General features: G+C 51.7%; 3 protein-coding genes across 10 annotated transcripts; 1 reads left to right on the top strand and 2 right to left on the bottom strand.

The window, feature by feature from the left end:
• Positions 1-11,529: 11,529 nt before the first annotated feature.
• On the bottom strand, positions 11,530-17,621 carry MED8 (mediator complex subunit 8). Its single transcript, XM_062191114.1, has 7 exons — positions 17,542-17,621; positions 16,142-16,260; positions 14,988-15,132; positions 13,202-13,342; positions 12,920-13,001; positions 12,306-12,554; positions 11,530-11,894 (listed from the first exon to the last, which is right to left on the bottom strand). The coding sequence occupies exons 1-7, from the start codon at positions 17,545-17,547 to the stop codon at positions 11,830-11,832; spliced, it is 807 nt and encodes a 268-aa protein (XP_062047098.1). The 5' UTR covers positions 17,548-17,621; the 3' UTR covers positions 11,530-11,829.
• Positions 17,622-17,662: 41 nt separating this feature from the next.
• SZT2 (SZT2 subunit of KICSTOR complex) lies at positions 17,663-68,514 on the top strand. Of its 7 annotated transcripts, none has more exons than XM_062191104.1 (72): positions 17,663-17,768; positions 28,785-28,910; positions 29,170-29,343; positions 29,613-29,783; positions 33,285-33,416; positions 34,151-34,292; positions 34,681-34,787; positions 38,667-38,877; positions 39,043-39,213; positions 39,608-39,842; positions 40,029-40,158; positions 40,850-40,992; positions 41,242-41,394; positions 41,531-41,645; positions 41,829-42,046; positions 42,138-42,353; positions 42,710-42,788; positions 42,995-43,089; positions 43,350-43,518; positions 43,723-43,837; positions 43,933-44,064; positions 44,257-44,427; positions 44,597-44,691; positions 44,933-45,056; positions 45,148-45,315; positions 45,388-45,616; positions 45,902-46,017; positions 46,124-46,370; positions 47,163-47,304; positions 47,449-47,541; positions 47,738-47,819; positions 47,896-48,189; positions 48,327-48,468; positions 48,644-48,751; positions 48,835-48,898; positions 49,079-49,264; positions 49,587-49,754; positions 49,828-49,915; positions 50,044-50,115; positions 50,306-50,507; positions 51,295-51,394; positions 52,084-52,213; positions 53,899-54,051; positions 54,132-54,234; positions 54,323-54,428; positions 54,517-54,628; positions 55,274-55,392; positions 55,482-55,646; positions 55,894-55,978; positions 56,138-56,302; positions 56,413-56,580; positions 56,890-57,023; positions 57,435-57,601; positions 57,717-57,814; positions 57,901-58,033; positions 58,199-58,329; positions 58,447-58,547; positions 58,621-58,797; positions 58,986-59,253; positions 59,356-59,435; positions 59,536-59,661; positions 59,761-59,960; positions 61,945-62,035; positions 62,228-62,308; positions 62,389-62,463; positions 64,687-64,900; positions 65,200-65,353; positions 65,459-65,581; positions 65,674-66,079; positions 66,204-66,320; positions 67,582-67,650; positions 67,799-68,514. In XM_062191104.1, exons 1-72 carry the CDS (start codon positions 17,742-17,744, stop codon positions 67,940-67,942), a joined length of 10,347 nt encoding a protein of 3,448 aa, XP_062047088.1. In that variant the 5' UTR covers positions 17,663-17,741; the 3' UTR covers positions 67,943-68,514. The 7 variants fall into 7 exon arrangements, with proteins under 7 accessions (XP_062047088.1, XP_062047090.1, XP_062047089.1 ...); XM_062191106.1 differs by having other exon boundaries at positions 45,415-45,616; XM_062191105.1 differs by having other exon boundaries at positions 43,951-44,064.
• A 38-nt stretch (positions 68,515-68,552) lies between these two features.
• HYI (hydroxypyruvate isomerase (putative)) lies at positions 68,553-71,030 on the bottom strand. Of its 2 annotated transcripts, XM_062191113.1 has the most exons (8): positions 70,778-71,028; positions 70,590-70,701; positions 69,562-69,676; positions 69,339-69,417; positions 69,209-69,258; positions 69,058-69,127; positions 68,801-68,935; positions 68,553-68,706 (listed from the first exon to the last, which is right to left on the bottom strand). In XM_062191113.1, exons 1-8 carry the CDS (start codon positions 70,974-70,976, stop codon positions 68,633-68,635), a joined length of 834 nt encoding a protein of 277 aa, XP_062047097.1. In that variant the 5' UTR covers positions 70,977-71,028; the 3' UTR covers positions 68,553-68,632. The 2 variants fall into 2 exon arrangements, with proteins under 2 accessions (XP_062047097.1, XP_062047096.1); XM_062191112.1 differs by having other exon boundaries at positions 68,553-68,935; positions 70,778-71,030.
• Positions 71,031-102,779: the final 31,749 nt, after the last annotated feature.

Consider the following 102,779-nt stretch of genomic DNA (forward strand, 5'->3'; position numbering starts at 1 on the left):
TGGAGAAACTGAACTCACGGGCCTGCTAAGGATGGAAGCCAGGTGTATGGGAAAGGAGTACCCAGTCCAACAGCTGAGAGTCTGGCGCCTTCACGGAGCCGTCGTGACTAACAGGAAGTGAGGTGAGGACTTCCCCTGGGTCCCACCCTGTCCGACTCACTCCTCACTCACAGTTCTGTTGGCAGCGCTTGGCTGTTCTCTTTCCCCAGAGGTAAACCATTATGTAGTTTCTCCAAGGGTTCAGTCTGAAAACCACCATCTGGATAGACTCCAGCAACTCTATTCTCATGATTGCTTGAGGTTTTATATCTGAATCAGTGTTTGCCTGGACCCCAGACAGGTCAGGAACAAGGTCTGACCCATCTGTAGGCAACCAGTGCTACATATCACAGGTGTCATTTAGTGTCTGTTGAACTGAAGAGGGCGGATAGGGGTGTGCCAGGGTCTGCAGAAAGAGCTCTGGAGACTGAAAGAGGGAAGCTAATTGGATAGAGGAAAGAGTTAGCAAGATCCAAAAGATATGTGAGAAGGCCAGTGGGGAACAGAGCAAAAAAATTAAATGCCAGTGAGAAAAAGAAGCAGGAAAGGCAGTGAGAAAAAATGGAAGAAGGCAGGCCTGCAAGTTTGAGTGCGTAAATGGAACAGTGGAGAAACAGAGTGTGGCAGACCTGGTGGACCAGCTGCAAACAACAGGAACTGAGGGTCTGGGCAGAGGGGCCACAGGAGTGGCAGGTGGACACAAAAGCAGTCACCTGGGGGCTGTGTTAAGCTTCTCCCTTCCCCGTCCTGGAAAGGACAAAGGGCACTTCCTACACAGTAAACCCACACAGAGGAGCTGAGGGAGGGCTGAGCCCATGAGCACAGGGGAGCAAAGATGAGGGAGAAGGATTTGCCAGTTAATCATTCTGCATGGCCTTGGGCCTCCGCCAGCTAGCTCACCAGCATCCTTTTCCTAGGGAGGCTGGGACCTGGGCTAAGGCAATCGGGGCTAGAAAGACATCTGGCTGGCTAAAGGGACAAGCAGCATAACATCTGAAATTCAAGTGTCCGTCTGAAGCTTGACATGTCAGGGACAAGGTCTGATCCACCAGTGGGGAGCCCGTGCCACACACCACAGACATCATTTAGTGTCTGTTGAACTGAAGAAAGAGGAAAAGGGTCTGAAATAACCTGCTCTGGAGAGAGAGAGAGGGAGGCCATCAGTTTCACTGAAGGATGTGGTGAATGAAGTCTCCGTAGTCTAGAAGGTTAAAAAGTAGCTTGGCTCGAAAGTATAGTGTTTAGGATTTAAAGAAAGAAAGAAAGAAAAGTTTAGTTAGTCCTGGGAGTCCTCAGTGGTGTTTTGAGTAGGGGGTTGATAGGATCCCCATTAAGGTTTTTAAAGACCAACCTGGTGACAGTAAGGCAAAAGAAAAGCAGAGGAAGGGAGTGAGACCAGCTGGGCACCAGTGAGGAGACACAGGTGTGACACAGCTGTGACAACCCGGCCTAGTGCAATGGTGTTGACAGAAAGCAGTGGGGCTAAGGCAGAGAAGAATCAGACTCCACAGCAAGGCTGGCAAGCTGGCTGCGTCAGGTGGAGCAGGCTGGAGAGGATGCGCGTGGCTCGGGACACCCCGAGTGTGAGGCACGATGGCACATTCCGCAGGCAACCTGAAGCACAGGACTGCAAGCTCAGGAGAAAGGACAGAGCTTGAGAAAAAGCCCGAGGCTTCTCCGTGTAGAGGTGGGACCACAGATGTCGCCCGTGGAGCTTGTGTTAGCTGTTTTCAGATCATTTCCAGTCCTCCTGCTTTTACCTGTTTAAGGAATTCCCCCCGGTCTCCACTGGCTCATCAACTCCCAGCTCCTAATGACACACCCTCCAAGCAAAACCAGAGTCTTTCCATGAGGTGAGCTTTACAGATGTAGAAAAAGCAGAAATAGAGCCCAGACAACATTTGAGCCCGAGTCCATCTAAAATAACTCACATAAACCAAACGCAATTGAACCTTAATTTTTTTTTTTTGGCTAAGCTAGTTAATGGTAATGTGCTATAATCAGAACAATCTGAAATGCTAGTAGATAAAAATGCAATTGTTTAGGCGCAAACAAGAGAATAATGGTTATCATTTGAGTGCTGACTCTTCATATGAAGGGCCTTGTGTGCCTTTCTAAGAAGCTTGAACTTTACCCTGTAGAAAACTAAAAACTATTTATAAGTTTTAATTTAATTTTTTAAAATATTTATCTGAAAGGCAGAGTTACAGAGGCAGAAGCAGAGATAGAGAGGTCTTCCATCCACTGGTTCACTCCCCAAATGACTGCAATGGCTGGAGCTGGGCCAATCCAAAACCAGGAGCCAGGAGCTTCTTCCAGGTCTTCCACATGGGTGCAGGGGCCCAAGGACTTGGGCCATCCTCCATTGCTTTCCCAGGCCATAGCAGAGAGCTGGATCGGAAGTGGGGCAGCCAGGACTCAAATTGGCACCTACATAGGATGCCTGGTACTGCAGTCAGTGGCTTTACCTGCTATGTCTCGGTGCAGCTCCTTAGTTTTTTTAAAATGCTTTTTTTTTTTTTCCTTCTACTTGAAAGGCAGAGCAACAAAGAGATAGAGACAGGAAGAGAGAGAGAGACATATCTTACATCAGCTAGTTCACTCCCCAGATGCCTGCAATAGCTAAGGCTGGGAAGCCAAGAGCTTCATTAGGGTCTCCCACATGTTGGGGTGGGCAGGGGCCCAAACACTTGAGCCATCATCTGCCCCCCAGGATGCATTAGCAGGAAGCTGGATTGGAAAACAGGAGCTGGGACTTGAACTGGCACTACAATATGGGATGTATGTGTGGCTTAACCCACTATGTCACCACATCAGCCCTTAATGTTCAATATGCTCATTTGAAGGAACTCTTTGAGTTGGTATTATAACCCCACTTTACAGAGGTGGGAATTAAGATTCTTGGAAGAATAAAGATTGAACTAGCCTAATGTCACAAAGCAGATAAAGTATCCAGGCCAAGATTTGAACTTGTAAATAAATACATTGCTCTGGAATTATGTGTGTTCTAATGGAGGAGTGAGGAGGGAACAGGAGAGGTGTAATTTAAGGATGGTCAAGTGTACCACGGAGGAGGTGCTGTAGGTTTTATAAGAGCAGGTGACACGTGACCTGGAAGGATGAACTGTTCATCAGCTGAGCAAAGGGGCTGGAGCAGGAAACAACAGAGGACATTCTGAGTAGGGCAGAACATGTGCAAGCCTGGGAGATGTGACCTTCAGGTATTTCCTTATGGTCAGAGCTGACAGCACTAACAGCATAGTGGCAAGAATGATGGGGTAGGCCATGACAAACCAAAGTCTGAAGGACGGGCTGATGCTGTGGTGCAGGAGGTTAACCCTCCACCTGCAGCGCCGGCATCCCACCTGGGCCCCAGTTCCAGTCCCAGCTGCTCCTCTTCCAATCCAGCTCTCTGCTGTGGCCTGGAAAAGCAGTGGAAGATGGCCCACACGCTTGGGTCTGCACCTGCATGGGAGACCTGGAAGAAGCTCCTGGCTCCTGGCTCCTGGCTCTGGCCGTTGTGGCCATTTGAGGAGTGAACCAGGGGATGGAAGAACTTTCTGTCTCTACCTCTCATTGTCTAACTCTACTTCACAAGTAAATAAATAAAATCTTTAAAAAGCCAAAAAACAAGGTCTGAAGGGCTGCTGTGAGCATGAAGGGAAGGGAGGTAAGTGTGGGACCAAGGAGCTCTGGTTTTGATGCCCAGTGAGTTATAAACACACTGATACCCATGAAGACCCGAGCCCAGACCCAGCGAGCACTGACAACTAAGGCAAGAACTCATCACAACTGCAGAGAGAGCAAAATGTGAGTGCTGAAGGGCTCCGTTTCAGGACACAATGCAGGAAGACCATGGAAACGTGTCTTCAGCTGGTTTGGACAGGGAAAAATCATTTAAATGGATGAAAAAGAGCATTTCAAGTGAAAAAGCTTATGGTTTGGTCTAAAATCAAAATGATACAATTTAGGACCAAACTGGGGATTAATGGGAGAATATAGGTAACAACTAAGTGAGAGAAATAAGATTCTTAAAACTAGATTCAAAACTGACTTATGTTGCCAGGTAACACAATGTTAAAATTTCCCAATATCTGCTTGGTACTACTCCCATGGGGGATGACATTTGCACACAGGTTGTCTCCTGAGGAAAAACTCCTGAGACATCACTTGGGGGAGCTGCACTGGGAGGGAGAGGGCATGACCTTTTAGAGGGACTGGTCAATCATTTATGCAAGCAACAATTACTGAGAACCAAGTTCTACAGTCTTCCCTGGGGACAGCTACTATGTACTGAGCTCCTTCTTGTCAGGAACTATTCTAAGCATTTTATGTGCGTTAACCCATAACTTCACAAGAAACCCAGGAATAAGGAAGTGGAGGCACAGAGAGGTAAACTCACAGAGCTAGTAAGGGGCACAGCTGGGATTTGAACTCAGGCCATATGGCACTAGAACCAGGTCTTTCAACCAAAATCTTATTCTACACCACCTCTGCAAAGTCAAATGAGTCACAGAGGTGACAACAGTATTAGCACCACATTTCTTGTGTCCCTGATGGCCCAGACGCCTGCCCCTCCCCCATACTATAGTATGCCACACACATCATCTTCCCAAAGATCACACAGTTCTCAGGTAGAAAAACTGTGATTCAGACTCTGACAGCTCAGGGTGCTTGAACTTCGAGGATAATAAAGGGCAGCACGAGCTAGAATGAAGCTCGTACAAGGTTCAAGTGTGGAGCATAAAAGAGGAGGTAATCGACCTGACCTGGTGGGAGGGTACTGAGCTGCAGACAGGTTGTGTTGCTGTAATGCGCCACACAGGGCTGACTCATGAGCTGAATTCTGAAGAACGACTGGGTATACACCACACAGAAGGATAGAGCAAAGTGAGCCGTGCAGAGGGGACAGCGGAAAAAAAGAAATAGAGGTTTAGAAGAGCCTGTCGCATTCGAGACTGCAAGCAGTTTGGACTGCTTGGACTTGAGTAGCAAAGCAATAGAGAAGACAGATCAAGAGGAGAAAGCAGAGGGATAGATCACAGAATCCGATTGGCCTTTCCTGGAAATTTGAGCTGTTTTTCCAAATTTTTCCAATGAAGTAAATGTAATGGATGAAAAAACTAAATAAATATCCCCAAGGGAACCTGATGGCTTAGCCCAAAGCTCTTCAGACTAGTAGGAACTCTTTGTAGTCTATTTTCTATTCATGCATGCAAAACTTGCATTTTCTAAGTTATTTACCCTTGAGTGAAACGAACATTCTAGGATGATCTTATCCAGTAACTTTCAATGTGTCCAGCACACTGCCCTACCAAACTGCCAGGTACTGGACCCCACTCAGTTTGAGAACCATGAGGAATAAACTATCAAAAGGATTTAGTAAGGGAAATAATGTGACCAGATCTGCAGCTTAGATCTGTTTGGCAGCCTTTAAGAAAATGAGTTAGTGGACAGGACAGGGAGAGGAGTCTGAACTGTATTCTAAGAGGCCCAGAGCCTAAACTGCAGGGCAGGCTGGACAGTGAGGAGACAGAATTGACAGAATTTAGTATCTGGTTATGGGAGGGAGGAAGCAGAGAGGGAATAGTTTAGGATGGCTTCTAAATTCCTGGCTTAGATAATGCCCAGGAAAACTAGAAGAGAAACAAATGTGGAGGAAAGCATGACTGGATTTAGACATTGGGAACCTGAGGTATCTGTGGTTCATAGAAGTGGATGTACAACTCTGTAGCAATGTGCAGCTTAGCACAGCTCTGAGCTGCAAATAAATCTTGAGTTATACATGCACAAGTGGTGGCCACAGAGCAGGTAGCTCAAGAAGCAAGGAGAGTTAAGGACGAGTCCTACAGAATATTCAAGAAGCAGAGAGAAGCATTGAAGTCCCAGAACAAATGGCTAGGGAGGGAGGAGAGCAACGTGTATGCCACAGAAGCCACAGACAGAGGAGAGGCTGGAAGAGGGTCAGTGCTGTTAAAATACTGTGGCGAGATCAGGATGAGAACTGGAAAACCAGGTTTTAGCCACGAGGCCAACAATGATCCTTGCTGTGGCTTCAGAGAAATGGAAGAAGTAAAAGCCGAACTCCAGGGGAGGAAAGGGAATGGAATGAGTGGCAGAAGAGACAGTGATTGCAGGCTCTTCAAGAATACAGCTGTGGGGGCTGTTGCTGTGGTGCAGTGGGCTAAGCTTCTGCCTATGGCTACAGCATCCCATATGGGCACCGGTTCTAGTCCCAGCTGCTCGTCTTCTGATCCAGCTCTCTGTTATGGCCTGGGAAAGCAGTGGAGAATGGCCCAAGTGCTTGGGCCCCTGCACTAGCTTCATAGCAGCTCAGTCTGGCCATTGCAGCCATTTGGGGAATGAACCAGGGGATGAAAGACCTTTGTCTCTTCCTCTGTCTGTAACTTTCTCAACTAAATAAATAAAATCTTAAAAAAAAAAAATACAGCTGCTAAAGGATTTTGGTAGAGGGGCAGGCATTTGATGCAGCGGTTAAGAAGCCACTTGAGGCACCCACATCCCATACTGGGGTGCCTGTGTTCCAGTCTTGGCTCTGCCGCACCCTGGGAGGCAGCAGGTGATGGCTCAAGTACTAGGGTCCCTGCTACCTATGTGGGACACCTGGACTGAATTCCTAGCTCCTGGCTTCAGCCTGGTCCAGCCAGGGATGTTTCAGACATGTGGTGAATAAACCAGCAGATGGAAGATTTCTATCTTCTTCTCTCTGACTCTGCCTTCCAAATAAAAAGACAATTCAATGTTAAAAGTTTTTGAAGGATTTTTTTATAGCTGATTTTAAGAAGATGTTTATTCATTTTTAAAATTTATTTGAAAGGCAGAGCGAGAGAGAGTTCCTTCATCTATTGGTTCAGCCCCCAAATGCTCACAACAGGGTTGGGCCAAGCTGAAGCCAGGAGCCATCTGGGTCTCTCACAAGGGTGGCAGGGACTCTGCTTGAGCCATCATTTGTTGCCTCCAGGTGCATCAGCAGGAAGCAAGATCCAAAGCAGAGACAGGGCAGGATTCAACCCCGGGCACTCTGGTATGAGATGAAGGCATCCCAAGCAGTAGCTTACCCCACTGCACCACTATTCTGCACTGACCAACCCTGAACGATCTTTAACTTGTAAAGAACTCTAAAGCAACATTAACCACAGCCATGAAAATGGGTGTAATCCCGAGTAATCATCAAAAAGAACAAAGGATGGTCTATATGTCAGGTGTGGACAAGAAATGGTCAAAAATCAAAATGACCACAAACTAGAGAAATTAAGATGATGGCAAAAAGCAATGGGATAGCAAAGCAAGTAGCAAGGGCAGTGGCCTAGGACACTGTATTTGATTCATCAGGTTGTTGTCATGTGGAAAATGCCTGTACTGGAGGAGTTTCTCTGGAACATATACTTTGCCCATGGCAAGGAGATGTCTGAGTGGGCAGGTCACTTCTGACATACATGTATCTCTGTGATAACTTAGCACCTCTTTGATGAGTCTTTGCTAGAGAATGATGTGAAAGGAAAGCTTTAGGGTTATAGTCTACAGGGATGTCAGTGTGTTAAATTGTAGGTGACAGGAAAAATATGAAACAACTTATAGGGGATAGAGAGATTCAGGGGCTGATTTAGGAACAACTTGGCTTATCTATTTTATAATCACACAAGTGAGGAAACCAACAAAAAAATGCCCAGGGACAAGTGGACTTAAGAAACCTGGTCAGTGACTTGAGAGCTGGAAAGAATCACTGAGATTAGCCAGGTGAGAAACTGAGGCCGAGAAGTGTCTCGTCCATGATGTGCTTGGGGAAGCCGCCATGTCCACATGGTGTCTGACATGCTGACAGCATGTAACTCACTGAGAAACCACAGTGAGAACCCTGGATCTGCCCCAGTGACATGTGGGAGCTCATGAACAAAATAGACAAAAGCTAAGGGAAGATGAGAGCGAGTTTGTCCTGTGGGACAACTCATGTTGGGATAGAGGACCATGATCTGTCAGATGGATTATTTTGCCTTGTTCCAGTCAGAAAGCCCCATCTCCAGGGCAAACCCTTTCCAATCGTTAACCACTGTGTATTTGAGATCTTCAGGCAAGAATCACATTAACCATCTATAGGCTGGTGCTGTGAACCTTCAAGACTGAACAGAAAAGGGACCACAGCCTCTGGTCCTCCTCCTGGCTCAAGTACTTCAACGGGATATCCCCCAAATTCGGAGCACGTCCTTTGTAGTTCTTCTGGACAGTAGCAGGAGCTGACCAAGGGTGGGCATTTGGAAGGACTCAGCCTCCGTCCTGCCTGGTGCTGGGATCAGCTCACACGGCTCCTGTGTCCACAGGACACAGAGAATACATTGTCCATAAGGCGGATTATTCTGTACAAGAAGCTCAGACAAAGGGAGAGGTTGTTTCCAGCTGCTGGGGGAGGTTAGAGGGGGTGGGAAAAGGGGCCAGCCTTGCACTGGGGCATTCCTGCAGAGTTTAGTTTCTTTTCTTCAGCGGCAGGGCAGGGGGTCGGACAATCACACCCCTTCTAGCTCAATCTCAGTCCTGGGACTCATGAGGCTGGAAGGAGCATTTGACTACAAGCCATCTTAGATGCTTCCCAAAAATGCAGTCAGGTGAGGTGAGCCCATTACAGGCAGTGATGAACACCAGAAGTGGGAAGAGAATGGGGTGATCTGGGGAATGCACAAAGGGGAGGCTCAGCAATGACCGGATGCCAGCCTCAGGGCAGAGCCACGGAGGGAGAGGTCCTAGGCCCTGGGTATTATGCTGACGTTGGATCAGTAAGCTTCCACCTTCAGCACCGTGAACTCTGTGCTGTAGTAAGCGCTTGAGGTTTCAAAGCTGCTGCTTCTTTCTCCATCCTAGACACAAATCTGGGAGACAATGACCTAATCTCTTTCTACAGTGCCCCAAGAGTATGAGAAAGCACAATCCCTGAGCAAAGTCAGAAACAGAGGAATACTACCTGTGTAGGGCAAGGAGGTACTTTTGCAAATCCTAAATCTCAATGAGTAAGCTTGTCATGCCCTCTTCTTCGAAGGAAATTACGCACGTCTCCTCTTAAGACAGAGTATGTTAGGAGTGGGGGATACATACTCTGCACGGAGGTGTTTGCTGGGTTGATGGGCCCCAACATGGGAGATGCTACAGAGGTCTATGTACTCCAAAAGACTGGGGAGGGGATGTTGCGGGGGTAAGATTTGAAAATGGGAGTATATTGGGGCTGGCGCCATGGCGCAGTAGGTTAACCCTCTGCCTGTGGCGCCAGCATCCCATATGGGTGCCGGTTCTAGTCCTGAGTGCCCCTCTTCCAATCCAGCTCTCTGATATGATCTGGGAAAGCAGATATGATCTGGGAAAGCAGCAGAAGATGGCCTAAGTGTTTGGGCCCCTGCACCCATGTAGAAGACCTAGAGAAAGCTCCTGGTTCCTGGCTTCAGATCAGTGCAGCTCCAGCCGTTGCGGCCACTTGGGGAGTGAACCAATGGAAGTAAGACCTTTCTCTCTGTCTCTCCCTCTCACTGTCTAACTCTACCTCTCAAATAAATAAATAAAATCTTAAAAAAGGCCGGCGCCGTGGCTTAACAGGCTAATCCTCCACCTTGGGGCGCCGGCACACCGGGTTCTAGTGCTGGTTGGGTTGCCAGAGTCTATCCCGGTTGCCCCTCTTCCAGGCCAGCTCTCTGCTATGGCCCAGGAAGGCAGTGGAGGATGGCCCAAGTCCTTGGGCCCTGCACCCGCATGGGAGACCAGGAGAAGCACCTGGCTCCTGGCTTCGGATCAGCGAGATGCGCCGGCCACAGTGGCCATTGGAGGTTGAACCAACGGCAAAAAGGAAGACCTTTCTCTCTGTCTCTCTCTCTCTCACTTCCACTCTGCCTGTCAAAAAAAATGAAAATAAAAATAAAACTTAAAAAAAAAAAAAGAAAGAAACAAAATTGGAGTATATGTTCCCAGAGGGACAAATCAGAGGTGAGTGCCTCCCAACAAAGGAGTGTTTGCTTAAGGACACAGGACACGGGAAGGTTGAGGGCGAGGTCTTGCCCAGGTTCCTGTTGGGGCAGGAGGACATTTCCACCTGAAAACAAGGAATCCACTTGAATAGTATTGTGGGAACGAAGTCAGTGTTGGGCTGGGATAACAAAGAAGCTCAGGGTTGGTGCCATTCAACAGGAGGGGCTCTTGGTGGAGTGAAGGACAGTGGTCACCAAAGATGCTTGGGGCTTTCAGAGAAGCCCTGCTTGAGCTCGGTGCCATGTCAGTGAGCTCTGCCCTCCCAGTGGGAAGGGAAGAGGTGAGAAGATAAACACACAAGTGGGTCAGAACTGCTCAAGTCGGGAAAAGGTCTGGCATTGCCTCAGAGCTGGTGACAGGACTCTCGTTGCTGGGCTTTGTGGAGGCCATTCCTTGTCTTGATGAACAGGACCGGATGTGACATCTGGGACCACTTTTCTAGTCCTTTGCTGCCACAGCCTGGCAGAACTTTGTCTGGCACTGAACAAATGCCACAGTACCAGTGTGTAGCAGAAGAGAAAAGAAAACAGGTAGCTGGAAGAGGGAAAGCAGGAGGGAAGTCTCGGGATTTTTAGATCAAAGCTGACTGGAAGAAAATTTGTCACGAAGAACAAATTAGAATTGTTTTGCAGCACTCTGGAAATTGCTGCTGATCCCTACAGAGCTCGCTCTCAAGTTGCGTCAGACAACTGTGAGCCAGTGAACGTCAATTTAAATCACTTTATTCAGAGAAATCCTTTGGTCCACTTCTGCTGACTCAACCCCTGCCCTTGCCCACAAAGGAGTGCTAGAAAGGCAGCTGACGTTGGATGGCCAAACTCACTGTTCTTTTAACTTTACAAAAGCAGACAAAGTGCCTGGAGCTGCCCACTCCCACATCAATCTGGCTCTTACTTGAACCACAGGCCTAGTGGGAAGGGGGAAAGCCATCCTGGCCAGAGTCCAGAAACTACCACTATTGTGAGGAAAACCAAACCCTAACGAAAGGCAGCACGAAGTACAGTTCCCCTCTTCCTCCAAAATAAGAAAAATGATACCAAAGGAAGAAGTTCCTTTGCCAAGTGCTAAGGAAAACTCTCCCACGTGGTCCTGCCTGGTAAAGCCATGTTCTGAGAAATCCCCACACCTTCCTTCAGGTGTAGAGGGTGGGGTAAAGGGGAGGAGACTTTTACCCATTTCCCAGGCTTTGTAGAGGACGGAGAGTGGAGCAGGCCTAAGCTTCACCAGAGCTGCAGGTGGGTGGCCTGTCACAGGCCAGGGACCTCTTCACCTGCAGCTTAGATGGAACCTGCGCGGGAGGCGCTGCAGGGACAGCACGCCTCCAAGGACACGAGGCGGCCACAGTTTCTGGCAGCACAAAATAAGCACAGGCTTATTTAATCTTGTGTCCATTAGTTCACCCTTGACTTGAAGCAGTATGAGATCAGAGTAATTTCTGGATCAAGGCTCACAGAGGGCAGTGCAGAAAAGTGACTGTAGAAACTTATTTATTGAATACCTATTATTTCGTGGTTTTACATTCATCCTCTCATTTTGATCCTCACAACAACCCTATGAGGTAGGTATGATTACCATTTACAAATGATAACACAGGTTCAGAAAAATTAGGTCACTTGCCCAAAGTCCAAGCAGTCAGCGGTGGCGCTGCAATCTGTCTATTGCTGAAAGCCCATGTTTTTATTGTATCCATTTAGGTAAGCCTTGAGCAAAAGGTAATTTCACTGCCCAACTCCGCAAAGAGCACCTGGGAGTGGAGGCTGCAGGCCACACTCACCGCTGGTAGGGATGCATTGAAGCTGACTTGATGTTGGTTTTTATTCCACTTGGCATTTTCCCTAAAAGGAACACGAAGAAAGACCTCTGAAGCAAGGGAAGACTTTCACAACAAATCAGAAATGTGGTCTCTCAGGTTCCCTTCTGCCACCTCCTTTATCATCTCAGAACCTCTGTGGCACCTGACTCTGGTTGGCACAGACCAGAGGTGTGGTTTTTCACCCAGCTCCCTCCCTAAAGGTGTCTAGTAGGAAAGAGGTGATAGGGGACACTAGTGGGAGGGGTCAGAACACATCTCAGCAGTCTCCTGCTCATCTACTCCAGATGACATTTTTTACTTCTAAAAACTGTTTTCTGAGTCACGGTGCCAAGGAGGAAATCTCCAAGCCTGGGGATGCGGGGAACCCATACAACCCTGTTTATCTCCACTCTCCTGCTTAAAGTCAGCTAAATTCCAAGCCCCGTCACCTTACCTGGTTGACCTGCTTGAGCCATTTGCACCCCACTGAGCATTGGCTGCTGCTGGCCTGGAGCTCCTGCCATCTGCACCTGCTGTAGTCCCGAGGCTCCTGCAAGGATGGCCCCAGCTCCTGGCTGACCTGGCTGGCCAGGACCACTGCTGCCTGAAGGTCTCCAATTAGACAGCCCCTTCCCAAAGGCAACAGCTGCCACTAGGGCATTGGTGTCTGCAGGGTTAAACGTCTGCTTGTTTGGCCGGAGACCTGAAGAAAAAGTAAGTGCGGACCCTGAAGTAGGCCTCTGGCCCTGGACTGCACCTAGGAGCTGCAAGACCAGTGATGAGCGTCAGAGTTGGAGTTCTCGCTTTAGCAGCATCTTGACTCTTTCCCAGCCCAGAGGAAGAGCCAGAGGATCCCCAGGCCTGTATCAGAATTCTCCCTTCTCCCTTTGTCCATTTCTTCCCATTGCACCAGGGCTGGCCTTAAATGTAAAAGGCCAACAGAATGGACACAAACTCTTTCCTAAGCAGTTCATCCCCGAGTCCTCACTCCACCACTGCCCAAACCACCACTCCTATCCCAGTGTTCTGACACCACTCTCCCTCTGTGTTGCCACCAATTCTTCTTACCTCCACTCTCTGATTCTCGCTCCTCTTTGCTAATTTTCTCCAGAAGGTTTGAGCACATTTTATTCAAGCTCTGGATCTGCTTCTGTAACACACACACACATACACATATTGGTGCAGATTAGGGTAAACAAGAAATCATTATGGAAAAATTTATTTCTTGGTCTCTTCCACAGGCAACTTAGGTACAACCAACTGTGTTTTCCTATCAGGCAGGAATGGTAATGCCTAGCTTCTCCTGATGGGACAGGGATCAGGGGCTGTGGGGCAGTGACTTGGTCCAACCTGTGCTGCATCAGCACCAATGCGGGCAGCATCTGTCGTAAGTTGTTTCTCCTGCTCTTCGACCTCAGGGTCAGGCTTGGTTCTTAGATGGTCAGGGACCACCTCATGGCTGAAGACAGGCACCCGTCCTTCAGTCTGCCTCTGTAACACAGATTTTACTGATCCTACTACATACTCCAGGAAGATTCACCCTACCCCGATTTCCCTTCCACAGACTAACACTGAATATTCAAGAAAATACAACCTGAGACACAATATCTAGCTCCCTAGGACACTGTCCCCTTTACTCCACGTTTCATTTCCGTTTTCTCACATCCCTATCTCTACCAGCCTAGTGACAAATATAACTCTCTCTGTCATATTTTAATTAAACCCAGAACAAACAAAGTCACAAAAGGAAAGATTTTTTTGATTGAGAAAGATGTTAGAGAGAAAAGACATTTTTCTTTTTTTAAGATTTATTTATTCATTTGAAATTCAGAGTTATAGGGGCTGGTAATGTGGCACAGTGGGTTAAAGCCCTGGCCTGCAGTGCCAGCATCCCATATGAGCACCAGTTTGATTCCCGGCTGCTCTACTTCTGATCCAACTCTCTACTGATGCACTTGGGAAGACAATGGAGGATGGTCCAAGACCTTGGACCCCTGTACCCGTGTGGGAGACCCGGAAGAAGCTCCTGGCTCCTGGCTTCAGATTGGCCCAGCTCTGGCCATTGTGGCCATTTGGGGAGTGAACTGGTGAATGGAAGACCTGTCTGTCTCTCTCTGTCTCTACCTCTCTCTGTAACTCTTTCAAATAAATAAAATAAACCTTAAAAAGGAAGGAAGGAATGAAGGAAGAAAGAGTAAGTTTCAGATAGAGATCTTCCATCTGCTGGTGAAAGGAAGGAAGAGAGGGAGGGAGGAAGGAAAGAAAGAGTGATTTATAGATCGAGAGAGACATCTTCCAACTGCTGTTTCACTCCCCAAATGGCCACCAATGGCCAGGGCTGGGCCAGGCTGAAGCCAAGAGCCAGGAGCTTCTTCTGAGTCTCCCACATGGGTGCAAGGGCCCAAGCACTTGATAGGGACCATCTTCTACTGCTATCCCAGGCACATTAGCAGGGAGCTGGATCAGAAGTGGAGCATGGGGCCAGCGCTGTGGTATAGGGGTGAAGCTGCCGCCTGCAATGCCAGCACCCCATATGGGTGCTGGTACAAGCCCTGGCTGCTCCACTTCCAATCCAGCTCTCTGTTATGGCCTGGGAAAGCAGTGGGAGATGGTCCAAAATTCTTGGGCCCCTGCACCCCCATGGGAGACCTGGAAGAAGTTCCTAGCTCCTGGATTTGGACTGGCAGAGCTCCAGTGGTTGCAGCCATTTGGGGAGTGAACCTGCAGATGGAAAACCTCTCTCTCTCTCTCTCTCTCTCTGCCTCTCAAATAATTAAAATCTTAAAAAAATAAAATAAAAAAGAAAAAAGAAGAAGTTGAGCAGCCGGGAATCGAAATGGAGCCCATAAGGGACACCAGCATTGCAGGCAGTGGCTTAACCTGCCAGGCCACAGTGCCAGCCCCAGAAAAGATCTTTGCCTTGGTAACACAGATCTTAGGTTATTACAGAACCATTTGGAAGCTGCCTCCCTACCCTGAGAAAAGACAAAAAGCAAGGCCTCCAAAATACAGCCCTGCTTCTTACTGCCATGAACTACCCCACATTCAGAACTTCCAGAGTAACCAAGCGACAACCGTGCCCTAGGCTTTCACCTACGCATTTAATTTCCCAAGTTTCCCCTTCTACTCTTCTTACCATGAGATCTTCATCCCGGTCTGGGGATAACACCAGAGGGATGATGACCTGGTTGCGGAACAGCGGTGTCTTTTCATGCTTCAAGACCTTGTTCAGGGTGTTCAACTGTCCAGAAAGCAAGGCAAAGCTGTCCAGGACAGAGGGCCTAGTGGTGGTAAGAAAGTGTCAGAATGTTCTAGCCCTTCCCTGGAGTGTCTCCCAGTAAAATACCCTTTGACAAGTCCTTCAGATTAGGAAAACTGAGACTGACCCCCAAAAGACTCATCCCCATCACGAGCCTAGGCAGCACCCAGACCTGGAACAGGAATGCTGGGGTTGGGAAAGAGGGATATGCTTTCAGCTCCCGACCGAGGCAGAAAAAGGCAGTTCATTGTTTGAATGGGGTGGGAAACACTGGAAAACCAGGAACTATGGCTATTCTATGACAAAAAAAATAAAAAATCAGAAACTGGGTGAAAGCCTCCTTTCTGCCGGGAAACAGGAGCCATACTTCAGCAGCGGCTGGATCTAAAAGACAGCCACATCAGTGGACTGAGATATAGTGGGAAGAACCACTAAGGAGGAACTCCTCACCAGAGACGTCAAAGGGTAAGAATCAAAAGCCAGAAAGAATGTGGCTGGGCCGGCGCCGTGGCTCACTTGGCTAATTCTCCGCCTGCAGTGCCAGTATCCCATATGGGTACTGGGTTCTAGTCCCAGTTGCTCCTCTTCCAGTCCAGCTCTCTGCTGTGGCCCGGGAAGGCAGTGGAGGATAGCCCAAGTGTTTGGGCGCCTGCACCCGCGAGGGAGATCAGGAGGAAGCACCTGGCTCCTGGCTTGGGATTGGCGCAGCACCGGCCGTAGCAGCCACTTGGGGGGTGAACCAAAGGAAGGAACACCTTTCTCTCTGTCTCCCTCTCTCTGCCACTGTCTATATCTCTATCTTTCAAATAAATAAAAATAAAATTAAAAAAAAAAAAGAAAGAACGTGGCTTGGGAAACTGGGCCGCTCTCTCTACTTCCTTGCCACGGCGGCCCTCAGCCAAACTTCACTAAATGTTGGGAAACCAAGCTCTTTCCAAATCACCCGACATCTGCAAACTGATAAATGGTTACATCATCAGAGATGTCCTACTCGTCAGGAGCCCTCCCCAGTTTGCCCTGGCAACTCTTACCAGGTTAGCCTGTCATACTCGTTCTCCAGCTTGTAAATGAAACTTCCCAGTGAGTTCTTCAGATCAGCCACTTGACTCAGCAGTGCATCTAATGACGCCTCCAACTGCTTCTCCTCCCTCTGCACCAACAGAAATGGGCTGGTTACCCAGAGAGATATGAGCATGACACCTTTAGAAGAAGGCTGAAAAGCCGCAGGGAGAGTATGCCAACAGCAGTTGGCTAACACCGGATCTCATTGGCATGACAGCCAGGTTATTTTCTATCTTTGGTATTTGGGTTACAGACAGCACCAACCCTTAGACCTTTCACCTGACCTCAAGTCCTCCTACCAACTGATTCTTGCTCTCACACCTCCAAATCCAGGCCTGCTTTTCCTTTGTGTTACACGTGCCCTACTCTCCCTTGTTGAGAAACTCCTGCCAGACATAATGCCTGGGGTTCATCATCCTATGCAGATTCCTGCGGCACGTGTGCCCTAGCTTCCTTCGTCCTAGAATCTGCTCTGTTCTTGTCAACAGCACAGCCTCTGGGAAATCTGCCTGGACACGAAGCTTTCTCTGAATCCAGTTCTGCACGCCCTGCCCCTCACTCCTCATTCGTGCTTAGCGGGTGATCTTTCAGCTTTCTCCTTTATTTCTGTGCCAATATTCCTATGCCTTTTTCACAAGCTCAGCTGACCCAGAAGGACTTACTGAAACACTGCCCCATCCAAGAAGCAAAGCGACAAATGAAAAGCAAAACCACCCACCCAACTCACATGACAAGCAATGTCAAGCAGTGGGGGTCTGCAGGCATTCCCTTTCCATGGGGGTGGGGCGTCTTCCGTTTTACTTCATTTCCTCCATCTTAACAACTCAGGCACAGACTGGGGAAAATGATGTCAACCCCACACTGCGCCTGACAGGAGCGTCATGTTGGGTTTCACCCAAGGTTTCAGATGATAACAATTTAGCTTCTGGCCAGCTCGGCCCACAGTTCCTTCACCCTTCGGGCTACTCTCCGATTGCAGATTCGCCGTTACATCTGCATCCAACAGCCTAGGCTGGCTTGAGCCAATTCCTATTTCTTTCTCTCTCTCTCTCTCTCTCTCTCGGGCCGTCTCCCTTGTATTGTATCTCGGCTTTCGCAAACTACATCCTGATTCTTTCCCAGCCCCAAACAAGCGGCGGCTGCCTCCGCCCTCCCGACTTTGCCAGTCTCTCCCGTCAGCGGGCTCCGCCCCCACCTCGCACCCGCGCCGCTTCTCCACTTGGCCTCGTCTCCCCTCTCCCCTGGCCCCGCGTCCTCTTGCCTCTGCCCTCTCCTCTCCGGTCCCAACTCCTAACTCTCCGCAGCCAGCCCACTCTCGCTCCGTTACCCAGAGACAGCTAGCTGCCACTAAGCCCACCCCGCTTCTCACCTGCATTGCGGCAGCCGTGGCAGCCGCAACCACTTCCTCTTCCGGTTTCCCAGTGTCTGAGGGTTTTGTCCACCAATCAAGGAAATCGGGACTTGGCCCTCCCACCGACTTCCGGTTCCTGCCCCGTACCGAGGTAGCCAGGTCAGGGGTCAGCAGTGGATGTGCCTCACTGGCCCGGGCCGGCGCGGGAAGGCTGTGTGATGGCCTCGGAGCGCCCGGAGCCTGAGGTGAGGGGCGGGCGGGCGCAGCGCCGGAACCTGAGACCCGAGCGGGAGGCGCGGGCGGTGCGGGCAGGCGCGACCTCGGCCTCCTGGCCGGCGGACGGCCGGGCCGCGTAGCGTCGGCAGGGACCCGTGCAGCCCCGCAGCCCCGTTCTTTCCTCCGGAGGCTGGAGGAGAAGTGCTTCGCTCGCTCTGTTGTGCTTACTGAAATCTCTTCCGCGTCGCCGACTTGACCTAGTGACAGTGGTGTTAATAAACCCTGTGATTCGGTTCCCGTCGCGGTTTCAGTGCGCCGGACGGCAGCAGCCGGTGCGTGTCTTCAGACGCGGGCGTGCAGTAAGAGTTAATTCAGTTCTAGCTTTCACGCTGGGGAAAGCAGCTTTGGTTTTATGGGGGCGGGGGGTCTTGGCTCGGAGTGAGACCCAGTTCGGATTTTAGCGCTGCTGTTTAGCTCTCTCTGAAGCCTGGGGCAAGTCTTAACTTCCTGGATTCTGTGTCTTTGTTGTTAGTCTGTTGTGAGAATCACGTGTCTGAAGCCAGAAAAGGCTTAAGCTCTCTTTGTCAGATGCCAAGGACCACGCAAGCAACTTTACATACATTGTGTCATTCACGTTTGTACAATATCCATTCTCGTTTTCAGAAAAGAAAACTGAAAAGTAAGATAGGTCAAGTGCCGTACCTACTCCTGGGAGTAGCAGAGTTTTGGAGTTAGAAAATCTGAGCATAAAATCCCAGATTTGGGTAGAGATGCCCAGCACTGTTGGAGAACATACCAACAGATGGGAGCAGTGAGGGATGTGTGTAAGAATGCAAATAGGCCGGCCCCGCGGCTCACTAGGCTAATCCTCCGCCTGCGGCGCCGGCATCCCGGGTTCTAGTCCCGGTCGGGGCGCCGGATTCTGTCCTGGTTGCCCCTCTTCCAGGCCAGCTCTCTGCTGTGGCCCAGCAGTGCAGTGGAGGATGGCCCAAGTGCTTGGGCCCTGCACCTGCCTGGGAGACCAGGAGAAGCACCTGGCTCCTGTCTTCGGATCATCGCGGTGCGCCGGCCGCAGTGGCCATTTGGGGGGTGAACCAACGGAAGGAAGACCTTTCTCTCTGTCTCTCTCTCTCACTGTCTAACTCTGCCTGTCAAAAAAAAAAAAAAAAAAAAGAATACAAATAGTATACCTTACCTGTTGAGTACTTGCTGCATGCCGGCCGCCATTGTAAGCAGTTTACCAATGGCAGCTCATCCTCTACACCCTTTTCAGTTAAGGAGACTGAGGCACAGAGATGTTAAGAGTAGCAAAGCTACACAGTATTAAATATTAGAGCTGGATTCCAAAATAGGTGGTCTGGCGCTGCATTGTTTTGTTTGTTTGTTTGTTTGTTTGTTTGTTTTTTCTGATGGGGATGCAGGTGTCTGAGGCAGCAGCTTAACCGGCTTCATCACAGCACCCACCACCAATTTTTTTTAAAAGATTTATTTATTTATTTGTTTGTTTGTTTGTTTGAAAGGCAGAGTTAGAGAGGCAGAGAGAGAGAGAGAGAGATCTTCCATATGCTGGTTCACTCCCCAAATGGCTGCAATGGCCAGAGCTGGGCCGATCCAAAGCCAGGAGCCAGGAGCTTCTGCTGGGTCTCCCACGTGGGTGCAGAGTCCCAAGCACTTGGGCCATCCTCCACTGCACTGCCGGGCCACAGCAGAGAGCTGGACTGGAAGTGGAGCAGTTGGGACTCAAACCAGCAGTCATATGGGATGCCAGCACTGCAGATGGTGGCTTTACCTGCTATGCCACAGCGTTGGCCCTGACTCTGTGTTCTTAACCTTTATGTTTATAGTATAAATAATAAAGTAGTCACAGGATAGCAACTCTCCGGTTTATTAGGATTTTGTGTGGTGAGACCCAACAATCAAAAAAAGCTATGCTCTTTTTGCAAACAGTCAGACACTTACACAGAGGTGGTAGGACAGCCCATGCACTGGAAATAACAGTATTGAGAAAATCATGAAACAATTTGAAGTATATTTTGTTATGGGTTAAAATGAGAGGAAATTGAGGAATGGTGCAAGTAGTCTAAAATAGTACTCTCCTGCCTTAATATAAGCCACATATGTAATTTAAAATTTCATAATAGCTACACAGTGAATTTAAAAAGCAGGTAAAATAATTTAGCATACAATTTCCAAAGTAGCATCATTTTAATGTGTAGCAGATGTTTAAAAAATGAGATATTTAACATCCTTTTTTTGTACCAAGTCTTTTTTTTAAGATTATTTGAGAGGCAGAGATCTTCCATCTACTGGTTCACTCCCACAAATGACTGCAATGGTCAGAGCTGATCTGATCTGAAGCCAGGAGCCAGGAGCTTCTTCTAGGTCTCTCGTGTGGGTGTAGGGGCCCAAGCACTTGGACCATCTTCTGCTACTTTGCCAGGCCATAGCAGAGAACTGGATTAGAAGAGGAGCAGCCGGGACACAGACCGAATGGGATGCTGATGCCGTAGGCAGAGGCTTAACCCAGTATGCCACAGCACTGGGCCCTGAACCAAGTCTTTAAAATCCAGTGTGTACTTTACACTTAGAGCACATCTCATTTTGGATTAGCAGAGTTCCAAGTGCTCAGTGGTAGGGGCTACCATATTGAACAGTGTAGATTGAATGTAATTTCGAGTCACGCACACACACTCCTATGTCTCATTCAGCCAGAAGTTAAGCATCGGTTCAGTTATTGATTTGCATTTCTGAAAATTTTATCTCGGAAGGTAGAGGTAGTGAGAAAAAGTTCTGCTCCTGGGCATGAGGAAGTGACTGACTTTGGAAGTTACTAAATCCAGGAGAAAGACTGGGCATAGTCAGCTTTAGGAAATCATTGATTCATCAGATGCCTAGGATGTTTGATGAATTGTGCTAAGTATCAGGGTGGATATACATGTTCCCTATCTTTATGGAGTAAACAGACATTGAATTATGATAATAAATATTGCAAAGGAGTCAATGAGGATGTTTAATAGGGATTTAACCTACTTTGTTTAGAGGTGGGGGGGGTGGGGAGGGTAGGAGGGCGGATTGGAAAGCCACCTCAGAGGAATGACATGTAAGCTAAGGCTGAAGAATGTGTAGAAGTTGGTGATGAGAAGAGGACAGCATGCCAGGGAAGGGCAGGGTGAAGCTCCTGGGGTGAGAAGGAGCGTGGAGCCTTCGGAGAGCCGGGAGGAAGCAGCTTCCCGTGCGGGTGCAGTAGGACAGCAGAGTAGTTAACCCCGACTCCTCAGAAAGTTCTCTTGGCGTAGGCTTGTTGTGATCCCATTTCACAGATCCAGAAACCAGCATACAAAGAGTGTAAGCTGCAAAGCCGCATAGCTAACGAGAAGCAGAACAGCGGAGCGGATGATCCTAGGTACTCCAGTGCTGGAGTGCATGCCCTTAACTGCCGGCGGCAGGGGTCGGTGAGAGATGTGGCTGGAGGAGAAGGTGCAGCTTGAGGCCTTGCTGGAGGTTCAGGGCTCTGGCAGAAATATGGCGGTAAGGAGATTCCAAGCAGTTCAACGCAGGGAAATGTTCATCATTTTTGTGAATCTGTTAACAGAAGACAGCACAAGGTTAGAAAAGCCTCAAAAAATAATTCAGACCGCAATCATGAAGGGACAGGTGCAGAAAAACAGCAAACAAATGAATGCACTGGACCGTGTTGCTTCGTCTTGATAGTTACCTGGTGTGTATGCAGTACAGTGCCTCATCATATTTTATTCATCTTGGTATAAATGGTATGTTGGCCTCAATAAATATTCCAAAGAACGATAGCCTTCTGCCACCATGCTTCTGACTTTCCTGTTGAGTTGCAACATCTGTATGAAGTTATTTTTGTCCATATGTTATCAATGAAGAAACTAGGGCCTGAAAAAATTAAGCAGCCTGTACAGGATCACCTAGGTAGCAAGTAGTAAAACTAGATTGGAATTCAGGTCTCTGGATCCAAAAGCCTGCTTTATCTTGCCACAAGATAGCAATCCAGATCTCCTGTGTGGGTGAAATGAACCCATTACTTGAGACATCACCTGTTGCCTCACAGGGTCTGCATTAGCAAAAAGCTGGGACCAGGAATCAAATCCAGGCACTCTGATGTGAGACGCAGGCACCTTAACCACTAAGTCAATATCCACTTTCAACTACCTTTCACTTATTAAACCTGGGTTGCCAAGACTTTAGTCCTAGAAGTTGGAATGATCAAGTGTCCCAATTCTGTCTTTAAATGCACTCACTGCTTTTAACCCTGGCCCAGTATGGACCTAAACTCTTCTCCATGTTTTTCCTTAGAATGGCTGAAGCTGACTGGCATTTATTAAAGTCTTTACTAAGTATCAAAAAGCAAAAGGAAGTTAGTATCAAGACTGATGTTAATGTTGTCTTGGGGGGCTGGCATGGTGTCACGGTAGGTTAAGCTGCCACTTGGAATGCTGACATCTCATATCGGAGGGCTGGATTTGAGTTCTGGATGCTCTGCTTCTGATCCAGCTCCCTACTAATGCACCTGGGAAACAGAGTCTAAGTGCTCAGGCCTCCGTGTAGGAGACTCAGCTCGAGTTCCTGACTCCTACCTTCAGCCTGGCTCAGCCCTGACAGTTGCAACTGGAGAAGTGAAACAAATCAAAGCTCCCCTCCATTTCCATCTCTCACACTCTGCCTTTTAAATAAGTAAATACATCTATTAAAAAACCAAAATTATCCTGGGACAGACGTTTGGCACAAGGGTTAAGCTGCCAGTTAGGATCCCCTCATCCCATATCAAAGTGCCTGAGTTGAAAGTTCTAGCTCTGTTTCTGATTCCAGCTTCCTGCTGCGGTGCACCTTGGGAGGCACCAGGTGATGGCTCAAGTAGTTGGGTCCCTGCCACGCACACAGGATACCCTGATTGAGTTCTCAGAGGAGGCCTGGCTTAGCGCTAGCTGTTAGAGGCACTTGGGGAATAAAACAGCAGATGGGAGGTCTCTCTCTCTCTCAAGTGAACAAATAAGCAAAAAAATCATCTCGTCTAGAGAAGAGTTGTATTCATTATGATTAGTCCAGTTTGCTTTGCATAGAACACAATTTGCTGCTTCAGCAAAATTAATTGAATATCCTGTGTGTCAGGCATTGCACCAGGCTGTGGGGATAGGGTGATAAAACAGGAAGGATTGTTGAATTAGGATGCCTTTCCTGTTCTGATACTATTCTGAGCCTAAACCATCCTTTAGATAAGCACTTTGACAGGGATCCAGCAGAGCTGACACAGTTGAAAAAGTTTACTTAAACCATAACCCACCCCAGCCAAGGCAGTCCTGAAGGGGAGGCTCCCTGGTTTATCAGTCTCCCACCCTGAGACAAGGGATCAGAGAAAGAGAGCAAATAATTGCTGCAATTTGCTTCTTTGACAATAACCAGGCCCCTTTTCTATTTTCAGGAGTGTGGCAATAAGAATATATAATTTCATAGGACCTTTGAGGGGGTGGGTGAGAAATGATGGTAATAACTGTGTTTTTTTTTTTTTTTTTTTTTTTTTTTTTTTTTTTTTTTAAGATTTGTTCATTTGAAAAAGTTACAGCAAGAGAGGGAGAAACAGAGAGGAGAGAGATCTTCCATCTGCTGGTTTGCTCCCCAAATGGTTGCAATGACCAGAGCTGGTCCAGGCAGAAGCCAGAAGTTGTAGCTTCTTCTGGGTCTTCCACATGGTTGCAGGGGCCCAAACACTTAGGCTGCTTTCCCAGGCCATTAGCAGGGAACTGGATCTGTAGTGGAGCAGCCAGGACTTGAATCAGTGCCCATAAGGGATGCCGGTACCACAGACAGCAGCTTAACCTGATGTGCCACAACACTGGCCCTCTATTTTTTCTAGATAACTTGGAAATTGTTCTGCAACTTACTGATTTCTAAGGCTATCTAGTCATGTTTGCTATCTTCCTTTTTATGACTTTCTTCTTATGTCTTCACTTCCAGTTAATCACCAGTTCTTATCTTAATACCTCCTGAAATAAAATGAAGCTCACTGCTGAGCTCTGCTGACTTTTTTTGCAGTTGCCTTTTCTTAACAACAGTTTCTCAGTGAAAGGCAGCAGTGGCTTTGCATTCTAGCGCAACTCTTTATCTCTTTGGGGACCTGCTTCTACAGTTCTCAGAATGACTACTTTGGGCCGCTCTAGTCTAGGCCACTGTCATTTCCCCTTGTGGGAAGAGGGGTCTTTCTAAATCATGCAGTAGCCAGAGAGAAATTGGGTGGTTTTTTTTTTTTTTTTAATTATTTTTTAAAAGGTTTATTTCTTTTTAAAAAAAAGATTTTTTTTTTTTTGACAGAGTGGAGAGTGAGAGAGAGACAGACAGAGAGAAAGGTCTTCCTTTTGCCGTTGGTTCACCCTCCAATGGCCGCCGCGGCCGGCACACCGCGCTGATCCAAAGCCAGGAGCCAGGTGCTTCTCCTGGTCTCCCATGCGGGTGCAGGGCCCAAGGACTTGGGCCATCCTCCACTGCCTTCCTGGGCCATAGCAGAGAGCTGGCCTGGAAGAGGGGCAACCGGGACAGAATCCGGTGCCCTGACCAGGACTAGAACCCGGTGTGCCGGCGCCACTAGGTGGAGGATTAGCCTGTTGAGCCACGGCGCTGGCTCTTTTTAAAAAAAATATTTTTTTTGACAGGCAGAGTGGACAGTAGAGGGAGACAGAGAGAAAGGTCTTCCTTTTTGCCATTGGTTCACCCTCCAATGGCCGCTTCGGTAGGCACGCTGTGGCCGGCGCACCGCGCTGTTCCGATGGCAGGAGCCAGGTGCTTCTCCTGGTCTCCCATGGGGTGCAGGGCCCAAGAACTTGGGCCATCCTCCACTGCACTCCCTGGCCACAGCAGAGAGCTGGCCTGGAAGAGGGGCAACCGGGACAGGATCGGTGCCCCAACCGGGACTAGAACCCGGTGTGCCAGCGCCGCAAGGCGGAGGATTAGCCTGTTGAGCCACGGCGCCGGCCTTCTTTTTTAAAATTTTTAAAAATTTTTTATTTATTTATTTGAGAGGTAGAGTTACAGACAATGAGAGGAAGAGACAGAGAGAAAGGTCTTCCCTCCGTTGGTTCACTCCCCTAATGGCCACAACGGCCGGAGCTGCACTGATCTGAAGCTAGGCATCAGGAGCTTTTTCCCACGCGGGTGCAGGGGCCCAGGTACTTGGGCCATCTTCTGCTGCTCTCTCAGGCCATAGCAGAGAGTTGGATATGAAGAGGAGCAGCCAGGACTAGAACCAGCACCCATATGGGATGCTGGTGCCGCAGGCGGAAGATTAACCTACTGCACCACGGCGTCGGCCCCTAAAAGATTTATTTCTTGGGCCTGCTAGGATAAAATCGAAAATCCCAGCCAAGTTGTAGCTTAGCACACTACAAAGAAGCCGTGTGTACAGAGCAGGGATGCAGCGGTTGAAGATGTAGACAGTCTTTATCCTGCAGCGTGACTTTCAGTGTTGCAGAGATATAACACAGAATGATATGCAGTCACATCATAGCATTCTTTTCTTTCCTTCCTTCCTTCCTTCCTTCCTTTCTTTTCTTTTCCTCTTTTTTTTTTTTTAAAGATGATTTGTTTATTTATTTGAGAGAGAACGCTTCCATCTGCTGGTTCACTCCCCAGATGGCCACAATGGCTAGGGCTGGGCCAGGCTGAAGCCCGGAGCCAGGAACTTCATTCAAGTCTCCTGCTTGTGTGGAAGGGCCCCAAGCACTAGGACCATCTTTTTGCTGCTTTTCCCAGGCCATTAGCAGGGAGCTGCATCAGAAGTGGAGCAACTGGGACTTGAACCGCTACCCATATGGGATGTCAGCATCACTGCTGACAGCTACTGCTGTCACAGCTGCTGCTTCACCCACTATGCCACAATACCAGCCCCATAGTAATTTGTAGATTTGTCTGCTCAATTAGGTCACAGCATCCTGTCTAATACCAGCATCATGTCCTTTCTTGTGAGCTTTATAATGGTATAATGGTTTCTGCTCTTAAGTCTCCAGTTCTAGTCATTTGCCATTCTGAGTAGATGGGTTTTACAGCTCATCAAGCCTTGCTTTGACTCCTGGCCTTATACCAACTGTTGATGTTAAATCACTTAAGTTTTTTGGACCTCAGTTTTCTCATTAAATCTGTTGTTGTGAAGACTTAATGAACTCACTTATGTGAAGGAGCTGTGGTAGTGCCTGGCCTGGTAATACTCTGTTTACTTTTCTTATGATCTCTTTTCTAAAATATTTATTTATTTTTAAAGGTTATTTATTTGAAAGGCAGAGTATCAGAGAGAGAGAGAGAGAGAGAGAGAGAGAGAGAGAGAGAGAAATCTTCCATCTGCTGATTTACTCCTCAAATGACCATAACAGCAAGGGCTGCGTCAGGTTGAAGCCAGGAACCAGGGACCCAGTAGTCCAGGTTGCCCACATGGGTGGTGGGGGCCCAAGCATTTGGACTATCATCCACTGCCTTCCCAGACCCATTAGCAGGAAGTTGGACTGGAAGCAGAGTAGCCTGGACTTGAACTGCCAATATGATATGGGATACCAGTGTTGCAAGCAGAGGCTTAACCCACCGCACCACAATGCAGTGGGTTAGGGTCTTACTAAGATCTTAGGATCTTACTAAGTACCAGGCATGGTGCTGAGTGCTTCATGTACATGTTTTCCTATGGTCTAAATTAACAGCTCTTTAGGTTGATATTAGGATTATTTCCATTTTAAAACTGAGGACACCAAGGCTTAAAGAGCTTAAGTACCTTTTCTGTGATCTCACAGCTAACAAGTGGCTGAACTGCAGTTCAAACCCAGGTTGTCTAAATCTGAAATTCTTACCCATAACCTCTTTAGGGTTAGTTAGGTACTCAACAGATATGAGCTCCTCCTGCTTGCCTTCTGCTGTCATTCCTGCCATATCCCAGCATCTGTTTCTGTATCTTGTCTCCTTTCCGTGTGTCTTAGAGAGACTTTCTGCATCTCCAGCTGTTGCGTCCCTGCCTGCACACTGCTTCCTGACGCCTGCACCCGTCTTCTGGCTTCCCCAGGGCTTTTTCCACCTCTTCATGTCTTCAGTTCCTTCCAGCATCACGTTTCCCAATTGGCAGCCATTGATTTCTATTCACCTCTCATCTGCCACCCTCTCTTCAATCCTTGCAACCTGATGTCTCTCCCCTCGTTTGTCAGGGATTCAAGAGGACACATTTGTGATTGGTCCAGGACAGGCAAGAGTAAGGGAATAGGAAACATTGGAAGAATTCAGACCCATTGAGCCTTATAGTCTCTGTAAACAGTAGAAAACATCATCTGCTGGGAGTGCAGGGGTAGGAAGACTAGAAAACCTTCTGTGGGGAGTTGGAAAGGCTGCTGTCCAGGAAGAAGTTGGAGGCCTGGGAAAGGCATGCAAGAGTTGGCACCTCTGGCAAGGCGATGAGTTTCTGCCAGAGTGTAACCGTTGTGAACATGTGTGGGAAAGGAGAATGCCGTGTTCATCCCAGGTCTAGGCTTGGCATTGCTTGTGTTACAGAAGGACAGTGACTGATGGACTTGGTGTCTGATGCTTGTTTTTTTTTTTTTTTTTTTTTTTTTTTTTTTTTTTTTATTTGACAGAGAAAGTTAGACAGTGAGAGAGAGAGAGACAGAGAGAAAGGTCTTCCTTCTCTTGGTTCACCCCCCAAATAGCCACGACAGCTGGAGCTATGCCGATCTGAAGCCAGGAGCCAGGTGCTTCCTCCTGGTTTCCTGTGCAGGTGCAGGTGCCCAAGCACTTGGGCCATCCTCCACTGCCTTCCTGGGCCACAGCAGAGAGCTGGACTGGAAGAGGAGCAACTGGGACTAGAACCCGGCGCCCATATAGGATGCCAGCCCCACAGGTGGAGGATTAGCCAAGTGAGACATGGTGCCGGCCCCTTGTTGTTTTGTTGTTGTTTAAGATTGGTTTATTTGAAGGCAGAGTGACAGAGAAATCTTCCATGCGCTGGGCCAAGTCAAGGCCAGGAGCCAGGGACTCCTTCCAGATTTCTCGTGTGGTGGCAGAGACTCAAGCATTTGGGCTGTCAGCAGCTGCCCTCCCAGGGGCACTAGCAGGAAGCTGGATTGGAAGTGGAGGAGCCAGGACTCACACCAGCACTCCAGCATAGGATGCAGGCATTCCCAAATAGCAGCTTAACCCGCTGCACCACCACTCCTGTCCCCAGTGCTTGGTGGAACATTGTTGAAGTGGCCACCAGTGAGGAAGCTGGGAGAAGCTGGTCCTGACAGCAGGGGAGTACATGAGTAGGAGGTTGCGACCCGCAAAGCCTTGACTCTGAGGCGTTCCAGGGGCTTGCCGGTCAGTGGGTGAAGATTGCTGTAGTGCCGGCGGGCACTCCTGAGATGCGTCAGGGGCTTACTGGGAATCTACTCTGTTTGAAGCAGTTTGCCAAGAACAAGGGTACAAAAATAGAAGAGGACACAATCTCTGCCCTCAGGGGCTTGTAGTTTCTAGAAGAAACTCACGTAAACATTTTCGGGAACTTAATGTAGAAAGGTGACCTCATCTATCTAGAGATCTCTGTGGGGAGAGTGGGGATGGAGTGTGGAGAATTCGCTCCTGGGGAACACCTTGCATGGAGGCAGGGGTCAGCTTTTCCCCACTGCTACCCTGGCTCAGATCCCAGGGAGCTTTGTACACTGGGAATTCAGTGCTTTTTTATTTTCTTTTAAGATTTATTTATTTGAGAGGCAGAGTTACAGAGAGAGAGACAGAGAAACAGAGAGAACCTTCTATCTGTGTGTTCACTCCCCAAGTGGCTACAATGACCAGGGCTGGGCCAGGCTGAAACCAGGAGCCAGGAACTTCTTCTGGGTCTCTCACGTGGGTGCAGGGGCCCAGGAACTTGAGCCATCTTCTACTGCTTCCCCAGGCACATTAGTAGGGAGCTGGAGTGGAAGTGGAGCAGCTGGGACTTGAACTAGTACTGCAGGCTATGGCTTAACCCACTGTACCACAGAGCTGGCTCTGGTGCTTTTTTTCTTAGGTTAATGTCTCTTTGTCCCCAGGTGGAAGAAGCTGGGCAGGTGTTCCTGTTGATGAAAAAGGACTATCGAATCTCCCGAAATGTTCGCCTGGCTTGGTTCCTCAATCATCTGCATCAGACTGTGCAGGCCACACCACAGGAGTTGCTGGTGAGGCTTAAAGACAGGGTGTCGAGGGGCTAGCCCAGAAGAATCGTTTTTTGGAAACAGGTAGGAGGGAGGCCAACTCTGAGGTCTCAGAGTCTGGGAGGAGCGAGTAACTGCTAATTTTTCCATATAGAGGAAGGTGATTGGGTTGCAGAGATAGAGGCAGGGGTGGGGTCTCATCTTGGATATAGAAGGCAGGTCCAGGGAAGAAAGGGGTGATTCTTCCCTGACCCTCTCCTTTTCTTCCCATCCTAATTGGCAGCTTCAATCTGAGCAGGAGCTGGAAGTTCTCAGTGTGCTGCCCCCTGGGTGGCAGCCAGATGAAGCAGTGGTCCCAAGGCCATTCCTTCTCGTACCTTCCACCCGCGTCACCTTCCTGGCATGGCAGTATCGATTTGTCATTGAGTTGGACCTCAGCCCATCTACTAGCATTGTGGTAAGTGACTGGAAGGAGACAGTGGGGAGAACGGATGGGTAGGGATGGGGAGGAGAGTGAGAGGCCTCAGGGAGATGAACAGTGATCTCAGCCCGCCACTGTGGGTAGAAGACAGGCTTAGAAAGGGACAGTGGGTGCCTAAAGACAGACCCCATTCCATCTGTGGCACTGCACTTGGGACATGATCAGCCCTAAGATAGGAGTCTGCAGACCGTGGAAGCTGCTTATTTCTGCATGCCCTTGAGCCATCTTTCTGTGCATCTCCTCAGGATGATTCTACTGGGGAGATCCTGTTCGATGAAGTCTTCCATGCCCTGTCCCGTTGCCTCTGCGGGCTGCTCCAGCCCTTCCGAGTGCCTGGATCTCTCATCGACTTCCAGCCAGAGATCTACGTAACTATCCAGGCCTACTCCTCCATCATTGGCCTGCAGTCCCACCAGGTACTGCTCCCCGTCTCTAGGCTTGTCCATTCAGACCAGTTCATCGTCCTCTCTCTGCTGCCTATACCAAAGTCCTCAGCACTGCTGGCTTCTTAAACCTGTTTCCTGCTCAGCCCCTGAGCCTCTCTCCCACTGAGAAGAACCAATCCCTCTGATCTTAAAGGGCCTTCCATGGACTTGAGGTCAGTTGGTGTTGACTGGACAAATGTTCCCCTGGCCCCTGCTGTAAACAGCCATCAGATGTCTGTTTCCTTTGTCACCCCACCTGCCAGTTCAGATGCTTTGCTGGTGTGCTGACTCCTGACACTGCTCCCAGCAGGTGGTCTTTTGGAATACTTTTGTGATTTTAAAATACAAGAAAAACCCAGAAGCATAAATGGTTTAAAAGACAGAGGATGGTCAACTTCTCGGAGGCCCCGTGAACTGTCGGGTGTAGTGCTGACCACACAGATAATTACAGGGCTTATCCACCTCCCAGGCAGGCTATCACAAGACACTCCTTTTGGAGAATGGCCAAGTCTGTTACTGGAGTATCTCTTTTTGGCTTAGATAAGCCTTGGCCCAGTTTCCCCTCATGTGCTCTTAATCACCCTCAACTCAGAGACAGAGAAACTGTCTCTGATGGCTACTCTGTCACCTTAGCTGTGAAACTGGCTTCAAGAGACAGGGGTGCCAGCAGCAGCCTCTGGGGGTGTGAGATGCAGTCACACGACTGGTGCCTGTCTGGATCCCAGGGCGGGGCTCGCCAGGCTCCTGCCTGAGTTGAAAGTGGTCTTCAAAGTATAGCTGTTGACTCGATGGTTCTGGGCCATATCCCTACACAGGCCAGGCTTGGTAGACCCTGACAGTCCTGCAAAGGTAATCATTCAAGATGTGGTTCAGGTGGGCAAATGCTGAGGCCAGACCTAAACCAGGCCCAGGAAGATCCTGGAGCCACAGATGAAGCAGGCACTGTGCTTGTCCTGGTGAGAGGAGATGAGGTTTGGTGGGGAAGACGGATACTGAAGGAGGTCACTTCAGCTGAGTGTGATAAAGGCGCTGATAAGTTATGACTCAGATGCTAAGGGAACACCAAGAAGGAGCATCTGGCCACGCCTGTGGCCGTAACAGGGAAGCCTCTCAGGTGAATTGGCATTCAACCCAAGCCTTCAAGTAGGAGTTGAGGTTAACCATCCAACGAAGGGGCATTAGGCTTTCCAGGCAGAGAGCACGGCTAAAGCAAAGGCATGGAGCTGTGCACCTGCACGCTCTGCCACAGGGGTTTTATTCAGATTTGACAGAGTCGAGTTCTGAGCCTGGGGAGGCAGTGGTGAAGAGGAGCCTGGAGACCTAAGTGGGGGCCAGTTATGAAACGCCCTGAATCTCACGCTCAGGACTTCGTATCTAGTCTCTAGGGGAGCTCAGCTACCTGGGTAAGAGCACTGGATCTGGAACCGCAGCCCGTGTTTGTTTCCTGGCCGTGCCACTTATTGACAGTTACTTAACCTCTGTGCATGTCTCTCTTCTCCACAGTGAGGGTATTAACAAGTACCTATACTATATGCTGATTGAATTAATACATGTCAAGCACTTAGAACGATGCCTACCACACAGAAAACAATGCAGTTAGCCATGGGTAATGGGAAACTGTGGAAAGTGTACCTGGACAGTAACAGGATCAGGTTTGTGCACTGGGAGGACCATGGTCACTGTGGAGGACAGATTGGGGAACAAAACCTGGATATGGGGAGAAGAGGCAGAGAGGATGAGGCCTGAACAAGAACGGCAGCTGTGTGGGAAGAAGATTCAGTCCAGGAAGACTCCAGGGCCATGTGTCGCTCCGCAGCCAGCCTCTTCATTTCCTCTTTAGCTCCCTCAAGATGTGTCCTTCTGCTCTGAATAATGCTATGCCACATTTGTAATACATGTCCATTGTACGAGGTTTCAAAAGAAAACTAAGGAGCTGCATTGTGCGCAGCAGGTTAAGCCACTGCGGCAATGCTATAATCCCATATGGGTGCTAGTTCAAATTTGGCTGCTCCATTTCGATCCAGCTCCCTGCTAATGTGCAAGGGAAAGCAGTGGAAGATGGTCCAAGTACTTGTACCCCTACTACGCACTTGGGAGACTGAGGTATAGTTCCAGGCTCCAGGCTTTGACTTAGGCATTGGAACTGTTTGGGGAGCAGATGAAAGATCTCTCTCTGTCTAGCCCTCTCTTTAAAATAAATGAACAAATCTTAAAAGAAAAAGACAGTTAAGATGCAAAGAAAAGCAAAATTCACCCATATAACATTTCATGGAATTTTCTTCTAGTCCCTTTACCACTATCCCTTCATCCAGAGAGAGAGGGAGAGCCTTCCGGCCCATTCCTGACAGTTTGTTGTCCTGCTTTTTGAATGTATGATATGGGCATCTTTCTTGCTTGCTTTCTTTTGAAGATGTATTTAAAAGACCTAAAGAGAGAGAGAGATCCTCCATCTGCTGGTTCACTCCCCAAATGGCCACAATGGCCAGTGCTGGGCCAGGACCAAGCAAAGAGCCAGAAGCTTTATTCAGATCTCCCAGGTGGGCATCAGGGGCCCTGACACTTGGGCCATCCTCTTCTGTTTTTCACAGGCCATTAGCATAAAGTTGGATTGGCAGTGGAGCAGCAGGGAGTCTAACTGGGATGCCAACGTTGTAGGCTTTACCCACTATACCACAATGCTGGCCCCATATGGGCATTTTTCTATGTTGCTAAGTAGGGGCAGGAATGTGTGTTCATGGGGAGAACAAGAAGAGGATTGTGAGCTTAAAAATGAGAAAAGTCCAAACTGGCCTCTGAATGCTTCGAAATCAAAAGTGTGAAAAAGCGTGAGTCTAGACTGGCACTGTTGCACAGTGGGTTAAGCCCCAGCATCCCATATGGACGTTGGTTCAAGTCTCAGCTTCTCCACTTCCAATCCAGCTCCCTGCTAATGTGCCTGGGAAAGCAGCAGAAGATGGCCCAAGTACTTGGGCCCTTTCACTGCAATGGGAGACCGTAATAAATCTGGCTCCTGGCTGTGGTTTGGCCCAGCCCTGGCCATTGCAGCCATTTGGGGAATGAACCAGCAAATGAAAGATTCTCTCTGCACCTCTGCCTCTCTGTGACTCTGTCTTTCAGGTAAAAATAAATAAATCTTTAAAAAAGCATGAGTTAGAATAAAACAGGCTTTTCCTGGGACAGTCTACATCCTGAAACCCAAGATGGAAGGAGTTGAAGGTCTTATGGCGCCCCCATGTGGGGGCTTAAGGAAGCCCAACGTGGAGTCCCATAAGCAGAGAGAAATTGGGAGCTCACATTAAGGTGATTGACGACTGAGGCCCCTCGGCTGAAGACTGGTGGAGTAAATGGCCTGATGAGGGGACCTGGTTGTGGAATTGTGCCTGAGATCCCAGCAGGCAGGAGTGTCTAGAGGAGCAATGGAGAACCAACGCAGATGTCAGAGGTCCAGTCCCACCTGACCGTCATGTTGTGCTCTTTCCCTGTGTCTCTCAGGTGCTGGTGCAGGGCTGCCTTTTGGACCCGTCCCAGCGGGAGGTGTTCCTGCAGCAGGTGTACGAGCAGCTCTGCCTCTTTGAAGATAAGGTGGCCACCATGCTACAGCAACAGTATGATCCCCAGAGCCAGGTGTGTGGGAGAGAAAGTGGACCCAGGCCACCTAGGGAGAGGAGATGCTAAGGACAGAGAGCAGAGAGGAGAAGAAGCCAGATAGACATGGGACAGAGGGCAGAAAGGGGCTAAGAGCCAGGAGCAGAGTGAGCACAGGCCAGACACACTAGTGGGTGCTCACAGCAGGCTCCCTGCTGGCGAGATACCCAGAGTCCCAACCCTGTCCTCACATTTGTCAGAGGAAAACATGAACGCATGTGCATGTTCCGTCTTAGCTCCTCTCCTCGAGTGGATCTGAAAAGGTGATCGTGGGTGGCCTTGATCTCTAGGTAGTATTTTGTACCATCACTGGTAAAGCTGCTTGGCCTTACTAGACTTACGTGTCTCATCACTGGAGACCCCAGAAGTAGCCAGGTGAATTGCAGCTCTGTGTGCCTGAGACTGATAATGTCTTTTGTCTGACATATAAAGTATTTCATAACAGTGTTAGAAAAATAATAGAACAGGGCCCTGATTGGCAAAAGGAGGAAAGCCCTGTCCCCGGCGCCAGATTCCCTGTCTCAGCATCGGCGTCTGAGCACCCACAGGAGAGGGAGCAGAGTCCGGACTCAGCTGCCTAGTGGTGGGGTCAGGGTCCTCACAGGACGAGGTCTGTCTGGCCTGCCAGCACTGGGCTGTAAATTCTGGTTTTGCTGTGGAGAGGGCAGCAATGTTCTCTGTCTCATCCTGTCTATTCTATAACTTGGGGCCAGGCAGAGGACCGATCGCCAGACTCGGGGGAGCCCCTGGGCCGGAAGGTGGGCGTCTCCATGGTGACCGCTGATCTTGGGCTGGTCAGTATGATTCGTCAGGGCATCTTGGCGCTGCAGTTACTGCCCTCAAACTCTAGTGCAGGTCAGTAGAAGGAATGTTGGATGGGGAGCCAGGGATTCGGGAAGGGTGGGGATATCAGCAAAGGGAGGGGCTCCAGGGAAAAGGATTTGTTTCCTTGTTTGTAAACTGTCAGTCTGCATTAGCACTTATCTCGAGCATCCACTGTCCTGACAGCCACCAGGGACCAGGTGGAAAGTAGTAGAGCGCCGAGGATGTTACTTAAAGGAGATGGTGATCTTGCACTCAAGGAGGAAGCTGGAGGGAGGTGGAGAAGGATAGGTGCTTAGGGCCTATAAAATCCCTTGCAGGGCAGACACTGAGGTCCTCAGAGCGCTGTCAGGTGGGTGCTTCCCTGTGACTTTGGCCTGTCTGGTGTCTCTGGGTCTGAGGGTTTTGCTTCCTGCTCCAGGTATCATCGTGATCACAGATGGGGTGACCAGTGTTCCCGATGTCGCAGTCTGTGAGACGCTGCTGAACCAGCTGCGCAGTGGCACTGTGGCTTGTTCCTTTGTGCAGGTGAGGCCCCAGGAAGGCGGGGAGGGAAGGGTGGTATCTCATGGAGTTGGGTACAGCCGGTTACTGTCTTGTAGGCAACAATTTCTTAGGTAAAGCTGATGAGGTAGTTACCCTGTGGTGTCGTGTCTAGGGCAGGATAGGTGGCAATGGTGGCAGAGGACTGGTTTCTGTCTTCTTTCCTTAGTCGTGGGGCAGGAGGTAGCATGTGACAGTAAAAGAGGATGTGGAATTTGGAATGTGAGTCAGTTCTAGTCCCACCCCTCTCCCCCATCAGATTAGTCATAATATTTTTAGTTTTTCCTGCAAGGGTCAGAAAACCCAACTCAAATTAACCTAACTGAGGCCGGCGCCATGGCTCACTTGGCTAATCCTCTGCCTGCGGCGCTGGCACCCCGGGTTCTAGTCCCAGTTGGGGTGCCGGATTCTGTCCCGGTTGCTCCTCTTCCAGTCCAGCTCTCTGCTGTGGCCTGGGAGGGCAGTAGAGGATGGCCCAGGTCCTTGGGCCCTGCACCCGCATGGGAGACCAGGAGGAAGCACCTGGCTCCTGGCTTCGGATCAGCGCAGCACACCGGACATAGCGGCCATTTGAAGGGTGGACCAACGGAAAAGGAAGACCTTTCTCTCTGTCTTTCTCTCTCACTGTCTAACTCTGCCTGTCCAAAAAAAAAAAAAAAAAATTTAACCTAAGTGAGGAGGGAGGAAACATATTCCGGAAACAGCAGCTAATTTGGATTGATGGACTGTAGGGTAGGGACAGAGAGCTGTGGGAACAAAGCTGGAAGGGAAAGCACAGACCAGAGCACAAAGAGCCGTTCTCTTCAGTGAAAGGGCGTGAGCTCCATTCTGTGGGTGACGTGGGTACATGCTCCTGGGAGGAAAGTCACTGGTCGGGTTAATGTCTTACAGGGTCACTCCCGCAGGGGGAAGGGCAGGACTGGGAACAGTTCATCACAGTGGCCAGGTGACAGGTTCAGGGTGTACCTTAGGGTAAAATTATTGAGAAAACCAAGAGGTGGAGTCAGCATGACTGATGATGATGTTTGGCAGGATGGAGAGGGTGGGTGGGTGAGGGAGAAGGAGGCTTAAGGAGGTCTCCAAGGTTTCTGACTTCAGTGATGGTGCAGAGGCAGGCAGAGCAAACGGGAAGAGGCAGCCGGGGTAGAGTGAGGACAGAATGTGCACGCTGCATCCGAGGGGCCCGCGGTTCGAGCTGGTATAGCAGTTAAGAACGTCACCATTGGAGCGAGGCCTGCCTCGTCTGAGTCCTGCCCCCCCACCCCCACAAACCCCCGTTAGCTGTGTGACACTGGGCACATCACTTCATCTCCAGGTCGAATTCGCTGGGTGAGATGATTTAAGGTACTTTAAGGCACCTTTTTAAGGTACTTAGCATGGTGCATAGTTACTTCATAAAAGACTGCTATTCGTAGCAGTCGGCAGCTGTGTGTGTGGACCCAGATGGTCAGGAGACCTCAGTGGTTGAGAGGGATTTGGGATTTGCCAGGCTCTAGAAGATAACTTGAGAGAGTGTCCCAGAAGAACTTTGGGGTATGCCAGTGTTTTAAGGTCTTTCCTAGGAAGAGGGCCCAGCAAGGAATGAAGAGAAATAGATGGAAAAGAACAAAGAGATTGGGGTGGTGTTGTGGTGCAGTGGGTTGGGTCACCACTTGGGAAGCTCCAGTTCCAATCCAGCTCCCTGCTGGTGTGCCTGGGACAGCAGCAACAGATGGCCCAAGTGCCAGAGCCCCTGCAACCCTCGTGGGACACTCAAATGGAGTTCCAATCTCCTGGCTTCAGCCTGAACTGGCCCTGGCCATAGGGGCCATTTGAGGAGTGAATCAGCTGATGCAAGACCTCTGTTTCTCCCTCTGCCTTTTAAATAAACAAATATCTTTTTTTTTTTTTTTTACCATATTTTATTGTTAGAGAACTCAGAGTTTTTAGAAAAAAGGAGTAACTAACATTGTAAAGTGCAGCAGAGAGATCAAGTAAGGTGAGGAATGACAAGTGCCCTTTGGACTTGGTGACTTGGAGGTCACAGGCTCTGAAGGGTGCGGAGGGAAATGGTTGTAGTGGGGTTCAGAGTGGACTGAAGAGAAGGAAGGACACAAGAAATTTGGCTCTGGAAACCTAGTGGGGAGTAAGAGAGAGAATCGTAGCCAGAGAGTACAGGGTGGAAGGAGGGGTGCTTGTTCTGTTTAGTTTTGTTTGTTTTAAGCTGGAGACTAGCAGTTTGACAACTTGTGGAGGAAAGGGTAGTCTGGTAGAGGAAGGTCCTTAAATTGACAAGAGGGCTCCAGAAATGGGGGGGGGGGGGGGGGCTTTTGGAGCAGGTAGTGTCTTTTCTTTGTGAGTGGAACGTAGCAGTGAAGCTATAACTAGATTTTTTTTAAAGATTTATTTGAAAGAGTTACACAGAGAGAGAAGGAGAGGCAGAGAGAGAGAGACAGAGGGGTCTTCCATCCACTGGTTCACTCCCCAGTTGGCCACAGTGGCCAGAGCAATCCAAAGCCAGGAGCCAGGAGCTTCTTTGGATTTCCCACGCAGGTGCAGGGGCCCAAGGACTTGGGCCATCTTCTGCTTTCCCAGACCATAGCAGAGAGCTGGATCGGAAGTAGAGCAGCCAGGACTTGAACTGGTGCCCATATGGGATGCCGGCAGTGGTCCACAGCACTGGCCCCTATATAACTAGATTTTTCCCAAGTGCCCCTGGCTTCTCTCTGAAGAAAAAGGTAAAGATGAGTGCTGTGAGGAAGGGGGGTCAGAGCTGGGAACCAGGTCAGTCCTGAAGGACTCGCTCAACTGAGGGTCAAGTTCTGATGTGGGGCCAGCCTACACAGCTGTCCAGTTTTCTCCATTTGGGCGCCACTGGCCAAGTGGGTGGTGATCCTAGTTTGGGTCTGGGAGTAGATGCAGAGAAAAGAGGGTCGGGTTTCTGAGACTGGTGCTTATGAAAATGCCTGACCACAGGGCTCAGGCAGGGTTCCAAAAGGAAGGTGAGGTGCGACATGGAGAAGGCCGAGGCTGCTGGCCGTGACGTCAGAGAAGAGCATCAGGAGGGTAGAGGAATGGGAAGGGATAACGTGGGAGACCCCACAACCGGCATCGACGTGGCAGTTTGAAATCAGAAAAATGAGTGCGTTCCAGGTGAAGCCAAGGGCCCGCATGTAGCCGACACGCAGATGAGTGGAATCGAGAGAGTTAGGGAACTGAGAGGCCAGAGAGTACAAGGAATCGCCCAGGACAGGTTTGCAAACAGAGGTCAGCTAGCACCTGTGTGAGCCTGTGGGCCATTCGCTGTGCCACAGCTGCTTAGCTCTGCTGTGGCGTGAGAGCAGCCACAGCTAGCCTGAAATGGATCAGTGTGACTGTGTTCTAGTAAAACCTTATTGACAAAAACAGGTGATGGGCCAGCTTTGGTCTGCAGGTTGTATGTAGTTTGCCAACTTCTGGCTGACAACCTTGGCCTTGGCATCATCAGAGAGCTTATTTGAGATGCAGAATCCCAAGCCACACCCGAGAATTTAAACAGAAATCCCTGGGCATTCTGTATGCCCCCTAAAGTTTGAGAAACACTTCTCTAGAGCCACACTGACAGCGGAAGCCAATGAGCCGGCTGCCAAGACCTGTAGTGGAGGGGGGAGGGGCGATGATATTTGCTGTTATGGAGGAAGGGCAGAGGATGATGTGGCCAGATGGCTTGGGCTTCAGACAGAGGAGCTCCAGGAAGGAAAGGAACAGAGCTGGGGTCTGTCCTGGGAGAGTGTGCATCCACTGCCTACTCTGTGAGTGGGCAGAGGGGGCACCCACCCAGCCTAGTCTCCTCCTTTTCTGTTGTTCTTCCTCCTTGTGTGCCTCTGGTGGAGCCACTTTCTTCAGGTGGGAGGAGTTTACTCTTATGACTGCAGTTTTGGCCACGTGCCCAACGTAGAATTGATGAAGTTCATCGCAATGGCAACATTCGGCTCCTACCTGTCTACTTGTCCTGAGCCTGAGCCAGGCAACCTGGGCCTGACTGTGTACCACCGGGCATTCCTCCTCTACTCCTTCCTGCGCAGTGGGGAAGCACTGAACCCGGAATACTACTGTGGTGAGAGGCAGGCTGGGGGCACTATCAGTGGGCCCAGAGGTTCCACGGGAATCAGTCCAGAGCTTGGGTCCCTGCAGGACTGGAAGCATGTCAGGGTCTGGCTGCTCTGGCACGGGTCTCAGTGACTTCAGCATGGCCCTCTCCCCATCCTCACTGCCCTTCTAGGCTCTCAGCACCGCCTGTTTAATGAGCACCTGGTCTCTGCAAGCAGCAACCCTGCGTTGGCCTTGCGCCGGAAGAAGCACACTGAGAAGGAGGTGCCAGCTGACCTGGTCAGCACCGTGTCTGTACGGCTTCGAGAGGGCTACAGCGTCCGAGAGGTCACGCTGGCCAAAGGTAAGGGTCTCTAGCCCTGCGGTAATCCCACAGATCTCAGAGGATTTATGTGTGAGGACCTGCTGAGCAAAGCGGGGGACACGCATGTATCAACACGTGAAAGCATGTCACAGTGAAAGGCTCTCCTGTTGTTTGAGACAAGTGGGTTTTGGATTGCCCTCAGGCAGGTGACTTTTCAATTCTATCTCCTTTTGTGGAGGTGAACCAGCTGAGGGTGGTGTGGGATCCTGGACTTGGCTTGAAGATAACTCTTGCAAACTTCTACTTTGTGTCAGGAGCCAGGTTCTGGGTCTTGAGGCCTCTGGCCAGTCTTGAGTTGTGTGAAATAGGTAGGGGTCTCAGATAGGAATCCTATGCCTTCTTCCCCTAACTGGCCCTCCTTCTGACCCTGAAGGGGGGTCCCAGCTGGAGGTGAAGCTGGTGTTGCTATGGAAACACAACATGCGCATTGAGTATGTGGCTATGGCACCCTGGCCCCTGGAGCCTGAGGGCCCTCGAGGAACACGGGTGGAAGTGACCATGGAAGGTGGCTACGACATTCTGCATGATGTGTCCTGCGCGCTGAGGCAGCCTATTCGCTCACTGTATCGGACCCATGTTATCCGCCGTTTCTGGAACACACTACAGAGGTGAGTGAGGTCCTTATTTAGAGTGATAACATATTTATTGTGTGGTGGGATGAACTTGGGAAGCTGGGAGCAGGGGAGAGCCACCCAGAGCACCAGGCTGCATCCAGGGTCCCTTGTCCCCTTGAGTTGCCTGTCATCTGCACCCAGAAGTGTAGATGTGGCTCAGGCCTGGCCCTCGATCTACAGCATTAACCAGACGGACCAGATGCTGGCGCACCTGCAGTCTTTCTCCTCTGTGCCGGAGCATTTCACACTTCCCGACAGCACCAAGAGCGGAGTGCCGCTCTTCTACATCCCTCCCGGCTCCACCACCCCGGTGAGTGGCTTTGCTGCTTAGGAGCCCCACTTTGTGCCTTGCTGCGCTTGGATGAGCACAGCTCTGGAGCCCAGAACCGTCTTCTCTTTATTCTAACCTCAAGTGGGAGGCACCCAGACCAGAAGCCTAAACTTTAGCCAGGGGAGCATCTCTTCTGTCTGCCCCTAAGGCCTTGGGGAGAGGGATCCATAAAGAAAGGCTGACTCAGCAGACCACCATGACCGAGGTGAAGAATTGCAGTGCATGGGTGGCCGTATCCAGCAGACCGCATGTCCCCTCACCCCATCTCTAGGAAGCATACTCTGGCGTCCCCTTACCATCTTTACCTATGGCTACCCCAGTTTAGCCACTGTGGGTTGTGTTCCTTCACACCCATGGCATGGCCGTCAGCCTTGCGCTGAGTCAGGCAGCCTTAGGCTAGCGTGTACTGGCCACATCCTAAGCTCCTACCATCGTGCGGTGGCTGCCTCCAAAGCCAGTGGCATAAGCTGGGCAGGTTCTTCCTCCTGCTGGACTGAGTTTTCAGTCATCCTAATCTGGCCTTCAGACTGGACGCAGTCTGTGCCTGTCCCAGCCTGGGCACTGCTGTCTCTGACCCCCTGAGGCAAGTCTGCCCTGTTCTGTTGGCTGTTTGAGGCTGTACCCTGGTTCCCCATGAGTACTGCTGTAGTGCTGTCCTTCCATTCCCCAGGTGCTCTCCCTTCAGCACAGTGGTTCCGACTCATCCCATGCCCAGTTCGCTGCCTACTGGAAGCCAGTGCTGTCCATGGATGCAAATTCATGGCAGCGTTGGCTACACATGCATCGCCTGGTGCTAATCCTGGAGCATGACACGTGGGTACCCCAGGGCTGGAGCCATAGTGGAGTAGAGGAGCAGAGGCCAGGGGGTGGGGAGGGAGAGGGAGGGGGCAGCAGATGAACCCTTACCACCTGTGGCCAAGGAAAGACCATGGTCCTACATAGTCTTCCTGCCCCGTGGCCACAATAACCACAGGCAGAGCCTGGACAGAGAGGAGTGGTCTGTTCTTTAATCCTAAGTTTGGGGCTGGGAGGGCTGACCTCAGCGCTTACCCCTCTACCTAGACCCATCCCCAAGCACTTGCACACTCCAGGCAGCAACGGACGTTACAGCACCATCCAATGCAGGATCTCACACTCCTCGCTCACCTCTCTGCTCCGAGACTGGAGCAGCTTTGTGCTGGTTGAGGGCTACTCTTATGTCAAGCTGCTCTCCAGGTGGGCAAAGTGACGTCCCTTCCCTCCCCCATCTACCTTGTCCCATGTCTCTTCCTCTAGCCCTAGCCCTAGCCCTTGCTTCCTCCTCCTTTTACTCCCAACCTAGAGATGCTCACTACCCTCCATTTCTCCCCAGTGCCCCAGACCAGCCTCCCTCCTCCTTCTATATGGTCCGCATCATTTCCAAGGCCCCCTGCATGGTTCTTCGCCTGGGTTTTCCCATTGGCACACCAGCACAGGCCCGACACAAGGTGAGCTGGGCCCAGACTGACTCCCAGACTGCTCTGGGGTATAGACTAGTGCCATCTACCCAAACCCCACAGGGCCATGTCCAGTAGCAAGAGGCCCCAGACCAAGTAGGCTTGGAGCGGAATGTCCTCTCGCTGTGTCTGTGCGCCTGTCTCCCAGGAGGATCTGACTGCATTTTCCCCCAGATCGTGTCAGGCTTGCGGGAAGAGATCCTACGCCTTCGTTTCCCGCACCGCGTGCAAAGCAAGGAACCAACACCCAAGGTGAAACGGAAAGGCCTAGGGGGCATCAGTGGGGGCAACTCGCCCTCCAAGTCACCCCCCATGCTGGGACCACAGCAGGCCCTGTCTGACCGGCCCTGCCTTGTGGTCCTGCATAAGCCACTGGACAAGCTCCTCATCCGGTTGGTAGAAAGGGGGCCCAGAAACACGTGGGAGTGGGCAGCTTAGCTGGGTATGAGTGGAGATCAGCTGGGAAGTTGTCTTTTTTCCCAGGTATGAGAAACTACCGTTGGACTACCGGGCACCCTTCTTGCTGACTCTGGAGCCACCAGGGCCACTGCCCTTGGTGTCGGGCCGCTCAGCCTCTTCAAGCCTGGCGTCTCTGTCCCGCTACCTCTACCATCAGCGCTGGCTCTGGAGTGTCCCGTCAGGCCTGGCTCCCGCACTGCCACTCAGCGCCATCGCCCAGCTCCTGTCCATCCTCACTGAGTATGTCACAGAAGCCTTCCAGGCTGGCGGGGAGGGGAGAGCAAGTATAGACTGGGTTTGGACCGTGGCAGGAAGTCTAAGCCAGACAGTTCCCCTCTGTAAGCCCCAGTGTCAAGTTCAGAGCTGTTCCTGCTGCTGCTCTCACCCTCTGCCATCCCCTCCCTCCATTTATTCTGGCCTCTGGTCCTCATTGGATTGTTAGGCCCTGAGGAAGCACACATCAGGGCAGGGTCCCTGGCAGACACAGCCACCTCGATGGCCACCAGAGGATGGGTGTGTTGAGAGTGGGGGCTATACTGAGTGTGACCTCATCTCTCATCTTGTCCTGGCTGCACCCCACCTTCACGGGGCTTCAGAGTCCGTCTCTCTGAAGGGTTCCACTTCGCCTGCAGCGGGGAAGGAATTATCAACATGGTCCTGGAGCTTCCAATTCAGGTGTGTGCCCCACGGCATTCCTCCAAGGTCCATCAGAACCCCAGGGACACGGGCCTATGAGCTGGGTGGGTCAGGGACCACGTGGCCAGAGGGCCAAAGACATCACTCATGCTGTGGGGAAGGCACTAGAGTCCTGAGGGCCTAACTGGGCCAGGCCAGATCTCTGTGCTGGCTGGGGTTTGCCAAGGCTCCACTTTTTCCCACAGAATGAGCCTCCCGGGCAGGCTGCAGCTAAGGAGAAGCACACGTGCGTGGTCCAGTACGTCCTCTTCCCCCCACACTCTACCTCCACCAAGGACAGGTGAGCACCGACCTCTCTGAGAGGCACCTCTGCGGGTCCCTGTCCTTCCTGCTGTCCTTTCAAGGTATGGCCCCCAGCCCCCAAGGTGTTGCGAGTGCCAAGACAGGGCAGGGGTGCCGTTTCAGATGCTGGGTCAGGAAAGGCCGTGTGTAACTCGTGGCTGCCCTCTGTGCCCACCTTCCTGTCTTCTGTGAGACTCACTGCTGCCCTGAGCCTGTGCACAGGACTCTCCCCCAGGCTCAGAGACCTCCCTCCTTTAGCTTCTCAACAGACGATGACAACGATGTGGAGGTGGAAGCCCTGGAGGGAGACTCGGAGCTCAATCTGGTCACCGAGGTGTGGGTGGAACCGCAGTACGGGCGCGTGGGACCTGGCCCTGAAAGCTGGCAGCACCTCCAGAACTTAACATATGCTGAGATCCCTCAGGCTGTGAGTGACACAGAACTGCTCCCCCAGCAACCTCTTCTGGGTTGGTGTGCCATCTCCTTCTCAGCCACACAGCCTGTGGGCTTCTTGGCCCTCTGGAGCCCTGTCTTCTGAATGTCTGTGACTCTGAGCCTCTATGAGAACCAGAGGCTGGAGTGGTTGCTCCTAGAGGGGCTTAACTCGTGGTCTCTGAAATTGCTCCCCTAGCTCCATCCACGGGATGCTGCCTGCATTGGCTCCATGCTGAGTTTTGAATACCTGATCCAGCTGTGCCAGAGCAAGGAGTGGGGTCCTTTGCCCCCAGAGCCAAGGGTCTCTGATGGTCAGTGGGGAAGGTGACCCACAGGGTGGAGCTGGGGAGTGGGTAGGGAGAAGGCAGCCACAGACAGGTGATCTGGGTCTCTGCATGTCCTGTAGCCCTCCCCTCCCTCCTAGGATTGACACAGGCAGCAGACACCTGCGTCCATGAGATCCCTTTCCATTTTGACCTGATGGGGTTGCTGCCCCAGTGCCAGCAGATCCAAATGTCCTTCCTCCTGCTTTTCAGAGGTGGGTGAACTTGGTACTGCTCACCCCACGCCTGAGGTCCAGCGAGCCCGGGAGTGTTAGAGAACGGAGCAGATGAGTGAACAGTAGGGGAGGGGGCTGGAGATGTTGAAGGAGGGCTGTGCTGGTCAGGGCGGGGCTGGGGGCACTGGGCACAGGAGGCTCTCAGTGCTGAGCAGAGTGTGTGTCGGGCAGAGCCAGAGGGTGTCTCTCTCGCCGAGGGGCCCTGTCCCGCCAACGACATGGTGCTGTGCCTGCTGCACAGCTGCCTGGGGCAGGAGCTGAGTGACCGGGAGATCCCACTGACACCCACGGACCAGGCTGCTTTCTTGAGTGAGGTGCTGCGGCGGACCTGCCACAGTCCAGGTGAGCTGCCCGCTTTTTTCCTTATCTCAGCCACTGGCCCAGCTTTACTCCTGCCAGAAACAGTGGTTTCTGTGCTTGAATTCTGCTTCCCCCTCCTCCCTCTCTTCACCTCAGAGCCCTGCCTCTCTGCTGGCCCTGCCCTCGTCCTCCATCTTTGTCCCCATTGTAGGTGCAGAGGGACCACCAGTTGGAGGCCATGGAATACCAAAGGATCAAGCGGTGTGCGGTGCTCAGGCCACTGGAGACTCAGCTCCTCCCAACCTGGTCAGCGCTGATGCCTCCACCGAGCCCTAGTCAAACCACCCTCCTCCCATCACTACCTACTCGGGCCCCGCGTTCTGTCACCCTGTGTGCTGACTGCCTCCTGCCAGGGACAGATGCTCTCTGTTTCCTTTGTGCCGGGTTTTTGAGCTGTCCCAAAGATGCTCAGCACAGGGTGGAGGAGGGGCAGAGGGCTTGGATGGTCCCTTCGAGATCACGCTAACTTCTGGTTTCTATCTCACAGAGCCCGGGTCCTCCGGAAACCCTCAGGCCTCTCATCTCCACCCAGCCCCCTCAGTGGCGCTGCTATGCAAGGCTCGTGACCCCCCAGCATGTGTTTCTGACCTTTCTCCCAGCCACCTTCTCAGGTACCAACTGCTGACAGTCCTCACCAGCCCCCTCAAGTGTACACACTGGCCTTCAGGACAGCTCTGACTCCATCTCTCTTCTCTTCTTCAGATGTCCAGCATCTGGCTGCCTGTGGCCTGGAGGGACCCTCCCAAGAGGAGATAAAGCCTAAGTTTGGGGATTGGAATGGGGCCGCCAGCCCAAAAGATCCAGGAGGAAGTGGAGTCAGGTCTACAAAGCCCCAGGTCCCCATCGTGAGCGTGACCCTAGCCGGCGGTGGTAAGACTGCTGAGGCTGCTGGCTTTCACGTCACGTTAGCAGGAGTGGGAATGGGAGACCGAGGGCTTGCAGACCATGTGGCACCTTTCCCCCCAACAGACAGTGCTCAGGATCCAGAACTGAGCCTGCCCTTCCATCGGGACTCACAGGCTTACCCTGGGCGTCAGGCTCCCCAGACAGAAGGTGCAGACGGGCCCCGCACCCGGTGTCCTGTCTACATCTACAACTGTTCCCTGGAAGCATTAAGGGAGCAAATGGTTGGCCTGCAGCCCCCTCAGGCACCACGAGACCTTGTCTTCCGGTGAGTGTCCTCCATGTTGACACGTGTCCTCCCCAAGGCATGGTCCCAAGCACTCATGAATGTTGACTGACAGGTGGATGGTCTGGGGCAGGACCCAGCTTCTTAGCCATGCCCTGCCAGCTCCTTGGATGGCCTCTGTCAGTAAATCCATTGGATTCACTGGGCTGTGAATCCATCTGATGGGAGATGGGAGTCTGGGTACTCCATTGGAGTGGGGATGGCTGATGAGTCTGAGATGTCACTCAGGAGAGTTATCCAAGCCCTCTGTTTCCTTCTTGTTCCTAGGACTCAGTTCCTGGACCACCCCTCCCCGTCCTCAGCCTGGATGGAGCCCAGGAACAAGGAGGCAGCCACACACTGTGCCTTGCTACAGGAGCATGCACAGCGATGCTATGTCCGCGGTGAGCAGGAGGGCGTGTGAGCGGGCAGGGGACGCGGGGGTGCGAGCTTGGGGGCTGGAGAAGCTACTCCAAAGCCTGACCCCTCGGCCTCTGCCATTTCCATCAGGACTGTTCCGGAGCCTGCAGCAAGCACAGAGCGTGACCTCCCAGGATTTGCTGACAGCAGTAGATGCCTGTGAGGAGCTCCTACAAGAAGTAGACATCACCCCTTTTCTGCTTGCTCTGTGTGGCCACACTTGGGGTCTGCCTCACGCACCCCCAAGCCCTGGTCCTCTCAGCCCGGGGCCCTTCAGCAGCAGCATCGAGGAAGGACCCGAGCCTCGGGAACGAGCTATCCTAGCTTCTGAGTCCAGGTGAGGATTGTCCTGGAATGCATCTGAGGGCACAGAGACCAGGTCCCTATAAAGAAGGACCTTCCAGTCCGGGGAGGAGCTGTGTGCCAGAGGAGCAGCAGTGCCTGGCTGTTAGCTCCCTGCCTGCCTGGCAGGCTTCTCCCTCCCTCCTGCTTTGGTGTGGAGCGATAAACTGGGTCAGGGTGAGGGACTATCCGCTGGCCAGCTGTGAAGATAGAAGCTTGTTCTGAGCACCTCCTTAAAACAGTTACAGTCTCCCCTGCTAATCTATGGGTATCACAGGAGCCCATACTGTGAGTTTTTCTCCCTGCCAGGTCTGTAGGTCACCTCAGGGACTCAACAAGTTGCTGCTGAAAGGAGTGATAAGGGGGAGAAGGGCCCACAGGCAGCAGCCATGCCTAGATCATGGGTTGGATTAGCCCTGGGGAAACAGAAAGCAGAGGGAAGAAGCTGATGGCTTGGAGGTCAGAACGCCAGCCTGCCTCCCTCTATGCAGCTCTGGAAGCCTACACCTTTCAGGGCCCAGTGAATGCATTTTCTTCTCGCCAGACGTTGCTCCCCCACCTGTCTTCTCCATTTGTGACAGACAGTGTCACTGTAGCCAGTGAGCCTTTCTGTGAGCACAGAACAGTCAGGCCCAAGTGGGTGCCACGTCTGCCGCCCTTGCTGTGGGTGCTAAGCGCCCTTCCTATGGAGGAGGCGGATGTGGGCTGCTCCCCAGATGGGACCCAAGCTCGTCCAGTTCTTAACACTTCTGAGCCCTCCCCTCACCTCCACCACCCCATCCCGCAGCATAGAGACCGAGGACCTAAGCGAGCCCGAGTTTCAGAGTGCCCGTGTCCCTGGCAACGCAGACCCTGGGCCGGAGATCTCCCTGACGGATATCTGCCAGCTCGGAGGAGAGGCGCATGACGCCCTCCACAGCCTCATCCAGGTGGGAGCGTGGGTGAGAGTAGAGGAGGGGGTGGAGTCCTGGCTGAGCAGGGGTCAGGATGTACACGTGTCCCCTTCTGTGGGTGAGGGGGCTGTGCTGCTGAGGGCTGGCTGACAACATGCAGCCCCTTCTAAACCCCACCAGGAGAAATTCTTGGAGATCAGTCATCTCCACTTCCGCACCGTGCCCTCCAATCCCCACTACTTCTTCTATTGCCCTCCATGCAGCAGGCGAGAGGTGAGTAGCTTTCTTCCCTGCTCCCTGGTGCCCAACCCAAAGCCCCAGAGGCCCCACCCAGCCTTCCCAGATTCTCCTCACCTGCTACACCACAATGCCGGCCCCCCTGCCCAGATACTCTTGAACCTTGGTTCCCTGAGGCCAGGATGGAGTCCTTGTCCTGCCTTGAATCAAGCTGTCTTGTTCATTTCTCCAGGATGAGGGCCCCCGGGACCCCGTCGACAGAAAAGTCAGTGACCTGGAGTTTTCAGAGGCTGAGCTTGTGGGCGAAGAAGGGGGTACGTGGGCAAGTGGGTCTTGGTAGGGGAAGCTGCTTCAAGCTTCTCCCATTGACCACGTGACCTACACCATTAGGAGACACGTCTGCTTGCTGTGTGGTCACTGAAAGTGACCCAGAGCTGGAAGTGGAATACCGCGAGAGCCGGGAGCCAGACCTGGGTCCTGCTGGGCTAGATTCCGCCTCGCTGTCGGATGCAGACACGGTGAACCCTGACGAAGATTCCTTCAGTATCTTAGGGGGCGACTCGCCCACTGGACCTGACAGCCTCGTGCATGACCTGCCCCCTCTCTTCCTGCACCTCACCTGCTCCGTGCGGCTGCGTGGGCAGCACAGCTCAGTACCTGTGTGCAGTCTGCCCACCTGCCTGGGTGAGTCTGGGGGAGTCTGGGGAAAGCTGTTTGCCTGCCTAGGGGTAGAGGAGAGCCTACGGGATAACCATGTGTCACTCAGAATTGTGATCTGCTGTCCCAGGGCGCCAACGAGCCCGAACTTTCCCCTCTCCCAGGCCAGGTGCTTTCCAGTCTGGAGGGCCCCCCTATTGGAGGCCGAGTTCCCCTGAGGGACCTGAGCGTCACTCTGGATGTCTTCGTGCTGACCTTGCCCCTGGAAGTGGAGCTCCCCCCAGCCTCAGACCCTCAGCATCACCGGTGTGGCAGCAAGTTTGGTGGGGGATCTGGGGCCTTGTTGGGTTAGGGGGACCATTAAAGGAATCTGAGGCACTTGGGGACTAAGGAGACTTTGAAGAGCCCAAGAGAGGAGTGAGGAAGAGGCCCTGGGAGGGTGATGGCTCCTGACCTTTGACCTTGGCTCCACCCTGTTCAGGTCAACATCTGAGAGCAGTGCTTCATTCCCACGATCCCCGGGGCAACCATCCTCTTTAAGGTCAGACGATGGCCTGGGCCCCCCACTGCCACCCCCAGAGGAAGAGAGGTATTTCCTTCTTTCCCTCGGAGCTCCTAGCACCTCTGACTTTCAGTTTCTGGGAACGATATCTGAATCTTTCCTCCACCCAGGCACCTGGGACTATCCAGTTTGGCCACACCCCACAGACTGGCTATTGAGACCACCATGAGTGAGGTGAGAGCCTCCCCTTCCAGCCTGAGTGCCAGCCCCTGGCCTTTCCACCAGATGAGTGGGATTCTGGGATTGGAGTGAGGCTTCCCTCAAGTAGATCAGGCAAAGTGTCTTCTGCTGTCTCCTGGTCAGTGAGCAGCGGAGGTGCCCTTAGCCACTTCCTGGGTTGTTCTCTGGCCACAGATTCGCTGGCTGTTGGAAGATGAGATGGTGGGGGCACTCCGAAGAGGAGGCATCCCCCGGAGTCCTGCTCTGCACCGTGCAGCTGCCCACATCCACAGCTCTCCTGGGCGCTCCACCTGCCTTCGCCAAACTCTGCCACTGAGTTTTGTCTTCGGGCCTGAGCGTTCCCTCACACAGTTCAAGGAGGTGAGCTGCCCTCAGAACACCTCTGGGTCCCCTCGGGGTCCATCCTTCCCTGAATGACAGATGCAGACCCAGAAGGCCCTCTCTTAATTAGAGTTCACACCATCACCCCCACCCCAACCCCTCATTGTCCTTACCTCACACCTGGCAGCCCAACTTAGTGGAAGGAAACCCAGCTTGCAAACTGGTCCCTGGGCCTGCCCTTTTTCCCTCAGCAACCGGGACGCTAGTGGGTGGTTGGAAGTGTCTGATGAGGAAGGGTAAGGCACCACCTCCGGGGAGGGCTGCCTCTGCCTCAACCATGACTTTGGCTCCTGCTCCCCAGGAGTTCCGCTGCCTCCACCTCCCTGGCCATGTTCTCCTTGAGGACCCTGACAGTGGCTTCTTCTTTGTGGCAGCTGGCCAGCAGCCAGGTGGGTCCCATGGGGAGCCCCCTTCAGCAGCTTGGGCTTGGCACAGCCATGAGGACAGAGCTGAAGGTGTCGAAGGAGAGGTGAGTCTGACCTGGGAATGGAGCTGGGTGGGGGCATGGGGCTTTTCCTTGGTCCTGACTTCCTGCTTCTCAGGCCCTGACAGCCAGCCCCCAGGCCCCTGGCTCCCCAGAGGATCCCGAGGGCACACCCCTCATGAGCCTGCCCAGCCTGCCACAGGGAGGTAAGGGAAGGCCCAGGGAGCCGTCTGGGGGCCAGGGCCTCATAGATCCCTGGCTCTGCTTCTGTTTTTTGGAGGGACGCCTTGGGCAGGATTGAGAGAAGTTCCAGGTATTTCCCTTTTCTACCCAGGAAGTCGCCCTGAACCCAGCCGGGGGCTAAGCCTCATGTCCAGTCAGGGCAGTGTGGACTCGGACCACCTGGGTAAGCTTGGGCAAGGGCTGGAGCACTTTCAGATGATGGCAGCGGGCTGAGGGCTGCACAGGGACAAGGCAGGGCAGGGGGCATCAGAAAGGACTCATCTAAAAGGGATTGTCAAGCCTAGTATGCTCAGAGGCTCAGATGAGCCAGACCCAGCCAAGGTCAAGGACGAACTTGGGCACATTTGTCACAGGTTATGATGGTGGCAGCAGCGGCTCTGACAGTGAGGGCCCCAATGAGCCCCTCGGTGAGAAGGCCCCCTTCCCGCTACGGACTCCTCTGGGAGCAGCCCCTCCACAGTCTTCATTCTCAGGCCTCCCCGGGCCCTGCCTGCCTGACTTCTGGCTCATCGTACGCGTCCTGCAAGACCGGGTGGACGTGTATGCACATGCACGGTGGGTAGGAGCCAGGGCCCATAGCCTGGCACTGCCATTAACCTCTCTTCCCTGCTGCCTCCCATACCTCTCTCTAGTAATGTCACAAGAGCACGTGACAGGGCTCTGACTTGTATTCCAAGATCACTTCCCACATCTTAGGGCGAAGCACAGGACTCAGCTTTCTTACTGGAGTTGAAACACTGATGGACATTTAGGCTTCTACTTGAGCATTAAGAATGTGGACAGTGCAGAGCAGCTTTAGAGGTGGCTGTCTGAAAATCAGGAGTGACAGCTGGTGTGTGACAAGTGCCTACTGTGCGTGTTTCACGTGTCTCACACGGGTGGGCCGCTGCAGTCTGTGGAGCAGTCCTGCAAAGTGACATCCTCTCGACAAGGGTGAGGAAACTCAGACTCAGGGTGAAGACTTGCCCAGGGCCACGGCAAGTAGCCGAGCCAGGATGCACACATAGGCATCAGGTTAAATGCTGCTCTGATCTCAGGGAAGGAAAGGCCACCATTCTGTGACAAGGAAGATCGGAAAATTAAGAAGAGCCCTCTGTGTGATGGACGCCTCAGTGTGGTGTCACGTGGCAGCTGGCACAGCGAGTGCAGGACCTAGCTTCCAGAAACATGCCTTAAGAATTCCCTTCATCCCGCTTCCCATCAGGCTAACTTTCCTTTGTCCACCCCGACTTCTGTTTTATGGCTTTTCTTGGTCCCTGGCCTGTGACCTCCCCTACGATCCGTGACGCTTACAGCTCCCTCCTCACTGCACTGCTGTGCCAGAGCCGTCTTTCCTTCCTAGGAGCCTGATTCGGGAGGATGGGGGCCTGGGTGCTGAGTGTCGCCACCTGCAGCAGCTCCTGGTGAGGCGAGTCGGGGAGATCTGCAGGGAGGTCAACCAGGTAAGGGGCAGCCGGGGACAAGACTATCCAGGCCCAGAGACCCAGACCAGACGAGGAGGGAGTTTCTAGGAACTTGACTTTTAGAGGCTGTTGTTTCATCTCAGACCCAACAGTAGCTATGGACCCCTTCCCCGGTTTCTGGGATGCTGACAAACTCGGAGCTCCCACAACCCAGCCCCAGTCACAGTGGGTTACTCTCACGGCCTCCCAGGGACTCGGAGATAGGGCTCGTACCGCCCTGTGCCAGCATGAGGTAGCCAGCTGGCCAGGGGACCCTTCCCCTGTGGAGCTTACATGGGCTGGGGCAGGTGGATGTCAGACAACTAAGTCACACTAACTGTTTCATTACAACTGGGGAGAAGGCCACAGAGCAACAGCAGAGACTGCTGTGACAGCACTGACAGGGAGCTGACCTTCTGAGCTTTCAAGGAAGCCATCTTGAAGGAATGAGGCTGAGGCCTGAACGGTGGTGAACAGATTCTGCACAGAGGAGAGACGAGTATTCCTCACTGAGTCCCCTCTTAGAGCCCTGCACTTCGTGACTGGAGGGCCCCGCCCATGTGACCTCGGTGATCACTGGTGCTCTTTCTGACCTCTGACGCCCCAGTGACAGTGGGCACTCTCTCTGACCTCCACCACGACCACACGAGGCAGTCCTTCAGGCCCCAACACCTCGCTCCTCCCCGCAGAGACTGCTCCTTCAGGATCTTCATGACAGCCACGTGTGCAACTCCCTGCTGGTGGCTGAGAGCGAAGAGGACCTGTGGCGCAGCGAGACCCCCTTCCACTCCCGCCAGCGAGTGCTGCTGCCCAGCGACGGTGAGAGCCCGCCTGGCAGCCTCCCTCGTGAGGCGCTGCCGCCACTGCCACTGCCCTTGCTTTTATCCAGTGCTGTGGGGAGAAGCTCAGGGCAGAGTCCCTGTGACCTGGTCACCAGCGCCAAGTCAAGGAGAGCAAGGAGGGTAGCACAGAAGGGGCTCACTGGATGTGGCAGCTGCCAGCTGGTCAGCGACTTTGCTGCAAGTAGTTTCAGTGGAGGGAGAGGAGCGGAAGCCAGGTGCAGCAGAAGAGTGACAGGATGGTAGGCAGGTGGGCAAAGGATACCGCTCCTTTCCTTTGCTTGGCTGTGAAGGGAAAGGGAAAAGAGAAGTGGCAGTAACCGAGGGAGGTGGAGTAGGGGCAGGGGAGGAAGTTAAAAATAAGGTAGAGACTGGAGTGTGTTCATTTCCAGAGGGAAAGAGCCAGCAGAGAGGGAGAGGCTGGAAAACACGGGAGAAAAAACAGGCCACGACCCGTCAGCCCAAGGCACGCCTTTGCCTTGATACCCAAAATTACCAGCCTCCCCTGGCTGGGCAGTGAAGGCAAGTAGGCTAGAGGTGACAAGCTGAGGGCTGGTGGAATTGGCCTTCTGATTGGCTGTCCATCCAGTAGGCGGACACAGGACCCCTGGGGGAGTTGTGTTCATGACAAGGAAACGTGACGGTCCGCTCGAGATGGTGTTGACACATCGGCCCTTCTACTCCCCTCTCACACTCCCTGTGACTCCTCTCTCCAGTTTGGGAAAAACCAAATCACGTCATTCCTTTGTATGTCTCCCATCTGTTTTAAAAGTAAAATCAGAGTACTCCGTATTTTTTTAAATCTCAGCAAGTCTGTACACAACAGCTTCTAACATCTGCCAGGAGAGTGCCTATCTCTGCACATCCTGGGAGTCTGTGAAAGCCCAAGCCCTGTAATTAGCAGGCTGTTGTGGTTTCAAAGGCATCTTTTGCAGATCAAGGATGAGCTGGGAGAGCCCAGCACTTTCACTTCAAGGTGACCTCCAGCAGCCGTGAAACGGAAGACTAGTCAGGGCCCAGACATGGCCCTTCCTCATTTGTTGCTCCATGTTTTTTCCCTGAAACCCTTAGCAACCAGCATTGCAGAATTTGCGGCCTCCTGTGTATCCCGTATGCTGCTGGCACCTGACAGCAGCTTCTCCGAGAGACTGAACTGCTGCTTCAGCCTACTGGAAGGCTCCTCGGCAGCCTGGAACCTGAAAGGGTTGAACAAGGCAGTGCTGTGGCTGTGGGTCCTTGGGCTAGGCCCCTTGGGCTGCCTGTGCTCCCCAGCACAGCACAGTCTACCCTGTCTGCCGCTAGTGTGCCCGAGCAGCCATGCCCTTTGGTTTGTTTTAACGAGGTTACTGTTGCAACTCCCTAGGAAGCCAGGAGTTAGTGCCCCTGACCTGCGTTATGACAGGGTCAGGCTCAGGGGCGTCATCCTCAGGATGTCCTCATGCCTGCTCCTTCCACAGGTCCCCTGGAGGCAGCTCTGAAAGCCTTTGTTTTAGGAGCTCGCTCCTAAGAGTGTGCCTGTGCCTGGCTCTGTCTTGTTGCCACAAACGCTCATGCTTCCCCAGCAGAGTGAGGAGGAGCGAGGACAAGGGCCAGTTCCCATGGGAGAAGCCCGTGAGGCCAGAGGATGGCGGGTCCTGTCCTAATCGCTGCTCCTCCTTCCCCCAGATTACGCTGCCGATGAGAGCTGCGCACCCCGAGGGTACCTGGCGGCCACCATGCAGTTTGTCCCCGGCCATTTCTCCTGTGACGTTGTGTGGGGAACCGTGATCCGAGTCCATTCACGCCTCAAAATGGGGCCCAGCATGGGAGTCTCTCGGGGTATGTGTTTTGCACAGGAGCACAGGTTGGGGTGGGAGGGTATATAGAAGGGAGTTTACTGAGCCCATGTCATCCCCTAGCCATCCAGGCCTTGCGCTCTGTGCTCAATGCCTTCTCTGTGGTGAACCGGAAGAACATGTTTGTGTACCAGGAGCGAGCCACGAAGGCCGTGTACTACCTTCGGTAGGTAGGCTTTGGGGAGACCGGGTCAAGCTGAATTGAGGGTGACCTGGGACGAAGCACATCCAAAGACATGACCGCTCTTTCCTAGGCTCCTGGAGACATCCTGCAGTGACCGGCCATGGGAAGGGGATGCCCTGCCCCCCTCCCTCGCTCTGTCCCGAAGCCAGGAGCCCATTTACTCTGAGGAAGCTTCGGCACGTATCTCACGCACTCTCAATGCCCCCACACACCCCTTGTCTCTAGCTTCATGGAGCTGAGCCCTGACCACAGCTGTTCCTGTAGGGTCCCCGTTCTCCCCTGGATATGGCTTCTGGTCGCAGTCCAGATGCCACTCGTCCCGTGGGCCAAGTGGACAGACATATCCAGCTGCTGGTACATGGTGTCGGGCAGGCAGGTAAGGGGTGAGAGAGGAACCAGGTGACTTTCCAGAATCCTCCAGGATTTCTGGAGCCTCCTGCTCCTGTGCCCTGGGACACCGGCTCCAGTTCCCGCTGTGGTCTGGGCTTTTGTCAAGTGGGAGCTGGGTGGAAAGTGAGGTTTACGAGGAGGACTTGCATCAGACTGCAGCAGTGCAGCTTGAGGGGGAGGAGCTGGCCTGACCCTCTGGGTAGTGAGCAGTTCCCCTGGCCTAAGAGCAGCAGCAGGTTTAGGGTGAAGGTGAAGCACTGAGTTTGGGAGAAGCTGAGCCTGAAATGTCCGATAGGCAGCTGGGTTCCCAGCAAATACTTAGGGCTCACTTAATGTATACCAGGTCTTGGGCTAAGGCTGTTACATGACTTCATTTTTAATCCTCAAGAAAAACCCATGAGGTCGATAATTCCCATTCTGTGGACAAGGGCATTGAGGCTTTGAGATGTAAAACTTGTCCAGTTTTGCATGGAGTAGCCTGGCAGAACTGGATCCTGGTGCTGTTCCCTCCAGAGCTGGCACTCCTCACACCTCCCCCAGGAGGATTGTTTGAGGTTGAGGTTCAAAGGCTGGTATGGGGTTGGCTGGATCCTCTGCAGTGACTCTGCCTTCTCACCACGGCTGTGTCAAGGTCCTGAGATCACAGATGAGCTGGTGCGGGTTCTGCGCCGGCGCCTGGATGAAGCCACACTGGATGTCATCACGGTCATGCTAGTCCGCAACTGCAAGCTGACGCCGGCTGACGTGGAGGTCAGCTCCTGCCCAGGATCCGCGGTGCTGTCCAGCCTGTCTCAGCTGGAATCTGCCCCCAGCTCTGACCCTCTCTTCTCTCCCTGCAGTTCATCCAGCCTCCCGGAAGTCTCCCTTCAGAGGTGCTGCACCTGGCCCTACCAGCCACCTGCAGGCCTTGGCTTCCTGCGCTGTCCTGGTACCTGCGGCAGAACCTGCTCATCTTCCTGCACTCTCCCAAGTACACAGACAGCAACAGCCGGAACCACTTCCAGGTGAGAATGCCCCACCTCTCTCCACATGCAGATGCACCGTGACCTCGAGCCCATCACACCCTTACTGTGGACCTGTGTTCTGCAGATCCCTCCACATGTACCATTGCCCATGGACCTGTAGACACTCAGCCCCTGTTACCTACCTGTGCTGCCACATGTACCTGTCCCCTGTGTACCGTGGCTGCCCATCCCCTAAGGATTTTTCCCTTTGCTTGGTCTCAATGCTCTGTGGCTATTCTCTCCCTAGCACCCACTCCCACCACAGGGTGGCCTTCCTGACCTGGACATCTACCTGTATAACAAGCCTGGTGGACAGGGTACTGGGGGCAAAGGTACAGTGAGGGCTGTGGGCCTGCAGCACTGTTAGATGTGGAAGGGCCTTTGCTCACCTTTGGACTGAGAGGGTCTTTCCCAGCCTTGCTGAGGGGGCTCTTGGGAGGGAGAAGGGTCTGCATGCTCCAGACCTGAGCCTTTCTATGGAATCTACCTAGGAGTCGCCTGCATCACACTAGCCTTTGTGGACGAAGGAGGAGCTCCCATCTCACTGGTATCCTGGCCTCCCTCTTCTCCGGGGCCCCCAGACCCCCTGCACGAGGAGGAATTTGAGCAACTGACCCAGGTCATTCGCTGCCCAGTCATGCTGGACAGTTCTTCAGGTGGGGAGCTTGGTCAGAAGACAGGGTGTTCAGTTAATGCTGTGAGGGGGAAGGGTGGTGAGTACAGGGACTCTAGAGCACCCTCAAGTGATCCCCATTCTTTCCTGCAGCTCAGAATGGGGCCCCAAGGCTTCGACTGGATGTGTGGGAAAAGGGGAACATTAGCATCGTGCAGCTGGAGGAGAAGCTCCGAGGAGCAGCGCGCCAGGCCCTGGCTGATACCGTCATGGAGCTGCGGCTGCTGCCAGCCTCGCTGTGCATAGAGGACACACCCCCAGGTTTGCAGATCCCGCATCCAGGCAGGAGAGGTGGCAGGGGAGGGTGCGAAAGAGGTTTGCGGAAAGCCTCACAGAGGCCCCATCAAAAAAAGCGTATGCACAGTTGCCCAATACCATGTGTGTATCAGAGTGATACACACGCAGAAATGTAGCTCATTGGTCACCCCCCAGGGACAGGTATATATCACTCGGTTGCATGTACCATCGTCACTGACAGCACAGTACGTGGCAAGTGGCTCTCATGCCAGTCTTGGGGCTGAGTTATCTAGAATGATCAGTGAGGGAGTCCATGATGTCTGGCATCCACAGGAAGTCTCAGGAGCGGATCGTCGGAAACCAAGAGTGCTGTAGGCCGCACTAGCACCTTTCCCCCTGCCGCTGTCCCTGGGGAGCCTGTGACTCCACCCAGCAAAACGGGCCGGCGCAGCTTCTGGGATATGCTGGTAATGAGAAGAGGGGTGAAGTCAGTGTCCGCCCTCTTGCCCATCTCCCAGCTCCTCCTGCCCTGCCTGCCCTCCAGGCCTCCTCTGTTGGCCTGGCCTCAGATCTTTTCTATAAGCCTTCCCTGTCCTTTGGGCGGAGTTGGCAAAACCTGGCAAGTTCTCAGCTTACTGAGTGCCTTCACTTCTGCCGTTTTTCTCGTTGGCTGCAAGATAAGTACAGCTTCTGCTGTGGAGGAAGATGAGGTTCAGGGAAGTTAAGTCACCTGTCCACGGCTGCCCAGTTGGCCTCTGGAAAGCCAGGGCCTGATGCCAGGCCTCCACATCCTCCAAGCTCATTACTGTTGCATGACACCACTGTCCACCCCTTTCCTCTTCCCGATAGCCCTTCCTCATTCACTGCATTGCCCCCAGAGTAAAACAGAAGGTGGGGACTTGGGTTCCCCCAAAACAACTGATGACATTATCCTGGATCGGCCAGAAGACAATCGTGGTCGGAGGCGTCATAAAACTGAGAGTGTTCGGACGCCTGGTGGAACTGAGCGGGCACCAGGCCCGGATTCCGGAGCTCAGAGACAGAGGTGTGCAGTGGTGGCGGTGTTGCTGGGTCGCCGGAGGGTATGGGTATGCAGTCACAGACGAGCATTCGCTTTGTATGGATGCCTGTGAGGCTCTTAACTCCTGCTCTATCGTTAGACGCCGGACAACACAGCTGGAAGAGGGTGAGGTGGGGACGCTGCACCCTGTGTTTGCGCGTGTCACTCAGCGCTGGATGGAGTTTATGGTTCAGATCGGTGAGACCCCAGCCCCCTCTCCCATCCCTGGACTCCCTGGCCTGGGCTCCATCCTGCAGCCCCACAGTGACTTCTCTGCCCTGCAGGTTGCACCTCTGTGTCCAGAAGCTCCGCCCACATGGTGTCCCGCTTCCTCCTCCCATCCATCCTGTCTGAATTCACCACCCTGGTGACCTCGATGGCTGGAGACACCAGTGTCCGTGTCTTTGAGCAGCAGTTGTGAGTTTGAGATCTCCTGGGATTAAAGGGAACGTTCCCACACTTCCTAAAAGCTGAGCCCACAGGAGGCCTAACCTGTGGAGGCTGAGCTAGGAAAGGTGTAAGCCAGGCCCAGGGCACGGGGCTGCATGTGGTCTCTTTTCTGTCCACCCCTCCCTCCAATAGGGGTTCTGAGCCAGAGGTCTTCAGTCCTCGTTCCCCTGGGCAGCTGGGCCCAGCCCCCCGACCAGCAGCTGAGAGGCACCTGCTGCTTCTGGGAAGGAACTTTGCACAGTGGAGGCGGCCCACCCAGCAGGGTGAGGACATGGTCTGGAGAAGGGGGTCAGAGTGACTGGTGGCCTCTGACCCTGCAGGGGCGTAGGACCAAGGAGCTCTGCCCCTAGATCCTCACAGTGCCCCTCCCCACCCTGTAGCTGCCAAAGCCGTGCAGCGTTTTGAGCCAGGAGGTGATGGGAGCTCCGGGAGGAGTGCTCCTCGGCAGAGGCTCTTGCTGCTGGAGGTGATGGACAAGAAGGTAAATGTGGGACTAGGGACTGGGTGATAGTAGAGGTTCTGTGGTCACACTAACCCTGACCTCTGACCTCCAGCTGCAGCTGCTGACCTACAATTGGGCTCCAGACCTGGGGGCGGCCTTGGGCCGAGCGCTGGTTCGCCTCGTGCAGTGGCAGAACGCTCGGGCCCATCTCATCTTCTGCCTGCTCAGCCAGAAGCTCGGGCTCTTCCATCATTATGGCCAGTTGGACTTCCCAGTGCGCGACGAAAAGGTGCCCACCTTCTAGCTCCCTCCTCTAGATGCGCCTGCTGAGGGGCCAAAGAGGCACCAGCTCAGAAGCTGGAGAAGGGACAGACTGAGGGCAGAGGTGGTAGGGAGGGAGAGTGAGAGAAGAAGCCACATAGCGGGGGAGAGGGTTGAGGTCAAGGCTGTGAGCTGCTGGGATGCTCCATCCCTCAGGAGCCGAACCCATTCCTGCTGCCAGCCATGGAGGTGGAAGCTCTCATCCGCAGCGCGAGCCCCCCGCTGAGCCGGGGGCAGAGCCGGCTGAGCGGATCCTCTCGTGGTGGGGGTCCCCTTCCCCTGGACACGTTCCCCTTCGACGAGGCCTTGAGGGATATCACAGCTGCTCGTCCCAGCTCCGCACTCGGTCCTGTGCCCAGACCTCCCGATCCTATCACCTACCATGGGCAGCAGTTCCTGGAGATCAAGATGATAGAGCGCAGAGGTGAGGGCCCTGGGCCCAGCACTGGGCAGGGGAGGTCTGTGGCCTCAGAGGGGGAAAGAGGTGCCAGCTCCTGAGGCTACCACTGATGCCCCCAACCCGCAGAGCTGGAGCGCCAGATGAAGATGGAGAACCTGTTTGTAACATGGCAGCAGCGCTCCGCCCCCGCCAGCATGCCCATCAGTGTGAGTGACACCAAGACATGACCCCAGTCTGCATCCTCCACGGGCCTCCTGGGACCCTTCCCTGGCCACTGCTACAGTGCTCACTGCCCCATTTCCCCAGGCCGGGGAGCTGGAGACCCTGAAGCAGTCATCCCGCCTGGTGCACTACTGTGCGACGGCCCTGCTCTTTGACCCGGCTGCCTGGCTGCACGGGCCCCCGGAGACCTCGGGGCCCCTTGAGGGGCAGGTGAGACTCAAGCTCAGAGCTTTCTCCTGTGAGGTCGCCATTCCTTCACCCCCAGCAGGGTGGTCGACAGCGGGTCAAACCCCCTTTAATCTCCCACAGCGACGCCATCGGCCCGAGTCAGGGTCTGGGAGCCGGGAGGCCCCCAGCAGCTGCGAATGCTTGGATGCGCCTCCACCGGGAGCCCGGGAGGAGCCTTGGCTGAAGGAGCTGAGCCTGGCCTTCCTGCAGCAGTACGTGCAGTACCTGCAGAGCACAGGCTTCGCGCTGGTGCCACTGCGGCCCCCATCGCCTGCCCGCAGGTGAGCCCCCTCCCTGCCGTGCCTCTTCCCCTCTCCCTTCACGCTTTGACAGCTTGGACCTTGCACATGTTCATCCCGCTGGGGCACCACACAGACATGCGGACCTTCGCCACTTCGGCGCAGCCCTCAGCTGTCCTGCTCATGGCGCTTGGGCACACCACTGTGCACCCTCAGAGCTCACGCCCACCCACGTCTTGTGTGCATGCACACTTCCACACATCCACACTCACGACTCTCGGACGTGCTCCTGGCTTTAGGGTCTGGGTCTCAACAGTTCCTGTCCTGACCAGCCCACTGGCCTCTCCCAGGGCTTGATCTGGCTCCTGGCCCAGGCAGACCTTTCCTCAATAACGACTCTGCACCAGGCCTCCCTGCCTCCCCGCCATGGCCTGTTCTGGGCGTGTTCTCTCGCTGGGTAGTACTGACAGGGCTGGGTCTTGGAAAGCAGGCAGCACCCCATCACCACCTTCCAGCTCCCCTGAGCTTAAGGCAGCTCTGCAACCACCTTGCCCATCCGTCAAATCTCACCTTCCCGCAGAGTGGCCCCTCCCAGCATCGGGGCCTCCAGATGCTGCATTCCCAGCCTCCTCTCTACGGCTCTGAATGAGAAATGGTCATTCACGTTGCACATGCGTCAGGTAGCGAGGATTTCCTCCCTCCTGTCTGTTCCCAGGTAGACAGCTTTTCAAACTCGTACACAGAGAACGTACTCTTCCTTACTCCAGACACGGCCTTGATTTGGAAAGCCGATTCCAACTCCTTGGCATTCTTGGCCCAGCTCTTCATGCCCCAGACGTTAGGAAGAGAAAGCCGTCCTGCAGCCTGTGGGACCCTGGCTCCTTTCTCCGTGAACAGGCCAGCCCTCCCCCCGGGCCCGGAGGAGGAGCTGCCCCTCGCCACCAGTCCCCTGCTCTAGGAGCCTCTCTCAGTCCTCAGTGTGGTCTCTGTCCAGTCAGTGATGTCCTTCTCCCCAGTCTGAATTCCTTTTTAAAATACAACTGTGTTTTAAAAGTCTCTGGAGGCCAGTGCTGTGGCTCAACAGGCTAATCCTCCACCTAGCGGCGCCGGCATACCAAGTTCTAGTCCCGGTCGGGGCGCCGGATTCTCTCCTGGTTGCCCCTCTTCCAGGCCAGCTCTCTGCTGTGGCCCGGGAGTGCAGTGGAGGATGGCCCAAGTCCTTGGGCCCTGCACCCCATGGGAGACCAGGATAAGTACCTGGCTCCTGCCTTCGGATCAGCACGGTGTGCTGGCCACAGTGCACCGACCGCAGCGGCCATTTGAGGGTGAACCAACGGCGAAGGAAGACCTTTCTCTGTCTCTCTCTCTCACTATCCACTCTGCCTGTCAAAAATTTAAAAAAAAAAAAGTCTCTGGAACAAAAATTCAAGTCAGGCCTGCCTTCCCAGTCTTTAGTGATCACCCATCACTACTTCCGGTCTTGTTTGATTCCCTTGAGATCTTAATGGGCTGTTTCTTCTGCCAGAGGCTTTGATCCCAGCAGTTCTGGTGGTCTGTAGCTCCCCAGGGAACAGATGGGTCCTCCTCAGCCTTCCAGGTTGATCCTTGCTGGGCTGGTAGTGCCTTCCCTGCTGCTCGTCTGCGAGGACCAGCCAGCCTTCCCCAGTCATGAGAGCAAAGCACCTTCACACATTGGAGCATCTCCTTGGATCTTCCTAATGGAATCTCAGACATGCCTCAAGGCCTCCTGCCTTTGCCTTGCCCTCACGAGTCGGGGGGCCTTCCTGAGGGGCACTGTCGTCACCTTGCCTGGCAGCAGTAGCTGCAGGAGCCCTGCCCTGCGCTCTACACCTGCACTCCGGGCCCTGCCTTGCCCCTACTCACCACGGACCTGGCCACGCTGCTCCCCTCCGTGGGCCTACTTCCTGTCCTGCAAAATGATTCCATGTAAAATGGACTCGGGCTGAGAGCTGCAAAGCTTCACCTCCAGCCTACTCATCCTCGTTTCCCCCTTCCCCTTCTGCAGTACCAGCCGGCTGCGGGCCATGGCTGTCCTTGGAACAGAGGGCCGAGGCTCCTTCTCCTGCCCAAAAACCAAGACTGAGGGGAGCCCCAAGGTAACTCACTGTCATGTAACGAAGCCAACAGCACCTAGACGCCAGTGCCACTGGCCCTGAAACATTTCCCGGTGGCCCTGCATGATGTACTGAGGTCACTGCACTGTTAAAGTCAGGGACCCAGGAGCCTTCCACCCTGCTGGTTCGAGGCTGGCGAGTCCCCAGCCCTTGCCCTCTTTCTCCTGTCTTCAGAGTTCTGGATCTTCCGTCACCACCTACCACCTGCAGCGGGCACTGCCCGGGGGCATCATCCTCATGGAGCTGACGTTCCAGGTGAGCTGGGGAGCACTGGGGGGCAGGGCCAGGCCTCCCTGGATCTTGCCCTCCTGACTTCATCTTCTTCCTCCCTCCAGGGCTGTTACTTCTGTGTCAAACAGTTTGCCTTGGAATGTTCCCGGATCCCAATGGGGCAGGCTGTCAACTCGCAGGTATGTGGCAAGAGCAGGAATATGGGGCGACCCAGCTCAGGCACAGTCAGTGCGGCCCCAGTGTGCTGTGAGTAGGCCGGCCCAGTGACTGATCTGGTGCCATGTCCTGACTAGGCCAGTGCTCATTCTGGGACCATGACCAGACCCACTGCCCATCTGACCCTGGAGTACAAGTCCATCCTACTGTTGCACCGAGGCAAAAGGCTGTCCAGCTTAGTGGCTGGTCTGGCCTGGTCCTGCTGGCACTGTGGTCATCCGTAACAGATAGCTGGACAGCAGGGACACTGGAGCACAAGGGATAGCCTGTGTTTAGGTGGATGCCCCCGGCGTCCTGGTGGTGTCAGCACAGTCACTGACACCTAGAGTAAGGACTAGGGCTCTCTCCCACACAGCATACCCCAGTTCTATCCAGGGCGGGGCCTCTGTACCCCAGGAGGGCCAGGGCCAGAATGAGTCAGGGCCCTGAAGCTCTCGCTATACTTGCATTAGTGCAGCTCCTACAGGTTGCCAGGAGCAGCACATGAGGGCCTGTGCCTTCTCTTCTCCTCATTTCTGAGAGATCAGGATCTGTTTGGATCCAGCACAGACAAGACAGACACCTCTCCATTGTCTAGAGCCCTCAGGTCTGGACAGTTCCTCTCCAGCCCATAGCTGCCTTTGACTTGAGTATGGATACCTGGTCACAAGAAACCCCAGGGTAAGAAGACCCCATAAAAGCATGGTGATGTTGTATGTAGGAACTGACCTGGGCCAGCGCGCTCAAAAGGGAGCACGGGTGAGCAGGTCCTCTCACACCTGCCTGTAGCATTAGAGGGAAGACCCCACCCCATTATGCTCCAGAGCTTCCTTCTGGTTTCCCTGCCCCGATCTCCGGCTGACCTGGCACCCACTTAACCGCTAAGCACACTCGGGTCTCTAGATGGCCTCATTGTTGCTGCTGTTTCAAGTGACTGGTGTGTGAGCATGGACTCAGCAAAGAGGAGCATTTCAGTCTCACTGCACAAACAAGGACACTCAGTTCACAGAGGCTACGTGTCTGGGGCCAAGACACACAGCTAGTCCATGACGGTTTGGGGGACTCATCCTGACTGACTCCCGTTTAGCACATCCCCTCTAACTTTATGAAGACCTTCACATTTTCTCCAGGGTGGAGGAGGACATCAAGACAGAACCTCTCGCCTTCCCTATTAACACCTAAGCCTGATACCCCCAGGAGCGGGGCCATGTAGTCTGCCACTCCAGCAGCCCTTGCCCAGCTGTTAACATACTTTTTTTTTTTTTTTTAAGATTTATTTATTTATTTGAGAGGCAGAGTTACAGACAGAGAGAGGAGGAGACAGAGAGAAAGGTCTTCCATCTGCTGGTTCACTCCCAAAATGGCCACAATGGATGGAGTTGAGCTGATCTGAAACCAGGAGGTTCCCCCAGGTCTCCCATGTAGGTGCAGGGGCCAAAGCACTTGGGCCATCCTCCACTGCTTTCCTAGGCACGTCAGCAGGGAGCTGGATCGGAAGTGGAGCAGTTGGGACTCGAACTAGCACCCATATGGGATGCTGGCACTGCAGGTGGAGGCTTAACCTACTACGTCACAGCGCCGGCCCCTGTTAACAAACTTTGAGTAAAGGTGATCTCCATCAGAAGCTCCTGCCCCATGCCCGGCCCAGCGTTGGCAGGCATGTTCAGATGAAGCTTTCAGAATGATGGGAAGATAAGGCTGGCGAGGAGGGAAGGAGCCAGGAAGAGCTTTGCAGTAACATGTGCGCCCCCTGCCCTCCAGACCACCACTTGATCTTCCCCAGCACCATTTTCTGAGGCATCCTCTGTGCGACTGACTCACTTCATCTGATGCTTCTCATCGCCCACGTCTAGACTGTGCTCCTGGAGGGCAGGGGCTTGTTTCCGTTCCCCAAGGGGCCCCCAGCATCTACAACAATAGCTGGTGGGGACACGGCAGATACCCAACAGATACCTGCTGCATCAGCGGGTCCGTGCCACCCTCTAGTGGAACCCGAGACCCAGCCAAAGGCCCAGTCTCAGAACAGTTAGAGCACAGTGGGAAAGATGCAGATTTGAGGAGGGGAGCATCCCCCACCCATTGTGCTGGCCCAGAGAGCTCTGCTGGGGAGCAGCATGGGGCATGAGGCTCCCCTGGGAGGAGGGAAGTGTGTGTGGGGCCACCTGTGCCACACACCCTCACACCGTCCCCTGCTGCCACCTCCCCAGCTGTCCATGCTGTTCACAGAGGAGTGCGACAAGGTGAGGGACCTGATGCACGTCCACTCGTTCAGCTACGACTTCCACCTGCGCCTTGTGCACCAGCACGTGCTGGGCGCCCACCTGGTGCTGCGACACGGCTACCACCTCACCACCTTCCTGCGGCACTTCCTGGCCCACCACCCTGATGGACCCCACTTCGGCCGCAATCACATTTACCAAGGTTCGTGCCAAGGGCAGGCCAGAAGAGGAATAGGCCACCAGGTGTCTCCACGCCAGGGCAAGTGGTCCCCTACTGTTAGTCACCTCATCACATTCACACCATATTGTCATGCTCTGTCCTGCGTCTGAAGTTCTTCACTGTCAGTTTCATGTCACAGTTTAGACCTTGTAGTATGTGGACCCTGCTTCTGTTCTGAGCCACTTTCATCCCACCTCAGTGTCCCCAGGACCAGGAAAACAAAGCCTTGGCTACTCCGGTCCCAGGCTCAGTGTCTGCTGTCTCCTGTAACTTCCCCTCAGGGACATTGGAGCTGCCCACACCACTGATCGCCGCCCACCAGCTGTACAACTACGTGGCTGACCACGCCAGCTCTTACCACATGAAGCCACTGCGCATGGCCCGGCCAGGGGGCCCAGAGCATAATGAATATGCCCTGGTGTCGGCATGGCACAGGTGAGGCTGCCAGGGCTGAGGCTGCGCTGTGCTTGCAGTAGGGAGGGAGACGCACGTCTTCTGGGGCAGAACAGGGCTGAGGTTGACATCCCGCCCACCGCGTAGCTCTGGCTCCTACCTGGACTCCGAGGGACTTCGCCACCAGGACGACTTTGACGTGTCTCTGCTCGTCTGTCACTGTGCCGCACCCTTTGAGGAGCAAGGAGAGGCCGAGCGGCATGTCCTGCGGTCAGCAAATCCCCGCCTGCGATGCCCCAACTTCCCCACCTGCCCCCAGCTCTTGCCCTGATCACTGCTCTCTCGCCCCTCTCCCCACCCAGGCTGCAGTTCTTCGTGGTGCTCACCAGCCAACGAGAGCTCTTCCCAAGACTCACTGCTGACATGCGCCGGTTTCGGAAGCCCCCCAGGCTGCCCCCCGAGCCTGAGGCTCCAGGGAGCTCAGCCAGCAGCCCCGGGGAGGCCTCGGGGCTTACTCTAGCCTCTGGAGCAGCTCCTTTGTTCCCACCACTGGCCGCAGAGGTGGGTATGGCGCGGGCACGGCTGTCACAGCTGGTCCGGCTGGCTGGAGGCCACTGCCGCCGGGACACCCTCTGGAAGCGCCTCTTCTTGCTGGAGCCTCCGGGGCCTGATCGGCTACGGCTGGGAGGCCGCCTTGCCCTGGCAGAGCTGGAGGAGCTCCTGGAAGCAGTCCATGCCAAGTCCATTGGTGACATTGACCCCCAGCTGGTAAGACCTGGGACCTCCACACAGGGCTGGGGTGGGTGCCAGCATTCCACAGCAGCCAGCATGGAGGGCACAGGAGTCTCCATGGGGACTGCGACAGCACATTCAGGCCTGTGCATCCTCCCAGGACTGCTTCCTGTCCATGACGGTCTCCTGGTACCAGAGCCTGATCAAGGTTCTCTTAAGCCGCTTCCCCCAGAGCTGTCGCCATTTCCAGAGTCCGGACTTGGGAACTCAGTACCTGGTAAGTCCCCCTGAGCCACCTCTGAAAGGGGGAAACACAGGAATCCTCAAGTGAGGTGACAGGTGTCCCCTCAAGGAGCCCCAGGCTGACCAAACAGGCAGCTCTGCAGGGAGGCCTACATGGAATGGGATAAAACCCTCGGAGCACTGAGCATCGAGCTGCAGTAGGTGATTTGTTGGGAATTACCCAAGAGCTCTGTCTGCAAAGGCTCACCAACATCCTAAACCCCGGCGTCAGATTCCGGGCCAAGCTCAGGACTGACAGCCCTCGGAGCACACAGAACCTAGCGCCTGGGCTCAGAAGTGGAGGACCGGAAAGCACATGAGGGGCCTTAAAGCCGATATTCAGTGTGTGGTCCACAGACCAGCAGCATCAGTGTCCCTCTCGGGTCCCACTCCACATACAGACTCAGGATCTGCATCTTGGCAGCATCGCTGGGGATGTGTCCCACGTTCAAGACAGGAGTGATGGTGGTGGGCAGGCATGTGGGGAGGTGCGCCCAGCGAGCGCTGGGGCCAGGAGAGCACATGCAGAGAAACCTTCCAATGCGGAAGCAGTCGGGGCCTGCGAGGGGTCCTGCAACCTAGGCCCGTTCACTTCCAGGTATACAAAGAGCCATGTAGTGAAGCTGCAGCCAGTCAGGTGAGGCTCAGCAGTGCAGGTGGCAGGGGCAGGTGGGGGTGCTCCTTGGGTGGTGAGAACACTGGAGCAGGAGTGGGTCGGGGGAAACGGCACCAAGTACAGCAGGGTCAGGTTGAGAGTGAGGCCCACAAGGCTCTTCACCGTCTAGAAGAGATGAAGCTCAGGGGAGAGATCTAGCCAGGAGCGGAGCATGAACTGGGGGGGACTGAAGCCTGGGGGAGAGAAGTCCTCACGGGACGGATCATGTAGCTGTGCATTAGGGAGCAGGTGGCCAGAGGGGGACCGGCCCACAGGAGGCCAGAGTGCTGAGAGCCAGGAGCAGGCAGGTGGCAAGGTTGGGTTGTGCCCAGGGTGGCAAACCCTCCTTCCTTGGTTGGCTACAACGTGCCAGGCTTTGCGCAGCATCTCTGGCCCGAGTGCTGCTCTCGTCCTGAGGAGGTGCAGACAGGCTGGCAAGCCAGGGAGGGTGCAGGTAGAGGTCCACATTGGCAACACGAGCCTGAGTGACAGGCGTGCAGGTGAGGGCAGGTCTCCACAGGTGCCCCGCAGGAGGCGGCGGCCCCTGCCCCTGCCCCTGCCGTGGGGCGGCCTCATCCCGGCTCCGTGTGCTTCACTGCAGGTTGTGCTGAACCAGAAGTTCACGGACTGTTTTGTGCTAGTGTTTCTGGACTCGCACCTGGGAAAGACGGTGAGAAGAGGGGGTTCAGCCAGTGGGAGGCCGTACCTTAAATGCTCCACCTGGGAGCTTGCTGAGGTTGGGGTACCCACTCTTCCCCAGCCCTGCTCCCTTTCCCCACCCACAGCCTCCTCTCACCAGCACACCCACTGTTTCCCAGTCTCTGACAGTGGTCTTCCGAGAGCCCTTCCCCGTCCAGTCCCAGGACAGCGAGAGCCCCCCTGCCCAGCTGGTCTCCACCTACCACCACCTGGAGTCCGTCATCAACACAGCCTGTTTCACCCTGTGGACCCGCCTCCTGTGAGGCAGCGCTGAGTCGCCACTGGAATCCTGCATCTGGGCAATGCCCCCTGAGGCATGACTGACCAGGCCTTCTGGGCCATGGCAAGAGAAGCTGAGTCACCGAAGGCTTTGGGAATGTGCCTTGGGGGTCTGCTGTCCCCATCCGGCAGCAGGACTGCCTGCCCCTGAGGTGCCCATCACCGCTGGGCCCTTCCGGAAGAGGACTCCTTCCCACTCCCTGGTGGCATCCGGGAGTTGGTTCTTCACAGGAGGTGGTGAGCACTCACCAGAGCTCCCCTTTCTGAATCCTGCCACCCAGTCTTGACCATGTGGGTCACCTGCCCACCTTGGGCATCACTGCTGGACCTGGACATTTAGCCTTCTTGGTTCCCACCCCAGCTCTGCCTTTGAAGCACCCTGGACCACCGTCGAGCCCCTCTGCTCTTGGACCCGTGGTTTCTCATCTGTAAAGGACATGGGCTCCAGCGCTCTCCCAGCGGCTCAGAGCCCTGGCACCGACTGGAGGAGTCAGTGTGAGCTGTCTCACGTCCCCTCAGTGGACAGGAGCACAAGAGAAACGGAAGTGTTAGACACTGTGTGTCCTCCCCCCAGACCCAGAACAGACACATGAAAATGGTCAGCAGGCGTCTTTAATTCAGACTCAGGATTCTCTGTCCCTGGCCCTGAGAGGCATCTGGGTGGTGTCAGGGCCTCACTGGTCAGCCTGTGGGCGGCCCCGCCTGTCCCAGTAGGAACGGAGCCAACTCAGACCCTCCACGGTGTCTCCTGCGGGAAGGAGTGGGAGTGGCATTTCTACCCAGGGAGAGGGAAACTGTCCCGCCAGGGCTGAGCATGCCCAGATCCCCTCCCTGCCCCTCACCTTGGGGCCGATACTCGCAGCCCACAAAGCCTTGGTAGCCTTGGTCTTCCAGCAGCTGGAATAGGTAGGGGAAGTTGAGCTCTCCGGGGCTGCTGGGCTCCCCTCGACCTGGGACCTGGGCCACCTGCACATGGCCTGGGGGCAGATGTGGGCAGATGTGGGGCCAGGCTCCCGCCAAGGCCTGAGGGACAGAAGGGGAAGCTGAAAGGTGGGCACAGGACTTCGCGCTGGGAAGGAGCCAGGGAGGGGACCCTCACCCACAATGGGCAGGAACTCGCGGATGTTTCCCGTCAGGTTCCCGTCCATGATCTGCCAGTGGAACACGTCCTGGAGACCGGAGTGCTAGTCAGGCCCTGCTCTTCCGGATCTGAGGACGTGGGCCCTCAGCGCTCCCCGTCATCCACTCACCATTTGGAGCTGCAGATTGGGTCTTCCGACTTTCTGCAAGATGGCTGCCGCTGGGGGAGAAGCCGAGCCCGGGCCATGAGACTCAGAGAGCACAGGGACCAAGAGGGACGGAGCGGGCCAGGGGGCCTACCCTGCTGGGGCGTGTCCAGGAAGTATCGGGGGTCCGTGACGCGGGTATTGATGGGCTCCAGCAGTCCCACGAGGTTCTCCTGGCACCGCGTCAGATGCTGTGAGCACAGCTGCTCCCCAAGGCTGCCCTCGCCAGCCTCTTGCAGGCCAGCACCCGCCTTTGCCTCGTGTGCTCTCCCCACTGTACACCCTCGTAAGTCTATGTGTGTCTCCACTCGTCTCACCTGGGCCAGAACCCCAGCCGCATGCCTCAGGTTCTCCAGAAACACCGTCTCCATCTCCCCGCGGACTGCTGCCCGATCAGCCCCCTGCGGTACTCGGCCAGCCATCAGGTGAACCCTGGGGGGCAGATGGGACCGGAAGCCTTCCCTCCCTCGGCTCCCCGCACAGCTCTGCCAGGACCGCTCTGGATGTGCTGGCTCACCCATCTCCATGAGCATGCAGTCCGGCCCAGAGCCCTGAGACACTCCTGTGTCGGCCTGAGGCCCAGGCCTTTCCCAGACACCTTCCCAGCAACCCCTGGAAGTCCATCCTTTCTCACCCCCTCTGCTTTCAACCTCCCGTCCCCAGGTCCTCCCGAGCAGGCTTGGGTCTCATCTGTAAAAGCCATCCTGACCTTGCCCTTCCCGGCTGCTTGCCTGCTTCCTCTCCTTCCCCTCATGCCCCAGTAGCGCACCTGTATCACCAGGGTACCTCTGCTCAGCCTGTGTGACCTCTGCAGGAGGTGACACTGGCTGGCTCAGCCCCTTTGTGCCTTCTACCTCTCCCCATCGCCACCTGTCTTTCTCAGCCATAGGCATCTGGCAGCAGAAGCTCCAGGCTCTCCCAACCCCAGCAGACCAATCCCCAGCCTCAGGGCTTCCCCAGCTGAACATGGCTTCCTCTTGCCTCTCTGACCTGCCACTCAGGCCAAGGGCCCTCCTTCCCTGTGCAGCTTTCTGTGGTCCCAGACGAGCTCAGGTGCTTGCCTTGCTCCCACAGCTTCCTGTGGGCCCAGGACATGTTGCTATCTCCCCGGTCTGACTGAGCCGCACCCCGGCATAGGATGACACGAAAGTGGTAAACGGGACAGCATACGACAGATAAAATACAGAAGGACCGCGTCTGGAGGGCGCGAAAGGCCGGGGCGCTCTGACATGGGCGCTGCCAAGCCCCAACACACACACACACACACACATACACCCACACACCAGCTCCCGACCTCGACCCCGAGGCAGGGTCAGGTCACGTGGCGGGGGCGAGGGTAGGGTACCTAGGACAGCCCAGGGCCTTGGCGTACAGCACGGCCTGCTCCAGCCCCTCTCGGAAGGCCGCCTGTCTTCCGGGAACGGCCCCCAGCCCCATCTCCCCCTTCGCTTGGTCTCCTGCGGAGAGAAAGTGGCTCGGTGCCAGCTCGGGCACCCGCGCGGCCCGCGCACCCTGCCGGGCCCCGCAGCGCACCCGGGGGCGTGTTGATGAGAACCAGCCGCAGCCCGGCGTCCCTGGCCGCGCGCGCCAGCGCCTCGGGAGCCTCTGCATACGGCCAGGCCACCTCGGCCGCCTCGAAGCCGGAGCGGGCGGCGGCCTGGAGCCGCGCGGGAAGGCCGGGCAGCTCGGGGAACAGCCAGGACAGGTTAGCGGAGAAGCGCAGCGGAGCCATGGTGGCGGCGGGGCCGGCCAGAGTCCGAACCGGAAGGCGGAAGCCCACGGAGGTAGCCGAAGCCTGGCGCCTCCAGAAAGGCGCCGGGGAGGGGACTGGGAGGGGGCGCGGAGGGCAAGGGGAGGGGCCCGTGGGGAGACAGAGAGCCGGGCGTCCAGGGCCCAGTTGCCATGGCTGAACGTGTATTCTAAGACTTAATGTCCCCATTATAAAAATGAGATCTGTACCACCAAACAAAGAACTTTTATACCGTCCCTTACCGCACTGCTAACCCGTTAACTTTCCCATACGGATTAAAAAGTACATGTGCAATTTTTTTTTCTTAGAAAATTCTGATCATCCTGTTTGTGCAGTTTTGTTGCCTTTTTTTTTTTCTTGTAATGTTATTTTATGACCTTGTCCCCGTGTTCCTTACTATTCTTTAAAGCCATCACAGTAGGCAGCCCATAATTATCACAGTAGACATGCACTGTGTGTGTGTGTGTGTGTGCGCGCGCGTTCTAGAAGAGCACGTCCATGCACCTCTTGGTCCCCCTCTTTGTGTCTTAGTTTCCTCTTCTGGAGATGTCCATCACAGTGTCTGCCTGTCCACAGCCTTTGCCTTTTACATGGACACCTGGGCCTGCCGCTGGCCACCTCACTAAGCAGCTGTGGGCAGGCCTGCTTAACCTGAGCACGTTGGACCACTGGAGGACATCTGGTCCCAGGGCAGCCAACCCAGACACTGCCAGGAGACTCTTGCTTGCCTTGTTTGGAAAGATCGGCCAATCAGATTCCGCTCTCAAGAGTTAACAAGGAGATGCTGAGTGTCCAGTGAAGAGGTGATCTTTCCGGAAGGTGACTGGGGCCATGTAAGCCTCAGAAGAGTCAAATGGTGAAGAAAAGCTGGAGCGGAGAGAGGGCGGCCCTGGGAGCAGAGGCACAGCCTGAGAACGCCCGCTGTGCCCGCAGCCACCCCCAGCCCGCACTTCCCAAGGCTGGATGCTTGCATTTTCCTAGTTTCTGTGGAGCCTTTCTTAAGATAATTTGAATGAATTTACTTTGATCTACAATCACCCAACAGATTCTTACAGGTAGCATTCCATGGTCAAAAAATGGGGACATCTTTTTCAGCTCTTGATGGCTGTTATAAATTGTTTTGCAAAAATGTAGGTTTATACTCCAACAATCCATGAGTTGAAGTCATCTTGGTTTATTTTCTGTGCTAACTTTGGCAGAGAGAAGGTCAAAGCACACAGTAGCAGCACCCAGCACGAGCACCCAATTTATCCTGCCCCTGCCCAACTCCATCCCAAGTCAAGCCCACTGGAGCACATAGGGTCCATGCTGATCCTATAATTAATCCAAACGCTGGCAGGTGCCATTTCTTCAGTTCCACCCTCAAGAGCAGACGGCCACCAGCTCGTCTGATCACCTGATTGCCTACCCATGTGCAGCCGACTTCGTACTTGGAACTTTGTCTTGTCCTGGAACCAGCTTCCTGGGTATAGTCCAATGAGGATGTGACCTCACCATGTTACATTTTAATCCATTCCGACTTCAGCATAGTTACAATGCAAAATTGCCAATGCAGACTAACAGCTAGGGGGCGCAATGCCTTTATTAACCCTTCCCTATAAATCTCTGAGTAAGCAGATTCTATGTAAGCCTTTCAAAGCAGCCCTGTCTGCTACATTATGTCAGGGACAAGCTTGTCCAGCCTCCAGGGGTCAAACCCTTTCCTTTGTGCTTGCTTTAAGGCAGTGGAGATGGTGCACAGACGAGGGGCTCATCACTCACTGTCCCCCTCAATCCCTTTACAACACCTTCACGCAATTACACCAGAATAAATGGACGAGTTCAGTACCTGTGGAAATCATTGGCTTTTGGATGTTGCTGTTGTCCTTCTTTAAAATTTATCTATTTGCATTTTATTGAAGAACAGAGAGACCGAGAAAGAGCAGGATCTTCCATCTGCTGGTTCACTCCCCAAACTGGGCCAGGCCAGGCCAAAACCAGCAGCCTGGAATGCCATCTGGATCCCCGCCATGGGTAGCAGAGGCCCAAGGACATGGGCCATCTTCCACTGCTTTCCCAGGCACATTTGCGGGGAGCTGGATCAGAAGTGGAGCAGCTGGGACTCAAACCAGCGCCCATATGGGATGCTGGTGTTGCAAGCAGGGTCTCTACCCGATGCACCACAACCATGATCCCTGCCTTTAACTCTTAACTGAAGAATTTGCACAAATGTCATGTTAAGGTGACAACAATGTGTAGCTGAAGACTTGAGTATAGAGTTCAGAGTCTCACCTGGCCACTGAATACACTCGCCCATGTGAGGTGCTAATCAAAAGCTCACTGAGACTGCATTTTATGTCTTCAAGATTGGCAAAAATAACAAAGGCAGGCGCTAGCAAATATTGGGTAGGGTTTGGAACAGCTTAGATGTTTATTCACTCACTGCTGGTAGGAGTGTAAATCGCCACAGCCAGTTTGGAAAACACTTTGGCACCATCTCTTGAAGCCCACGTACCTGCATCCACTAGTTCCTCTCCCAGCAATGTTCCTGGAGGAAACTTGGCCACAAATGTGCCAGGAAACAGATTCAGTGATGTTCAGAGCAGCAATGTTTTTGTAAAGATTTATTTATTTATTTGAAAGGCAGAGTTGGGACTGGCACTGTGGCACAGCGGGTTAACACCCTGGCCTGAAGCACCAGCATCCCATATGGGCACCAGTTTGAGACCCAGCTGCTCCACTTCTGATCTAGTTCTCTGCTGTAGCCTGGGAAAGCAGCAGAAGATGGTCCAAGGCTTTGGGCCCCTGTACCCATGTGGGAGACCCAGAAGAAGCTCCTGGCTCCTAGTTTCGGATTGGCGCAGCTCCAGCTGTTGCAACCAATTGAAGAATGAACCATCAGATGGAAGACCTCTCTCTCTCTTCCTCTTCTCTGTGTAACTCTGGCTTTCAAATAAATAAATAAATAAATCTTTAAAAAAAAAAAAAAGGCAGAGTTACACAGAGAGAGAAGGGGAGGCAGAGAGAGAGAGAAAGAAAGGTCTTCCATCCACTGGTTCACTCCTCAGTTGGCCACAATAGCCGTAGCTGCACCGATCCAAGGCTAGGAGCTTCTGGGAATCCCACGCGGGTACAGGGGTCCAAGGACTTGGGCCATCTACTGCTTTCCCAGGCCATAGCAGAGAGCTGGATCAGAAGTGGAGCATCCAGGACTCGAACCGGTGCCCATATGAGATGCTGGCACTGGAGGTGGCAGCTTTACCCGCTACACCACAGCGCCAGCCCCAGCAGCAGTATTTATGTAACAAAAAGATGGCAGCAACCCAGATGTCCAACAGTAGACACATGGGTGAGTTGTAGTCACACAGTATTGTAGCTGGAGGTGACCAGGAAGACTGGTGGCACAAATGTGAAGGCGGCATCTGCTCTTGTCTCAGCGCAGTGTGTGAGGAGTTTAGTCAGGTTTGGCTCAAATTGAAAACATCATGGTGAAGGCATCAGATGGATAAACCTCAGATGAAGATGGATAAACCTCAGATATCCCGATGGATAAACCTCAGAAACACAATCGTGAGTGAAGGCAGTAAATCACACAGAAATGCACGTGATTGCATCTGTGGAAGGCCAAGGGCAAGGAAAACCTCCCCGTGCCTTCTGTGGCGCTGCAAAGGTCTGTGGTAGCACAACGTGGCAGGGTGCAGGAACGGCAGGTCAGCACCTCCCAAAGTCATTGTCATCCCTTCTCCCAGTCATGCAGCCTAATTTTACCACTCTCCTTTATGGCTTGCACGTATTTTATAAATACCACTTTATGTATCTGTCCCATAGTCGATAAAAACAAACTTTTTAAGCCTTCTGCGTGCATTCCCACCACCTGCTAGCACGTTTTATATTAACATTCTCAAGTGCTATCATCGTAGTCGCAAGGTTTTTCTGCAGACTCAGCTTGTTTGTGTCGTCTGTATAGTTTGGGCTATAATTATTGCTTTTCCAAATTATTGTTCAAGAAGAAGCCGAAAGGCAGAAACAGGCAGAGAGAGCTTCATTCGGGGGGCTCACTTCCCTGATGCCTGCCATGGCTAAGGCTGGGCCAGGCTGAAGCCGGTAGTAGGGAGCTCAATCCAGGCCTCCCATGTAGGTGACAAGGACCCAGATACTTGAGCCATCAGCTGCCGGGTGTGCATAAGCAGGAAGCCAGAACTGGGAGCAGAACCAGGAACCCGAACCCAGCCATCCAGGATGGGGCACAGGCAACCCAACTGGAGGCTTAAACATTGCACCAAATCCTCACCCCTATAATTACTGATGTTTAGGCTCAACATGGCCCAGTGCAGTACGGAAGTCTTTTCTTGTGTTATCTTCTCAGAACTTACTACAGATAGCCTAGAAAACAGTCCCAGCGAGCTCTGCTCCCTGGTGTATCTGCCCCTGGACACTGCCCTCCCCTTGAGTGTGAGCTGGCCGCGTGCCTCACTTCTGGCAGACAGAACATGGCAGAGTGATAGCGTTGGGGCCAGCGTTACGGCACAGTGAGTTACACCACCGCCGGCGATGCTGGCCTCCCATATGAGCTCCGCTTCCCGATGCTCTACTTCCGCTCCAGTGCCCTGCTCATGCACCTGGGAAAGCAGCAGCAGAGGGCCCAAGGGCTCAGGCCCCTGCCGTCCACATGGGAGACCCAGATGGAGTTCTAGGCTCCTGGCTTCAGCCTGGCCCAGCCCTGGCTGTTGTGGCCATTTGGGGGGAATGCACCAGCAGGTGGAAGATGCCTCTCTCTGTGTCTCTCCCTTTCACTCAGTAACTCTGCTTGCCAAATAAATGAATAAATCTTTAAAAGAAGAATGATAAAATTGTTACCAAGCCCAGGTTCTTTGACTCACTTGCAAATAACTGACAAGAGGCCAACCTGCAGCCACGGTTTATTGGGGCTTATGCTCCCATGCAAGGGACACAACACAGCCACCTACCCCTCCCCATCAAGAGCTGAATAGGGGGGCCCATATTGTGGCTTACTAGGTTAAGCATCTGCCTGCAGCTCCAGCATCCCGTATGGGTGCTGGTTTGAGTCCCGGCTGCTCTGCTTCCAATCCAGCTCCCCGCTGATGGCCTGGGAAAGCAGTAGAAGACAGCCCAAGTGCTTGGGGCCCTGCTCCCACATGGGAGAATCCCCTGGCTTCTGGCTTCTGATAGGCCCAGTTCCTGCTGTTCAGCTATTTGGGGAGTGAATCAGCAGATGGAAGACCTCTCTCTGTGTCTTTTCCTCTGTTTGTAACTATGCCTCTAAATAAATCTTTTTTTAAGAAAAGGAAAATATGACTTTTAAAAAAAAAAAAAAGAGCTGAACAGGTAATTTTATGGAATTGGGGGAGCTTGGCAGTTCCCCCTTGGCACAAGACATTTTGTTGCAACCAACCATGCTTTTGCTTTTGTTTTGTTCTTGCACACAGCACACTCGAAACGGTGGTGTTGCCCACTACTGCCACCCCTGGAAGGTCACCTACCACCACACTGGGTCACTCTGGGCATGCATGCAGGTCAGGAAGTCCCTAACAGGGCAGTTAGGGGGTCTTCTGCACTTAGGGTCCAGACGCGCCTTGCTCCCCACTGGTTTGGAGCTGGAGATGGATACAGAATTAGAATGGGAGGGGCTGGGCTTGGTCGTGTTCCTCTCCCACCTCACAATGTCACTTCAGAGTTTAGGGTATGAGAAGGCGGTGGCCTCTGTCTCCAGCGCCCTCTCTCAGTCATCCATTCAGCTTCTCCAAGGACACCCAGCTGCCTCGTGTGAGCGCGCCTACGGGAGGACCTATGTGTCAAGCAACGGTGTCTTGGGCTGTCACATGTTGAAGCCTCACGTGCCCTGTAATGGTATCTGGAGGTAGAGCTTGGGGGGTGGTTAGCTTTAGATGAGGTCCGGCAGGTGGCATCCCAAGAGGGGCCCGTGTCCTGGTAAGAAGAGGAAGGGAGACCACAGCTCACTTTCTCCCTCCCGCTCTCTGCCATGTGAGGACACGGGGAGAAGGCAACCGTCTGCCGGGCAGGATCCAAAACAACCGGCACCTTGACCTTGGATTTCCCAGACACAAATGCCCGATGTTCAAGTCACTCGGCTGATGCAGAACGCAGCCCAAGCTGACTAGGACATGGCCAGCCGCTGGCAAGGGCCCACAACCTCACCAGCAGCCACGTGCGTGAGCTGAGAGATGCATCTTCCCCGAGGTGAGTCTTAAAACGATTGCACCCCAGCCAACACTCTGATCGCAGCCTCGTGGGAGACCCTGAGCGACGCGCACCCAGCTAAACACCTCTGGCTCCCCGACCCACAGGAACTCTTTGTAGTCAGGCTGTGTCGTCTGAAGTGTGGCGTTCGGGTTGTTCGCAGCAATGCATGACGAATAGACGAGCTCCTTGTCCTTCTGGGAGCAGCTCCTGTGTTTGGGGGAACTGGGGGGCCCTGCTGCTTTCACGTCTCCACTTCAGGTGTGAATGGTGCTGCCACCTGCTGGGTCTGTCTTCCGAGCTTTGCCGCTCGATTAGTGGGCCGACCATAGCACCTGTCGTAGGCAATGGCTGTCCCACACCTGTGCCCTCTTTTCTCCTTCCAGTGAGCTGGATAGCGAGTGGCTAAGGCCCACAGAGAAGTGGCAGAGGGAACCCAGGGGAGGCTTTGTGTTCAGTACGTGGGGCCTCTGCAGGGGAGTCAACCCAGCCAGCGTTCTTGCTGCATCTTAATCCTTTCCAAAATCAAACGCTCTCAGATCCAGCCTGCTCTTCCCGTGCCAAGACCCAGCCTGGGGCACATTGCAGGAAATACTTGGTTCTTTTGGAAAAAAGCAGCAGGAGGACCTGAACCCTGGGATGCTGGGGATCCCCGTTTCCCTCATGGCATGCATTCAAACAGCTTCCGAAAATTCCTAGTGGAGGCTGAGTGCCCTCACAGCCACTTAGAGTTTAATGTCTAAGAGGGATCTTTGTCTTTCAAAGTCATGAGTTTAGGTTAATGTTTTTTATTTCACCCAACCTGCATTAAACTCTTGCTCTATAGTCATATAAGAGCATCAGCATTTCTTTTTTACAATTTATTTGTTTATTTGAAAGAGAGACAGAGAAAGAATCTTCCATCCACCAGTTCACTCCCCAAATGACTGCAGCAGCCTCGGCTGGCCCACGCTGAAGCCAGGAGCCAGAAACTCCATCCGGGTCTCCCACATGGGTGGCAGAGGCCCCAGTACTTGGGCCTTCCTCCACTGCCTTCCCAGGTGCATTAGCAGGGAGCTGGATTGGAAGCAGAGCAGCCAGACCTCAAACCAGCACTCTGATAAGGGGTGCAGGCATCGCAAGCAAACCTGCTGTACCCCAGTGCTGGCCCCAGGCATCTTCATCTCCATTTAATTTCTGATTGAACCACCAGGCTCTCCATAACGTTTTTACATTTTGCTCAAATCAGATCCCACACATCGTGCCATATATTTTCACACAGCCATGTGTTCCGCAGCAGCGGCCTGGATTTCAGAATATCAACATTCAAGTGCCACCCCATTATTGTTATTTCTTGAGCCATTGAGCCTGCATTGCTAAGGCTTCAGAATTTAACTTTGCTACTTGACTCAATTTTACCAGTAATAGCCCATATCACAGGGATTCGTGACAGCTTGTAACAGTGTCAAAAAGGAAACTAAATCTTAAGAAATTTTTTTCTCTCATAGGTTGCTATTGTACCCAAGCATTCCTACAGGAATTTCCACAGTACATCTACACTGGGACTCTAACTAAGATGTCAGCACATTTGAACAGAACCGTCTCACACACAGTACATTGAATAATAACATCATTATACAAAACAGCATTGAATCATTTTACAAAATTGGTGCTTGCATGAGCAATCACCTCTGTTCTTGGAAGAATATTACAATATTTGCTGATCCTTGCTATACACCATTATCTTTAAAAGGAGGTTCCTACAGCTGGCCCTTTCTCTTTGTTCTGTTATTGAGCGGTTGGGTCACATCCAGAACCCAGCCCATGCCCTCCCTCATGTAGGCACGCTGTCAGAACACACAGGGGATCCTGCCAGTGCTAACTACAAGAAACTAACGAATCGGACACCGGCCACTTGCAAACTTTATTTTATTTATTTGAAAGACAGAGAGAGTGAGAGAGAAGTGGAGAGAGAAAGAGAGGAGAGGGGGAGAGAGAGGAGAGGAGAGGAGAGGAGAGGAGAGGAGAGGAGAGGAGAGGAGAGGGGAGAAGAGGGGTGGGGTGGGGAGGGGAGGAGAGGAGAGGGGACGGGAGAGGGGACGGGAGAGGAGGGGAGGGGTGGGGAGGGGAGGAGAGGGGACGGGAGAGGAGGGGGGGGAGGGGAGGAGAGGGGAGGAGAGGAGAGGAGAGGAGAGGAGAGGAGAGGAGAGGAGAGGAGAGGAGAGGAGAGGAGACGGGAGAGGAGGGGTAGGGAGGGGAGGAGAGGAGAGGAGAGGAGAGAGGAGACAGAGCTCTCCCATCTGCTGGCTCGATCCCTAAATGCCCACGACAGCAGGGACTGGACCAGGTCAAAGTGAGGGGGCAGCCCACCCGGGTCCCCTGTGGGTGGCAGGGACCCGGTTACTTGCACTGTCACCTCTTGCTTCCCAGGATGAGCATCAGCAGGATGCTGGATGGGAGGATGGGCTGGACTTGAGCCCAGGCCCCCAGCATTTCAGTTGCTCAGCCAAACGCGCATCGTCACATGTGAACTTCACTGTGTTCCATACAGCCAGTGTGTGCCTGTTTCAAGTACAGAACTTGTTACGTTTTTTAAGTTTATAATTTTGAAAAATCTCAGTAACCCTGACAACAGAATTCCATCCTCTCTATGTTTAGGTTTTACACCCGTGAATGTTATTCGTGGTGTTGTACACAAGTTTTTGCAGCTGTTTTTTTTCCCACTTAACAACATATGTAGGAAAGCTTTCCTTAAATATACATATCATATAGACATAGTATATATTTTTATATATATCGTTCTCTTTCCTGTAGGCCTGTCACATTTTTCTTAATAACAGGATGTCCCTGAAAGGAGCTTTTATAATGTTTAATTTTTTATTTACTTGAAAAACAAAAAGAGACATCTCTCATGGTCCACTAGCTGACTCCTCAAATGACCACAACAGTTAGGGCTGGACCAGGCTGAAACCAGGAGCATAATCCGTGTCTCACAAGTTGAGTGGCAGGGACCAAGTATTTTTTTAATTGTATTTTTTTAAAGATTTATTTATTTTACTTGAAAGATGGAGTTACATAGAAGGAGAGGCAGAGAGAGAGAGAGAGAGAGAGAGAGAGAGAGAGAGAGAGGGAGCTTCCATCTGCTGCTTCACTCCCCAAATGGCCGTGACAACTGGAACTGGGCCAATCTGAAGCCAGGAGCCAGGAGATTCTTTTGGGTCTCCCAAGTCGCGTAGGGACCCAAGAACTTGAGCCATCTTCCACTGCTTTCCCAGGCCATTAACATGCAGCTGGATCAGAAATGGAGCTGCTGGGACTCGAACCGGTCCCACATGGGATGCTGGTGCTGCAGGTGCCTTAACCTGCTATGCCACAGTGCTGGCCCTGGACCCAAGTATTTGAGCCATCACCTGCTGCCTCCCAGGTGCACGCTGGTAGGAAGCAGGAGCTGGAAGGACAGCCAGGACCCGGAGCCAGGACCCCAGTGGGCTGCAGGCCTCCAGAGCAGTGGCCTAACCACGGCACTAGATGTTAGCCCTGGCCAGGTTTCAGCCGCATCCTTCAAAATATGTAGATTTTATCACATTCCTGTTGATGGGCAATGTGACTGCCTCCAAACCTTCACTATTACAAATAGCAAACACCCTTATATATGATTTTGGTGTATAAATATGAGTATTTCTCCAGTGTAGATCTCCAGAAGTGGGCTCAGTGGCTCCAGGGATCTGCACACTCAGAGTTCTGACCCGCGGCTGAATTCCCTTCAGCTTTGTCAGCCGACACTCCTGCTGGCATCCCGCACAGTGCCGGTTTCCCTACCCCTCCATCAACACGCGGTAATATCAGTCTTTACAGTTTGCACCAATCTAAAGGGGAAAAAAATTCTATTTCCAAAATCAAGCCCTTGGGGGAGGGAGGGATGAATGGCATATCACTATAGTTCAGAATGTATCTAAGAACTCTATTGGCTCTGTTAACAGCTAATTAAAAATGTAAACAATAGCCGTTGCTGCAGCTCAACAGGCTAATCCTCCGCCTTGCGGCGCCGGCACACCGGGTTCTAGTCCCGGTCGGGGCACCGATCCTGTCCCGGTTGCCCCTCTTCCAGGCCAGCTCTCTGCTGTGGCCAGGGAGTGCAGTGGAGGATGGCCCAAGTGCTTGGGCCCTGCACCCCATGGGAGACCAGGAGAAGCACCTGGCTCCTGCCATCGGATCAGCGCGGTGCGCTGGCCACAGCACGCCGGCCACAGCGGCCATTGGAGGGTGAACCAATGGCAAAGGAAGACCTTTCTCTCTGTCTCTCTCTCTCACTGTCCACTCTGCCTGTCAAAAAAAAAAAGTAAACAATAAATTTAAAAAGTCGGGTCCTTAGGGCAGGCCCTGGAGCTACAGTGAAGCCCTGGCTGGGACCGTGCCCCCCAGGTCGGATTCTCTGAGTCCTGACTCCCCTCTGCGGGGCAGCCGGTGACAGCTCCAAGGGTTGAGCTCCTGCCACCCAGACGGCAGCCCTTGGTTGAGTTCCCAGCTCCCAGTTTCAGCCAGGCCGACTCCATCCCTGCCGTTTCGGCCTCTGGGGGAGGAACCAGAAGATGGAAGACTCGGTCTCTCGGTCTCTGTTTCTCCCTCTGCACCCCAAGCAGATAAACACAAACCAGAGTCTTGATCATCACGGAGGTTGAACATCTCTCCAGCTGTCACTGCCCATTGACAGTCCCTCCACTGTGAACAGTGTGTTTATGGCCTTTGTCTACTTTTCCACTGGACTCTTGGTGTTTTGATTCATCAGCTTGTAGGTGTTCTTTATAAAAATTCTGGATATGAAGTTTTTGGCTAATCTTTGCTCATCTTTTGGTTTTATGTTGGGTATCATTCACTGTTGAAAACATTGAAGCTCTTAATGTACCTTGGGGGAGGGTACGGGACTCCGCCTGGGGGTAGAAAGGCGCTGAGGCACCCGGCGCCACCCCGACTGCGCTCCGAAGAGACGCCTGCGCACCGCTGTTGCGGCGGCCCGGGCCACGCAGGAGCAGGGCTGACCACAGCAGCTGCCTGCCCGCCGCGCAGACCTAAGCCGTATTGTCCAGGCGCGGTTTTGATGCTAATAAAAGTAATATTTGTAGCTCCATCTGCCACACTGCCGCGTCTATCTCTTAATAGGTTCTTGTATCAGTCAGAGTCCAAACAGAAAACAGATGGCACGCTCAAATTGGGATAATTCCGGAGATTTAATAATGGGCCTGTTTACGGAGGGGTGGCAGGATGTGGGGAGATACCTCGGCCGCAGCTGCAACCCTGGGCCTCTGAGACCGCAGAGGGTGAGCTGGGGGGGTAGGAGTATTTACCGAGAATCGGGAGGAGCGCCCCAAAAAGGAGTAGGAGGAGCACCCAGGGGAGGACACAGGCAGCTGGAGGCCAGCTGAGCAAGGAGGCTTCAACCCTACTGTCCTCGGTCTCCTGCTGGGCCTGCCCCATAGACGAGGGGAAGGAACCCCACCCATGTCGCCACGGAAGTCCATCTACTTGGACAGAAAGGGAGGAGGAAGAGAGAGCTGAAGGGGAGAGGAGAATCTATGGGGACCCGAGGACACTGGCGGGGAGTGGGGCATGCCTTTGTCGTTAAGTCCTTAAGATGCTCTTGGTACGCCCTCATCCCCTATGAATGGAGGGCCTGGGTTCCAGTCCCAGCTCTGCTTCTGGTCCCAGCTTCCTGCCAGTGCACACCTCGGGGGCAGCAGGTGATGGCCTGGTACCTGAGTCCCTGCCCCCACAGGAGAGGCCTGAATGGAGTTCCCAGCTCTTGGCTTTGGCCTGACCCCGCCCTGGCTACTGCTGGTATTTGGGGAGTGAGCCAGTGATGGCAGATCTCTCTTTGTCTCTCTCTCTGCCTTTCAAACAAATACACTGATTACATTAATAAATAAATAACGAGGCTGGTACATTGAGGACAGTCATCACCATACCTTCTGCCACAGTACCACCACTAAAATAAATTAAAAGTTCCTGTAAAAGTGGAATCAAATGATAGTTATTTTGGTGCAAAAAATTTTGAAGTCCATGCATATGAAGGATCTTCAAAAAGTTCATGGAAATGCATATTGTGAAAAAACACACATGGATTTTAACATTGTTTGCACCAAAATAAATTTATCTTTTAATTCCATTTTAATGAAAACTTTGACAGTTCCCATGTCTATAGCAGATAAAGGGCCTGCACCACTGCCTTTTCCCACCACTCGATCCAGGCTCCCTTTGTCCTGGATGGGTCTCTACCTGGTGACATGACCCAAGCCTCCATTTTTGTAAGACCTGAGTCTTTGGTGATCTTCACGTTATCGGGCTGTCACGGTTTTCCACCGACCAGGACATTAGAGCCACAGAGGACTAAGAGGTGACCTAAGCACAGTCCTCCCAGCCCCCATGGGCAGCACAGCCCAGCCTTCCCCGAGGACCCAGATCAATCACCCTGGCCAAAAAAGAGAGCTCCTTCTCCGTCTGCTCATTGAAGCCATGATCATCTTCCCCGGTGGAGGGATTCCTGCCTGGGGGGCTGGCGTTGTGGTACAGCTGGTGGAGCTGAGGCTTACAACGCCAGCATCCCAAGTCAGAGTGCTGGTTGTTTGCATGCTAGAACCATCAGATCCACTAATCCAGTGATCCAGGGTTACTGGAATGGAAAGCCACACTCAAGTGGATTGTTAGGCTTAGAAGTAAGAGAGGCCATGCGCACTCTGTTCTCAGACCATGCATCGTGCCGTGGGACTGTGTATTGTTGACAGCACATACTGTGTTCCATTTTGGAAGGTGTTGTCTTCCATCCGACAGTGTAGCTGGGTCTCTAATAACCTGTTTCACCGTTCTCCCAAGACACTGGTGTCTAAGTGACAACCCATTTGGGCACGAGCCTACTTCCCCGTGTCTTATGCTGTAAACCATGCTCCTTAATGGAAGGGTTGTTGGATTTGATTTCAGGGTGAAGGATAAGGCCTTCCATAGTCTCAAGTGATGCTGGAAGAAGCACTTTGGGCAGAGCCAGCAGATACATAGCCGGAATGGCCATTGACCCCGTGAGAACAAAGCCCCGCTTCCTTCAGGATGGAGGGTCCAAGGAGGCCTCCCTCCCACCCCAGTGGGTCTCTTTCTTTACTTTGCAAAATTCAACAGGGAGCAACTTGTCTCACTTGGGAAGGATGCCCCAATGCACTGAGCCCTTAGAAACATCACTTCTATGCTGCGTCCCTCAACCTCAGGCCCATGTCTATGAATATACTTCAAAAAGTTGTGAGAACTGGAGTTAAAAGCTAAGTTTATGTTGGTGCCAACAAAATAAAAACAACATGCACACATACAAACAAAAAACAATTTTTTAAATTTTTTTTCATGATACAAATTCTTTTCCATGAACTTTTTGCAGATCCCTTGTATCTTACAAAAGCATCCAGAGGGCTTGGTGCTGGCCACTCACGAGGCCCAGTTAGCGTAAAACCATCAAGGTAATGAGCCAGGATGACGAGATAGCATTCCCTTCACACTGTGTTAGACACAAGATTTGGCGTTGTCCCAGTGCGACGTGGTAGAGTTATACTATTTGTCCTGCTGTGGAAATGCAGGCTGCTTCAGATTTTCCTGGCGGAAAAAAAGTGTTTTCCAGATCAGACTGTGGGTGTCAGGTGCCATGGGCTACGTGAGTGATCCGGTAAAGCTCCCACAGTTGACACTGTCGTTGAAGCTGCCATCACCATCTGCCCAAGGTTTCAAAGATCTGTTTCTCCATGTCCCATCTGCTTTTGCCCTAGCCTGATAAAGAAGTCCAGGGGGCATGAGTGGGAGTCACTGCCCTTGAATCTCTCAAATTTTGTTTGTGTGTTTTTATTTTATTTGAAAAGCAGAGGGGCAGGGGGCAGAGAGAGCTCTTCCATCCAGTGGTTCACTCCCCAAATGCCTGCACTTAGAAGATCTCTCTGTCTTTTCCTCTTTCAGTGTCACTCTGCCATTCAAATAAAACTTTAAAGCATTTTTCTTACCTCCCCTTCCTCAAGTTTCTGACTCTGTAGATCAAGAATGTGCGACTCTAACAAGGCCACAGCTGACACCTGGGTTTTTGGTCCAGGGACCACACCTAGAGAAATGTTTGTCCGTATAAACCACCACCAGGCACTGGCCCCGCTCCCACTGTCACCTGTTCCTCTAGATTCTTGACCGTGCGCCTTGGCAAGGCTGTGGAGCTCCTTGAGGGCACGGCCATCTGCTTCTGCAGCAGGCCTGCGCCTCCCCATCTGGGCCTGCCCTGGGCCTGAAAGTGCTAAGAGTGAGAGCGGGCGATTCGAGGAGACTTAGCCTCAGCTTGTGAAGCAACTGCTCTGGGCACTACTGCAAGGCTTTTGTGCAGGGGACAACGAGTTCCCTGAGCCAGAGCGGGAGGTTCCGAGCCATATGGGGGCTCATGGTTCGCAGCCCCACCTTCCTCTTGGGCCTCCTGCAGCCCCTTCCCCCACCTCGTGTCCCGCCACCAACCTTGCCTTGGCGTGAGCGACTTGCAGCGCGAGGCCCCCCCATCGATGCCGCGAGTCTGCCGCTCTGACATTCAGACCCTGGGCTTGTTGCTAGGGCGCATTGGACAGCTTCCACGCCACTGTGGGCTCACTCTGGGTTTCTACGTGTCTTGTTAATTGTATCCCCTTAGCTTTGATTTTCATTTTTCCCAGTGCAAACTTCTGAGGGTAATAAAAGGAATCCAGGTGTTTCTGTAACAATTATCTCAGCCGTAGCAGGTGCTGGAGCCACTGGAGTCTCCACGCCTCGCCTTCACCCACACTTCATCCTCACGCTGCCACCATGGACAATCCAATGATGAAGCCTCCACGTGCCATGGGCCACCCCTCTCTCAGCTGTTCCCCGATAAGTGTGTCACTGGGTTCCTCAAATATGCAGGCAACTGAATTGCAGAATCTCATTTTGAGAAAGTATTTCCTGATTCCACCGTCACTACATATCAGTGTGAATGCAAATCAGAAATATATGGCTCACTGAAATTAGTATCATTCAAGGAGGGTTTTACGAGGGACCTCTTGTGGAGGTCTGGACAGGGTCTAGAGAACCCACAGGGGCTGATGTGGTCATTTAGAACTGCAAACAGCAGAGTTCTTTTTTTTTTTTTTTTTTTTTTTTTGACAGGTAGAGTTATAGACAGTGAGAGAGAGATCTTCCTTCCATTGGTTCACTCCCCAAATGGCCACTATGGCCGGCACTGGGCCGATCCGAAGCCAGGAGCCAGGTGCTTCTTCCTGGTCTCCCATGTGGGTGCAGGGGCCCAAGCACTTGGGCCATCCTCCATTGCACTCCTGGGCCATAGCAGAGAGCTGGACTGGAAGAGGAGCAACCAGGACTAGAACCCGGCGCCCATATGGGATGCCAGCGCCACAGGCGGAGTATTAACCAAGTGAGCCATGGCGCTGGCCCCTACAGCAGAGTTCTTGACACCTCTACCCCGGTCCTGATGGGGTGAAGGAAGCCAGCAGTCTCTGGAATCCACAGGACATCTCCGTGGAGTGGGCCAACCCGACAGAAGCAAAGGCACAGCCAGACCAAGAGGACCCAGGGGAGATCTCCCACTGGGGATCTGCAGTGACCAAACCCAGCAGGAGGCCAGCAAGGAATCCACTGGCACAGTGCTTGCAGGTCAGCACCCACGCAGAGGGCAGGAAGGGGCGTGGGGCTGCAGAAGGGACCGGCCCCTAAACGTTCCCCAACACACTCCCTGCTTGCTCCTTGCTCCTCTTCAACTTTAAATTTACCATCTTTTTTTTTTTTTTAAGAATGACTTATTTATTTGAAAGGCAGCATTACAGAGTCAGAGGGGAGATAGAGAGAGAAAGGTCTTCCATCCACTGGTTCATACCTCAGATGGCCACAACAGCCAGAACTGGGCTGATCCAAAGCCAGGAGCTAGGAGCTTCCCCCAGGTCTCCCACATGGGTACAGGAATCTAAGCACTTGGACCGTCCTCCACTGCTTTCCCAGGCCATTGGTAGGGAGCTGGATTGGAAGTGGAGCAGCCAGGACTTGAACCACCGCCCATATGGGATGATAGCACCACAGGTGGAGGCCTAACCCACTATGCCACAGCGCCGGCCCAACTCTATGATCTTGCTCTTTATTTTCTAGTTGTCTCCCTTAGCTTTTGTTCCTTCATTTCTCTGTCCATGATATCTTTGGGACTCTTTTTTTTTTTTTTTGAAGATTTATTTATTTATTTGAAAGGCAAAGTGACAGAGAGAGATCTTCCACCTGCTGCTTCGCTCCCCAGATAGCTGCAACAGCCAGGGTTGAGCTAAGCTAAAGCCAAGAGCCAGAGCTTCTTCCAGGTCTCCAACATGGGTGGCAGGGGCCCAGGTACTTGGGCCGTCTTCCACTGCTTTTCCAAGCACAGTAGCAAGGAGCTGGATTGGAAGTGGAGCAAACAGGACACTCAAGTATGGGATGCTGGCATCACAAGCAGCAGTTTAACCCACTGTGCCACCAGGCCTGCCCCATGGGACTCTTTTGTTATTCAATTTTTCCTTCATTATCTTGTGAATTTTACATTATTATCCATCTAGTGGTTACTGTATAGACCGAATTCGTCTCCTATGTCAGTGTGAACCCGCGTTTACTTACTACACACACAGGTGGTACAGCAGACATGTATGTATGTGTATATCACTTGCATATCTCTGATACGAACACACATGTGCATGTATGTGTGTGTGCGTGCACACAGGCTGTAGACACACTGTATTTCCTTATTGTTTCAACAGAGGGGGCCCAGCAGGAAGGAGACCAGGAGCAAAGAGCCCCGAGAGCAGCTAGAGCTGACTGGGTTCTGCAGTGCAGGAGACCAGGCACCTTGGGGAACTGGGGGGAAAATACACAAAAGGACCTGGGCACCAAGGGACCTGCAGTGCCAGGCCTTTTTTATTTTTTTCCTAATGATGAGCGTGTAGGGGCCCAATGTGGAATCACATAATAATAATATACACAATAATGTAAAATTCACAAGATAATGAAGGAAAAATTGAGTAATAAGAATCCCCCGGTCCTGATGTGGGATCTCTGTCCTTGATGTACTGTACATTTTGATTTAATGCTATAACTAGTACTCAAACAGTATGTTTCACTTTGTGTTTCTATGTGGGTGCAAACTGTTGAAGTATTTTATACTAAATTGATCTTCTGTATATAAATAGAATTGAAAATGAATCTTGATGTGAATGGAAGGGGAGAGGGAGCGGGAGAGGGGAGGGTTGCGGGTAGGAGGGAAGTTATGGGAAGGGGAAGCCATTGTAATCCATAAGCTGTATACTGGAAATTTATATTCATTAAATAAAAGTTAAAAAAAAAAAAAAGAATCCCCCGGGACAGTCCTTGTGGCACGGTGGGTTAAGCTGCCACTTGCAGTGCCAGCATCCCACATCTGTCCCGGCTGCTCCACTTCTGATCCGGCTCCCTGCTAATGTGCTGGGAAAGCAGCAGAGGATGGCCCAAGTCCTTTTCCCCTCACACCCTGGCCAGACTGGCTGTTGTGGCCATTTGGGGAGTGAACCAGTGGATGGACGATCTCTCTCTCTCTCTCTCTCTCTCCCTTTCTCTCTGCCTTTCTTTCTCCCTCTCTGTAACTCCTCCTTTCAATTAATTTTTTTTTAAATGATGAGGGTATAAAGGACACAGAATCAAACAGAAGATTTCTCAATGGCTAAATTTGAATAATGGGAAATTTGAATTAAAAAATGAGTAAAATAGTACTGGGTGATAACCTGAAGTAGAAAATAAATATCCATGAATTCTTATTGCTAGAAGTGAATGATTCAAAATATAAATAAACAGGAAAGGAAAAATAGCTCTCGCACAACAATTACAAATAATTTGTGTACGTATAAGGGCACTTCAAAACGTGGAAAAAAATGAAACCAAAAATAAGTTTATTTTGCTGCAAAAAAAATCTTTGAAATCCATGCCTACATGAGGTCTTCCAAAAGTTATGGAAAAATGTATATTATGAACACAACTATGCATGGATTTCAATTTTTTCCCAAAATAAATATATCCTTCAACTTTATTTTTCCATGAACTTTTCAAATACCTTCGTATATAATAAACACATGAGGAGATCGAGAAATCCCACCCACGTGGATCCAGACCTCCTCGTCGTTACCTTCCTGGCACCTGATGTCTGGGATTGAGATCCCCTCCCTTCGGCTGGAAATGCTGCAGGTCTGATGATGACGAATTCTCTCAACCTTTTTTTGTTGGAAAATACTTTTATTTCACCGTAATTTTTGAAGGCTATATAAACTGGGTATAGATTCTAGATTGGCAGGTATTCAGTTATTTTCCGGCATCTACACTTTGTTTAAAGACTCTGCTTTGGAGCAGGGGACAGCACTACGGTGTGGCGGGTGAAGCACCCCATATGGCTACTGGCTCAAGTCGCAGCTGCTCCACTTCAGATCCAGCTTCCTGCTAATGTGCCTGCAAAAGAAGTGGAGGATGGCCCAAGTTCTTGGGCCCCTGAGCCCTCGTAGGAGACCTGAATGAAGTTACTGGCTCCTGGCTTCTGCCTAGCCCAACCCTGGCCATTGCAGCCATTTGGGGAGTGAACCAGCAGATGGAAAATATCTCGAAAATATCTCTCTCAATCTCTCTCTCTGTAACTTTGCCTTACAAATAAACAAATAAATCTTTAAAAAAAAAAAAGCCAGTCTGTTAGAATTCCTAATGATACACCCACAAAAGTAACATGTTTTCTTCCTTTCTTAGCCATTTTATTATTTTTTTAAGATTTATTTGTTTAATTAGTTAGTTAAAGGCAGAGAGAGAGAGGCAGAGAGAGAGGGAAATCTTCCTTCCACTGGCTCCCTCACCAAATGACTGCAATAGCCAGACTGGGTGAGGCTGAAGCCAGGAGCCAAGAACTCCATCCAGGTCTCCCTTAGGGTGTCAGGGGCCCATCTTCCACTGCCTTCCCTGGCACATTAGCCGGAAGCTGGGTCAGAAGCAGAACAGCCGGGACTTGAACCAGCGCTCTGATATAGTATGCCAGCAGAGGTTTAACCTGCTGTGCCACAATGCCCAGCCCCTGTCTTAGATGCTCAAAACCTCATGTGCTTTCTGTCTAGTCTTCATTAGCTTGATTCTGGTGTGCCTAAGAGTAGCTTTATATTTACTTTCATTTTGTCCTGCTACATCAACACACACACACAAACACACACACACACTGCCTTTCAAATAAATAAATTTTTAAAAAATCTCAAGAGGATAGATAATAGTAAAAAAAAAAAAGTCATGACGTGTTGAGTGTTGAGTGTTAAATTACATTTGCTTTTAATAGCTCTTGTTTACTTAATTATAAGTTATCTATTTTAATCTCTAGTGATAGCCACATTTAATAACTCTTCACAAAATTTGTCAGAATTTAACAATTGGCTCTTGGAACTAGTACAAGAGGGCTCCAACACAGCATTTCTTGCCTTTTTTTTTACTTTAATTAAAATTTTTCTCTTGTGGCATTTTTCCTCCTCCAGCTGTGAAAGTATACATCAAATTATATGCTTTTGATGTTACTATAGTCTTCAGTCCATCTCCAAATCAATGCAAGGATCTTACAATGACATGACTTCAAATCCACCCCCACTTTATCATGTACATTACTGCTGTCCTGTATGTTAGATCTACCCTGATGTCTCTTTAGATTTCTCTTTTTAAAGATTTATTTTATTTATTTGAAAGGCAGAGTGACAGAAAGAAAGAGAGAGACAAAGAGAGACCTTCCATCTGCTGGTTCACTCCCTAAATGGTCACAACAGCCAGGGTTGGTCCAGGCTGAAGCCAGGAACCACAAACTCCATTCAGGTCTCCCACGTGGGTGCAGAGGCCCAAGTACATAGGCCATCCTCCACTGCTTTCCCAGGAGCATTAACAGGGAGCTGGCTTAGAAGTGGAGAAGTGAGGACTCATTGGCACTCCCATATGGGATGCCAGTGTGGCAGATGGTGGCTTAACCCATTGCATCATGACACCAGCCTTGCTTTTTAGACTTTTTTTTTTTTTTTTGAAAGACAGAGTTAGAGAGAGAGGTAGAGACAGAGACAGAGGTCTTCCATCCACTGGTTCACTCCCCAGATGGCTGCAACGGCTGGAGCTGCGCTGATCGGAAGCCAGGAGCCAGATGCTTCCTCCAAGTCTCCCACATGGGCACAGGGGCCCAATGACCTGGGCCATCTTCTACTGCCATCCCAGGCCACAGCAGAGAGCTGGATCAGAAGAGGAGCATCCAGGACTAGAACCAACACCCATATGTGATGCCGGCGCTTCAGGCCAGGGCATTAACCCACTCTTTTTAGACTTCTAAAAACAATTTTTGAAAAATATCTGGGGGCCGGAGCTGTGGCACAGCGGGTTAACGCCCTGGCCTCCCATATCAGTGCTGTTTTGAGACCCAGCTGCTCCACTTCCGATCCAGTTCTCTGTTATAGCCTGGGAAAGCAGTAGAAAATGGCCCAAGTGCTTGGGCCCCTGCACCTGCATGGGAGACCTGGAGGAAACTCCTGGCTCCTGGCTTGGCATCGGCGCAGCTCCGGCCATTGCAGCCAATTGGGGAGTGAACCAGCGGATGGATGACCTCTCTCTCTCTCTCTCTCTCTCTCTGAGTAACTCTGACTTTCAAATAAATAAATAGATCTTTAAAAAAAGAAAAAAATATTTGTTTACTTATTTAATATACCACATATTTAGAGAGAGAGAGAGAGCAAGCTCCCATCTGCTGATTCACTCCCCAAATGCCCACAGGAGCCAGGACGCAGCCAGGAACTCAATCCAGATCTCAAGTATAGCAGGACGCCCCCTGCTCAAGCCATCACCACTGCGTCCCAGACATGAGCTGGAAGCTGGAGTCAGGAGCCCCAGCTGGGGATCAAGCTCAGGGACTCTGCTCTAGGACACAGGGATCCTAACCGGCATCTCAGCTGCTAGATCAAACACCGCCCCCTTTTAGACACTGTTAATAATTATCACATCGCTTTCCTTTTAAATTTATTCATATGTTTTTCATGTACTGTCCTGCAAGTGTTGTTCTTGCATTTAAGGCAGTGCTTCTGAGGTTGGGTTCCTTGTGCACGAGGCACATCCAGCCGTGAGCGGTGAGCCTGCTCAGGGCGTGGAGGAGGGCCTGGAGCTGCAGCCGGTTCTGTGGGGTTCGTGTGGCCTCCCCGGGCGTGGGGGCTCCAACACACCCCTGCATCCACTGTCTCTTCCTCTCTCCTTCACTGTCTCTCTTGCTCTCTAATTTTGTATGGCTTTATTGAGGTATAATCGATATACAGTGAGCTATGGAAAATGTAGCTTGGAGGGCCAGCGCTGTGGCGCAGTGGGTTAACGCCCTGGCCTGAAGCGCTGGCATCCCCTATGGGCGCCGGTTTGAGACCTGGCTGCTCCACTTCTGATCCAGCTCTTTGCTGTGGCCTGGGAAAGCAGCAGAAGATGGCCCAAGTCCTTGGGCTCCCTGCACCCGCATAGGAGACCTGGAAGAAGCTCCTGGCTCCTGGCTTCGGATAGGTGCAGCTCCAGCCATTGCAGCTAATTGGAGAGTGAACCATTGGATGGAAGACCTCTCTCTCTCTCTCTCTCTCTTTCTCTCTGCCTCTCCCTCTCTCTGTGTAACTCTGACTTTCAAATAAATAAATAAATCTTAAAAAAAAAAAAAAAGAAAGAAAATGTAGCTTGGTAAGTCAGCCACCACCCTCATCACAATGAGAATATAGAGGACACATACCACCTACCCAAGCTTCCTCATTTCCTGGTTAGCCACTCTCTCCCCGCCACGCCCACCTCCACCCTCTCTCCAGGTAGCCACAGATGTGTTTTCCCATGACGAGACTGGTTTGCGTGTTCTGGAGCTTTCTGTAAGTGGGATGACACAGCATGCCCTCTTTTCGGCCTGGCTTCTTCCTGCACAGTTATTCTGTGGTGCATCTGTTTTCTGCGTGTGTCAGTAGCATTCCTGTTTATTGCTTGGAGATACTCACATTTATATCCTATGCTGATCTACAATGTATTTATCCGCTCACTGTTTATAGACTTTGGGTTGTTTCCAGTTTTTCATTATTACAAATAAAGCTACTAGAAATACTGGTACATGGGTCTGTCTTTGCCTTTTGCTTAAACACCGAGGAGTGGAATACCTGGGTTATACGGTAGGTGTGTGTTTTACTTTGTAAGAAACTGCTGGGGGTAGGAGGACAGCATTGTGGGGTAGAGGGTAAAGCTGCCACCTGTGACACCAGCATCCCAGATGGGCTCTGCTTTGTGTCCCGGCTGCCCCACTCCTGATCCAGCTCCCTGCTAATGGCCCGGGAAAGCAGCAGAAGATGGCCCAAGTGTTTGGGTCCCTGCCACCCCCATGGGAGACCCAGATGGAGTTCCTGGATCCTGGCTTCAGCCTGGCCCAGTCCTGGCTGCTGCTGTGCAACCATTTGGGGAGTGAACCAGCAAATGGAAAAATCTCTCTTTCTCTCTCTCACTTTGCTTTTCAAATAAATAAAAACTATTTTTTAAAAAACCTGCCAAACTCTTTTCCTATATTCTCTGTCAGCAGCATCTGAGAATTTCAGCTGCTCTACTTCCTCTTCACAGTAGACGTGACCAGTTTTTAAAATTTTAGCCATTCCAGTGGTGTGTAGGGGGTCGTTGTGATTTTAATTTGCACTTTCCTAATATCTACTGACCATGAGTATTTCACGTGCAGTTTATTTATTCCACCGAAAGTCAATACTCTTTATTGTTGTTTGCCCAGAAATGCCTTTATTTTGCCCTCATTGACTAAAGAAGACTGTGGAGCTCAGTTGAACCCTCGCTGTTTCCTCACGGTGCTTTACAGAGAACATTCGCCCGACTTCTGACTTCTCTTGCAGCTGCCCAGGCCACTTCCAGGGTACTGACTGTGCCCATGCAGTACTTGTCTCCTCTCTTCTCTCGATCTGCGGTGTTCTGCACTTTCACAAAGATGATGCAGATGGACATTTATTCTTTTTTTTTTTTTTTTGGCAGGCAGAGTGGATAGAGAGAGAGACAGAGAGAAAGGTCTTCCTTTGCCATTGGTTCACCCTCCAATGGCCGCTGCGGCTGGCGCACCACGCTGATCGGAAGCCAGGAGCCAGGTGCTTCTCCTGGTCTCCCATGCGGGTGCAGGGCCCAAGGACTTGGGCTATCCTCCACTGCCTTCCCGGGCCATAGCAGAGAGCTGGGACAGAATCCGGCGCCCCGACCGGGACTAGAACCCGGTGTGCCGGCGCCGCAAGGCGGAGGATTAGCCTGTTAAGCCACAGCGCCGGCCCGGCATTTACTCTTATTTACCCTGCTGGGGAACGTCTGTCTTTCTGACTCTGGCTACTGGCACGATCTCTGACCAGAGCAGCTCCCGTTCCTTCCGGACCTTCTCCACTAAATCTTCTCATTCACCTCTTTGTGACTCAACTTTGCTTAGTTTCACTTTCTTTGTCTCTTCTTAGAGTATCCTGAATAACTCCCCAAATTAATCTTATCTTTCCAACTCAATTTGGAAAGCCCTCAACTTTTTTCTCACCTTATTTTTTGTTTCTGGAAGTTTTATTCAGTTTCTTTTCAAATCTTCCCAATGCTTCTTATGGTCTGTTACTTCCTTCTTCTTCTTTTTTTTAAAATTTATTTGAAAAGTTTCAGAGAGAGAGGGAGAGACACAAGGAGACAGGTCTCTTCCACCTGCTGTTTCACTCCCCAGATGGCCACAATGACCAGGGCTGAGCCAGGCCAAAGCCAGGAGCCAGGAGTTTCATTCGGATCTCCCATGTGGGCACAGGGGCCCAAAGACTTGGGCCATTTTCCGCTGCTTTCCCAGACCATTAGCAGAGAACTGGATGGGAAGAGGAGCAGCTGGGATATGAACCAGTGCCCCCAGTGGGATGCAGGTGTCACAGGAGGTGGCTTTACCCAGATGGGAGTTCTGTCTCTCCCTCTCTTTCTATAACTCTGCCTTTCAAATGAATAAAGAAATCTTTACAGAAAAAATTTCATTAACGTATTTTAATTTTAAACATATTAAATTTTATTAACTTTTATTAACTTTAAACATATTAAATACCCATTTTAAATTCTATATCTGACCATTCTGGTAGCCTGGTTGCTATCATTTGTACAGTTCTGATTCTGCTGTGTGTTTTTTCTGTTGGTTTGCCCACCAAGTGGCTTGCATAACTTTCTATGTTTGAGACTTTTTTTACAATAATCTCTGATTGATTAACAGATTTATCTTACTTAATAAAATCTTCCTTCTGGTAGTCTAGTCTCTAAATGCCTACAACAGCTGGGGCTGGGCCAGGCTGAAGCCACGAGCCAGGAGCTCAATCTGGGTCTCCCACATGGGTGGCAGGAATATGAGCACTTGGGCCATCATCTGCTGCCTCCCAGGCACAGTAGTAGGGAGCTGGATTGGAAGTGGAGCAGAGAGGACTGGAACTCGCTCTCTAATATAGGATGGCAGTATCAGCTTAACCCACTGTGCCACAATGCTGGCCATGAGGACTTTTTAAAAAACATGTGCAAATTTATCTGCGAGAATTGAGATCTGGACGAAAGTGTGCTCCTCCATGGGAAATCTGTGGCTCTTTCTGCCAGGTAGCAAGGGGGCCCTACAAACTCAAAACCACCCTACCCGCAGGTCACACGGTTTTTCTGAAATGCACAGTTTCGAGCCATCTTCTTTGTCCTTTTCTGCAGGTGAGATTTTTCCAGTTCACTCCATTTTCTGGTTTATCTGCAAGGGACCCCAGCTTTCAGTGGGGATGTGTGTCATCCAATCTGCCTGCCTCCTTAGGTCTCACACTCCAACTCCTGTCCTCCGCGCTTTGCGAGACCTCCAGGGACTGGCAGATGCCACCAGGCAAACACCGGCTCCAGCTGGAGCTCTGGAGTAGAGCTTTCTCCTTATTTCTGATCATTTCCTTTGCTTTTCTGACAACATTACCAGGCCTTTAAAGAAAAAAGAGGCTTTTTGCCTTTCCTGCAACATTTTAAGTGCTGTATATGGAGAGGGTCTCTTCAGACAGCTATCGCTGGAAATAGACCACAGTTATCCTGTGATGTCGGTGAGGGATTGGTTCCAAGACCCCCTGTGTATGCCAACGTCCATGGATGCTCAAGTCCCTTATGTAAAATGGTATGGTATTTGCATTGAACCTACACACATCCTCCTGATATCCTCCTGTGCATTTTAAATCATCTCTGGATTACTTATAGTACCTAAAATAATGTAAATGCAGTATAAATAGATCTTATACTGTATCATTTTGGGAATAACGACAAGAGGAAAAAAGTTGGGATGTATTCTGTACAGATGCAAGGTTTTTCTTCCAAGTATTTCTACCTGTGGTTGATTGGCTCCACAGATGTAGAAGCCAGCTGTATTTGTGTCTTTATCAGAAATTATTTTGAGGCAGGGGTCTTAGTGTCCCACTACCACTCCCATTGCTCCTTCTTTTTCCTTACCAGTGGTAGCTTTAAATCAAATTTTAAAACAACATTTAGTCCCCGTTTTCTGTTTTTCATGGACAGCTGGATGTCTAAAAATCTCAAACCTGCTTTTAAATGAAATATCTCTAAAATAAAATTGCAAGACTCTTGGCGGCTATTGTGGCTGTTGGTTTTTTCCTCCTGTGCGTTGCTTTATAAATAAATCAATAAACTCTCAAAATCCGTATAACCAAGTTTTTTTTTCCTAAATAATCCAAATTTACCATTTGATCAGAGAGAAAATGACCCCAGCCTTGTTCTGATGTCTAGACTGAAGGTAAGACATGATAACAGCACTTTGCATTAAAAAAACCTCATAGTTTAAGAAAAGATTCTAAAATGTCCACAAGAGAAACGCCAAGTTACTTTCAGAGGATCTCCAATTAGACTCACAGCTGACTTCTCATCAGAAACCTACAGGCTAGGAGAGAATGGCAAAATATATTCCAAGTCTTAAGAGAGAAAAGCTGTCAACCCAGAATACTGTACCCTGCAAAGCTCTCATTTATGAATGAAGGTGAAATAAAGACCTTCCATAACAAACAGAAATTGAAATAATTTGTCACCACTTGTCCAGACTTTAAAAAGATGCTTAAGGATGTGCTACACACGGAAACCCAGAAACATGGTCACCACTATGAAAGAAGGTGAAGGCAGAAAATCTCCCAGTAAAAATACAAAGGAAATCCAAAGTAATCAATAGGAATATTTATGGAAAAATGGCAGGGCTAAGTGGTAACTTATCAATAGTCACCTTGAATGCAAATGGCCTCAACTCTCCAGTTAAAAGACACAGATTGGTGAGGCCAGTGCTGTGGTGTAGCAGGTAAAGCAGCTGCCTGCAGTGCCGGCCTCCTTTGTGTATTTCTGCATAGTTTGCCATTTAAAAAATTTGAAGATTGGGCCAGTGCTGTGGCATACTGGGTAAAACTGCCACCTGCAGTGCCAGCATCCCATATGGGTACTGATTTGAGACCTGGCTGCTCCACTTCTGATCCAGCTCTCTGCTATGACCTGGGAAAGCAGTGGAATATGGCCCGAGTCCTTGGGTCCCTTTACCTGCATGGGAGACCTAGAAGAAGCTCTTGGCTCCTGGCTCTGGATGGACACAGCTCCAGCCATTGTAGCCAATTGGAGAGTGAATCAACAGATTGAAGATCTCTCTCTCTCTCTCTCTCTCTCTCTCTCTGCCTCTGCCTCTCTGTAACTCTGTCTTTCAAATAAATAAATGAATCTTTTAAAAAAAGACACAGATTGGCTGAATGGATTAAAAACCAAAACCCATCTATTTGCTGCCTACAAGAAACACATCTTTCCAACAAAGATACCTGCAGACTGAAAGTGAAAGGATGCAAAAAAATATTCCATGCTAGCAGAATCTAAAAAGGAGCTGGTGTAGCCATCCTAATATCAGACAAAATAGACTTTAACACAAAAACTGTTAAAAGAGACAAAGAAGGGCACTATGTAATGATTAAGGGTCAATTCAACAAGAAGATGTAGCAATTATAAACGTATATGCACCTAATTATAGGTCACCCAGCTATATAAAGGAATGTTAATGGATGTAAAAGGAGACATGGACTCCAATACAATAGTAATGGAAGACTTTAATACCTCACTTTCAGCAATGGACAGATCAACCAGACAGAAAATCATCAAGGAAACAACAGAGTTAATCGACACTATAGATCAAATGGACCAAACAGATATCTACAGAACTTTTCATCCTACAGTTGCAGAATATACATTCTTTTCACCAGTGCATGGAATTTTCTCTAGGATAGACCCCATTCTGGGCCATAAGACAAATCAGCAAATTAAAAAAAAAAATCAAAATCATACCATGCATTTCTCTGACTACAATGGAATGAAGCTGGAAATCAACAACTCAAGAATCTCTAAAACATGCAAACAAATGGAGACTGAACAACATGCTCCTGAATGAACAGTGGGTCACTGAAGAAATCAAAAGAGAAATCAAAAAGTTTCTGGAAATGAATGAAGATGACAATACAACATATGAAAACTTATGGGATACAGAAAAAGCAGTGTTAAGAGGAAAGTTCATAGCAATTGGTACCTACATCAATAAATTGGAAAGGAACCAAATAAATGTGCTATCAATGCATCTCAAGGACCTAAAAAAACCCAGCAAACCAAACCCCAAACTAGTAGGAGAAAAAAATAATTAAAATTAGAGAAGAAATAAACAAAATTGAAACAAAAAAATACAAAGATCAGCAAAAAAAAAAAAAGAGAGCTGGTTTTTTGAAAACATAAACAAAATTGGTACAGCATTGACCCAACTAACCAAAAAAGAAGGAGAAGATCCAAATCAATAAAATTAGAGATGAAAAAGGAAATATAACAACAGATACCACAGAAATAAAAAGAATCATCAGAAATTACTACAAAGAGCTGTATGCCAACAAATCAGGAAACCTAGAAGAAACAGATAGATTCCTGGACACATACAATCTACCTGAATTGAGCCATGACAACATAGAAAACCTAGACAGACCCATAGCCAAGATGGAAATTGAATCAGTAATAAAGACCCTCCCAAAAAGGAAAGCCCAGGACTGTATGGCTTCACTGCTAAATTCTATCAGACATTTAAAGAACTAACTTCAATTCTTCTCAAGCTCTTCAAAACAATTGAAAGGGAGGGAATCCTCCCAAACTCCTTCTATGAAGCCAGCATCATCTTAATTCCTAAACCTGAAAAAGCTGCAACAAAGAAACAGAACTGCAGACCAATTTCTATGATGAACATAGGTGTAAAAATCCTCAATAAAATACTAGCCAATTAAATCCAACAACACATCAGAAAGATCATTCACCCAGACCAAGTGAGATTTATCCCTGATATTCGCAAATCAATCAATGTGATACATCACAATAACAAACTGAAGAACAAAAACTATTGATTACCTCAATAGATGCAGAGAAAGCATTTGATAAAATACAACACCCTTTCATGATGAAAACTCAGCAAATTGGGTAAAGAAGGAACATTCCTCAATACAATCAAGACAGTTTATGACAAACCCATGGCCAGCGTCCTATTGAATGGGGAAAAGTTGGAAGCATTCCCACTGAGATCTGGAACCAGACAAGGATGTCTGCTGTCACCACTGCTATTCAATATAGTCTGGAAATTTTAGCCAGAGCCATTAGGCAAAAAACAAAACAAAACAAAAAGAAAAAAAAAGAAAGAAAGAAAAGAAAAGAAAAAAGAAAGAAAGAAAAAGAAATCAAAGGGATGCAAATTGGAAGGAGGAAGTATTTGCAGATGACATGATTATATACATAGGGGATCCAAAAGACTCCACTAAGAGACTTGGAACTCATAAAAAAGTTTGGTAAAGCGGCAGGATATAAAATCAGCACACAAAAATCAATAGCCTTTGTATACACAGACAATGTCATGGCTAAGAAAGAACCTCTAAGATCAATCCCATTCACAATAACCAAATATATATATATATATATATATATATATATATATATATATATATATATAAAATACCTTGGAATAAATTTAACCAAGGATGTCAAAGATCTCTACAATAAGATTTACAAAACACTAAAAAAAGAAAGACACAAAAAATGGAAAAATCTTCCATTTTGTTGGATTGGATGAATCAATATCATCAAAATATCCATACTTTCAAAAGCAATTAACAGATTCTATGTGATACTAATCAAAATACCAAGGACATTCTTCTCAGATATAGAAAAAATGATAGGGAAATTCATATGGAAAAACAGGAGACCCCAAATAGCTAAAGCAATCTTTTTTAAAGATTTTATTTATTTATTTATTTGAGAAGTAGAGTTACAGACAGTGAGAGGGAGAGAGAGAGAAAGATCTTCAGTCCGTTGGTTCACACCCAAAATGGCCGCAACAGCTAGAGCTGCACTGATTTAAGCCAGGAGCTTCTTCCAGGTCTCCCACACGGGTGCAGGGGCCCAAGGACTTGAGCCATCTTCTACTGCTTTCTCAGGCCACAGCAGAGAGCTGGATTGGAAAAGGAGCAACCAGGACTAGAACCAGCACCCATATGGGATGCTGGCACCGCAGGTGGAGGATTAACCTACTGCACCACCGCACCAGCCCCTAAAGCAATCTTATACAACAAAAACAAAGCCATAGGCATCGCAATACCAGATTTCAAGACATACTTCAGGGTAGTTATAATCAAAACAGCCTGGTATTGTTATAAAAACAGATGGATAGACCAACAGCAGAAATCAACCCATGCATCTACAACAAACTTATCTTTGACAAAGGAGCTAAAATCAGTCCCTGGAGCAAGGACAGTCTCTTCAACAAATGGTGGTGGGAAAACTGGATCCCCACATGCAGAAGTATGAAGCAAGACCCCTACCTCACACCTTACACAAAAATCCACTCAGGGCCAGCGCCGCTGGCTCAATAGGCTAATCCTCTGCCTGTGGCACTGGCACACGGGATTCTAGTCCCGGTTGGGGCACCGGATTCTGTCTCGGTTGCTCCTCTTCCAGTCCAGCTCTCTACTGTGGCCCGGGAAGGCAGTGGAGGATGGCCCAAGTGCTTGGGCACCTGCACCCACATGGGAGACCAGGAGAAGCACCTGGCTCCTGGCTTCGGATCAGCATGGTGCGCCAGCCGCAGCACGCCGCCGGAGCAGCCACTGGGGGGTGAACCAATGGAAAAAGGAAGACCTTTCTCTCTGTCTCTCTCTCTCACTGTCCACTCTGCCTATCAAAAAAATAATAATAATAATGCACTCAAAATGGATTAAAGACCTATATCTATGACCAATACCATCAAATTATTTAAAAACATTGGGGAAACCCTGCAAGACATTGGCATAGGGTCTTGGAAAAGACCCCAGAGGCACAGACAATCAAAGCCAAAATTGACAAATGGGATTACATCAAATTGAGAAGCTTCTATACTGCAAAAAAGCACTCAGGAAAGTGAAGAGACAACCTACAGAATGGGTGAAATCAGAATATATAAAGAGATCAAGAAACTCAAAAACAACAAAAGAAACAACCCACAAGGGTTACACAAGGTTTACACAAGGAAAACGAAATCAACAGATGAAAGTGCTATCTGCACAGCTCAAGTCACAATAGCTAAGATATGGATTCAACCCAAATGTCTGTCAACTGAGACTGGATAAAGAAATTATGGGATATGTACACCATGGAATATTACACAGTGGTAAAAAAAAATAAAATGAAAACCTTGGGGCCAGCGCTGTGGTGCAGTAGGTTAACACCCTGGCCTGAAGTGCTGGCATCCCATATGGATGCTGGTTCTAGTCTTAGCTGCTCCTCTTCTGATCCAGCTCTCTGCTATGGCCTGGGAAAGCAGTAGAAGATGGCCCAAGGCTTTGGGCCCCTGCACCCACGTGGAAGACCCAGAAGAAGCTCCTGGCTCCTGGCTTCAGATCAGTGCAGCTCCAGCAGTTGCAGCCATCTGGGGAGTGAACCAGCAGATGGAAGACCTCTCTGTCTCCACCTCTCTCTGTAATTCTTTCAAATAAATAAAATAAATCTTTAAAAAAAAAAAACCTGTCATTTGCAACAAAAATGGATGATACTGGAAAACATCACACTTAGTAAAATAAGCCAGTCCCAAAAGGACAAATACCATATGTTTTCCCTGACCTGTGATAACTAATAAAGCACCTAAAAGGTAATCTATAGAAGTGAAATTGACACTTTGAGACGCAATGACTTTGAACAGCCCTTGTCTCGACTGTTGGATAGGTTTTTTTTTTTTTCATACTAATTTGTTGAACTCTTTACTTAGTATAGAGTTAATTATATGTGTATAAAGTTAATTGGAGGGGCCAGCACTGTGGTGTAGTGTGTAAAGCTGCTGCCTACAGTGCCAACATCCCATATGGGTGCCGGTTCTAGTCCCAGCTGCTCCTCTTCCGATCCAGCCCTCTGCTATGGCCTGGGAAAGCAGTAGAAGATGGCCCAAGGCTTTGGGCCCCTGTACCCACGTGGAAGACCCAGAAGAAGCTC

Source organism: Lepus europaeus, chromosome 5 (assembly GCF_033115175.1).
Source record: "Lepus europaeus isolate LE1 chromosome 5, mLepTim1.pri, whole genome shotgun sequence".
Lineage (NCBI taxonomy): Eukaryota > Metazoa > Chordata > Mammalia > Lagomorpha > Leporidae > Lepus > Lepus europaeus.

Coding starts and splice junctions, on each gene's coding strand:
- HYI (XM_062191112.1), bottom strand. CDS start 70,976: ATGGCTCCGCTGCGCTTCTCCGCTAACCTGTCCTGGCTGTTCCCCGAG. Junction 69,677..70,589: donor AAGGCCCTGGGCTGTCCTAG/GTACCCTACCCT, acceptor TCTGCCCCCCAG/GGTTCACCTGATGGCTGGCC. Junction 69,259..69,338: donor CCTGGACACGCCCCAGCAGG/GTAGGCCCCCTG, acceptor CTTCTCCCCCAG/CGGCAGCCATCTTGCAGAAA.
- SZT2 (XM_062191104.1), top strand. CDS start 17,742: ATGGCCTCGGAGCGCCCGGAGCCTGAG. Junction 49,916..50,043: donor GCCCAGCCTGCCACAGGGAG/GTAAGGGAAGGC, acceptor TTTTCTACCCAG/GAAGTCGCCCTGAACCCAGC. Junction 51,395..52,083: donor TCTGCAGGGAGGTCAACCAG/GTAAGGGGCAGC, acceptor TCCTCCCCGCAG/AGACTGCTCCTTCAGGATCT.
- MED8 (XM_062191114.1), bottom strand. Junction 13,002..13,201: donor TTGGTGCTGATGCAGCACAG/GTTGGACCAAGT, acceptor TGTGTGTTACAG/AAGCAGATCCAGAGCTTGAA. Junction 11,895..12,305: donor GGCTCAAGCAGGTCAACCAG/GTAAGGTGACGG, acceptor TGTTCCTTTTAG/GGAAAATGCCAAGTGGAATA.